Source organism: Miscanthus floridulus, chromosome 12 (genome assembly GCF_019320115.1).
Source record: "Miscanthus floridulus cultivar M001 chromosome 12, ASM1932011v1, whole genome shotgun sequence".
In the NCBI taxonomy this organism is placed as follows: domain Eukaryota; kingdom Viridiplantae; phylum Streptophyta; class Magnoliopsida; order Poales; family Poaceae; genus Miscanthus; species Miscanthus floridulus.
The window spans coordinates 84,624,783-84,742,477 of NC_089591.1; the positions used below are offsets into that span (position 1 = coordinate 84,624,783).

Here is a 117,695-nt window from a genome sequence, read left to right on the forward strand (position 1 = left end):
ATAAGTCTACATCTATTTCTAAGGCTGAGGGGATTAAATTGAAGGGTGGTGTTATGCTTGCAACAAAATATGACTTTGCTAAAATTTCTGATGATGATATTTGCTATGCTTTGGTATGCAAACGAGCTATGTTTTCGCTTGATGATATTGTTAGTTTGGTACCTCCTGCTATCACTAACCTTTTGCAGGAGTATGAGGACATTTTCCAGCTGAGATACCCCTAGGGCTGCCACCTATGAGAGGGATAGAGCATCAAATTGATTTGATTCCGGGAGCAACCTTGCCCAACTATTCTGCCTATCGAACCAATCCTGAGGAGACTAAGGAAATTCAGCGGCAAGTCCAAGACCTATTGGATCGCGGGTATGTACGTGAAAGCCTTAGTCCTTATGCTATTCCTGTACTTTTAGTTCCTAAGAAAGATGGAACTTGGCGTATGTGTTTTGATTATAGAGCCATCAATAATATTACTATTTGGTATCGTCATCCTATTCCTAGGCTAGACGACATGCTAGATGAGTTGTGTGGTTCTATAATTTTCACTAAGATTGACTTGCGAAGTGGCTACCACCAAATTAGAATGAAACTTGGAGATGAATGGAAAACTGCGTTTAAAACCAAATTCGGGTTGTATGAGTGGTTAGTAATGCCTTTTGGTTTGACAAATACACCTAGCACTTTCATGCGTTTAATGAATGAGGTTTTAAGAGCTTTTATTGGACATTTTGTGGTAGTTTACTTTGATGATATATTGATTTACAGCAAGTCTTTTTTGATGAACATATGGATCACTTACGTGCTGTTTTTAATGACTTACGTGATGCACGTCTATTTGGTAACCTTGAGAAGTGCATCTTTTGCATGGATCGAGTTTCTTTTCTTGGCTATGTTGTAACTCCACAGAGAATTGAGGTGGACGAGATGAAAATTGAAGCCATAAAGAGCTAGCCGGTTCCCCAAACCATCACACAGGTGAGGAGTTTTCTTGGTCTTGCAGGATTCTACCGCCGCTTCATTAAAGATAGAGGCACAAGAGGAGTCCTTTGACACTTTGAAGGACAAGATTACACACGCACCATTGCTACAACTTCTAAATTTTGGTAAGACTTTTGAGCTAGAATGTAATGCTAGTAGAGTTGGCATTGATGGTGTTTTGATGCAAGATGGTAAACCAGTTGCTTACTTTAGTGAAAAATTGCATGGTCCTGTTCTTAATTATTCCATGTATAATAAAGAATTGTATGCACTTGTTCATTCTTTAGAGACGTGGCATCATTATTTGTGGCCTAAAGAATTTGTTATTCATTCTGATCATGAATCGCTTAAGTATCTTCGCTCTCAAAATAATCTGAATTGTAGGCATGCTAAATGGGTTGAATTTATTGAATCTTTTCCTTATATTATTAAACACAAGAAAGGGAAGGATAATGTGATTGCTGATGCTTTGTCTAGAAGATATACATTGCTGTCCCAACTTGATTGTCGGATTTTTGGTCTTCAATCAATTAAAGAACAATATGCGCTTGATCCTGATTTTAAGGATGTGTTGCTTAATTGTAGAGAGGGACGCATATGGAATAAGTTTATGATCAGCGATGGGTTTTTGTTTAGAGCTAACCATCTATGCATTCCAGTTGGTTCCATTTATCTTTTGTTGTTGCAGGAGGCATATGGAGACGGATTGATGGGACATTTTGGTGCCAAGAAGACGGAGGAGGTGCTGTCCACACACTTCTTTTGGCCAAGGATGAGGCGAGATGTAGAGTGGTACGTGGCTCAATGTGCCACATGTCAAAAAGCTAAGTCACGGTTGAACCCACATGGTTTGTATATGCCTCTTCCTGTTCCTTCTACTCCTTGGGCAGATATATCTATGGATTTTATGTTGGAATTGTCAAGGACTAAGAGGGGGAGGGATAGTATTTTTGTGGTGGTTGATCGTTTTTCTAAGATGTCACATTTTATTCCTTGTCATAAGAGCGATGATGCTGTTCGTATTGCTGACCTTTTCTTTCAAGAAATCGTTCGCTTGCATGGTATGCCTTCTACTATTGTTTCAGATCGCGATGCAAAATTCTTTAGTCATTTTTGGCGCACGTTGTGGAATAAATTGGGGACCAAGCTGCTGTTTTCTACAACATGTCATCCCTAAACTGATGGGCAAACTGAGGTTGTGAATCGAACATTGTCCACCATATTGAGAGCAATTTTGAAGCATAATTTGAAGATATGGGAAGAGTGTTTGCCACATGTGGAGTTTGCATATAACAGGGCGGAACATTCCACCACCAAGGTAAGTCCTTTTTAGGTAGTGTATGGTTTTAACCCCCGTGCTCCTATTGATCTTTTGCCTTTACCTACCACTGAGAGAATACATAGTGATGCTAGAGAGCATGTTGATTTTATTCGTAAGTTGCATGAAACAACTAAAGCAAATATTGAAAGAATGAATAAAAAGTATAGAATTGCTGGTAGTAAAGGTAGAAAAGAGATTAAACTTGACCCTGGTGATTTGGTTTGGTTACATTTGAGAAAAGATAGATTTCCTGAGCTGCGTAAGTCTAAATTAATGCCAAGAGCAGCTGGTCCTTATAAGATCATTGAGAAAATAAATGATAATGCCTACAAACTTGAATTGCCACCCGAGTTCGGGGTTAGTCCCACCTTTAACATTGCAGATTTGAAACCTTATTTGGGAGAAGAAGATGAGCTTGAGGACGACTCCAATTCAAGAGGGGGAGGATGATGAGGACATCACTTCTTCAGAGGTACCCACTGATCCTCCAATCATCATGCAAGGTCCAATGACCCAGGCTCGAAAGCGACAACTCAATTTAGAGGTGAGCTCGTTCTTAAGCGATATTTTTCATATTTTTGAGAATAGACTAGTACCTAATGATGTTATCTTGCTTAGGAATATTGGAGAGGGTCATGAAGGACTTAGAGGAAGTGGTGGAGGTGATGATGACCAGCAAGGACGTCCAACATAAGCCGGAGGCCCAGTCCAACAAGAATTCGAGTCTGCCTCGACCTTCAGGACCAGTTTACCTTAAACTGGTCACCCAGGACACATCCGGACTCTGTTTTCGATGATCCATATATGGATGGAAAGCTAATTTGATAAGGAATCCAATCCAAGTGGTTTCACATCAAAATCTATTCAGAATCAACGGAAATCGTCTAAACAAGTTAGCGTCCAGAATCTGTCAGGGTGCTGCGACACCGTCTTTTGGTCTGTTGGACCATGTATCAAGTTTGGGCCCATTAGGGGCGTGTCCAGGGGTCTTGCATGACCCTAGAGTCTTCATAAACAGTCGCCACCCCTCCATTAGGGTTTGGGTTTTGCTTAGATTATTCTATAAAGAATAGTTTCACCGTTCATCGGTTTGTGAGACCCCAACTTTGTGAGATAATCATTCATCTACAATTTAGTTGTGTTCTTTCTTGTTCTTGCTTGTGTTCTTCATTGTGCAGGCAGGGATTAGCCTTCTTAGTGAGGTCAACCTAGTCCGTGACTTGGTTGATAACCAGAGAAGCTGTGGTGCTAAGATTGTAGGGTTCGATCTTTTGATCTGAAGCCAGATCGGTGTGTCATTCTCCGCCACAACGATAGTTACCATCACCTGATGGAAGATCAGGATCCCTGTCTCCATTAAGTGGGAGCAACTACAATAGGCTTATAAAAAGATTCATCAATAAGATCACATGTTAGTCCCACATCACACGACACGATCACTTGCTCCTTCTTGGCCTCCTCCTTCTTGACTTGCTCAATGAGAGAGGAGTGAGCTTTCTTAAGCTTAGAGTGAGATTTGCCAAGCTTCTCATAGGCTTTCATTAGCCTCTCATGAGTGGCATTTAGCTCATCAAGATATTGCTCAAGAAATTTGACTTTCTTGTTTAATTCTTTGCATTTCTTTCTCTTCATCTCAAAGCAAGTGTGCACTTGCTCACACATGTCTATGAGCTCCTCCTTGGAGTACTCTTCGTCATCATCATCACTCCTACAAGCATCACTTTCACATTCATCATCATCACTCACATCATATTTTACCTTGGTAGGCTTTGCCATGAGGCATGTCGATGGAGTGTCGGAGATAGAGGGCTTGTTATTGATGGCGATGCTTGCTAGTGCTTTCTTAATCGATTTCTTGCCATCATCACACGAGCCATCACTATCCCAAGTGATCACATAGCCTCCACCTTTCTTCTTCTTTTGGAAGGTCATCTTCTTCTTCTTTTCCTTTTCCTTCTTCCCCTTCTTGTTCTTCTTCTTATCCTCATCATTATCACTATTGTAGGGACAATCCGCTACAACGTGATCGGGGCTCTTGCAATTGTAGCATCTTCTCACATATTCTTTGCTTTTGGTGTGATCTCTTCTCTTTCTTGCACCATAGCCCTTCTTCTTCATGAATTTGCTCATCTTGTGCATAAATAGAGCCATGGCTTCATCAGCAATGTCACTAAGATCCTCATCATCCCTTGATTCTTTCTTAGACTTGCCCTTGTTCTTAGATGATGAACTAGCCTTGAATGCTACACTCTTCTTCTTCTTATCTTCGTCTTCCATCTTATCATCCTTGTCAACCCCTTCCCTTTCTACACGGTATGTCTCTTGTGTCATGATATCACCTAGTACTTGGTTAGGGGTAATCTCCTTCAATCCTCCTCTTATGATAAGCAATCTCAACATCTCAAATCTTAGGGGTAGACACATCAAGAACCGATGAGAGATATCATCATCCGTGATCTTCTCTCCCAATGCCTTCCAATCATTGACAATCACTTGCAATCGATGAAACATCTCCGGAATGCTCTCATCTTCCTTCATCTTGAAGCTTGTCAATTTATCCTTAAGAATGTACAACTTGGCATTCTTCACCGCTGGTGTGCCCTCATATGTTCCCTCCAATCTCCTCCACACCTCATTAGCTCTTTCACAATCCTTGATTTGCTCAAACACCTTAGAATCAATGGCATTGTATATGGTGTTGAGAGCCATTGTATTGCATTGCTTGTTGGTCTTGTCTAGGTTGGTGGGATTGTCAGGATCAATGATAGCATAGTCATTCTCGATCACATCCCACACTTGATCATTGAATGAACCAAGATACATCTTTATTTTTCTCTTCCAATAATCATAGCATATGCCATAAAAGAACAGTGGTTTGCCCCCCACATGGTTGAACACAACTGAGCCAAATTTGACACCAAGGTTGTTAAGCCTTCAATCAAACGGTGACCACGGCTCCAATACCACTTGAAATGTCCTAATATGGCTAGAGGGGGGGGTGAATAGCCTATTTAAAAATCTACAAATCAACTAGAGCAATTTGATTAGTATAACAAATAGCAAAATGCAAACTTGTTCTAGCTCTATAAGGGTTGCAAGCCACCTATCCAACAATTCTAGTTGCTATGATCACTAAACACACAATTAGCTATGTCACTACTCACTAAGAGCTCTCACACTTGCTACACTAAAGAGCTCCATTAGATGAACTTAAACTACAAAACAAGCTCTCAATTCTAGTTACACTAAAGAGCTTGCTACAACTAATTTGCAAAAATATAAATGAGTGAGTAGGGTGATTATACCGTTGTGTAGAGGAGTGAACCAATCACAAGATTAATACTAAATCAATCACCAGGAGAATACCAAAGGGCAAGAGACAACCAATTTTTCTCCTGAGGTTCACGTGCTTGTCGACACGCTAGTCCCTGTTGTGTTTACCAACACTTGGTGGTTCGGCGGCTAAGAGATGTTGCACGAACCTTATCCACATAATTAGACATCGCAAGAACCTACCCACAAGTGAGGTAACTCAATGACATGAGCAATCTACTAGAGTTACCTTTCGACTCTCCACCAGGAAAGGCACAAGACCCCTCACAATCACCACGATCGGAGCCGAAGACAATCACCAACCTCCGCTCAACGATCCTCGCTGCTCTAAGCCATCTAGGTGGTGGCAACCACCAAGAGAAACAAGTGAATCCCATAGCAAAACACAAATACCAAGTGCCTCTAGATGTAATCACTCAAGCAATGCACTTGGATTCGCTCCCAATCTCACAATGATGATGGATCAATGATGGAGATGAGTGGGAGGGTTTTGGCTAAACCCATAAGGTTGCTATGTCAATGCAAATAGCCAAGAGAGCGAGCTTGAGACAGCCATGGGGCTTAAATAGAAGCCCCTATGAAATAGAGCCATTGGCCCCTCAGTCCACTGAAAAATGGGACGACCAAACGCGCTGGTCAGATCGACCGGACGCTGGACCCCAGCGTCCGGTCACGCGATGTGTGTCACGTGTCCCCTACTTCAAACGTTGATCGCCTAATCTCAACAGTCATCAGTACATTTAAGTTGTGACCGGACACGCTGCTACGAAGTGACCAGACATAGGACCCTAGCATCCGGTCGTTTCCAGTAAGGTTCCATTCACGAAAATTCACGACCAGACGCGTCCGGTCATGCCCGACCGGACTCACCCAGCGTCCGGTCACTCAACGTCTCCTCTGTGCGCCACCTCATCAGTAGGACTGGACACACCCCTCTAGCATCCGGTCACTAAGTGACCCAGCGTCTGGTCAAAGACCGACGCTAGCGTCTTCACGCTTCCATTGACCGGACGCTGTGGTCTAGTAGATGCTAGCGTCCGATGCACTTTGTGAAGCCCTATTTTTTCTGTCTAGGGCGTCGGTGGCACCGTTGGACTGTCTACACTCAACGGGCAGATACTCCACTGGTGAAGTTTCTTACCCTTGCTCCCAAGTGCTAAACACAATATGTATCACCTTTGTGCATGTGTGTTAGCATATTTTCATAAGCATTTTAAAGGGTGTTAGCACTCCACTAGATCCTAAATGCATATGCAATGAGTTAGAGCATCTAGTGGCACTTTGATAACCGCATTCTGATACGAGTTTCACCTCTCTTAATAGTATGGCTATCGAACCTAAATGTGATCACACTCGCTAAGTGTCTTAATCACCGAAACAAAATGGCTCTTACCACTTATACCTTTGCCTTGAGCTTTTTGTTTTTCTCTTTCTTCTTGTCAAGTCCAAGCACTTGATCATCACCATGGCATCACCATCATCATGATAAGATCTTCATTTGTCTCATCACTTGGAATGTGCCGCCTATCTTATAATCACTTTGATAAACTACGTTAGCACTTAGAGTTTCATTAATTCACTAAAACCAAACTAGAGCTTTCACCGTGGCACCGTGGTGCGCCACCACACGGCTCGGCCGTACGTGCCCACCCTTCCTCCGCCATCCTCCACCCCAACTATCACCTCGTCCTGGTCCATGGTAGTCTCCTGATGCTCACTCGCTATCCAATGAGGTCCGTAGCAGCCCTAGCTCACCGGAGCAGGTGCGCCGTCACCGCGGATGGCTGCGCGTCACTGCAGCTCGCTCTAGCATATCCCACCACCCTACGTTGCTGGTTGGTGTAGGCGGTTGGACTGTAGTTGAAGGTCAGCCCGACCGATGGGCCAGCGCGAGTCTCTGGTAGCCGGCGCGGTCGCGTCGTGTTACCGCCTGCCACGCCGTCGTGCGCTGAGTCACTGGGGGTGTGTGCGGGTGAATTAGGGAAAGGTCAGGGGGTTAAGTGAGAAGGCCTGTGAGAAGGGGAAATAGTGTTAGTACTTAGTTGTAATTTGGAAGAAGTTCAAGGCCTCTTTTGCATAAAGCGCCAGCGCGCGGGCGCCTCGCGCGTGGGCTGGCTTCTTGTGGGCCGCTGCGCGCGTGTTGTGTCGCATGGGCCGCATGTGTGGGCCGCACGGGAGATTCACTTTTTGTTTTCATAAGAAATTAGAAATAGTTTTCTATTTTAATTTCTGAGCTAATCTTTGGTAATTAATATAAAATCTTGTAGGTGTCCAAAAATTATGAAACAAATTTTTGTTAAGTTCCTAAAATTGTGATCTATCTATTGGTATATTTAGTTCATGTTTATATATGTTGACACTAGGAGCTATTAAATAGTATGAGAATGCTTAATATTGTTAAGTTGATTATTGTAGCAATTTTTATGGTGAATTGGTGATAGTTTTGATATTGAAATTTTTACAGCAGTTTCATTGTATTATTATGTGTTCACTATATTTTTTGTACCTTTAGAATAGACTAAGCATTAGGGTAGTTAAATGCTCTTTGTTTCAATATACATTAAATCACTAGTAGAAATAAAGATATATCCTTAAATTGCCAAGCTAAGGGTTTGTTAGTTGAACCCAATACTTTGCTTGATGAAGATGGTAGTTAGCTTAGTACCTTAGTCATTAGAGCCAGCTTAGTAGCTTAGTATGCATATTCTTATTTTAAGAGTTGTTGTTGCCTAAATGCTAAGTATTGCATCATCATCGCATGCATGTAGAGAACGAGTTGGTGGAGATAGAGACCACAGACGATAGCGAGTTCGAGGAGATCATCGAGGAGTACGAGAAGGAGATTCTCGTGCAGGAGGAGGTCCCAGAGCCACCGATGAATGACTTAGCTAACACCGCGCCTGCCCAAGGCAAGCCCTGGTGTACAACCCTTATTTTTTATAATCACTGAATATATATGTGATGTGCATTTACATTACAAGAATTTTATGGAAACCGCATGCATAGATATATCTGTCCTATGAGTCTTACTAGTGTAGGTTCGAGTAGCTACTATGCTTAGGTTTTTGGTAGCGTGAGTAACCTGTCGTTACTCACAATAGGTGATTATTATAATTACTCTCATGATAAAAATGATAAAAGGAAAATGGAGACCAGGCAGGGATATGGTATGGGTTATTGTGGGTGTGACGAGTTGTGTCCCGTGGCCATGGGGCTTAGCTTGGTTACACTATTTTCTCTGTCCATGTCGATTGAGGACCGTCTGTTGCTGTGGATGGTAGTCAAGTCACAGACTTATTATCCTGAGCACGTACTTGCTTATGGGAGTAGGAAGGCTCGTTACGCTCTTATCGTGGGTTCGAGCTCTTTCCGAACCGACTGATTGGAGGTGGAGAAAGGTGGAGATCTAAGCACCATATTAAGATCGGGTCTCAAATGTGGGGGCTTGAAGTCCAAGTTTGGACAGGGACCTGGACCCCGTGCCAGGAGTGGAATGGGTTGGTCTTGTTTGTGCTTGGGGTACAAATGGGGCGTGTGTTTTGGGGTACCCAGCTAGGATACATTGGTTCGCGAATTACCGTTTCCATGAGATGATACAACTTGGCTATGGTCTAGCACCGTAGTAAGAACTGGAAGATGAAAGATGATAAAATAGTTCTTATTGCTCAACCCTTGCTCGAAAGTAGAACATGTGCTTACCTAGAATGGTTAGTTAATGAAGTAATCATGACTGCTAATTAAACTTGATCTTAAAGACGTACTTCTAGTAATGCTTTTCGCAAACAAAAATAAAACAGCAAACCCATATTGCCTATCATACCCCTTGGAGTCGGGAAACTATTCCCACTAGTCGGGTAAGTTTTGCGAGTACATTGTGTACTCAGTGTTTATTTTACCCTGTTGCAGGTGCAACTTGAGGAGTAACTCTTGTTTGGAGGATTCTTCTGGTGGCATAGACGGATGCTTGTATCGTTTCTGCTAGATGTTATTTTAAATTCTGTTGTTTAATTATCGCACTCTGAACTCTGGTATTATAATAAATAATTTTTAAGAACTCTTGTTGTATGAAATGGACTAAGTATTGTAAGCTTGTACTCATTATTGGATTCTAGATGTAAAACGTGGATTGTTTCGAGTTCTCCCATGAGGTGTGCTCGATGGAACTGTCTGATGTAGCTAACTTTCGGGGTGCTTAGTGTCTAGTAGAAGACGAGTGCCTCTGAAAACGTGTTATTTCGGGCGGTTCTGCCACATATACCTCATGGACTTCTCCAGCAATAGCTACATTTCTGATTAATAATACGGTGATTCTAGTGCCCGGACGTCCGGTGCGCCAGTGCGTTCGGACGCTGCTCCCCTTCCCAAACCCGCCCGCCCTCGGGTATCGGAATAGAATGGAACCTACCCCCCCCCCCGCATATAGAACGGAAGCTGCCCCTATCCTATGCTCCCAACTGCGTCCCTGTCCCTGTTCCCCTACCGCGCCCCTGTCCCAAAAGAGCCCAAAACATTTCAAGTGCAACATTGCAAACATATGAAAAACTATGTAGTGCAACATTGAAAAACATGTACTGCAACATCGAAAAAATATGTACTACAATATTGAAAAATCATGTAATGCAACATTGAGAAACATATACTGCAACATCGAAAAATATGGACTGCAACATCGAAAATTATGTACTGCAGTATCGAAAAAATATGTAGTGCGACATTGAAAAACATGTACTGCAACATCGAAAAATATGGACTGCAACATTGAAAATTATATACTGCAATATCAAAAAAATATGTAGTGCGACATTAAAAAACATGTACTGCAATATCGAAAAATATGGACGGCAACATTGAAAATTATGTATTACAACATCAAAAATTATGTATTACAACATCTCAAACAGTAGTATTGCAACATCGCAAAATCAACCATGAAAAATGGAAATGAGAACATTCCAAAAACATATGTTGCAAAAATAAAAAAATTCCATTGTAACATTTAAAAATCATCTATTGCAACATCTAAAAAAACTCATTACAACATGGGAGAAAACAACAAAAACGTACAAACAGCAAAAGGGATGAGTTTGAGGTGCAGGCTGCTGTAGGGTTGAGATGACGGACTAGAGAGGGTGAATAGTCCTTTCTAAAATTAATCACGCCAGCTAACCGAAACAAATGCGAATTTAACACTATCAGTCTTGTCAAGACTACACCCCTCTATCTAAATTCTCTAACACCTTAGAAAATATCCTAATTAGGCAACAAAAGTGCCAGACTAGGTAGAGCTAACCTAAATAATTCTAAAAGCAAGATCACACAAACCTATGTCACTAGTACTTCAAGCACAGGAAAGCTCCTACTCAACTAATATGTAAAAGCACAAATCCTAAGCTCACTAGCAAAGCTTAATAACAAGGCAACTAATGTCAAATTAGAGAGCACAAATTACTTAGCTACACAAACTAAGCAAAGTGACTAACAAGGCTACTCAACCCAATTAGTCACACAAGGGAGCTACTTCTATGCTACACTAGCAAGAAAATAATTAGCAAGCTACACAAGCTAACTAATTACAAGAGCAACTGTATAGGTACAATATACGAAAGGTAAATACAAACTTCTATAACGGGGATGCAAACGAACGGAGAGAACAATGATTGACACGATGATTTTTTATCCCGAGGTTCACTTGGTTGCCACCAAGCTAGTCCCCATTGTGTCGACCACATACTTGGTGGATTGGCGGCTAATAGACATTCACAAGCCTAGCCCACACGTTGGGCGCCGTAAGAACCCACCCACAAGTGAGGGTAGCTCAATGATATGCTCTATTAGTGTTGTTCTTCATGGCTCCCATAGGGTGAGTATGGTACCCCTCACAAATCATTCTCCGAAGCACCGCACAATCTTCTTGCGTGCTTCACAACGGAGAACTCGTCACCAAGCCATCTAGGAGGTGGCAATCTCCAAGAGTAACAAGCACCACCGGCTTGTAACTCGAACACCTAGTACCACTCGATGCAATCTCATAATGCAATCGCACTAGAATCACTCACTCGCAATCGATTCGCACTCTTGCAAGCACAAGTGACTTAGAGGCTCTCTAGCACTCCCCAAGAATGGACACTAAGTCCTAAGGGCGCCAAGCATCATCCAAGGCTAGCCACACACTACTTTCTACGCACTGACCGAACTCGCTGCTGCAGTGACCAGGTGCGTATGTGTAGAGTCCGATCCAGAGTCCGGTCACCCTGTACTCGCCACGTGTAATAGCCATTGGAATGTTACCGTTGGGCGCCAACGTCTCTCAACGTGCCCAAACAAACTCCATGTCCGGTCGATCAACTGGACTCGCCATCACCTAGCATCCGGTCGCGAACAAAGAGGCACCAGAGAGGTTTTTCATCGACCGGACGCGTTGAAAGGTCCTAATGGCTAGAGAGGGGTGAATAGCCTATTAAAATTTCTACAACAATACTTAGCAAAACAGTTAGACAAATATGAGGCGAAGCGAGTGTTGCGCTAGCCTACTAAAATACAAGCCACCTACCACAATTCTAGTTTCTATAGTCTCTATTCACACAATGGCTATGTCACTACACTAAGTTAGTGTGCTCTCAAAGGCTAACTAAAGAGCCACACTAACCAAACTAACAAGCTCTCATGACTAGCTACACTAAAGAGTTTGACAACTAGTTTGCGATAATGTAAAGAGAGAGAGCAAGATGGTTATACCATCGAGTCGAGGAATGAACCAATCAATCACAAGAATAAATACCAATGAAGACCAATCACCTCGAAATCAAATGATGACACAATGATTTTTTACCGAGGTTCACTTGCTTACTGGCAAGTTAGTCCTCGTTGTGGTGATTCACTCACTTGGAGGTTCATGCACTAATTGGCATCACACGCCAAACCCTCAATAGGATGCCGCACAACCAACACAAGATGAGGATCACACAAGCCACGAGCAATTTATTAGAGTACCTTTTGGCTCTTCATCGGGGAAAGGTCAAGAACCCCTCACAATTACCACGATCGGATTCAGAGACAATCACCAACCTCCGCTCGATGATCCTCGCTGCTCCAAGCCATCTAGGTGGCGGCAACCACCAAGAGTCATAAGCGAATCGCATAGTGAAACACAAACACCAAGTGCCTCTAGATGCAAACACTCAAGCAATGCACTTGGATTCTCTCCCAATCTCACAAAGATGATGAATCAATGATGGAGATGAGTGGGAGGGCTTTGGGTAAGCTCACAAGGTTGCTATGTCAATACAAATGGCCAAGAGAGTGAGCTTGAGCCGGCCATGGGGCTTAAATAGAGAGCCCCCCATGAATAGAGCCGTTGGGCTCACAAAGCACCCTACTACGCACCGACCGAACGTGCAGGTCGGGGCGACCAAACGCACGCCATCCAACGTCTGATCGCGTGATGCGTGCCACGTGGCTCCTCGGTTTAACCTCGTCCATGTGATCTCAATGGCTAGTCTGCTTCACGCCAGGTGTTAAGTTGCGACCGGACACGCTACTCAAAGTGATCGGATGCTCCATCACTGGAGTCTGGTCATTTCCAATAAGGTTCTAGAGACGGTTTTTCACAACCGGACGCGTCCGGTGGCTCATGATCGGACCTAGGCCTATGTTCGGTCAACACAATCTCTCTCTGTTGCTTGTGTCAGCGTATGTCACTAGGTGACTGGACGCACCCCCTACGCGTTTGGTCCCTCTTTCTCTTCAGCGTTTGGTCAAGAGACCGTGGGCGGCCTTCACTGCACGCCACTGACCGGACGCAGGGTCAGAGTCCGATCACTGCCCAAGGCAGAGTCCGGTCAATGCAAAACTTCTCCATTTGACCCCAAACTTCACCACCCTTGATCAAATATGCCAACCACCAAGTGTATCACCTTGTGCACATGTGTTAGCATATTTTTCACAAATATTTTCAAGGGTGTTAGGACTCCACTAGATCCTAAATGCATATGCAATGAGTTAGAGCATCTAGTGGCACTTTGATAACCGTATTTCGATACGAGTTTCACCCCTCTTAATAGTATGACTATCGATCCTAAGTGTGATAACACTCTCTAAGTGTCTCGATAACTAAACCAAAAAGCTCCTATCAATTTCACCTTTGCATTTAGCTTTTTGTTTTTCTCTTTCTTCTTTTCTAACTCCAAGCACTTGATCATCACCATGGCATGATCTTCATTTGCTTCACCACTTGGAGTAGTGCTACCTATCTCATAATCACTTTGATAAACTAGGTTAGCACTTAGAATTTCATCAATTCACCAAAACCAAACTAGAGCTTTCACGCGTCCGATCAACACTGACCGGACTCGCCACAGCGTCTGGTCGCTCTCCCTCAGCATTTCCAAGCCCGAAACAGTGGCACGGGCGCGTTCGGTCACGCCCCAGTGCCAGCGTCCGTTCGTAGCCTCAAATCAGCCCTCACAAGATCACTGACCAGACTCTATGACCGGACTCGCAGGTACTGACCGGACTCGCATCCTATCCAGCATCCGACACGGAGTGATCATCGCTAAAATGACCATATCTATTAGCTCCCAACTCCGATTTCGATGATCTTAGATATTTTGGAAAGCTTATGCAAAGGGATATACATACCACATGCATATTTGATACAAAGCATAATGGATCAACACAGAATTCCAATCCAAGAACCATCACTTCTCTTTTTCAACTCAAGTTGCTCCAAAACTTCTACAACTTCTTCTCCTTTGCAAATGTGCTAACACCACCAAGTGTGCACTACCATGTGCAAGTGTGTTAGCATTTCATAAATATTTTTTCAAAGGATTAGTCACCCATTTCATCACGCCACTCGATCCTAACAATGATGCAAAGTTAGATCACTCGAGTGGCACTAGATGACCGATATGCAAACAAGTTTGCCCCTATTGATAGTACGGCCATCTATCCTAAACCCGGTCATGAACTTCTCTACACATCTATGACCGGTGAAATAAAATGCCCTATAGGTTATACCTTTGCCTTGTGCATTCCATTTCATCTCCTCCGATATTGATGCAACACATGCACCAACCTTGATCAACAATGATATGATCAACTTCATATCATCATGTGACCTTATTGGTTCATCGATCTTGACCTTACTTGCTCTTCACCGTTGCATTCGTCCATTGGCATCAAGTTTTGCTCAAGCTTCACTGCCACGCGGTCCATCGCTCCAAAGCCTCCAACTTGCCCTTCACGCTTGCAACCGGTCCATCAAGCCAAGTCTTATCTTGATCTTCTCCACCTTAGTCACATGACTCCATGTCATGTCTTATATGCAATGAGCTCCTTCATCACATGTGTGAGCCTTGCAACATATCCGAGCTATTTCCACCTCCATGGCATGTGTTTCTCACACAAGTGTTCATGTGAACCAATCACCTATGTATCTCATATTTAAACATATTAGTCCACCTAGGTTGTCACTCAATTACCAAAACCAAACTAGGGACCTTTCAGCTGCTCTAGCTCCTGGCCCCATTAGGCCGTCACCTTCAAGTTCACCGGAGGGAGGAGGGAATAGGACCAAAAGCTTATCGGAACCCTAGCCACCGCCGTGTCTCTCAGATCTACAGGAGGAGGGCTCAGATCCAGAGGAGGAGGAGGAGGAGGGCTCGGATCCAGAGAAAAACTGACCTACCTCGTTGGAGCCGCTGCCGTCGTCCGGTGGGGGGGGGTAGGAGCCGGGTCACTGGGGAGCGTGGGTTTGCAATGGAGGGCGCGGAGGGGAAAGGGGAGGAAGGGAGGGAGGCAGGGGAGGATAGCCGGCGGGTGGGCGCGGCGTCCGTCGAGCGCATTGCGGCAGTTTGCTGGGGTGTGGGGATAAGGGATCGAGCGGCAGTGTGGGGATGAGGATGAGAGAGCACAGAACGGGAGTGGACGAGGGCGGTCGAGTCATTCCGTGGGTTGTCGGTCGGTCAGTCCGGACAGAACGGACGCCCGCCATATATCATTATTGTTAGTAATAGTCTAAAAAGTAACCCAAAATATCTAAATTACATACATCTATCATTAATTAAAGTAACCTAAAAATAGTCTCTAATATTCATCTAAAATTGTCCACATAAGCTATTATGAAAAAGATACAAAATAACCACTTAAATTGCATCAAAATTGCCAACATGATAAATCTATACCTACGTCAATCACTATAAAATGGCCAACAGCATGCGATGCAGGTAGTGAGGCGGCGGTCCAGGCAGGCAAGCCAAATGGAGCAGCATGAAATCCAGCCACGCCAGAAGCACTGATCAGATGGAGGTCCCCTCGGCCCTGGCTGTGTGTGGCTCCTCCTGCACTAAGCTCGGAAGCTCCTTGCTAACTGACCTGTCTAGATCTGCTTGTTGTGTGACCTGCTGCTGCTTGTGCCACCAACGATGCATGCAGCCGCAGCAATAGGACGAGATGAAGAGCTGATGTGCTACAAATGCTCCATTTGAATGGAATCGGGTTGGAGGGGGAAAAAAGAGAGAGAATTTCTTATTTAGCCCTAATTGAAACTTGTTTTTCTTCCTTGACCCTGGAACAAATTTTTTTTACCTATTTGGTCTCACTTTAACTTTTGATTTCTAATCTGGCCTTACCGTCAGCGGTGGCCTCTAACGGTGTTAAGTGGTATATGAAATGACCAACTTACCCCTCAGATATTATGAGGAACCAAAGAGCATTTGTGGGGTTTAGTGCTTGATTTTTCCATGCTAATTTGTATGCTCAAAGTTGTTTATAGTAGCGTTTGCACCACAATGCCAGCAGCGGTTCCAGGGCCATGGAAAAAAAGCAACACGTTTTCCTTTCCACAACCATCGCCAAAAAAACATGAGCTCCGCTTGGTCTGGACTCCACCACCGCTTCCTGCCGCACGCGGCCCCTGGCAAAAGCGCCTCCCACAGAGCCTACCGCTGCGCCTGGCGTCCGCCACCGCCCGTGGCCCCGCCAGTGTCTCACCGTCTGCCGCTGAAAGGTCCTAATGGCTAGAGGGAGGGGGGTGAATAGCCTAATAAAAAAAATTCTCCAACAACACTTAACAAAAGGTTAGATGATTATGAGGTGAAGCGAGTGTTGCGCTAGCCTACTCAAAATGCAAGCCACCTACCACAATTCTAGTTTAGATAATGTTTATCCACACAATAGCAAAGACACTACCCTATGTTAGTGTGCTCTCAAAGACTAACTAAAGAGCCACACCAACCAAGCAAACAAGCTCTCACAACTAGTTACACTAAAGAGCTTGACAACTAGTTTGTGGTAAAGTAAAGAGAGTGATTAAGAAGGTTATACCGTTGTGTAGAGGAAAGTACCAATCAATCACAAGGAAGAATAACAATGAAGACCAATCACCTCGGAATCAAAGAATGAACACAATGATTTTTACCGAGGTTCACTTGCTTGCCGGCAAGCTGGTCCTTGTTGTGGCGATTCACTCACTTGGAGGTTCACGCGCTAATTGGCTTCACACGCCAAACCCTCAATAGGGTGCCGCATAACCAATACAAGATGAGGATCACACAAGCCACGAGCAATCCACTAGAGTATCTTTTGGCTCTCCGCCGGGGAAAGGTCAAGAACCCCTCACAATCACCACGATCGGAGCCAGAGACAATCACCACCCTCCGCTCAACGATCCTCGCTACTCCAAGTCGTCTAGGTGGCGGCAACCACCAAGAGTAACAAGCGAAATCCGCAGCAAAATACGAACACCAAGTGCCTCTAGATGCAATCACTCAATCAATGCACTTGGATTCACTCCCAATCTCACTATGATGATGAATCAATGATGGAGATGAGTGGGAGGACTTTGGCTAGGCTCATAAGGTTGCTATGTCAATGAAAATGGCCAAAGATATGAGCCACAGCCGACCGTGGGGCTTAAATAGAAGCCCCCACAAAATAGAGCCCTTGTACCCCTTCACTGGGCACAACACGGGGTGACCGGACGCTCTGGTCAGACTGACCGGATGCTAGCCCTCAGCGTCCGGTCGCCCGATGGACGCCACGCGCCACCAGCTTCAAACGTTGTTCGTCAGATTTCAACGGCTATGAAGCTGACCGGATGATCCGGCAAAACTGACCGGATGTTGAAGCCTCAGCGTCCGGTCGTTTCCAGTAAGCTCCCCGAGGCGTATTTCTTCGACCAGACGCGTCCGGTCCATCTTGACCGAACACAGTCCAGCGTCTGGTGGTTAACCCTAGGCACTGTGCCATCTTACCAGTTCGACCGAACGCAAGCAGCTAGCGTCCGGTGCTTTTAGACCCAGCGTCCGGTCAGTTGACCGACGCCAGCGTCTTCGCGACCAACTCCTTTTCACTTCTAACTTCTCCACCCTTGCTTAAATGTGCTAACCACCAAGTGTATCACCTTGTGCACAGGTGTTAGCATATTTTCACAAACATTTTCAAGGGTGTTGGCACTCCACTAGATCCTAAATGCATATGCAATGAGTTAGAGCATCTAGTGGCACTTTGATAACCGTATTCCGATACGAGTTTCACCCCTCTTAATAGTACGGCTATCTAACCTAAATATGATCACACTCTCTAAGTGTCTTGATCACCAAAACAAAACAGCTCCTACAAATTATACCTTTGCCTTGAGCTTTTTGTTTTTCTCTTTCTTCTTTTCAAGTTTAAGCCATTGATCATCGCCATGCCATCACCATTGTCATGTTATGATCTTCATTAGCTTCTCCACTTGAAGTGTGCTACCTATCTCATGATCACTTGATAAACTAGGTTAGCACTTAGGGTTTCATCAATTCACTAAAACCAAACTAGAGCTTTCAGCCGCCCACGCCCTAGCAAAGCCATGCCTGGCGTCCGTGCGCCGCCACCTGCCGTGTGTCGCCCTTGGCCCCCGGGAAATCGCACCTGCCGCCACGCCTGCCTATTTTGCTTTTTCATTTGTTGATTGTCATTGGCGATGTGTTCAAGAGCAGTGCATTAGATCTAGGACAGACCCACAGCTTGTGTAATGAGTAGATAACTGGGTCATCATCTTCCTGGCAGCCAACAATGTTAGCCCATTGCATATTTTTTAGTCCAGCTCCTAGCAGTAGATTCGTACTTCGCGTGGTCAGTCTTGTACATGTGAGCAATCTCTGGGACCAACGGATCATCAGGGTTTGGGTCCGTTAGAAGGGAACAAATTAAGATGAGGACCTAAAAATTGTGGGCATGTATTAGCTAAAGATGCAAACTAGAAAAGTTGACAGATAAGTGTGCAGGAGGTTGGTATGTTTTGGTTAATCTGCAGAATCTGCTAGATGATCCCAACTTCTTAAATAGGCTACACTAGAGTTATCTTGAAGTAGCTTGTAGCAATGTTACATGGAGAAGAGAATAAATACTAACCTTAGAAACTGTCAAAGCAGGGCTCCATTGTTCCTTCAAGATGTCAAGACAGATGCTCCCATTGCTGTTGATATTCGGATGGAAAACCTTTGTCTTGAATGCAACCTGCGATATGTAATAAATGATGAGCACATAGATAGGTATTTCAGATTCAGTTGGATTGCTAATGCGCATGTGTAGATAGAGCTAAGTTTTGCTAAGAACAAGGTTGGTTCTCACATTAAACAGGCTAAATCAAACCAGTGGTCCAGTATAGAATGGAATGGCAAAATAAAGAGCTAACAATTTCACAGAAATCATAGTATGCGTGCACAGATTATAACATGTCATGGGCAGTGTAGATATTTGTTGACAAGCAGCACATAAGTGTCAAATTCAGAATTAGTTAGAGACGTTCCATGCCAGTAATTCTTCTAATTGGGATCTAGCCATCTAGGAAATAAGTGGACAACTGGTGTAACAGGAATGGGGGTCCAATAATTCATATGAACTGACGTGCATAAACAAATGGAAACTAATTGCTAGTTCAGTGTACAAGTACAACTTAAGACTGTTGTCATGTACATACATCAGCATACTAGATTTGCTAGTGTCACAAGTGTAGGGGCTGATGGCCCTGGAAGCACTCAGCAAGTTTGCATGCTCAAGTACATGACTACCATGGTGCGTGAGCGCTGCACTTATCTAAACAACAACGGCTTGCTTGATGCCAACAAAATTACTCAACCCGCCTGAACAGAAAGGTGAATTTCTTACTGGCAGGGCGATGTAACTGCCCTGTGCGACCTTGATACAGGAACCTGAACATGACAAAAAAATGACCAGCGGGAGGCAGGCCCCTCTCCGGATCTAATAAGCAAACCTAGGGACGGCAGGAATGAACACCCGTATGTCCAAATGAACCATATAGAGTTATAGACAAGCTACGATCCTTTTCCTAAATTACACAATTACACAACACATGCTCGTTATCCCACCAACAACCTACACCGTTCAAAATTTGCGATCACTATTTACAACCGTCCCCAGTGGATGTATACGCAGATCTGACAACTACGCACGAAGAATCGCACCACGCTGACAACCAAACGCAGGGAAGAAGTCGTCTCCCATCATGGAAAATTCAAAAAAGTAAAGCTGTAGCAGTGAAAGAGGAAGAGCGGGCGGAATCTAAATCACCTGTGTTGCATGAGGTGGGCGGATCCTTCTGCAGGTCCTTGAGCTCCTTGAGGATCCGCTTCGACGCCATGGATCTGGTCTCCTCTCTAAATCACACCTGCCTCCCCGCACACGATTGCCGTTGGCCTCCATTCAGCACGAGCTGGCGCCCCCTAGTGCCCAGCATGCGCTGCTCAAGTCGCCGACTAGCGCCCAGGCCGCACCGCCCCCAGGTCGTGCCACGCCGCCTTGTGCCCTGGCTGCGCCGCTCAGCCTGCCGCCCCGCCGCGCGCCAAGCCGCCGCCGCCGCCGCTAGGGTTGAGAAGGGAGAGTGGGAGGGAGACGGGATAGACGGAGGAGATGACACGAAGGAGAGACATGCCTGACTCCCTGGGCCCTGTAATATCCCAGGGACATTTTTGTCAGTTTAACAAAAACCTGAGTCAATCTTGATCAACTTGGACGGAGGTGACGGTTTGGTCAGATTAGAAATCAAAAGTTCAAGTGAGGCCAAATAGATAAGAAAATTTGTTTCAGGGTCAAGAAAGAAAGGCTAAGTTTCAATCAGGGCCAAATAAAAAATTTTCTTAAAAAAAAGGCTCCATCGTCGGACACATTTAGGCTAGCATCCCTTGTAAGATGTGATGAGCTGCTTTCTCGACTGGCTTTGTTAGGCAAGGCTAGGCAAAGGCAATCCTTGCTAGCAAAGGAAAGGAGATCCAAACAGACCCGTCATATATATGCAAACTGCATGGGGACAGACTACTCATTCATAGTCGAATTGCCCAAAAACAGAAAAGAGGAACATGCCAAATCTTTCACAGATACTGGCCCCGTTCGGCTTACTAAATCTTGATTAAAATTAGCTAAAAAACACTGTTCTGACTGAAATATTACAAGAGAAAAACACTGTTCCGACTAAAAAAAGAAGCCGAATAAACCGCATATGAGCGCATATAAGGTAAACCGAACGGCGCCACTACAAGCAAAGATGCCGCAGTGCGGTGTGGGCTAGATACCCAGGCCAGGTCTACGGACATTGCCTCATGTAGCATATGCTAACTGCATGGGGACAGGACTCATTCATGGACGAGTTGGCGAGTTGCCCAGAAACAGAAAGAAAGAAAGAAACAAGGAACATGCCAAATCTTTCATAGATACAAGCAAAGATGCCGCAATTATCTGGGAGCCCACTACAGTCAGTCCCATGGAATTTCAGGTTCTGCCGTCAAGCACAGCGGGCATGGCATAAGCTCAGGTCTCCTCCTGATAGCTACATAGGTTAACAAGACATCTTAGGCACCACCCTAACAGTAACAAGTTTTAAAACTGATTAGTCCGTTCGCTTTCCCAAACCATGCACCCCCACTTTCAGTCAACGCTTCATTTCGAAGCAGCTTTGCCTCGCTTCCCTGCAAAACGCATTCAAAGGAAACTTGAGAAGAAGGCTCGCAGAATGCAGCACAGAATGAACCTACGATCATCATTATCTCTCAAAAACGAAGGTTTGGGAGTAGCCAGAAGGAGAACATACTCGAATGCTTTCTACCGCGGCAGTATCTGCTTCCACACAGGCATTCAAATGATTTGACAGGATGCTTATCATCATCAAAATCAATACCATAATCCTGAAACCAGGAATGTTCCCAATATGATCAGAGAGAGTATATCCTAGGCTGATACAATCAACTAAAGAGCATTGCATGGAATATGCGAAGAAGGAATAGTAGCAATTATAAAGACAGAAAGAGAGAGAGAGACTAGCCCTAGTTAGTAGTTACCCAAAAAAGGTACTAGTTATGTACTACAACGTTGAGCCGAAATCGTTGCCAATCTGTTTTGATGCATTCAGGTGGTATATTACAAACTAACAGATCAGCCCCAAAAAATTAAATTTTACAACACAAGAACCCTAAGTAATTGAAGAATGGACATGATGCATGAAAATTTTAGTAGAGTTACCATTCGTAAAAACAAAATTCAGCAATAACAGAAAATATGACCAACTAGAAGAAATTTGGCAATGGCCTGAAATAAGGATTATATATTTCGCTTTAAAGGGTTAGGGGTTTAGCATTGCGACCACGTGAAGCAATCCTACAAGCACAAAACCATTGCCCACAGGATAAACATTAATTAAAGAAGCCCCAAATAAATAACAGCAAGCACTAAAAATATACTTGAAGTGGCCACAGTAATTGATTTTGATCATTGTATTTCTTTTTATTACAAAATCACGCAAGGCTTACCCATGTGAGCTCCTCAAATGCCTCCACCTTCTTGGTTGTGAAAAATGCAAACTGTAGTTACAGAAAGAAATAAAGAAAAATCATCAACATATCACTCTTTCATAGCTAACATACAGACTCATCCAATTCAGAAGTTAAGAATAACTTACATGATAATAGTGATGATCTGGGGTCTCCACTTCAACAGGGATGTCAACTAAATTTGCATCATAGCATCTACGTAACGTATTGTTACAACCAGAAAGAAAAATGAGGGGGTCAATGGCTCATATTTGCTATCATTGATTACATTTAAAGTAACACAATGAACATGTTGAGAATAATCAGAGAACACCTGTGGTTGATGAATCTCCCAACATTCCCACAAAATGTTGCATCCAGGCATAAAGCCTCTTCATCCTTCAGCACCCCATCAGAACCCCAACCAGCATCTAAGAGCACCGAGTACCTAGCACTGTGCATGTTTTGAGTTGTCATTTCATGTAGCTTCGTATTTGTTAGCAGCTCCCCAACATATTCGCAGACAAAGGCTCCTTTTGGAAGTTCATCAAGTGTGCGTAGCCCCCACCCCTTCCCTTCCCGTGTTGAAAACACCTTGGTAAAAAGAACAAGAAAGTTATGGCAACTCAACTAACCAGCACAAGTATAACCTCGGGGCTGCACTGCACAAAACAATAAAGCGTCCCTGCCGCCCCACTCCAAAAGAAGGGGGGAAAAGGCAGCATCAGATATTACCTGCAGATTGCATGTTATACCACGTTGAACTACACGGTTACCACATTGCATGTTACAACCACATCTACTCCAGCATTCCTTGATAAATTTCCTAATAATATGGCCCCTGCAAAGCTCTGGTGCAGGCTCGTTCCTGATCCTCTCGAGTGGGCAAGATTTACAGAAGAACATATTATGTTTTTCTGGAAATCGGTTCATAGAGACACACTTATCAAGGAACTCTGTCGTAACCAATCCTTCTGGTGTATATGCAAATTCACCACCAGTTTTTCTTGCACAGGCACATGGTTCAGGGGCATATAAGCAGTTGCCAAAGCAATCAGAACAACAGTCCTTGTCACCAATTGTTTCAACAGACTTAACATAGGACTCTTGGGAAACAAGATTTCTTGGTATATAATAAAAGGAAGGTAAACAATTCTCACTACCAAATTTGTTTACCGCTGATATACTTAATCTTTCTTTTCCCTTTGATATGTCCGATAAATCATGGGTAGACCCATTGGGAGAAAGTGCCGAAGGGGCCTGCTGATAGGTAGTTGAATTTGGTGGGCCATTCTCTGAAGCTTCCATAATCAATGATTCTTCTACAGCTTTATCTTCCACGCTTCCGCTGTTCATGCAATCAATTGGTTCCAAGGATGGGGCACTACTCGTCGTTGGCTTATTCTGTGAGCTTCTGACATTGCCAAAAGCATCTGATTGTTCATTATGTTCTGCAGTATGATCACTGCCTAGTTGTGAGACACACTGGCATATCTGCTTGATGAGACCGGCTATGGAAAAAACAGGTGGGAGGCTCTTGTGTGAACGAAGGCATTTTTCCTCAACCATCTTGAAAACTGCTTTTAAATCAGGCATGCGGAATTTTGATGGGTCTATGCTGCATTTGATTGACATCTCGACCTCACCCATAGCGGATGAAGCTACAACAGTGTGTAAACAAGGTGCATCCTGAGTTTTTCCAGCTGCAGATCCTGTCCCAGCATTGTGCATCACGGTTGCATGGTTCAACCCTTTTCCCAGACTTTGAGGTTGCTTCGTCATGCTATTTATAGGTTCAACAAAGGAAGTAGACGCCACACTTCTATAATGCTGGACTGTCCTGCCATTAGAACCTACATAAGGTTCAGCAGAGTCCAATCAGAATAATGACGTTGGGCATAGAAACCAAACAGCAAGAAAGCACTAGTTCCACAATCAGACTGATTGACAAAAAAATAAGCAAACTGATCTTGCAACACAATAAGTCAATATAACAAACACTGGAGTCTTATGGCCCACAATATATGAAATATGAAAACCTCCACAGCACAAAAACTTGAGTAATAACAGATTAGGATGATGTACGGAACCAACCTGAAATCTTTAATGGAGTGTGAACAGGTGGAGTATCTGAGGTGGTGGCATTGAGCGGATGGGAAGTAATGCAGCCAAGTCGGGCATTCTGACAGCTGGATGCAGGGGCACTGCATTGTAGATCATCAGTATCAGGTTCAGGTTTAGGCTCTCTCAAGAAGACGGCATGTTGGAAATCTTCATCCATCATCTGTATTGCCCTCTTTTGTGCAGCATTCCGCGGTGAAGGCGCGCCATCTGCAGTGGGCCGATGATATCGGGTTGAGGCCCCGATTTGTGGATGGTTCAGCTCAGCCGAAACGCCTATAGGTCCATCTAGCGCTTCCACAGCGGAGGCGGGAGACTGGGGATCAATAGAGCGACCTGCTGTGACACTAGTAGCGCTGATCCTGGGCCTCTTGATGCGAAGGGCCTCGGTCCCACTATCCAAGTCGCAAGGACCGCCTTGGATGGCACGGGAATTAGAAGGCCGCGGCCGGCAGTCCTCCCCCTCCGGTGGAAGCCGAACCCCTCTTGTACTGTTGCTGCAATGCTCCTGGTCCCCATCATCCTGAACCCCAGCCGCAAGTGATGCGATGGAATCGTCATAATAATTAGTAAGAAATAAAAAAAAAGGCGATCTTAAAAACAATGTCTTCTCCATTCCATTTGGGAATGAAGAGTGGACGAAGGAGGAATACCTGGGGGCGGTCGCGGGCTTCGAGGATGGCGTTGGCAAGGGCGCGGTAGCCATCGTCCTCGATGAGCTCCCAGGAGTTGTCGAAGAGCTGGAGGAGGTTCTTGAGGACGGGGATGACCTCCTTCTTGGAGCAGCCCAGAGGCTTCATGGCGTCGAAGGCGCGGCGTGCCCGCTCCCTCGGCCTCTGGGAATCCATCCGAGCCCTACCGAGAAACCCTACTCTGGTGGGTAGGGTTTGAGGTGCTCAGTCCTGCAGCCTGCCCGTGCCGGGGCGGGTGCCGGCGCCGCGGAAACAGAAGAGTGCCACACGAATCAGGAAGGGAATCTCCAACTCAAATGGGCGTCCTTCAGTAGTTAGGTGTTCTTGACCAAATAGGTCTGGTACGAAAGAAAGGGCGTGGGTTCAAATTCCACTCTCAACATATTTATTTGCTACACAGTGCCTTCTGAATTTTTAAGTTTTTTGCTACACAGTGTCTTCTGAATTTTTCGTTTTTTCTATTTTTGTAACACAGTGTCTTCTAAGTTTATAGTTTTTAATTTTTGTAACAGTGCCTTCTGAATTTTTAAGTTTTTTTTCCTACACAGTGTCTTCTAATTTTTTAGTTTTTTTCCCTATTTTTGTAACACAGTGTCTTCTGAGTTTATAATTTTTTATTTTTGTAACAGAGTCTTCTGAGTTTATATTTGTCAATACACAGAACAACTTTCATTCTTCATTTTTTTTCTATTTTTGCAACAGTCTTCTGAGTTTATTGTTTTTTTGTTTTTGTAACAGTGTCTTCTAAGTATATATTTGTCAATACACAGAACAACTTCCATTTTTCAGTTTTTTTTATTTTATTTTTGCAACACAGAGATAGTCTTCTGAGTCTTTTTTTTTTCTGTAAGAATCTTCTGAGTTTATATTTGTCAATACATAGTACAACTCCAGAACAAGAAGGTAAAAGGTGGTGTTAATCTTCAGAGTCACACTCTCTCCATCCAGCAATGATCGTCGCCTAAGCAAAAAGTGAAAAAAAAACCCAACATTGTCCCCTTCACATGTGAACCAATGGAAGGAGACCAAAATCGAATCATCTTTTATTGTTTCTCCCTTGTTGATTAACATAAATTTAACCTAGTGTAACTTTCTCTCCTTTTTTTGGAGGACCGTCTCCAAAGACGGCCAGCGGAAGCGGGAGGATCGGAGGAGACGGCCCTCACTGGCTCAGGAGCCAGGACCACGACGAGGCTCGCGATTGCTGATCTGGAGCTGATGACAAGCTCCGTATGGACGCTGCCAGATCACGCCCGCCATGGATCGGGCAACCGAGAATTTTAATTCGCTACTCTAGGAGGCAAAAAAAAACGACTACATGCATATATACACTATACACAAACCAAATAGCCAAAGGATTCGTCAAAAACTTCATGAATTCAAGTTCATTCTGAACAACCGTTCCGTAGCCGCAAGGATTACAACACCAATTTATCACCTTAGCATCCCATGACCATCAACTGCCTACAGGTGCAATGCCATTTGGTCTTGCTGTGGTCTCAACCATGTGACAAATAAATTTCCCCAAAACTTGCAAGGAAAGGTAGCAAACCACGAAGTGGTCAGAGGACTTACTTTATACCATATCATTCCATCAGTGCCTGCATTGAGTAGCATCGGTTTTTTCTTATTTGTAGTTAATTATATACTGCGTCCGTTAAAATGAACATGACAAGAGTCCAATCTGCAAGTTTGGCCCTCATATTGTACCCTCTTTTCCATGCCCCCAACAGTTTGGATGGCTTGCTACATTGTATCATCCATATCCCTCAGATTCAGATCAAAAGGTCTACCATGCTCCTGCAGTACCCTTTTGATGTATACCAAACAGCTTAGATTACTTCCTATCATGACTTACTTTGAAAAAGGGTCCAATGGGTTACACTTTGTACATTAAGCTCCGTGGTGTACAAATACATCCTCTATGTTCAACGTGCAAGCAATATCAACTCAGGTGTTGCGTATGCAAGTCAATTCTGTTTCAGAATTAGACTGGCCACACACAATCACCCTATCTCAGGAGAGACAGTTTTAGCATGGCCTCCATAACTTCAAATTTTCTCGATGCAGAACAGAATACATAAATCTGGGGTTTCTTCAACTTTGCTCAATCCATATTCTTGGATGCCTGCCTCATCCAATCCATTTCCCAACAGTTTGGTGAGAACTTAATGAGAAAGGAGCCATAATTAGTTTGTTATCTTGCATTAATACCTTAAAAAAATGCTGCAGTTCAAGCCAAAGCAATAAAAGGGTGCTTAGACAAATAAAATTGAGAATTATATATCAAACACTATACAAACTAGAGCTGGTGAGTTACTATTATCATGCTGTTAATTTGGCTGTCTGACAGGCTACTCATGTCAATTGGTTTGAACTTCATCCCTTTGAACTTTGTAACAATCCGGTGTTATCTTAGATGACACATACCGTTTCATATACTTTTTGTTTTGTTCCTTGGTTAACAAGTGGCTTTTTTTTTGAAAGCCAAACGAGTGGCTGTCAGATGTCCTCCAGGAGAAATTTAATTCTATAACTTTATTACAAGTATATGCACCCACTGTTTTTTGAACATGTGTCATAACTTTATTATAATGAGAATTAGCGTTCAGAGTGCAACTAATATGACTCAAATCCAAACTAAATCCATGCTTAAAAGGGAAACCATAGTAAGGAAAATGAGTTAAGTTGCAATACAGACACATTGCCAAACTTCCAAGAAATAAAAACACCACAGACAAATTCCTACAAGTACCACAAGTGACTGCTAATGTTATAACAGAATGTTGCCAAAGATTTGCAAATACCTTGAAAAAGATGAATGCATACGGCAGCAAGCGTTTGAATGATTTTGCTGCTATAAATTAAGTTGAGCCATGAGGTGGGAAGACGAAATTGGCCAACACAAAGCAGCTAGTGTCGATGGAGGGCATGAGCCCAGATATTTTTTGTGTAGGAATATCACACTTCCCCAACAGCTAACTGCAGAACATAATACAGGATAAGTTATCCTTATAATGCACAGAACTTTAGCTAAACTTGGAGGACGAGATACAAGAACAGCATGCTTCTGGCTAAACAAAGTAGTACTAGTAAGATTTGAGCTTATAGATCACTAAAATTGTAAATGGACTGTATGCCTGCGCAAACCCAACAGGTTACCAGTAAATCAGCACAGCTGATCTAAAATGGACTACATGCAAGTGCAAAGCTCAAAAATGTATACAAGTAAACCAGTATAATGGAAATGGATATTTATGTGCAACCATCTGACTATATATTTTTTTATATAGGAAACATTAGTCCTTTTCTTTTAAGTGTAAAAAGAGCTTAAAGTCTCAAGGGTTGATGTACCAAACCTTAGTAGACTGAAACCATGCTGCTGAGCCACATTCATGTTTCAGTGTTCTGAATGGACCACTCATGGAAACCTCAGCTTTAAACTCTGTCCCGGACAAGTCAAGGTCATGGAGTTCGAAATGCTCACTTGCTTTCCCATTATGCATAAATTTACCATTAGGTACTCCAGAAACTTCATGTATATCCTTTTCCTCATCTGCATAGTTTCAAAATTATGAGTATTATGGGCACCAAACAAATGGAAGGAGGTCATGGTATGCCCAAATCCATAAACCACATGGCACAAATGTGGCTAGTGGTAAGCAAGCAGGTAGTGAACCTGGTTTTGTGGCCATAATAAATCCATCCAATCTCTTTGTTAGTAAGGATGTTCCAGGAAACAACATCAAGTTTACATTATGAAGTTGTTTCCTTTCAGCATCTTCGATAGGTTTGAAGCCAAATCCTGACACCCATGTGCTAACCAACTCTGGGATGGCAGAAAGGACCAACATCTTAACATTAAATGAACGGAGCATCTGCAGTAGAGGAAATGAGGAAAAATCACATAATGATACGTAGATAAAAGTTATTAGCAGTAACGTAAAAAATAATATTGATTCAATAAGAAATCAGGTATTAGCAAAGAATGGACCGGACAGGTAGATGGGAGCAAAAGCATATCTTAACATTTACACACAGCTGAATTCCAAGTAAATGCGATACACGGTCATGGGAAACCATAACTTGTTTCAGAACTGTTGTACAGTTTTGTACTTTTGTTTGATTTCCTATTCCAGTGTACCTTTTCAATGATGTTCATTAGAATTCGGCACATTCCTTGCCGTCGATAGTCTACAGAAGTAGCAATAAAAGGTAGCTCAGCGGCTTTAGTCCCATGTACTCTGCATGAGAAAAAAATAATGATTTAGTTATAAATAAATTTTTTTCTCGAATACACAATGAAAATGGAAGAAACAGATAGTTATTTTTTATTATTATTGTTTTATGGTTATCTCATTATGTTATTCTATACTATGTGGAATTTTTTTGAAAGCTAACATGGCATATGCTGAAAATATGCATGTTTTAGTTGTAAAAGAATATATTAAACTGATAAAGCCAAAACAACAGTTAATGACAAGCAAATTGGTAGAAATAACACGCATAAATTCATTAAAAAAATACTTCAGACAGAAAAGTAGGTTCAATTTCTAACAAAGACCTGATTAAAAACAATTTACCTGATAGAAGCCACACATAAAATTTCATCACCTTTCTCCAGGATTACAGTATAGAATCCCTGATAATCCACACGAGCAAAGTTTGATCTGATAAGAAGTGAACCATGTAAGTAAACCTTGAAATTACTCAGTAAAATATATATACATATTCAAGTTTCTTCTATAATATCAAAGAGAGAACCCGATATGAATTGAAGTAGATTTGAAAAGAAAGGGTATAATAAAACTAGCTAAGCATTCAGCTGATTAACAGAACATCCCAAAGATTGTATCTTCCGTATTTAGCATAACAGCAATTTTGTCAGTTTCAATTTTCCAGTAAAACATGAAGAGATCAATCCCCATAGTACCATTGTTCATTCTTAGACACACGCGCGTATGATTTTGACTTGTGCTTCGACAAATCAGACCAGAAAAATATAAACTGAAAAAGAATATGTAATGAAATAATGGGTAATTTAAAATCACAAGGATAAGGAATGAAGGAAACTTACCTCTTGTTGTATAAAACATGGGGTATCATGTCCACACCAGTTCTAGGATCCACCATACGAATGAAACATTCCTCCAATAGAGTAAGAGCCACTGCTAATTTCATATTACATTCTGCCAGACAGGAAATCTTCTGAACAGAGTGTAGCTTCTGCCCGTCATTGTTGCATCTCAATATGGACCATGAAAGCTCACTGTCAAGAATATTGTCTGTCCCAACATGACTACGTAGCCCTATGAATATCTAGTAGCAGCAAGGGTAGAATAACACATTAATAGGAAAGAAAGATAACAATAAGGAAAAAATATTTGGAACCAGGACGCAGAGTATGTTAGGTGCACAAAGCAGTAGTTAACATAAATGTTGTCTAGTGTTGCATGGAGTGCTGATTGCTTCTAAACTAAATAGCCATAAACATTGACATCCAATTTTGAGGATTGAAAAAACTAGCGATCCAAGAGGTTAACCAAATTTAATCTGGGAAGGTTTGATTTTGTGAACCACGCAGTGTAGATGTACTAGTATCAGGTGGTCCCTGGTGCTAAATCCTAAGCATTCAAACATATGAATCAATTATATCTATGAGACTGATGACGAATGAGGGTCACGTGAATTACAATTTCTGCAGGTATGATAAAAACACAAATGGACTATGTTCACTAAAGCATCTTGCAACTTTCAACATCATCTTAACAAACTAAGTTAAATAAGTGTTACCTCTTTACAATATTTCCCACAAAACCATGTCTGAGATATTTGATCCTCAAGAGGTAGCTTCTCTTGTTCAATGCAAGTGTCATGGTCTGCCAGTGGAAACAAAACTATTCAAATTGAAGTTACAGATAAGAGCATTAGAATAATTTATCTTCTGCAGTGCATAATGAAGAACTGAAGAGGGGCTAAGTTAATTAAGGCATGAAACCACTCTATGGGTTTTATCATATTATTCTTGGGCCTTGCAAGAAATTATGGTTCAGCTCAAAGCTGCTAGAAGCTTGATAAGAAGTCAATAGAGCACAGCTAGAGGGGATCTTATTTGAAGCATAAGCTCTTTTACACTGAAAATTTGAAGCCTCCTTGAAGCAGTTCCTGTGAGAGTTGAAAAACAAATTCTAGAAGGAGCTACATTTTTACCAATGGGGCTTTTTAGATCAACACAGGTTAATCAAATCGTTTCGTAAATGAAGTAATGACTATTGAAGTTAGGCAGCAAAGTTAACATAAACTAACCCACCAACTTTCTGCTACGGCACTGCTAAGCATCATAAGGCAATAGCACAGTAGGGGAAACAGTGCAAATGACAAGACAAAGTGGAGGGAAGATAAGGTTTTACATGCATCTCCGCATTGAAAACATTTGACAATAGCCGAGAATGTCGAAACCTCCTTTTCACTAACTGGTCCCCCACATATCTGACAAGTGCAATTATGACAGTACCAACTACCTTCTGGAAGCTCCTGGATATGTAAAGGAATAGGCAAAATTAATTAAGTAGGAAACAATTTCACATATAGAATAAGTATTGATTCATTTACATATCAAGCTATCGACACACATTCTGGAACAAAGCATTGCACCGCTAAGGACAGCAACCTCAGAATGAAATGTATCTTTAAGCAGTGTATACATAACGGCACCATGAAAAACTGGATAATAGATACCTTAGCAGACAAGCAAGCTTGATGATACGTTGATGGGCAATTGTCACAGCAAAGTAATTCACCACCATCTCCACAGAAACCACAGGTGTCATCACTTTCATCTATTGCCTCAACTTTTCTACCCCATGCATTGCTTCTCCTGCTCATAAATTCAGCAGACCAAGCCTCAACCTGGCACAAAGTGTAAGACTTGCCAGACTCTAGAAAGAGGCCCAATGAGGACTGTGGGTGACTACAACCAGCATGAGCCATGAAGCCAGACACGGATAAGGTATTTTTGCAGCAATTGCAAACAACACCTTCCCAGGTAACCAGCCCATCCTTTATAACTTCATGATTTTTTGGATCCTGGTACTGTATCACATCTTTTACGGTCAGAAAGCCAGTTGCAAGCAACCAGCAGATTACAGTTTTTCGGGCCAAACTTACTCTCTTTCCACCCAATAGGTTCGTGCCAGCTTTCCCGATTTTGGAAATTAGCTTGTTGACTTTTTTGTGGCTCTTCAGCTTCTTGAACTTCTTTGCCGCTGAAAAGCCTGAAGCAAATTTATGGCAGGTGTCAAGATCCTTGTTTTTCACTATAGCTGTGATCAAAAGGTCCTCATCATTGATCCGCAACTCACGAGGTCTTTTCTTCATGTACTTCAACCAACCCTTTGGTTTCATTTTGGCAGTGCCTCTCTTGCAGATTTGTGAGTCACATGTTAGATAAGTTCCCAGAACATCAGCACTAGATTCATGGGATAACTCAACAGGTACAGTATTTCCTGTTGGATCACTTTGTGAATCCTCATAAAATTCTCCATGGGATGGGAGTATCTTTTTCCAGACCTTGTCATCATGGCAGAACGCTGAGGCATCTGACTGTGACTCCCTTGTAGTACAGTGGGTTTCTGGGAATGTATTGTAATCCTTAAGTTGCTTGCTCACTGAAGAGAAGAGCATGTCACACTTCCTGCTTTGGTCATCTTTATCTAGCTTTTCTGATTTTGTTTCAGCTTTCATATCGTCTTTTAGTGTGCCAAAACCTGAACGCATACCGTGTTCCTCAAAGGCATTGGTGTTCCCTGGGTCAGCCATGCCCATGGTTGGTACATTGGTCCCATCCAGTCCAGCTGAGCTAATATCAAATATCCTTTTCGATTTCTTCCTTGACTTTTTTACAGAGCTATTAAGAGCATTTGGTTGACCATGAGTTTGCCTTCCATCATCACTTGCATCGATGTGATGTTTTGCCTGGTCACTTGCATTGTAATTCAGACTCTCGTTGCAGGAAAGCTTTGGGTTTGTATCCCTATCGTTGCTGTCTTCCACATCATGACAGCTCTGTAAAGACTGATGCCCGTTGTAGCTCTCAGTTGCAAGCGTGCTGCAATCAGAGTCTGTGATCAGTGGAGTCAACTGAATCATTCGGCTTGCCAAAAGCTCACTGGCTTTGTGCATGGTCTTACTTTCCAATGACATATCTGAGCTGCCATCAAGAACAAAGGTTGAACTGTCGACAGCTCTAAGAGTTTTATGTTGCTGCAGAGCAGTGATTTTCCTACTGATGAACACAACAGCTACAAAAGGGTCCAAAATCTGCCAGCGCTGAAGAAGCGTGAGTGCATTTTGCTGGTGCGCAAGCATCCTATCAACATAGGCCATTGTATCTGTGAGATCCTTCCAAAACGCATCAACATCTGACCACTCCTTTGGATACCTTCCCCTTTCTGAATCTGGGGAAGCTTCATATAACTTGTTGCCACAAAACTTCCAAGCCTGGGTTAGTGAGGTATGAACCGCTTCCCTGTTTGGAGCTGTGAAGTAGGATGCCATCTTAGCCCTGTCATTCCTTTTCCGTGGCTTAATAGTCCATCCAGCGTCCTTGAAAAGACGATGTGCATGTGCTTCCAGCTGGTCAGGAATATCCCTGCCCAGTGCCTTCTTGGAAACAGCAGCTGCCGAGCCAGAGTGTACTGCGCTGCCGCTTCCATGAACATCAATTTCATCCAGGCAACTAATATTCGCATCAGGGGTGCCGTTCTGGCAAATGGCGCCATCGAGCTGGGTGAACTGACCAGGGCTGAACCAAAACTGGGACTGCTGAGGTATTGTCGGAGAACTATGAGCTTCTTCACTATAAAACAGATGCTGCTCTACTCCCCCTCTTTCAGAGAAATCCTTTGTACTTGCGCATAGGGGATAAGTGGTGTCATCCATCTGGCCTTGATCATAAGCGAAGCACGCATTGCTAGGGAATTGCTGCTGATCCTGGAGCCACTGATGCAAAAAGGGATCTGAAAGGAGAGTGGCACTCTGGAATTCAGAAATCTCCGCTAGTGCTTCTATGTAGGAAGGCATGGGGTCATCGACCGCGCTAGTGCTGCTGCTGCAGCCCAGCCCGAGCGCGTTGCACATCCCAGCTCCAGCATCTTGCGTGTGCACATCCAAAATGCTGTGAGCAGCATCTGCGCCGATGAATTGGTTTTGGTCGTCGGAGAGGCCGAATTGGTGTGGGTCATCGGAGAGGCCGAGCAGATGAGTGGCACACTTATCCCCAGGCTGCCAGGAACCCATGAATCCCTGCAAAAACGCAGCTGCATCCAGGTCGGCCCCGTTCTGCTGCGCACGAGGGTGCGGGTGCTCCTGGACCTGGAGATGAAGGTCGTGGTGAGGCCCATTGTTTGGCTGACTACTATGATCCATTCTGGGGTGTGGATCAGCAGTGGCGGCGGCAGGCTGGTGCTGGTGCTGCGCATGGGAGGCAAATGGAGAGGGCGAGGTCTCCGTGGCCTTGAGGTGGGCGGGGGCGGTGGTGTGGACGAATCCAAGGTCCATCTCGGCGGGCAGATGGGTGGTGGCGGCGTTGTCGGCGGCCCCGCAGAAGACCTCCTTGAAAACCTGGAGCTCCAAGAGCGATCTGTCGAAGGCGGCGTGGTCCTCCATTCCCGTGATGTCCTCGCCGAAGATGAAGCGCATGGCGTCGTCCTCCTTGAAGCCCAGCATGTCGTCCGCGTGGCCTCCCGCGGCGGCCATGCTAGTGGTAGTGGTAGCTAGCAGCAGCTAGGGGTAGGGACTAGCGAGCCTGCAGAGTTGAATTGGAGAGCGGAGTGAGCAGCTAAAGCTTGGTCGGTGACCCCGTGGGGGAAGAAGAATGTGAGATCCAGCCATTCCAGGCAAGTGGTCTGTACCTGAGCGAAATGGGCGGTCGGCGGTCGGCGGTCGGGTCGGGGAGGCAGCGGGAGCAGAATTGGGCGGTCGGATCCAGAGGGCAGCAGCTGAGTCTCGAGTGGCCTGCGCTGGATCGAGAGAATAGTGGTGGGGAGGAGCGGGCGGAGCAAATCGGGGGCGAGATCCGAGGCGAGCGAAGAGGGGAAGAGTCGTGCTGCCTCCGCCTTCCTGTTGAGGTTTGGGCGCCCCGCCCCGGCGCGGAGAAGCGAGGGCCGGGGACGGCGGCTTGGCTTGGCTTGCTTGATAGCTGAGCGCCGGCGGCGGGACGGGCGTCTGGGTGGGAGTGAAGCGAAAGCAAGCAAGCAACGGCGGCCCGCAGTGGAGCTGGGGACTGGGGGAGGAGAAGAAAGAGGTCAAGAGAGAGCTCGCTTCGCTTCGCTAGGCAAGCAAGGGGTTCCCTGCGTTTGTTTCGTGATGAGTGATGCCGATGATGCGAAGGATGACAGGCAAGCAGAGCAGGACACACATGACATGGAACAGAATAGCCAATATCCAAACGCCACCAGAAGGAGGAGGGCGCCCTCTTGCTCGTTTGAAACATTTTGCCTCCAAAACCAAACACCCAAATTGCAACGCTACGCCTACGCTGCCCATAGACCAGAGCAACACGAGTTTATGCATGCCAATGCATACTCGATTTGCCTTTTTCTTTCTTTTATCAATCAATCAGGGAGAAGACTATTCTATCTATGGTTTCCATATTTTTTTTGTCTGCTATGTTACTAGTAATTAAGGCTCCGTTTCATCAGCTAGTTTTTTATAAGCTAGGCTAGAACAATGGCTGAAGTAGTGAAGCGAGAAGTTTGGTGGTTTAATAATAGTATAAAATACTCAGTCCAATCCAAATTATAAAATGTTTTGACTTTTCTTGATGCATAGGTTTCGTCATACACTTAGATATACCCCATGTCTAGACTCTAGATATATAAGAAAAGTAATATATCTAGAAAAACCAAAATATCTTTTTTTCTTAATTAAAAAGTTAATACGTCTCATAATTTAAAATGAAGGGAGTAAGCTACAAGCTGAACTATAAGGTAGGTTGTTGGAATTAGCTAGAGCTTTTTATTTAGCCATTAACAGCTTATTTTGGTCAGTGCATATATATATAACCTAAGCCTACTAAGACACCCCCACCCAAATTGGGAAGAAAACATTGCACAAGAACAGGCACTACTGGGGACCCCTGGACGACAGGGTCGGCACTAGACCCGTCGTCGACCCCCCTCCCCTAAAAAAAAGAAATCCTTCCCCTACTTCATTATATGGGGCCAATTCAGTTGTATTCCTAGGCCAACAGCAGACCACGCAACAGCTTGCAGTAAAAGCTAAAATTTCTGACATCAGCCCATATCTCATACTTTTATAGTAAAAAAAGCCATATCTCCTAAACCAGGTATCATAATTAAAATCCGATTGCACCATCGTGTTCCTTGCAATAAACTCTTCAAAACAAACCCCCATATGAATATATTTCGATAAAAAAAATTAACGAACATTTATCTCATGATTAACCTGTATTTAAAGATAATCGTTAAACATCACATTAACACTACACGAACATCGTAGAAAATAACATAGAACATAATATGTATACTACGCTAACATCATATATATCATGAAATGTAAAAAATAAAATAAAATTAGTAAAATAATTAATTATAGTCAAATAAAAAGAAGAAATGCTACCAAACATCACAAATACATCGTAGAACATCACATTAAGACTACACAAAATCGCTAAATATAGCAAACATCATATGTATATTACGTGAACATAAAAAACATAAAAATAAAAAATAAAAATAAAATTAGTGAATTAAAGTCAAATAAAAAGAAGAAAAATGCTACCGAACATCACAAATACATCGTAGAACATCATATTAAGGCTACACGAACATCACTAAATATATCATATAACATCATATGTATACTACGCGAACATCACAAATACCATGAAAATATAAAAATATAAAAATATAAATAAAATTAGTGAAGTAATTATTTGTAGTCAAATAAAAAGAAGAAAAATGCTACCGAACATCACAAATGCATCCTAGAACATCACATTAACACTACACGAACACCACTAAATATATCATAGAACATCATATATATATATACTACACGAACATCACAAATACCATAAAAATGTAAAATAAAATAATAAAATTATTAAAGTAATTAATTAGAGTCAAATAAAAAAGAAAAAAACTACCGAACATCACAAAAAAATCATAGAACAACAATGTATACGTACTGAACATCATAAAATACATCATAGAACATCATATTTCTACTCACGGACATCACAAAAATACATTACAGAATATCATATGTATACTACACGAACATCGCCTATACCTGTAAATAAAAAAAAGGCAAAACATAAAATTATAAATAGATAAATGTTAATTCTATCAAAAAGAAATTTAAAATGTATAAATGTTAAAAAAATAAAAAGATAAGAAAACAAAAAGAAAGAAAAATAAAAAAAACTAAATAGAAGCGAGGAAAAGAAACAAAAGAAAAAGAAAAATAAAGGAAATAAAAATTAATAAAGTAAAATAAAAAGAGTAAAATAATAAAGAAAATGAAAAGAATGACAAAAGTCCAGAAAAAATAAAAGGAAAACATACATAAAAAAGAAAAGAAATGAAAAATAAAAGACCATGAAAAAAGAAAAAGGAAAAAAAAGAAATAGAAGAAAAGAAAGAAAAATAAAAAAGGGAAAAATATGAAAATAAAGAAAATGAAAAAAAAAAGAATAAAAGACGACTAAGAATAATAGAACATAACAAAAAATAAAAGAGAAAAGAAAAAGGAAAAGGATGGGAAGCCCAATGGGTGGGTGGGTGTGGCATCCATGCTGAAGTAGAAATTTGCTCGCGAGAGAAGAGGTGCTAGATTGGGCCCAGTGTTATTGGCAGTGGGCCGGAATTTGGATTTAGGCTGGCAGGCAGGCCGTGGGGCTTTTTTGCTTTGTTTCCAGGCAGCGAGCGAGCGGCTGTGGGCTACCATTATTAGTAGGAGGGATATAAGAGGAAATGGCACATGGTCGGCCCAGTAATTTGGATTGGATTGTCCTATTTATATTTATTATTTCTAAAAGCAGGGCTCCATTGTTCCTTCAAGATGTCAAGACAGATGCTCCCATTGCTGTTGATATTCGGATGGAAAACCTTTGTCTTGAATGCAACCTGCGATATGTAATAAATGATGAGCACATAGATAGGTATTTCAGATTCAGTTGGATTGCTAATGCGCATGTGTAGATAGAGCTAAGTTTTGCTAAGAACAAGGTTGGTTCTCACATTAAACAGGCTAAATCAAACCAGTGGTCCAGTATAGAATGGAATGGCAAAATAAAGAGCTAACAATTTCACAGAAATCATAGTATGCGTGCACAGATTATAACATGTCATGGGCAGTGTAGATATTTGTTGACAAGCAGCACATAAGTGTCAAATTCAGAATTAGTTAGAGACGTTCCATGCCAGTAATTCTTCTAATTGGGATCTAGCCATCTAGGAAATAAGTGGACAACTGGTGTAACAGGAATGGGGGTCCAATAATTCATATGAACTGACGTGCATAAACAAATGGAAACTAATTGCTAGTTCAGTGTACAAGTACAACTTAAGACTGTTGTCATGTACATACATCAGCATACTAGATTTGCTAGTGTCACAAGTGTAGGGGCTGATGGCCCTGGAAGCACTCAGCAAGTTTGCATGCTCAAGTACATGACTACCATGGTGCGTGAGCGCTGCACTTATCTAAACAACAACGGCTTGCTTGATGCCAACAAAATTACTCAACCCGCCTGAACAGAAAGGTGAATTTCTTACTGGCAGGGCGATGTAACTGCCCTGTGCGACCTTGATACAGGAACCTGAACATGACAAAAAAATGACCAGCGGGAGGCAGGCCCCTCTCCGGATCTAATAAGCAAACCTAGGGACGGCAGGAATGAACACCCGTATGTCCAAATGAACCATATAGAGTTATAGACAAGCTACGATCCTTTTCCTAAATTACACAATTACACAACACATGCTCGTTATCCCACCAACAACCTACACCGTTCAAAATTTGCGATCACTATTTACAACCGTCCCCAGTGGATGTATACGCAGATCTGACAACTACGCACGAAGAATCGCACCACGCTGACAACCAAACGCAGGGAAGAAGTCGTCTCCCATCATGGAAAATTCAAAAAAGTAAAGCTGTAGCAGTGAAAGAGGAAGAGCGGGCGGAATCTAAATCACCTGTGTTGCATGAGGTGGGCGGATCCTTCTGCAGGTCCTTGAGCTCCTTGAGGATCCGCTTCGACGCCATGGATCTGGTCTCCTCTCTAAATCACACCTGCCTCCCCGCACACGATTGCCGTTGGCCTCCATTCAGCACGAGCTGGCGCCCCCTAGTGCCCAGCATGCGCTGCTCAAGTCGCCGACTAGCGCCCAGGCCGCACCGCCCCCAGGTCGTGCCACGCCGCCTTGTGCCCTGGCTGCGCCGCTCAGCCTGCCGCCCCGCCGCGCGCCAAGCCGCCGCCGCCGCCGCTAGGGTTGAGAAGGGAGAGTGGGAGGGAGACGGGATAGACGGAGGAGATGACACGAAGGAGAGACATGCCTGACTCCCTGGGCCCTGTAATATCCCAGGGACATTTTTGTCAGTTTAACAAAAACCTGAGTCAATCTTGATCAACTTGGACGGAGGTGACGGTTTGGTCAGATTAGAAATCAAAAGTTCAAGTGAGGCCAAATAGATAAGAAAATTTGTTTCAGGGTCAAGAAAGAAAGGCTAAGTTTCAATCAGGGCCAAATAAAAAATTTTCTTAAAAAAAAGGCTCCATCGTCGGACACATTTAGGCTAGCATCCCTTGTAAGATGTGATGAGCTGCTTTCTCGACTGGCTTTGTTAGGCAAGGCTAGGCAAAGGCAATCCTTGCTAGCAAAGGAAAGGAGATCCAAACAGACCCGTCATATATATGCAAACTGCATGGGGACAGACTACTCATTCATAGTCGAATTGCCCAAAAACAGAAAAGAGGAACATGCCAAATCTTTCACAGATACTGGCCCCGTTCGGCTTACTAAATCTTGATTAAAATTAGCTAAAAAACACTGTTCTGACTGAAATATTACAAGAGAAAAACACTGTTCCGACTAAAAAAAGAAGCCGAATAAACCGCATATGAGCGCATATAAGGTAAACCGAACGGCGCCACTACAAGCAAAGATGCCGCAGTGCGGTGTGGGCTAGATACCCAGGCCAGGTCTACGGACATTGCCTCATGTAGCATATGCTAACTGCATGGGGACAGGACTCATTCATGGACGAGTTGGCGAGTTGCCCAGAAACAGAAAGAAAGAAAGAAACAAGGAACATGCCAAATCTTTCATAGATACAAGCAAAGATGCCGCAATTATCTGGGAGCCCACTACAGTCAGTCCCATGGAATTTCAGGTTCTGCCGTCAAGCACAGCGGGCATGGCATAAGCTCAGGTCTCCTCCTGATAGCTACATAGGTTAACAAGACATCTTAGGCACCACCCTAACAGTAACAAGTTTTAAAACTGATTAGTCCGTTCGCTTTCCCAAACCATGCACCCCCACTTTCAGTCAACGCTTCATTTCGAAGCAGCTTTGCCTCGCTTCCCTGCAAAACGCATTCAAAGGAAACTTGAGAAGAAGGCTCGCAGAATGCAGCACAGAATGAACCTACGATCATCATTATCTCTCAAAAACGAAGGTTTGGGAGTAGCCAGAAGGAGAACATACTCGAATGCTTTCTACCGCGGCAGTATCTGCTTCCACACAGGCATTCAAATGATTTGACAGGATGCTTATCATCATCAAAATCAATACCATAATCCTGAAACCAGGAATGTTCCCAATATGATCAGAGAGAGTATATCCTAGGCTGATACAATCAACTAAAGAGCATTGCATGGAATATGCGAAGAAGGAATAGTAGCAATTATAAAGACAGAAAGAGAGAGAGAGACTAGCCCTAGTTAGTAGTTACCCAAAAAAGGTACTAGTTATGTACTACAACGTTGAGCCGAAATCGTTGCCAATCTGTTTTGATGCATTCAGGTGGTATATTACAAACTAACAGATCAGCCCCAAAAAATTAAATTTTACAACACAAGAACCCTAAGTAATTGAAGAATGGACATGATGCATGAAAATTTTAGTAGAGTTACCATTCGTAAAAACAAAATTCAGCAATAACAGAAAATATGACCAACTAGAAGAAATTTGGCAATGGCCTGAAATAAGGATTATATATTTCGCTTTAAAGGGTTAGGGGTTTAGCATTGCGACCACGTGAAGCAATCCTACAAGCACAAAACCATTGCCCACAGGATAAACATTAATTAAAGAAGCCCCAAATAAATAACAGCAAGCACTAAAAATATACTTGAAGTGGCCACAGTAATTGATTTTGATCATTGTATTTCTTTTTATTACAAAATCACGCAAGGCTTACCCATGTGAGCTCCTCAAATGCCTCCACCTTCTTGGTTGTGAAAAATGCAAACTGTAGTTACAGAAAGAAATAAAGAAAAATCATCAACATATCACTCTTTCATAGCTAACATACAGACTCATCCAATTCAGAAGTTAAGAATAACTTACATGATAATAGTGATGATCTGGGGTCTCCACTTCAACAGGGATGTCAACTAAATTTGCATCATAGCATCTACGTAACGTATTGTTACAACCAGAAAGAAAAATGAGGGGGTCAATGGCTCATATTTGCTATCATTGATTACATTTAAAGTAACACAATGAACATGTTGAGAATAATCAGAGAACACCTGTGGTTGATGAATCTCCCAACATTCCCACAAAATGTTGCATCCAGGCATAAAGCCTCTTCATCCTTCAGCACCCCATCAGAACCCCAACCAGCATCTAAGAGCACCGAGTACCTAGCACTGTGCATGTTTTGAGTTGTCATTTCATGTAGCTTCGTATTTGTTAGCAGCTCCCCAACATATTCGCAGACAAAGGCTCCTTTTGGAAGTTCATCAAGTGTGCGTAGCCCCCACCCCTTCCCTTCCCGTGTTGAAAACACCTTGGTAAAAAGAACAAGAAAGTTATGGCAACTCAACTAACCAGCACAAGTATAACCTCGGGGCTGCACTGCACAAAACAATAAAGCGTCCCTGCCGCCCCACTCCAAAAGAAGGGGGGAAAAGGCAGCATCAGATATTACCTGCAGATTGCATGTTATACCACGTTGAACTACACGGTTACCACATTGCATGTTACAACCACATCTACTCCAGCATTCCTTGATAAATTTCCTAATAATATGGCCCCTGCAAAGCTCTGGTGCAGGCTCGTTCCTGATCCTCTCGAGTGGGCAAGATTTACAGAAGAACATATTATGTTTTTCTGGAAATCGGTTCATAGAGACACACTTATCAAGGAACTCTGTCGTAACCAATCCTTCTGGTGTATATGCAAATTCACCACCAGTTTTTCTTGCACAGGCACATGGTTCAGGGGCATATAAGCAGTTGCCAAAGCAATCAGAACAACAGTCCTTGTCACCAATTGTTTCAACAGACTTAACATAGGACTCTTGGGAAACAAGATTTCTTGGTATATAATAAAAGGAAGGTAAACAATTCTCACTACCAAATTTGTTTACCGCTGATATACTTAATCTTTCTTTTCCCTTTGATATGTCCGATAAATCATGGGTAGACCCATTGGGAGAAAGTGCCGAAGGGGCCTGCTGATAGGTAGTTGAATTTGGTGGGCCATTCTCTGAAGCTTCCATAATCAATGATTCTTCTACAGCTTTATCTTCCACGCTTCCGCTGTTCATGCAATCAATTGGTTCCAAGGATGGGGCACTACTCGTCGTTGGCTTATTCTGTGAGCTTCTGACATTGCCAAAAGCATCTGATTGTTCATTATGTTCTGCAGTATGATCACTGCCTAGTTGTGAGACACACTGGCATATCTGCTTGATGAGACCGGCTATGGAAAAAACAGGTGGGAGGCTCTTGTGTGAACGAAGGCATTTTTCCTCAACCATCTTGAAAACTGCTTTTAAATCAGGCATGCGGAATTTTGATGGGTCTATGCTGCATTTGATTGACATCTCGACCTCACCCATAGCGGATGAAGCTACAACAGTGTGTAAACAAGGTGCATCCTGAGTTTTTCCAGCTGCAGATCCTGTCCCAGCATTGTGCATCACGGTTGCATGGTTCAACCCTTTTCCCAGACTTTGAGGTTGCTTCGTCATGCTATTTATAGGTTCAACAAAGGAAGTAGACGCCACACTTCTATAATGCTGGACTGTCCTGCCATTAGAACCTACATAAGGTTCAGCAGAGTCCAATCAGAATAATGACGTTGGGCATAGAAACCAAACAGCAAGAAAGCACTAGTTCCACAATCAGACTGATTGACAAAAAAATAAGCAAACTGATCTTGCAACACAATAAGTCAATATAACAAACACTGGAGTCTTATGGCCCACAATATATGAAATATGAAAACCTCCACAGCACAAAAACTTGAGTAATAACAGATTAGGATGATGTACGGAACCAACCTGAAATCTTTAATGGAGTGTGAACAGGTGGAGTATCTGAGGTGGTGGCATTGAGCGGATGGGAAGTAATGCAGCCAAGTCGGGCATTCTGACAGCTGGATGCAGGGGCACTGCATTGTAGATCATCAGTATCAGGTTCAGGTTTAGGCTCTCTCAAGAAGACGGCATGTTGGAAATCTTCATCCATCATCTGTATTGCCCTCTTTTGTGCAGCATTCCGCGGTGAAGGCGCGCCATCTGCAGTGGGCCGATGATATCGGGTTGAGGCCCCGATTTGTGGATGGTTCAGCTCAGCCGAAACGCCTATAGGTCCATCTAGCGCTTCCACAGCGGAGGCGGGAGACTGGGGATCAATAGAGCGACCTGCTGTGACACTAGTAGCGCTGATCCTGGGCCTCTTGATGCGAAGGGCCTCGGTCCCACTATCCAAGTCGCAAGGACCGCCTTGGATGGCACGGGAATTAGAAGGCCGCGGCCGGCAGTCCTCCCCCTCCGGTGGAAGCCGAACCCCTCTTGTACTGTTGCTGCAATGCTCCTGGTCCCCATCATCCTGAACCCCAGCCGCAAGTGATGCGATGGAATCGTCATAATAATTAGTAAGAAATAAAAAAAAAGGCGATCTTAAAAACAATGTCTTCTCCATTCCATTTGGGAATGAAGAGTGGACGAAGGAGGAATACCTGGGGGCGGTCGCGGGCTTCGAGGATGGCGTTGGCAAGGGCGCGGTAGCCATCGTCCTCGATGAGCTCCCAGGAGTTGTCGAAGAGCTGGAGGAGGTTCTTGAGGACGGGGATGACCTCCTTCTTGGAGCAGCCCAGAGGCTTCATGGCGTCGAAGGCGCGGCGTGCCCGCTCCCTCGGCCTCTGGGAATCCATCCGAGCCCTACCGAGAAACCCTACTCTGGTGGGTAGGGTTTGAGGTGCTCAGTCCTGCAGCCTGCCCGTGCCGGGGCGGGTGCCGGCGCCGCGGAAACAGAAGAGTGCCACACGAATCAGGAAGGGAATCTCCAACTCAAATGGGCGTCCTTCAGTAGTTAGGTGTTCTTGACCAAATAGGTCTGGTACGAAAGAAAGGGCGTGGGTTCAAATTCCACTCTCAACATATTTATTTGCTACACAGTGCCTTCTGAATTTTTAAGTTTTTTGCTACACAGTGTCTTCTGAATTTTTCGTTTTTTCTATTTTTGTAACACAGTGTCTTCTAAGTTTATAGTTTTTAATTTTTGTAACAGTGCCTTCTGAATTTTTAAGTTTTTTTTCCTACACAGTGTCTTCTAATTTTTTAGTTTTTTTCCCTATTTTTGTAACACAGTGTCTTCTGAGTTTATAATTTTTTATTTTTGTAACAGAGTCTTCTGAGTTTATATTTGTCAATACACAGAACAACTTTCATTCTTCATTTTTTTTCTATTTTTGCAACAGTCTTCTGAGTTTATTGTTTTTTTGTTTTTGTAACAGTGTCTTCTAAGTATATATTTGTCAATACACAGAACAACTTCCATTTTTCAGTTTTTTTTATTTTATTTTTGCAACACAGAGATAGTCTTCTGAGTCTTTTTTTTTTCTGTAAGAATCTTCTGAGTTTATATTTGTCAATACATAGTACAACTCCAGAACAAGAAGGTAAAAGGTGGTGTTAATCTTCAGAGTCACACTCTCTCCATCCAGCAATGATCGTCGCCTAAGCAAAAAGTGAAAAAAAAACCCAACATTGTCCCCTTCACATGTGAACCAATGGAAGGAGACCAAAATCGAATCATCTTTTATTGTTTCTCCCTTGTTGATTAACATAAATTTAACCTAGTGTAACTTTCTCTCCTTTTTTTGGAGGACCGTCTCCAAAGACGGCCAGCGGAAGCGGGAGGATCGGAGGAGACGGCCCTCACTGGCTCAGGAGCCAGGACCACGACGAGGCTCGCGATTGCTGATCTGGAGCTGATGACAAGCTCCGTATGGACGCTGCCAGATCACGCCCGCCATGGATCGGGCAACCGAGAATTTTAATTCGCTACTCTAGGAGGCAAAAAAAAACGACTACATGCATATATACACTATACACAAACCAAATAGCCAAAGGATTCGTCAAAAACTTCATGAATTCAAGTTCATTCTGAACAACCGTTCCGTAGCCGCAAGGATTACAACACCAATTTATCACCTTAGCATCCCATGACCATCAACTGCCTACAGGTGCAATGCCATTTGGTCTTGCTGTGGTCTCAACCATGTGACAAATAAATTTCCCCAAAACTTGCAAGGAAAGGTAGCAAACCACGAAGTGGTCAGAGGACTTACTTTATACCATATCATTCCATCAGTGCCTGCATTGAGTAGCATCGGTTTTTTCTTATTTGTAGTTAATTATATACTGCGTCCGTTAAAATGAACATGACAAGAGTCCAATCTGCAAGTTTGGCCCTCATATTGTACCCTCTTTTCCATGCCCCCAACAGTTTGGATGGCTTGCTACATTGTATCATCCATATCCCTCAGATTCAGATCAAAAGGTCTACCATGCTCCTGCAGTACCCTTTTGATGTATACCAAACAGCTTAGATTACTTCCTATCATGACTTACTTTGAAAAAGGGTCCAATGGGTTACACTTTGTACATTAAGCTCCGTGGTGTACAAATACATCCTCTATGTTCAACGTGCAAGCAATATCAACTCAGGTGTTGCGTATGCAAGTCAATTCTGTTTCAGAATTAGACTGGCCACACACAATCACCCTATCTCAGGAGAGACAGTTTTAGCATGGCCTCCATAACTTCAAATTTTCTCGATGCAGAACAGAATACATAAATCTGGGGTTTCTTCAACTTTGCTCAATCCATATTCTTGGATGCCTGCCTCATCCAATCCATTTCCCAACAGTTTGGTGAGAACTTAATGAGAAAGGAGCCATAATTAGTTTGTTATCTTGCATTAATACCTTAAAAAAATGCTGCAGTTCAAGCCAAAGCAATAAAAGGGTGCTTAGACAAATAAAATTGAGAATTATATATCAAACACTATACAAACTAGAGCTGGTGAGTTACTATTATCATGCTGTTAATTTGGCTGTCTGACAGGCTACTCATGTCAATTGGTTTGAACTTCATCCCTTTGAACTTTGTAACAATCCGGTGTTATCTTAGATGACACATACCGTTTCATATACTTTTTGTTTTGTTCCTTGGTTAACAAGTGGCTTTTTTTTTGAAAGCCAAACGAGTGGCTGTCAGATGTCCTCCAGGAGAAATTTAATTCTATAACTTTATTACAAGTATATGCACCCACTGTTTTTTGAACATGTGTCATAACTTTATTATAATGAGAATTAGCGTTCAGAGTGCAACTAATATGACTCAAATCCAAACTAAATCCATGCTTAAAAGGGAAACCATAGTAAGGAAAATGAGTTAAGTTGCAATACAGACACATTGCCAAACTTCCAAGAAATAAAAACACCACAGACAAATTCCTACAAGTACCACAAGTGACTGCTAATGTTATAACAGAATGTTGCCAAAGATTTGCAAATACCTTGAAAAAGATGAATGCATACGGCAGCAAGCGTTTGAATGATTTTGCTGCTATAAATTAAGTTGAGCCATGAGGTGGGAAGACGAAATTGGCCAACACAAAGCAGCTAGTGTCGATGGAGGGCATGAGCCCAGATATTTTTTGTGTAGGAATATCACACTTCCCCAACAGCTAACTGCAGAACATAATACAGGATAAGTTATCCTTATAATGCACAGAACTTTAGCTAAACTTGGAGGACGAGATACAAGAACAGCATGCTTCTGGCTAAACAAAGTAGTACTAGTAAGATTTGAGCTTATAGATCACTAAAATTGTAAATGGACTGTATGCCTGCGCAAACCCAACAGGTTACCAGTAAATCAGCACAGCTGATCTAAAATGGACTACATGCAAGTGCAAAGCTCAAAAATGTATACAAGTAAACCAGTATAATGGAAATGGATATTTATGTGCAACCATCTGACTATATATTTTTTTATATAGGAAACATTAGTCCTTTTCTTTTAAGTGTAAAAAGAGCTTAAAGTCTCAAGGGTTGATGTACCAAACCTTAGTAGACTGAAACCATGCTGCTGAGCCACATTCATGTTTCAGTGTTCTGAATGGACCACTCATGGAAACCTCAGCTTTAAACTCTGTCCCGGACAAGTCAAGGTCATGGAGTTCGAAATGCTCACTTGCTTTCCCATTATGCATAAATTTACCATTAGGTACTCCAGAAACTTCATGTATATCCTTTTCCTCATCTGCATAGTTTCAAAATTATGAGTATTATGGGCACCAAACAAATGGAAGGAGGTCATGGTATGCCCAAATCCATAAACCACATGGCACAAATGTGGCTAGTGGTAAGCAAGCAGGTAGTGAACCTGGTTTTGTGGCCATAATAAATCCATCCAATCTCTTTGTTAGTAAGGATGTTCCAGGAAACAACATCAAGTTTACATTATGAAGTTGTTTCCTTTCAGCATCTTCGATAGGTTTGAAGCCAAATCCTGACACCCATGTGCTAACCAACTCTGGGATGGCAGAAAGGACCAACATCTTAACATTAAATGAACGGAGCATCTGCAGTAGAGGAAATGAGGAAAAATCACATAATGATACGTAGATAAAAGTTATTAGCAGTAACGTAAAAAATAATATTGATTCAATAAGAAATCAGGTATTAGCAAAGAATGGACCGGACAGGTAGATGGGAGCAAAAGCATATCTTAACATTTACACACAGCTGAATTCCAAGTAAATGCGATACACGGTCATGGGAAACCATAACTTGTTTCAGAACTGTTGTACAGTTTTGTACTTTTGTTTGATTTCCTATTCCAGTGTACCTTTTCAATGATGTTCATTAGAATTCGGCACATTCCTTGCCGTCGATAGTCTACAGAAGTAGCAATAAAAGGTAGCTCAGCGGCTTTAGTCCCATGTACTCTGCATGAGAAAAAAATAATGATTTAGTTATAAATAAATTTTTTTCTCGAATACACAATGAAAATGGAAGAAACAGATAGTTATTTTTTATTATTATTGTTTTATGGTTATCTCATTATGTTATTCTATACTATGTGGAATTTTTTTGAAAGCTAACATGGCATATGCTGAAAATATGCATGTTTTAGTTGTAAAAGAATATATTAAACTGATAAAGCCAAAACAACAGTTAATGACAAGCAAATTGGTAGAAATAACACGCATAAATTCATTAAAAAAATACTTCAGACAGAAAAGTAGGTTCAATTTCTAACAAAGACCTGATTAAAAACAATTTACCTGATAGAAGCCACACATAAAATTTCATCACCTTTCTCCAGGATTACAGTATAGAATCCCTGATAATCCACACGAGCAAAGTTTGATCTGATAAGAAGTGAACCATGTAAGTAAACCTTGAAATTACTCAGTAAAATATATATACATATTCAAGTTTCTTCTATAATATCAAAGAGAGAACCCGATATGAATTGAAGTAGATTTGAAAAGAAAGGGTATAATAAAACTAGCTAAGCATTCAGCTGATTAACAGAACATCCCAAAGATTGTATCTTCCGTATTTAGCATAACAGCAATTTTGTCAGTTTCAATTTTCCAGTAAAACATGAAGAGATCAATCCCCATAGTACCATTGTTCATTCTTAGACACACGCGCGTATGATTTTGACTTGTGCTTCGACAAATCAGACCAGAAAAATATAAACTGAAAAAGAATATGTAATGAAATAATGGGTAATTTAAAATCACAAGGATAAGGAATGAAGGAAACTTACCTCTTGTTGTATAAAACATGGGGTATCATGTCCACACCAGTTCTAGGATCCACCATACGAATGAAACATTCCTCCAATAGAGTAAGAGCCACTGCTAATTTCATATTACATTCTGCCAGACAGGAAATCTTCTGAACAGAGTGTAGCTTCTGCCCGTCATTGTTGCATCTCAATATGGACCATGAAAGCTCACTGTCAAGAATATTGTCTGTCCCAACATGACTACGTAGCCCTATGAATATCTAGTAGCAGCAAGGGTAGAATAACACATTAATAGGAAAGAAAGATAACAATAAGGAAAAAATATTTGGAACCAGGACGCAGAGTATGTTAGGTGCACAAAGCAGTAGTTAACATAAATGTTGTCTAGTGTTGCATGGAGTGCTGATTGCTTCTAAACTAAATAGCCATAAACATTGACATCCAATTTTGAGGATTGAAAAAACTAGCGATCCAAGAGGTTAACCAAATTTAATCTGGGAAGGTTTGATTTTGTGAACCACGCAGTGTAGATGTACTAGTATCAGGTGGTCCCTGGTGCTAAATCCTAAGCATTCAAACATATGAATCAATTATATCTATGAGACTGATGACGAATGAGGGTCACGTGAATTACAATTTCTGCAGGTATGATAAAAACACAAATGGACTATGTTCACTAAAGCATCTTGCAACTTTCAACATCATCTTAACAAACTAAGTTAAATAAGTGTTACCTCTTTACAATATTTCCCACAAAACCATGTCTGAGATATTTGATCCTCAAGAGGTAGCTTCTCTTGTTCAATGCAAGTGTCATGGTCTGCCAGTGGAAACAAAACTATTCAAATTGAAGTTACAGATAAGAGCATTAGAATAATTTATCTTCTGCAGTGCATAATGAAGAACTGAAGAGGGGCTAAGTTAATTAAGGCATGAAACCACTCTATGGGTTTTATCATATTATTCTTGGGCCTTGCAAGAAATTATGGTTCAGCTCAAAGCTGCTAGAAGCTTGATAAGAAGTCAATAGAGCACAGCTAGAGGGGATCTTATTTGAAGCATAAGCTCTTTTACACTGAAAATTTGAAGCCTCCTTGAAGCAGTTCCTGTGAGAGTTGAAAAACAAATTCTAGAAGGAGCTACATTTTTACCAATGGGGCTTTTTAGATCAACACAGGTTAATCAAATCGTTTCGTAAATGAAGTAATGACTATTGAAGTTAGGCAGCAAAGTTAACATAAACTAACCCACCAACTTTCTGCTACGGCACTGCTAAGCATCATAAGGCAATAGCACAGTAGGGGAAACAGTGCAAATGACAAGACAAAGTGGAGGGAAGATAAGGTTTTACATGCATCTCCGCATTGAAAACATTTGACAATAGCCGAGAATGTCGAAACCTCCTTTTCACTAACTGGTCCCCCACATATCTGACAAGTGCAATTATGACAGTACCAACTACCTTCTGGAAGCTCCTGGATATGTAAAGGAATAGGCAAAATTAATTAAGTAGGAAACAATTTCACATATAGAATAAGTATTGATTCATTTACATATCAAGCTATCGACACACATTCTGGAACAAAGCATTGCACCGCTAAGGACAGCAACCTCAGAATGAAATGTATCTTTAAGCAGTGTATACATAACGGCACCATGAAAAACTGGATAATAGATACCTTAGCAGACAAGCAAGCTTGATGATACGTTGATGGGCAATTGTCACAGCAAAGTAATTCACCACCATCTCCACAGAAACCACAGGTGTCATCACTTTCATCTATTGCCTCAACTTTTCTACCCCATGCATTGCTTCTCCTGCTCATAAATTCAGCAGACCAAGCCTCAACCTGGCACAAAGTGTAAGACTTGCCAGACTCTAGAAAGAGGCCCAATGAGGACTGTGGGTGACTACAACCAGCATGAGCCATGAAGCCAGACACGGATAAGGTATTTTTGCAGCAATTGCAAACAACACCTTCCCAGGTAACCAGCCCATCCTTTATAACTTCATGATTTTTTGGATCCTGGTACTGTATCACATCTTTTACGGTCAGAAAGCCAGTTGCAAGCAACCAGCAGATTACAGTTTTTCGGGCCAAACTTACTCTCTTTCCACCCAATAGGTTCGTGCCAGCTTTCCCGATTTTGGAAATTAGCTTGTTGACTTTTTTGTGGCTCTTCAGCTTCTTGAACTTCTTTGCCGCTGAAAAGCCTGAAGCAAATTTATGGCAGGTGTCAAGATCCTTGTTTTTCACTATAGCTGTGATCAAAAGGTCCTCATCATTGATCCGCAACTCACGAGGTCTTTTCTTCATGTACTTCAACCAACCCTTTGGTTTCATTTTGGCAGTGCCTCTCTTGCAGATTTGTGAGTCACATGTTAGATAAGTTCCCAGAACATCAGCACTAGATTCATGGGATAACTCAACAGGTACAGTATTTCCTGTTGGATCACTTTGTGAATCCTCATAAAATTCTCCATGGGATGGGAGTATCTTTTTCCAGACCTTGTCATCATGGCAGAACGCTGAGGCATCTGACTGTGACTCCCTTGTAGTACAGTGGGTTTCTGGGAATGTATTGTAATCCTTAAGTTGCTTGCTCACTGAAGAGAAGAGCATGTCACACTTCCTGCTTTGGTCATCTTTATCTAGCTTTTCTGATTTTGTTTCAGCTTTCATATCGTCTTTTAGTGTGCCAAAACCTGAACGCATACCGTGTTCCTCAAAGGCATTGGTGTTCCCTGGGTCAGCCATGCCCATGGTTGGTACATTGGTCCCATCCAGTCCAGCTGAGCTAATATCAAATATCCTTTTCGATTTCTTCCTTGACTTTTTTACAGAGCTATTAAGAGCATTTGGTTGACCATGAGTTTGCCTTCCATCATCACTTGCATCGATGTGATGTTTTGCCTGGTCACTTGCATTGTAATTCAGACTCTCGTTGCAGGAAAGCTTTGGGTTTGTATCCCTATCGTTGCTGTCTTCCACATCATGACAGCTCTGTAAAGACTGATGCCCGTTGTAGCTCTCAGTTGCAAGCGTGCTGCAATCAGAGTCTGTGATCAGTGGAGTCAACTGAATCATTCGGCTTGCCAAAAGCTCACTGGCTTTGTGCATGGTCTTACTTTCCAATGACATATCTGAGCTGCCATCAAGAACAAAGGTTGAACTGTCGACAGCTCTAAGAGTTTTATGTTGCTGCAGAGCAGTGATTTTCCTACTGATGAACACAACAGCTACAAAAGGGTCCAAAATCTGCCAGCGCTGAAGAAGCGTGAGTGCATTTTGCTGGTGCGCAAGCATCCTATCAACATAGGCCATTGTATCTGTGAGATCCTTCCAAAACGCATCAACATCTGACCACTCCTTTGGATACCTTCCCCTTTCTGAATCTGGGGAAGCTTCATATAACTTGTTGCCACAAAACTTCCAAGCCTGGGTTAGTGAGGTATGAACCGCTTCCCTGTTTGGAGCTGTGAAGTAGGATGCCATCTTAGCCCTGTCATTCCTTTTCCGTGGCTTAATAGTCCATCCAGCGTCCTTGAAAAGACGATGTGCATGTGCTTCCAGCTGGTCAGGAATATCCCTGCCCAGTGCCTTCTTGGAAACAGCAGCTGCCGAGCCAGAGTGTACTGCGCTGCCGCTTCCATGAACATCAATTTCATCCAGGCAACTAATATTCGCATCAGGGGTGCCGTTCTGGCAAATGGCGCCATCGAGCTGGGTGAACTGACCAGGGCTGAACCAAAACTGGGACTGCTGAGGTATTGTCGGAGAACTATGAGCTTCTTCACTATAAAACAGATGCTGCTCTACTCCCCCTCTTTCAGAGAAATCCTTTGTACTTGCGCATAGGGGATAAGTGGTGTCATCCATCTGGCCTTGATCATAAGCGAAGCACGCATTGCTAGGGAATTGCTGCTGATCCTGGAGCCACTGATGCAAAAAGGGATCTGAAAGGAGAGTGGCACTCTGGAATTCAGAAATCTCCGCTAGTGCTTCTATGTAGGAAGGCATGGGGTCATCGACCGCGCTAGTGCTGCTGCTGCAGCCCAGCCCGAGCGCGTTGCACATCCCAGCTCCAGCATCTTGCGTGTGCACATCCAAAATGCTGTGAGCAGCATCTGCGCCGATGAATTGGTTTTGGTCGTCGGAGAGGCCGAATTGGTGTGGGTCATCGGAGAGGCCGAGCAGATGAGTGGCACACTTATCCCCAGGCTGCCAGGAACCCATGAATCCCTGCAAAAACGCAGCTGCATCCAGGTCGGCCCCGTTCTGCTGCGCACGAGGGTGCGGGTGCTCCTGGACCTGGAGATGAAGGTCGTGGTGAGGCCCATTGTTTGGCTGACTACTATGATCCATTCTGGGGTGTGGATCAGCAGTGGCGGCGGCAGGCTGGTGCTGGTGCTGCGCATGGGAGGCAAATGGAGAGGGCGAGGTCTCCGTGGCCTTGAGGTGGGCGGGGGCGGTGGTGTGGACGAATCCAAGGTCCATCTCGGCGGGCAGATGGGTGGTGGCGGCGTTGTCGGCGGCCCCGCAGAAGACCTCCTTGAAAACCTGGAGCTCCAAGAGCGATCTGTCGAAGGCGGCGTGGTCCTCCATTCCCGTGATGTCCTCGCCGAAGATGAAGCGCATGGCGTCGTCCTCCTTGAAGCCCAGCATGTCGTCCGCGTGGCCTCCCGCGGCGGCCATGCTAGTGGTAGTGGTAGCTAGCAGCAGCTAGGGGTAGGGACTAGCGAGCCTGCAGAGTTGAATTGGAGAGCGGAGTGAGCAGCTAAAGCTTGGTCGGTGACCCCGTGGGGGAAGAAGAATGTGAGATCCAGCCATTCCAGGCAAGTGGTCTGTACCTGAGCGAAATGGGCGGTCGGCGGTCGGCGGTCGGGTCGGGGAGGCAGCGGGAGCAGAATTGGGCGGTCGGATCCAGAGGGCAGCAGCTGAGTCTCGAGTGGCCTGCGCTGGATCGAGAGAATAGTGGTGGGGAGGAGCGGGCGGAGCAAATCGGGGGCGAGATCCGAGGCGAGCGAAGAGGGGAAGAGTCGTGCTGCCTCCGCCTTCCTGTTGAGGTTTGGGCGCCCCGCCCCGGCGCGGAGAAGCGAGGGCCGGGGACGGCGGCTTGGCTTGGCTTGCTTGATAGCTGAGCGCCGGCGGCGGGACGGGCGTCTGGGTGGGAGTGAAGCGAAAGCAAGCAAGCAACGGCGGCCCGCAGTGGAGCTGGGGACTGGGGGAGGAGAAGAAAGAGGTCAAGAGAGAGCTCGCTTCGCTTCGCTAGGCAAGCAAGGGGTTCCCTGCGTTTGTTTCGTGATGAGTGATGCCGATGATGCGAAGGATGACAGGCAAGCAGAGCAGGACACACATGACATGGAACAGAATAGCCAATATCCAAACGCCACCAGAAGGAGGAGGGCGCCCTCTTGCTCGTTTGAAACATTTTGCCTCCAAAACCAAACACCCAAATTGCAACGCTACGCCTACGCTGCCCATAGACCAGAGCAACACGAGTTTATGCATGCCAATGCATACTCGATTTGCCTTTTTCTTTCTTTTATCAATCAATCAGGGAGAAGACTATTCTATCTATGGTTTCCATATTTTTTTTGTCTGCTATGTTACTAGTAATTAAGGCTCCGTTTCATCAGCTAGTTTTTTATAAGCTAGGCTAGAACAATGGCTGAAGTAGTGAAGCGAGAAGTTTGGTGGTTTAATAATAGTATAAAATACTCAGTCCAATCCAAATTATAAAATGTTTTGACTTTTCTTGATGCATAGGTTTCGTCATACACTTAGATATACCCCATGTCTAGACTCTAGATATATAAGAAAAGTAATATATCTAGAAAAACCAAAATATCTTTTTTTCTTAATTAAAAAGTTAATACGTCTCATAATTTAAAATGAAGGGAGTAAGCTACAAGCTGAACTATAAGGTAGGTTGTTGGAATTAGCTAGAGCTTTTTATTTAGCCATTAACAGCTTATTTTGGTCAGTGCATATATATATAACCTAAGCCTACTAAGACACCCCCACCCAAATTGGGAAGAAAACATTGCACAAGAACAGGCACTACTGGGGACCCCTGGACGACAGGGTCGGCACTAGACCCGTCGTCGACCCCCCTCCCCTAAAAAAAAGAAATCCTTCCCCTACTTCATTATATGGGGCCAATTCAGTTGTATTCCTAGGCCAACAGCAGACCACGCAACAGCTTGCAGTAAAAGCTAAAATTTCTGACATCAGCCCATATCTCATACTTTTATAGTAAAAAAAGCCATATCTCCTAAACCAGGTATCATAATTAAAATCCGATTGCACCATCGTGTTCCTTGCAATAAACTCTTCAAAACAAACCCCCATATGAATATATTTCGATAAAAAAAATTAACGAACATTTATCTCATGATTAACCTGTATTTAAAGATAATCGTTAAACATCACATTAACACTACACGAACATCGTAGAAAATAACATAGAACATAATATGTATACTACGCTAACATCATATATATCATGAAATGTAAAAAATAAAATAAAATTAGTAAAATAATTAATTATAGTCAAATAAAAAGAAGAAATGCTACCAAACATCACAAATACATCGTAGAACATCACATTAAGACTACACAAAATCGCTAAATATAGCAAACATCATATGTATATTACGTGAACATAAAAAACATAAAAATAAAAAATAAAAATAAAATTAGTGAATTAAAGTCAAATAAAAAGAAGAAAAATGCTACCGAACATCACAAATACATCGTAGAACATCATATTAAGGCTACACGAACATCACTAAATATATCATATAACATCATATGTATACTACGCGAACATCACAAATACCATGAAAATATAAAAATATAAAAATATAAATAAAATTAGTGAAGTAATTATTTGTAGTCAAATAAAAAGAAGAAAAATGCTACCGAACATCACAAATGCATCCTAGAACATCACATTAACACTACACGAACACCACTAAATATATCATAGAACATCATATATATATATACTACACGAACATCACAAATACCATAAAAATGTAAAATAAAATAATAAAATTATTAAAGTAATTAATTAGAGTCAAATAAAAAAGAAAAAAACTACCGAACATCACAAAAAAATCATAGAACAACAATGTATACGTACTGAACATCATAAAATACATCATAGAACATCATATTTCTACTCACGGACATCACAAAAATACATTACAGAATATCATATGTATACTACACGAACATCGCCTATACCTGTAAATAAAAAAAAGGCAAAACATAAAATTATAAATAGATAAATGTTAATTCTATCAAAAAGAAATTTAAAATGTATAAATGTTAAAAAAATAAAAAGATAAGAAAACAAAAAGAAAGAAAAATAAAAAAAACTAAATAGAAGCGAGGAAAAGAAACAAAAAGAAAAAGAAAAATAAAGGAAATAAAAATTAATAAAGTAAAATAAAAAGAGTAAAATAATAAAGAAAATGAAAAGAATGACAAAAGTCCAGAAAAAATAAAAGGAAAACATACAATAAAAAAGAAAAGAAAATGAAAAATAAAAGACCATGAAAAAAGAAAAAGGAAAAAAAGAAATAGAAGAAAAGAAAAGAAAAATAAAAAAGGGAAAAATATGAAAATAAAGAAAAATGAAAAAAAAAAGAATAAAAGACGACAAGAATAATAGAACATAACAAAAAATAAAAGAGAAAAGAAAAAGGAAAAGGATGGGAAGCCCAATGGGTGGGTGGGTGGTGCATCCATGCTGAAGTAGAAATTTGCTCGCGAGAGAAAGAGGTGCTAGATTGGGCCCAGTGTTATTGCAGTGGGCCGGAATTTGGATTTAGGCTGGCAGGCAGGCCGTGGGGCTTTTTTGCTTTGTTTTCCCAGGCAGCGAGCGAGCGGCTGTGGGCTACCATTATTAAGTAGGAGGGATATAAGAGGAAATGGCACATGGTCGGCCCAGTAATTTGGATTGGATTGTCCTATTTATATTTATTATTTCTAATCTGCTTGCTGATGGCTGACAGCCTGTTCGGCTGGGATTATTCCCTCGTAAACGATCATAAATTTTCAGTCGAAACAGTATTTTTCTCTAACACCAAACCAGTCAACCATACTTCTTCACGATCCAGTAATGAACAAGCGCAGCCAAGCGAACAGGCTGGGTCCTGAGGGGCAGGTAGCCCTACCCCTACTACCTGAATAATTGCTTTGCTTTGCTGCAGGTAAACACATCCGTCGGAAGTAGTTGGATGGATGGATGGATGGCACTGAGGCAGTAGTTATTTCCCTTCCCTGCTTGCAAGTTACAACCGAACTGATAGATGGGGAGGCATGAGGCCATGACCATAACTGGTCAGGTCAGCAGTCTCCGTCTCTGTGGGGTCCCAGTGGTCCCCCACCACCATGTGCACCTGCTACCCACTCTGTCCCTGTGGCCTGTGGGTGGTGTGTGCTACAAGCCAGGAGGGAAGCCTAGCCTGCATCTGTAATTCTGCATTGCATGATTGGGAATCAGCCCCCAAGGAAGCTTCCGACAGCCTATTCGGAAGGCCGTATCGTATCGTGGATTATTTACTGCTGGCTGGTTTGGTGTGAGAGAAAAACACTGTTCCCGGCTGAAAATTTACGATCGTTTACGAGCAAGCGAACAGGCTGCGAATCATTGCAGTTGCAGATGCAGGCAGACTTGTTGCTTGCTTGCTTCAGATGTATGGATTGGACCAGGACCATACTACCGAGAGGGAGAGAAGCAGTAACCAAAGCAAGTGCAAAGTACTCCTATATGATTTTTTTTAGCAGAAAGCACTCCTATATAATATATATATATATATATATATATATATATATATATATATATATATATATATATATATATATATATATATATATGCGCTGAGTAGTATAGTATATACTGTGGTCCAAAACTTCAAAGTAAAGTAATCGGTCCGGTCCAACAGCACGGGCAGGCCCACTGTTGGCCCATCGATACCAAAGCCGAAGACTCTAGTGAGGCGAGGCGGTGTGTGTGAGTGTGACCCTACCATCCATGGTACCACCAGCTTCTGCCGCCCGTTCCGCTAAATAAACCAATTGGCTTCATCATTCTTCTCCCCGCCTCCCCTTTCCTTTCCTTCAAGGTAGTACGAGCGAGCAGCTGGTGACATTAATGCATAGAAGATGACTGGAATGAATGACAATAATAATAATAATAAAAATGGCTGGTCCATGAGAAAACACCACCTACAAGTCAGATTACTAGCTTACTACTACTTTATAAGCATGTCTATCTCACTCATATTTCATAAACTGCTGCCGCAGATTTACCTCTGGATTAAGTTAAACTATTTTTAGGTTTGACTAAGTTTACATAAAGTAGTATCAACAATTATATATAAAATTCTAAATAGGCATATTACTAGAATCTAATTATAATTATTGATATCATAAATAGTTATTATTATTATTAAGAACCACACGCGTACAAACCTGGTGCAAATTTATTCATTATATATGACCAGCATACTGTACATTACTAAGCAGGTAGCCAGCAGCATTTAGAAATTAAGGGCGTTACGTGTTCGCATTGTCTCGTGAGCCGTACTTTTTCAGCGAATGAACAATTTTTTTCTCTCATAATGAATTAGCCAACAATACTTAGGTGATTGTTGACAGCCAGCCGCTACGGTGCCCTTGCTTTGCATCGTTTTGTCCTATCCAGGATCGATGGTATCCTGCACAGTGCCTTTTACATGATGAATTAATAATAAAGCTGGATTGTGGAAGCCTTAGGTTTCAATGTACTGAACCAATCAAGTCCATGCATGCGTGACCAATCAATAAATTATTATAGTCTTTTTTTAGGGGATTAAATTAAATTATTATAGTCGGTCCGCATGTTGGTACATGATATTGGTAATAATGAAATAGTTTTATAAATTATACCGTTTGCCTTTTTTTTAAACACGCAAGGGTTTGATTATTGTGAGTTAAATCCCTGTTTTTAAACACGCAAGGCTTGTGACTGTGAGTTAAATCCCCGCAGCTGCACGTTCATGAAAACACACATGACTTGTGGACTTCTCTCATGTTCAAAATGCTATTTTTAAGATCCAATTTGCAAAAAATATGTAAAATAATTTATAGAAGCGGTTAGATTTCGGTCCGCTTCTAAAAATCGATTTCTAAGGGTGCATGGATAGCTGAGTAGAGGTAGACGGGACAACCGCCTCTATAAATCTAGTTTGATCATCTCTATAAATATTTTCTGTAGTAGTGATAGCTTAATACTCCATTCGTTTCAAAATATAAGTCGCTTTGACTTTATTGGTACATCCACTTTGATATGCATCTAGATATAATAATATGTCTAGATACATAACAAAATAGATGAACCAAAAAAGTCAAAGCGGCTTATAATTTGGAACGTGGGAGTAATATTTATCTGTTTTAGAGCAACTATGTCAGGTGATCGCTGACCTGAACATCTCACTAAAAGTATGGCAAACCAAATGAAAACACACAGAGTGGCAAGTGGAAACACAAGGGGCGGTGCCGCTAATTTTCTTTGGTGATTGAACATCATCCATGTGAGGTGGTGTAGCTGCAGCTAGCCCTTCCGAGCAGACTAACGAAATTATCAAACACAAATGGTAACACATGAAAAACGATCGAACACAAGTGGAAACAAAACAAAGTGGCAACCCGCAGAAAGAAAAAAGCAAGAGGTACAACCGATCATATAGTAAGCAAACAAGAAAAATATAAAGCACATACAGTTCATGAGACAAGCCATGGCAGGGACCGAAAGATGACCACAGATCTGCCGAAAAGAACCACCGCGGAACAACATAATCACCAAATACCAAGAGTGCCATAATTATTTATATATATTTGTACTTGAATGTTTTGAAAGAAGATAAATAGTTATGTTGTATTATTCATTTAGAAGAGTAGACGATCCTTTTACTTTGATTTTTTTGTTTGAAACGATACTTCTTTGGTCAATGTGCATAGTGCTACATGGATAAATATTGAAGTACTAGTATGTGTTTGGTTAAAGAGATAAGATGGAAACGGACAGGACAATTCTTTTTTTGAGGTGTTTTCCAAGTCACCTGAGACAGGGTCAGGGAAATATACTCCCTGAATACTCAGGGCAAAGCGATCTTTCAAAATTAAAGGGACGGGAGATCACCCCCTTTACATGATGTTTGGCATCCATCTTCAACTTCATGTGCGAGGGGTGGGGGAGAGGGATGGCCGAGGCGTTGCGGTTCACAACAAGGGAGCCCGGTCGAGGATGGTGTCAGCGCGGCTCGTGGTGATAGGGGCTCGGCGGAGGGCAACATGGCTCACAGCAATTGGGCCTAGCAGAGGGAGGGGCAACTCAAGGCGTGGTGGGCCAACGGAGGGAGGACCGAGTATGTAGTGCCCAGGTTGCAGTTGCTCGTGCTCGGGGTCAAGACGACAGAGGCAGGCGACGACGTCGAGTTAGGCCGACATTGGTGCATGGTGAGGACGTCAGCATTGTGGTGACTCAGTGGGCTGATGCAGGGAGAGAAAGAAGAGGAGAAAGAAGATGTTGGTGTGTCGTCCTGTTGGTCCACGAGCGTGCCGAAGAAGGCGTCCCCGAGCGAGCGGTGGAGCTTGTCGAAGTCCTCGAAGCGGAGGCCCGCGGCACCGTCGGGCACGTAGGCGCCAACGGTGGCGGCCAGGCCGGCGCGGTCGGCGGCCAGGCCCAGCGCGTCCAGCGCCTGCGCCAGCTCGTCCACCGTGATCTCGCTGTCCCCGTTGCGGTCGAACAAGTCAAACACGCGGTGGAGGCGCACCATGTTCAGGCACCCGTTGTGGAGCCGAAACGACGCCAACGGCATGAACCTCACCTGGTTCGCCAAGCAGGCCGTCACCACGGCATTCCTGGGCCGCCTCGGCGACCTCCAGCTAGCCACCGGCACCCTCGGCTACAACTTCGCCAATGTCACTAGCTTCGCCGTCCTTAGCTGAAAGCTCTAGTTTGGTTTTGGTGAATTGATGAAACCCTAAGTGCTAACCTAGTTTATCAAGTGATCATGAGATAGGTAGCACATTTCGAGTGGTGAAGCAAATGAAGATCATAATATAATAATGATGATGCCATGGTGATGATCAAATGCTTGGACTTGGAAAGAAGAAAGAGAAAAACAAAAAAGCTCAAGGCAAAGGTATAATTTGTAGGAGCTATTTTGTTTTGGTGATCAAGACACTTAGAGAGTGTGATCACATTTAGGTTTGATAGCCGTACTATTAAGAGGGGCGAAACTCGTATCGAAATGCGGTTATCAAAGTGCCACTAGATGCTCTAACTCATTGCATATGCATTTAGGATCTAGTGGAATGCTAACACCCTTGAAAATATTTGTGAAAATATGCTAACACATGTGCATAAGGTGATACACTTGGTGGTTGGCACATTTGAGCAAGGGTGAAAAAGTTAGAGGTGAAAAGGAGTTAGTCTCGCTGGTCACAAGGTGACCAGACGCTGGTCTCATGCAGACTGGCGCGTCCGGTCAGTTGTAGCCGCGAAGACGCCAGCGTCTCGCTCAGCGACCGGATGCTGGAGGCAGGGTCTGGTCCTATTGCCGGGCAGCGCACAGAGGCTAGGGTCTCTAACCGGACACTGGCAGGGTTTGGTCGTGCTTGACCAGACGCGTTCGGTGGGCAAAATGTGTTTCTGAAACCTTACTAGAAATGACCGGACGCTGGTAGCTCAGCGTCCGGTCAGTTATAGCACAGCGTCCGATCAGCAGATGACCATTGAAATCTGACGAATAGTATTTGAAGCAGGGGACACATGGCGTGAATCACGTGACCGGACGCTGAGGGCCAGCGTCTGGTCGATCGGACCGGAGCATCCGGTCACCCCGTGTTGTGCCCAGTAAAGAGGTACAACTGCTCTATTTCGTGGGGGCTTCTATTTAAGCCCCATGGCCGGTTGAAGCTCAGACTTTTGGCCATTTGCATTAACATAGCAACCTTGTGAGCTTAGCCAAAGCCCTCCCACTCATCTCCATCATTGATTCATCATCATTGTGAGATTAGGAGATAATCCAAGTGCATTGCTTGAGTGTTTACATCTAGAGGCACTTGGTATTCGTGTTTCGCTGTGGGATTCGCTTGTTACTCTTGGTGGTTTTCGTTACCTAGACGACTTGGAGCAGTGAGGATCATTGAGCAGAGGGTGGTGATTGTCTCTGGCTCCGATCGTGGTGATTGTGAGGGGTTCTTGACCTTTCCCCGATGGAGAGCCAAAAGGTACTCTAGTGAATTGCTCGTGACTTGTGTGATCCTCATCTTATGTTGGTTGTGTGGCATCCTATTGAGGGTTTGGCATGTGAAGCCAATTAGCGCGTGAACCTCTAAGTGAGTGAATTACCACAACGAGGACTAGCTTATCGGCAAGCAAGTGAACCTCGATAAAATTATTGTGTTCATCATTGATTTCGAGGTGATTGGTCTTCATTGTTATTCATCCTTGTGATTGATTGGCTCCTTCCTCAACACGGCGGTATAACATTCTTGCTCACTCTCATTATATTACCGCCAATTAGTTGTCAAGCTCTTTAGTGTAGTGTCATCGCTATTGTGTGGATAGATATTATCTAAACTAGAATTGTGGTAGGTGGCTTGCATTTTGAGTAGGCTAGCGCAACACTTGCTTCGCCTCATAATTGTCTAACCCTTTTGTTAAGTGTTGTTGTAGAAATTTTTATTAGGCTATTCACCCTCCTCTAGCCATTAGGACCTTTCAAGATGAGAGTGTGTCGGACATGTTCCATCAGATGGAAGTAATTGTCAATGATCTCAAAGCACTTGGTGAGAAGATAGAGGACAAGGACTTCTCAAATAAGTTCTTGAGATGTTTACCCGCAATATTTGGCATGTTGGTCACCTTGCTAGTAAGGACCGATTTGAACACAATGACACCAAACTAAATATTGGGAGATATTATGACCGATGATGCTTATAGAGATGAAGATGAGAAGGAAGAAAAGAAGGAGAAGAAAGATGACAAGAAGAAGAGCATAGCATTCAAAGCCACATCATCCAAGGGCAAAGCTAAGCAAGAATCATCAAGTGAAGATGATGATTTATGGGATGATAATGATGAGAAGATGGCTCTCTTTGTCAAGAGATTTGGCAAGTTCATGGTGAAGAAGGGCTATCATGCTAGGAGAAAGAAGTCTTCATCCAAGAACAAAGAAGAGTCAAGAAGATGCTTCAAGTGTGGAAGCAAAGATCATCTTGCTGCTCAATGTCCATACAATAGCGATAATGATGATGACAACAAGAAGAACAAGAAGAAGGACAAGAAGGAAAAGAAAGAGAAGAAGGACAAGATGGCCTTCAAGAAGAAGAAGGGTGGTTCATATATAGTCACTTGGGATAGCGATGCCTCATCAAGTGATGATGATAGTGATGATGTCAAGACCACCAAGAAGAATGTTCTTACAAGCATTGCTATCAATGAGAAGCCTTCTCTCTTCGAATCTTCATCATGCTTTATGGCTAAGGCCACAAAGGTACAATGTTGTGATGATGAAAGTGATGAAGAACATGATGATGAAAATGAACATGAAAATGAAAATGATAGTGATAGTGATGATGATGAGCCTACCAGAGATGAATTGTTTGACATGCTAGAAGATGTTAAAGAACATTTTGACATTAAGAGAAGAGAATGCAAGAGCTTGAATAAAGAGGTAAAAGCCCTTAAGCAAGCCCTTGATGAGCTTAAAGCAACTCAAGAGAGGCTAGAGAAAGCCCATGATAAATTAGGCAAGGCTCACAAGAAGCTTGAAAAAGCTCATTCTTTTTTGCTTAATGAGCAAAATAAAAAGAAGCTTGTTGAAACTTGCAATGTAGGCTTAACTTGTGATATAATTGATGAATCTTTATCTATGCCTATCATTGTTGCTCCCACTAACCCTTCTTGTAGTACTTCCACTTCCACCTCATCTAGTAGTGATGGTTTCACTTGTGATGCCTCACTAATGGTTGAGAATGAGAACCTCAAGAAGGAGGTCAACAAGCTCTCTCACACTTTGGCTAAGGCCTATGGTGGTGAGGACTGATTGCTTATGTGCTTGGGTAGCCAAAGAGCTTCTCTCTACAAAGAGAGATTGGGCTATACCCCTAAAAAAGGCAAGGCAGTCTTTGCTCCTCACAAGACTAGTTTTATAAAGAACAATGGTTGGTTTTGCACTAGTTGCAAGCAAGTTGGTCATAAAGAGCATGAGTGCAAGACCAAGAGTAAAAATGCTAATGTATCCTCCATTAAGCTTAATTCTTTCTATGTGCTTACTAAGGGTACAAATGGTGTAAAGGCTAAGTTCATTGGTAAACCATGGATGGGCTTAAAGAAGAAAATTATTTGGGTACCAAAGAGCTTAGTGACTAACCTTCAAGGACCCAAGCAAGTTTGGGTACCTAAAAAGAATTGATCTTCTTTTATAGGTCAATTATAAAGCCAGAGGAAGGCATTGGATTCTTGATAGTGGGTGCACTCAACACATGACCGGTGATGTAAAAATATTCAACTCAATCAACACCAATGGCAATGATGGTTATGATAGTATCACATTTGGTGACAATGGCAAAGGCAAGGTCAAAGGGCTTGGTAAGATTGCAATATCCAATGACATGAGTATATCTAATATGCTGCTAGTAGAGAGCTTGAACTTTAATTTGCTATCCGTGACTCAATTGTGTAATCTTGGATTCAAATGCATATTTGGGGTAGATGATGTAGAGATCATAAATGTAGATGACTCTAATTTGATCTTCAAAGGATTTAGATATGAGAATCTATACTTGGTTGATTTCAATGCTAGTGAAGCTAAATTATCTACATGCTTGTTCACTAAGTCTAGCATGGGTTGGTTATGACATAGAAGGCTTGGTCATGTTGAATTGAAACAATTGAATAGATTGGTTAAGCATGACTTAGTTAAAGGCTTGAAAGATGTTATGTTTGAAAAGGATAAGCTTTGTAGCTCTTGTCAAGCCGGGAAACAAGTTAGAAACACCCATCCCAAGAAAAACGTGATGAGCACTAGCAAAGCATTTGAGTTATTGCACATGGATTTATTTGGGCCAACACAATACACTAGCATTGGTGGTAACAAATATAGATTTGTGATAGTGGATGACTACACTAGATACATATGGGTATTCTTTCTAGTGGACAAAAGTGATGTATTTGCAACATTCAAATCATTTGTCAAAGGCATTCACAATGAGTTTAAAACAACCATTAAGAGAGTTAGAAGTAACAATGGTAGTGAGTTTCAAGAACACTAGAATTGATGCGTTATGTGATGAATTTGAAATTAGACATCAATTCTCGGCCAAGTACACTCCATAATCAAATGGCCTTGTTAAGAGGAAGAATAGAACACTCATTGATATGGCAAGGTCTATACTTAGTGAGTACAATGTGAGTCAATCTTTTTGGGCCGAAGCTATCAACATGGCTTGCTATTGTAGCAACCGCCTCTATTTCACCCATTGAAAGAGAAAACACCATATGAACTCTTGAATGGTAGAAAACCCAACATTGCATATTTTCGAGTCTTTGGTTGCAAATGCTATATCTTGAAGAAAGGCACTAGATTATGCAAGTTTGATAAGAAATGTGATAAAGGATTCCTACTTGGTTATTCTACTACAAGCAAAGCATATAGAGTTTAGAATTTGGATAGTGGTACTCTTGAGGAAGTTCATGATGTTGAATTTGATGAAACCAAGGGTTCACAAGTATAGAATGAGAACTTGGAAGATGTTAGAGGCATTCAACTTTCAAATGCTATGAAGAACATGGATGTTGGTGAATTGAGGCCTAGGTAAATGAATGATGATGAAGATAATCAAGTACAAGTGCTCTCTAACTCAAATGTGCAAGATGATATAAATCAAGCTAGCACAAGTGGCTCTCATGATAATGAACAAGATCAAGTGGCTAGTACATCATCTTAACTTAATGATCAAGCAAGTGTAAGCAATCAAGTTCCAATTGTAACACTCCGGTGTTATGCCAGCATTTAGGCACTGTAAATCATGCATATCATGCATCATCAAGCATCCTAATCATACATGCCTAATCATGTAAATAATAACTGAAACCCTGCTTCGAAACATGCTTGTGAAACATGAATGTTGCATACACTTATTTAGAGTTATTTTGCCCAAATTATGCTTGCTAGATTAGTAAAACATATTTGGCTATGATTGTAAATCATCTAGAATTATTTAGCGCAATTTTTGGAGCAAAGTTTGTATTGAAATTATTACCAAATTTTGCTTTAAAAATAATTATCCAAAATTAGGGTTTTGAGTTAAAATTGACTTTAATTTTATAATTCAAAATCTAGATAGAATTGGACTTTGGTCATAAAAGCAAAGTTGTAGAGAATTAAATTCTAAGCAACTTTCATTTTTGGTACATTTTCAAAAGATGTCATTTTCTTGCTCAAAATGATATTTGAAAGCTGGTATTTGAAAATTTCTTGAAAATATAATTTGAAAAAGGCTTTTCCCCTTTCACGGGCCGCCGCCTCGTTTCTCGGCCCACAGCCGAAGCCGGCCCAGCGAACCTCCCGCGCCCGCGCCCGCGCCAGCCCACCTCGCCTCGGCCCAGCCCAGCCCCGCGCGCGTCTGGCCTGCCTCCGCGCTGCGCCGCGCCCGTTCCCGCTCGCCGTTCCGACCAGCGCCAGAGCACGATCGCCGCATGGCGGCCATGTGCCGGCGACGCCTGCCGCGTGTCGCAGCCGGTCTGCCTCGCCCTCCACGCGCGCGCCTACACCTGCCGAGCAGCGCTGCGCTCTCCACTCCCTCACTCACTCACTCAGCAGCAGTGATAGCAGCGCGCGTGCCCGCCATCGCCACCGCACGCCGTGCCTTGCCAACCAGCTCGCCCCGCCACCATGGCTCGCCGTTGAACCCTCCACCTCGCCCGCAGCACCGCCACCTCGCGCACCACGTTGCCGACCAGCTCGCCACGCGATTCGACTAGAGGTGAGGCCCAATCGCGCGTTTTTCCTCCGCGCTGTCGCTCGTCGGAGCTTAGCCGCAGCTCACGCCACCATGGCTAGCCCTACTCCGCCTTGCTCTCTTCCTCTTTTCACACGCACCGTGCCCGCCTTGCAATGGCGGAGCTCGGTTGCGAGTCAACGACGCCGCTCCGGCCACCCTTGCGCCGGAACGAGCCCATACCGCCGCTCTACAGCGCCGCCGCACGCCATGACCGCTGGCCACCTTGCTCCGGTGGTCCTCTAGCCTTGCAAGTTGTACCAACGGGTGCGCGTTGCTGTGTGGAGTCCGACGGTGCCAACCATGCCGCCGGCAACCTCACCGCCGGTGAGATCTGGCCGGTCAAGGCCATCCCCTGCCTTCGGGTGACTGGCCAGTGGGGCCGGTTGAACCACCGGGTCCTGCCTGTCTGTCTATCTGGAGCGGGTTTTGGGTGAAGAACCGGGTGGATCTAGCAGATTTGAGCATGAAGTTTAAAATGATTTCAGAAATGATTTTTCATATTTCTATTTAAATGAATTGGAAAATGTTTGTATACTCAAATTTGCTCCAAATCTGTTGAAATAAATTTTGCTAGGTTCCTTGCCACCAGATCTACATGAAAAAATTATTGCATGTCATTTTTGAGATACTTTTCTGTAGAGCTTTATTTAATCCTTGATATTGCTGATAACTTGAAAAATGTGTAGAAAAACCTATAGGCTTCAGAAAAATATGATTCCAAGTTTGTTAATCTTCTTATGTAATGTACTTCCTAGGAAAAATATGTGTCATGCATGTGCTGTAGAAAAAGTATGAGGTGTAGTTTAAGTGCCTTTAATGGCTGATTTTTGTTATTTTTGCTAGAGAGCAAAATTTGTATAAAACATGCATGTGATAATTTTTGTACAGTGGTTATTTACTGTGTAGAACATAGGAAAAATATTTCCTCTATTGTTTGACACTTTTCACTGTACAAAGTATTTTCATATTCATAATCATGCTATAGCTTGTTATTTTTGTGTAGGATAATCCACTCATTCAAATACCATGAAAATCTGATGGTAGACTCCTTAGGGTAGTAGTGCTATGGTAATTTTCTAAGATTTTTCTAAGCAATAAAAATAGATGTTACTATTCAAACCTATTATTAATTAGGGTTTAATCAAGTGTTACTTTATGTGTGATTAAGAAATTAGTGAAGCTTTGGTGTATCTTTGAAGCATTTAATGAGATGTATTGACTTAGCATGTTAGTAGTAGAAGAGAATGCAGTAGATGACATGTGCTTGTAGTATATGTTCTTGGATGATGTTGACTATCTTGCATTCAAGCATATCCATTGTATTCATCTCATCCAATGCACCGATGGCATAAGCACTTACGCACATTGCATCATACAGGATCGCAAACCGAGAACCCAGTCGTCATACCCGAGGAGCCCGAGGAGCAGCTCGAGGTGCAGCCGCAGGAAGTGCCTGAAGCCGACGAGGAGGACGTTGAGGAACTTCCGGAGTGCCCCGATCACCGCCCGAGCTCCTTTGAGAGAGGCAAGCCCCGAAGCATTTTCTCCCTGGTTTGCAAATTATTAATTAAATGCTTTACTTTAATTGATGCATTATGTTCATGAGTTGTTTGCAACCGTTGCTACATTATACCTTGTCTACCTTTGTTATACTATATCCTTGTTACCCTAGTATCTGCAGTCGAGTCAATGCTTAGCTGGCTTAGACCGGTAGAAGTCAGGTGATTTCCTGTCACCTGCGAGCTATAGGTGGTTACCTGGATCTGCTTGGATAACTATGTAGTCATGGTATAACTAAGTGTTAAATGAAGTTGAGACCGGACGGAGACTTATAGAGTTTTTGACTGTAGTGCTTTCCATCTGTGTTGATTAAGGACCGACCGTTGTTGGGCCTTGAGTCATGTTGAACGCATGCCTTACATTTAGCTAGCCGGATAAAGTACCTTCCGACTGTGAAGCTGGGAGATTATTCGGGCCGAGTAGATTGCCCGCAGCGCACTGTGCCAGAGCAGGTGCGGTAGGACATGGGGGCAAGATGATAAGACTAAAGTGCAGTTGGTCGGCCCCCGGGTATATGTGGTTCCTGGCAAACTTGAGATTCCTGGATAGTTGACTCGATGATCAATACCTCACTTTAGCGGGTGAGTGAGGTTTGTGTAAGGAATAAATCACCAGCTGGTTAGGAATCGATTCGAATCACCATCGCTCCTGGATAGTGAGCACTTGACTTGAGTTACTTCATCGTAGTAATGTTAATGAAACACTTAGACAGTTATAATGAATATGACAATATGGAAGTTGTTAATGGTCATTGGTTATCATTAATGGCTTAATCACATGTTTGCTCTAGTATAGGTGCAAATCTAGTCGACAGGTTATAATTAATTAACTTGGCAATAATGTTTTTAGAAAGGTTTTTGAAATGCTAAAAATGCTTTCTTTGCAAATGAGTTAGCTACCCTACTATAAAGCTTTCATAATCCTTGGTGTCACTTATTTTTGGTTATGTCGGGTAAGTCTAGCTGAGTACCTTCTCATACTCAGGGTTTTATTCCTTCTCATACTCAGGGTTTTATTCCCACTTATTGTAGATGGGCAGATGTATTACGGCTACTGTATCAACTGCCTTTATCATGCGATGGGTGATGCTTAGGACCATGGGCATGGTCATTCCTTACGTCTCGTCTGATGCTTTTGTTGGAGATGATCATTAGCTGGCACTGTATTTGAACTCCGTGTGAGTGTGTGTGGTTTGAACAAATGGCTTTCGCTACTTTTATTTAAACTCGTTTTATAATAGCTATGTTTAAACTCTGATGTATCTGAGATGCAAACTTTTATGTAATATGTGATGGTGACCGCTAAACTTATTATGATCTTGGCTGGGATGTAAGTTGGTTTGAAATCCTTCATGATTTCACGGACTACCGGGTTATACGGGCTTAAGTTTGCTAAATCGTCTGCCCTAGCGGATGATTTTCTTACTTAATTTCGTATAATTGGTCGGTTCTGTTACATAATGCACCAAGAAACCATGAAATCACCATTGGGGAGAAACCACCTATTTCCAGGGGCTCGTGCCACACTCTCATTGGAGGAAGAAGATAGAGTTGGGAGAGAGAATAGCCAGTTTCCAGGCGTTGGGGAGAAACCACCTGTTTCCAGGCGTTGAATCAGGGCACCAAGACTGTGACGCAATATTTGCATGCCTTCAACAACTTGTGTCGTTATGCTCTCGACATGGTTGACACCGATGCTAAGAGAATAGCCAGTTTCAAGAGGGGACTCAATCCAAAAATGATGAAGCATGTGGGTACCAACAACCGCGTTAGATTCAATGACTTCATCAGCGACTGTCTGAAGCAGGAAAAGAACAACAACGCCAACACCGTAGCCAAGACACGCAAGAGAGCCCTTGAAGGTGGTCCATCCCAAGCTAGAGCACCTATGGGAGGTCGTCCTCCATATCACCCATCGGCACCTGGCGCTAGGTTCAGGCCACCACAGCAGAGAAGTTAGAATTTCTGTGGACCCCAGAAGCCTTACAAGATGGCAATACAGCCCAACAAGGCAGCCGCAACTGCGGTACAAGGCAGTTCCAAGGGAGCTGCAGGATCTGCTAGGATAGTGAGGGGACCCTGCTATAACTATGATCAACCCGGCCACTTCTTAAGGTTTTGTCCGTATCCGCCCAAGAAGAAGTAGCAGACATAATGCTAGGGTGCATAGTACGACTGTGGATGAAATTCCTGAGGGAGAGCCCGTCACTGCTGGTAAATTTCCTATCAACGAAAACCCTGCAGTTGTTCTATTTGATTCTGGATCATCGCATTCTTTTATAAGTCAAGCATTTGCATAGAAACATGAACAACTATGCACAGAATTGGGTTATGGTTACCGTATAAGTTCAGCAGGGGCTGATGTTTTGACCAATCGGATGGTTCAAGGGGCAACCCTTGAATTAGGTAGCAGGAAGTTCCGAGTGAACTTGATAGTTATGCCTGGACTAGTTTTGGATGTCATTATAGGGATGAATTGGATGAAGGATTGGGGAGCAGTCATAGATACTGGAAGTCGAGTACTTACCCTTAAGGATCCCCTGGGTGAGGGTACTTTCCAAGTACCATTGCCTCGGAGAACAGACCTTGTAAGTGTTACATGTGCTACGGAAGTTATTCCTATTCAGCAGATTCCGGTAGTGTGTGAGTTTTCGGATGTATTCCCCGATGAGCTACCTGGTCTTCCGCTGAATAGGGATATTGAGTTTGGAATTGAGTTAATCCCCGGAACAGCTCCGATTTTAAGGAGACCCTATTGGATGCCTCCAGATGAATTAGCTGAGCTGAAGAAGCAACTAGAAGAGTTATCAAAAAAGGGGTTTATCCGACCAAGCAAGTCTGAATGGGGATGTCCCGCCTTGTTTGTGAAGAAGAAGAAAGAGGGCATGTTGAGAATGTGCGTAGATTACAGGCCACTTAATGCTGTAACCATCAAAAATAAGTATCCCTTGCCTCATATTGATGTTTTGTTTGACTAGTTAGCCAAGGCTAAGGTGTTCTCAAAAATAGATTTGAGATCCGGTTATCATTAGATCAAGATTAGGCCACAAGATATACCAAAAACTGCTTTTTCCACCAGATACGTGTTGTATGAGTATCTTGTCATATCCTTTGACTTAACAAATGCTCCTACATACTTTATGTTTTTGATGAATACAGTTTTCATGCCAAAATTGGATAAGTTCATGGTCGTGTTCATCGATGACATTCTAGTGTACTCCGAGAACGAGAAGGATCATGAAGAGCATCTGAAAATTGTCTTGACCAGACTTAGAGATCATCAACTGTATGCTAAGTTTAGCAAATGTGAATTCTGGTTGAAGAAAGTTCCTTTCCTTGGTCACATTCTATCAGAAAATGGAGTTTTAGTCGATCCAGGTAAAGTGCAAGAGGTTATGGATTAGAAAGCACCGACCACAGTTCCTGAGATTAGAAGTTTCTTAGGACTAGCCGGTTACTACTGTCGTTTCATACCAGACTTCTCAAAGATTGCCAAGCCTATGATAAGTCTGCTACAGAAGGATCACAAGTTTGTGTGGACAGAGGAGTATGAAGCAGCTTTCCACACTTTGCAGAAACTGTTGACCACTGCTCCTGTTCTAGCACAACCAGATATCAAGAAACCATTTGATGTGTTTTGCGACGCATCGAAAACTGGATTAGGCTATGTTCTTATGCAAGAAAGGAGAGTCATTGCTTATGCCTCACGTCAATTGAGAAAGCACGAGGTCAACTATCCAACACATGATCTTGAACTTGCTGCAGTTATGCATGCCCTAAAAATTTGGAGACATTATCTACTTGGTAATGTGTGCAACATTTTCATGGATCACAAGAGTCTCAAGTACATCTTCACCCAACCTGAGCTAAACATGAGACAACACAGATGGTTGGAATTGATCAAAGATTACAACTTGAATGTGCAATATCATCCTAGAAAAGCTAATGTAGTGGCAGATGCTTTGAGCAGAAAGTCACATTACTTGAATGTGCAGCCATTACTTGAAGATGGGTTCGATCTGATGCATCCTGCTGTGTTACATAGTATTCAGATTAGTTGCTCTTTGGAGAGTAAGATAATAGAAGGCCAGAAAAACCAACAAGGGAATATTCCACATCAAAGAGAAAATAAAAGAAAAGCTGTCTCAGCACTTTAAAGTGGATGAACAGGGCGTGTTGTGGTTTGACTACCGTCTTGTGGTTCCTAAGGATCAAGAGCTTATGAATAAACTCATGGATGAAGCTCACCTTTCTAAGCTATCTATCCATCTGGGAAGTAGTAAGATGTATCAAGAACTAAGACCTCGTTATTGGTGGACCAAAATGAAGAAAGAAATTACAGCATATGTTGCTAGATGTGACACATGTTGTAGAGTGAAAGCCATTCATATGAAACCTGCCGGTATGTTGCAACCCTTGTTAGTCCCTAGTTGGAAGTGGGATGATATAAGTATGGATTTTATCTCGGGTTTGCCCACTACTCAAAAAGGACATGATTCGATTTGGGTGATTGTGGACCGTCTTACTAAGACCGCTCATTTCTTGCCTGTCAAGACAGAATATCGACCACCTTAATATGCCGAGAAGTATATCATAGAAATTGTGAGGTTGCATGGTATACCAAAGACTTTAGTATCTGATAGAGTATCATAGTTCACGGCTCACTTTTGGGAACATTTACACAAAGGCATAGGAACTAGTTTGATTCGTAGTACCGCTTATCATCCTCAGACAGATGGTCAGACTGAACGAGTGAATGCTGTTTTGGAGGATATGTTAAGAGCCTGCGTATTGTCTTCTAAGGGATCATGGGAGTCATGGTTACCATTAGCTGAGTTTTCTTATAATAATAGTTATCAAGAAAGCATCAAGATGGCTCCATTCGAAGCTTTGTATGGCAGAAAATGTAGAACACCATTGAATTGGGTCGAGCCTAGAGATAGAAGGTATTATGGCATTAACTTTGTAGAAGAAGCTGAGAAGAAAGTTCATATTATTCAGCAAAATATGAAGGCGGCTCAATTGCGTCAGAAAAGTTATGCAGACAGAAGAAGGAGACCCCTTGTGTTTGAAGTTGGTAACTATGTTTATCTGAAGGTCACGCCAATGAAGAAGAAAAGGTTTGGAGTCTGAAGAAAGCTTGTCGCGAGATTTGTAGGACCATACAAGATCTTGGAAAAAAGAGGTCCAGTAGCTTATAAGTTAGAGTTACCTGAGACAATGAGTATCGTCTTCCTAGTTTTCCATGTATCACATCTCAAAAAGTGTTTGCGTGTTCCGAAGGAAAGAATAGAACCTCGAGGCATCCAACTCAAATCAGATTTGGTGTACCGTGAACAACCGGTCCATGTGTTAGACACTAAAGAACGTGCTACTTAGAATAGTGTGGTGAAAACATACAAGATACAGTGGAATCATCATGATGAGGGAGATGCAACTTGGGAAACGGGAGAATATCTACAAAAAGCTTATGAAGATTTTTATAACAAATGATTCGTAACCCAAACCTCGGGATGAGATTTTTATAAGGGGGAGGGCTGTAACACCCCGGTGTTATGCCAGCATTTAGGCACTGCAAATCATGCATATCATGCATCATCAAGCATCCTAATCATACATGCCTAATCATGTAAATAATAACTGAAACACTGCTTCGAAACATGCTTGTGAAACATGAATGTTGCATACACTTATTTAGAGTTATTTTGCCCAAATTATGCTTGCTAGATTAGTAAAATATGTTTGGCTATAATTGTAAATTATCTAGAATTATTTAGCGCAATTTTTGGAGCAAAGTTTGTATTGAAATTATTGCCAAATTTTGCTTTAAAAATAATCCTCCAAAATTAGGGTTTTGAGTTAAAATTGACTTTAATTTTATAATTCAAAATCTAGATAGAATTGGACTTTGGTCATAAAAGCAAAGTTGTAGAGAATTAAATTCTAAGCAACTTTCATTTTTGGTACATTTTCAAATGATGTCATTTTCTTGCTCAAAATGATATTTGAAAGCTGGTATTTGAAAATTTCTTGAAAATATAATTTGAAAAAGGCTTTTCTCCTTTCATGGGCCGCCGCCTCGTTTCTCGGCCCATGGCCGAAGCCGGCCCAGCGAACCTCCCACGCCCGCGCTAGCCCACCTCGCCTCGGCCTAGCCTAGCCCCACGCGCGTTTGGCCTGCCTCCGCGCTGCGCCGTGCCCATTCCCGCTCGCCGTTCCGACCAGCGCTAGAACACAACCGCCGCGTGGCGGCCATGCACCGGCGACGCCCGCCGTACGTCGCAGCCGGTCTGCCTCACCCTCCACACACGTGCCTACACCTGCCGAGCAGTGCTGCGCTCTCCACTCCCTCACTCACTCACTCAACAGCAGCGACAGCAGCGCGCATGCCCACCATCGCCACCGCGTGCCACGCCTTGCCGACTAGCTCACCCGGCCACCACGGCTCACCGTTGAACCCTCCACCTCACCCGCAGCACCACCACCTCGCGCACCACGCTGCCGACCAGCTCGCCACATGATTCGACCGGAGGTGAGGCCCAATCGCGCGTTTTTCCTCTATGTTGTCACTCATCGGAGCTCGGCCACAACTCACGCCACCGTGGCTAGCCCTGCTCCGCCTCCCTCTCTTCCTCTTTTCGCACGCACCGTGCCTGCCTCGCAATGGCAGAGCTCGGTTGCGAGTCAACGACGCCGCTCCGACCACCCTTGCGCCGGAACAAGCCCGTGCCGCCGCTCTGCAGCGTCGCCGCGCGCCATGACCGTCGGCCACCTTGCTCTGGTGGTCCTATGGCCTTACAAGTTGTACCAATGGGTGCGCGTCGCTGTGTGGAGTCCGACGGTGCCAACCACGCCGCCGACAACCTCACCGCCGGTGAGATCCGGTCGGTCAAGGCCATCCCCTGCCTTCGGGTGACTGGCCAGTGGGGCCAGTTGAACCGCTGGGTACCGCCTGTCTATCTATCTGGAGCGGGTTTTGGGTGAAGAACCGGTTGGATCTAGCAGATTTGAGCATGAAGTTTAAAAGGATTTCAGAAATGATTTTTCATATTTCTATTTAAATGAATTGGAAAATGTTTGTATACTCAAATTTGCTCCAAATCTATTGAAATAAATTTTGCTAGGTTCCTTGCCACCAGATCTACATGAGAAAATTATTGCATGTCATTTTTGAGATACTTTTTTGTAGAGCTTTATTTAATCCTTGATATTGCTGATAACTTGAAAAATACATAGAAAAACCTATAGGCTTCAAAAAAATATGATTCTAGGTTTGTTAATCTTCTTATGTAATGTACTTCCTAGGAAAAATATGTGTCATGCATGTGCTGTAGAAAAAGTATGAGGTGTAGTTCAAGTGCCTTTAATGGTTGATTTTTGTTATTTTTGCTAGAGAGCAAAATTTGTATAAAACATGCATGTGATAATTTTTGTATAGTGGTTATTTGCTGTGTAGAACATAGGAAAAATATTTCCTCTATTGTTTGACACTTTTCACAGTACAAAGTATTTTCATGTTCATAATCATGCCATAGCTTGTTATTTTTGTGTAGGATAATCCACTCATTCAAATACCATGAAAATCTGATGGTAGACTCCTTAGGGTAGTACTGTGCTATGGTAATTTTCTAAGATTTTTCTAAGCAATAAAAATAGATGTTACTATTCAAACCTATTATTAATTAGGGTTTAATCAAGTGTTGCTTTATGTGTGATTAAGAAATTAGTGAAGCTTTGGTGTATCTTTGAAGCATTTAATGAGATGTGTTGACTTAGCATATTAGTAGTAGAAGAGAATGCAGTAGATGATATGTGCTTGTAGTATATGTTCTTGGATGATGTTGACTACCTTGCATTCAAGCATATCCATTGTATTCATCTCATCCAATGCACCGATGGCATAAGCACTTACGCACATTGCATCATACAGGATCGCAAACCGAGAACCCAGTCGTCATACCCGAGGAGCCCGAGGAGCAGCTCGAGGTGCAGCCGCAGGAAGTGCCCGAAGCCAACGAGGAGGACGTTGAGGAACTTCCGGAGTGCCCCGATCACCGCCCGAGCTCCTTCGAGAGAGGCAAGCCTCGGAGCATTTTCTCCCTGGTTTGCAAATTATTAATTAAATGCTTTACTTTAATTGATGCATTACGTTCAGGAGTTGTTTGCAACCGTTGCTGCATTATACCTTGTCTACCTTTATTATACTATATCCTTGTTACCCTGGTATCCGCAGTCGAGTCAATGCTTAGCTGGATTAGACCGGTAGAAGTCAGGTGATTTCCTATCACCTGCGAGCTATAGGTGGTTACCTGGATCTGCTTGGATAACTATGTAGTCATGGTATAACTAAGTGTTAAATGAAGTTGAGACCAGACGGAGACTTATAGAGTTTTGGACTGTAGTACTTTCCGTCTGTGTCGATTAAGGACCGACTGTTGTTGGGCCTCAAGTCATGTTGAACACATGCCTTACATTTAGCTGGTCGGATAAAGTACATTTCGACTACAAAGCTGGGAGATTATTCAGGCCGAGTAGATTGCCCGCAGCGCACTGTGCTGGAGCAGGTGTGGTAGGACACGGGGGTGAGATGATAAGACCAATACCTCACTTTAGCGGGTGAGTGAGGTTTGTGTAAGGAATAAATCACCAGCTGGTTAGGAATCGATTCAAATCGCCATCGCTCCTGGATAGTGAGCACTTGACTTGAGTTACTTCATCGTAGTAATGTTAATGGAACACTTGGACAGTTATAATGAATATGACAATATAGAAGTTGTTAATGGTCATTGGTTATCATTATTGGCTTAATCACATGTTTGCTCTAGTATAGGTGCAAATCTAGTCGACGGGTTATAATTAATTAACTTGGCAATAATGTTTTTAGAAAGGTTTTTGAAATGCTAAAAATGCTTTCTTTGCAAATGAGTCAGCTACCCTACTATAAAGCTTTCATAATCCTTGGTGTCACTTATTTTTGGTTATGTTGGGTAAGTCTAGCTGAGTACCTTCTCGTACTCAGGGTTTTATTCCCACTTGTTGCAGATGGGCAGATGTATTACGGCTACTGTATCAACTGCCTTTATCCTACGATGGGTGATGCTTAGGACCATGGGCATGGTCATTCCTTACGTCTCGTCTGATGCTTTTGTTGGAGATGATCATTAGCTGGCACTGTATTTGAACTCCGTATGAGTGTGTGTGGTTTGAACAAATGGCTTCCGCTACTTTTATTTGAACTTGTTTTGTAATAGCTATATTTAAACTCTGATGTATCTGAGATGCAAACTTTTATGTAATATGTGATGGTGACCGCTAAACTTATTACGATCTTGGCTGTGATGTAAGTTGGTTTGAAATCCTTGTGATTTCATGGACTACCGGGTTATACGGGCTTAAGTTTGCTAAATCGTCTACCCTAGCGGATGATTTTCTTACTTAATTTTGTATAATTGGTCGGTTCTATTACACCAATCCTCCAACCAACCAATGTTGTAAGGGATCATCCATTAGACACTATCATTGGTGATATTTCTAAAGGTGTACAAACAAGATCAAGATTGGCTTCATTTTATGAGCATTTCTTATTTGTGTCATCCATTAAACCAAAGAAGATAGATGAAGCATTGAAGGATGTTGATTGGGTGAATGCTATGCATGAAGAATTGAATAACTTCACAAGAAATTAAGTATGGGAGTTGATAGAAAGACCAAAGGGACACAATGTGATTGAAACCAAATGGGTCTTTAGAAACACGCAAGATCAAGATGGGATAGTGGTAAGGAACAAAGCAAGATTGGTAGCACAAGGCTATACACAAGTTGAAGGTCTTGACTTTGGAGAAACATATGCCCCGGTTGCTAGATTGGAAGCTATTAGAATTTTGCTAGCCTATGTTTGTGCCCACAACATCAAGCTCTATCAAATGGATATTAATAGTGCATTTCTCAATGGCTACATCAATGAAGAAGTATATGTTGAACAACCTCCTGGTTTTGAAGATGATAAGAAGCCCAACCATATGTACAAGTTGAAGAAGGCTTTGTATGGCTTGAAGTAAGCACCTAGAGCATGGTATGAGAGATTAAGAAACTTCCTACTCTCTAAAGGGTTCACAATGGGCAAGGTTGACACTACTTTTTTTATCAAGAAGATTGGAAAACATCTATTTGTATTGCAAATCTATGTTGATGATATCATATTTGGATCAACTAATCAAGATTCTTGTGATGAGTTTGGAAAGATGATGGCTAGTGAATTTGAGATGTTCATAATTGGAGAGTTGAGTTACTTCCTTGGTCTTCACATCAAGCAATTGAGGAATGGTACATTTGTAAGTTAAGGCAAGTACATCAAGGACATGATCAAGAAGTTTGGCATGAATGATAGCAAAGCCATTAGTACACCAATGGGAACCAATGGCAACTTGGATAGTGATGTAAGTGGAAATATGGTGGATCAAAAGTTGTATCGGTTTATGATTGGAAGCCTACTCTATGTAACCGCATCAAGGCCGGATGTCATGTTTAGTGTATGCATGTGTGCAAGATTTCAAGCCTCACCAAGAGAAAGTCATTTAAAGGCTACAAAGAGAATATTGAGGTACTTGAAGCATACACCAAATGTTGGTTTATGGTATCCCAAAGAAGCAAAGTTTGAGCTAGTTGGTTACTCCGACTCGGATTATGCAGGATGTAAAGTTGAAAGGAAGAGTATATCGGGCACATGTCAATTGTTGGTAAGATCACTTGTTTCATGACCATCAAAGAAGCAAAATAGTATTACATTATCAACCACCGAAGTCGAATACATATTCATCGGTAGTTGTTATGCACAAATACTTTGGATAAAGGCCACTTTGAGTGATTTTGGAATCAAGTTCAAGAAAGTGCCATTGCTATGTGACAATGAGAGTGCAATCAAGTTGACCAACAATCTGGTTCAACATGCAAGAACAAAGCACATTGATGTCTGCCACCATTTCATAAGAGATCACCAATAAAAAGGGGACATTTGCATTGAGAGTGTTGGCACCGAAGATCAACTTGCCGATATATTCACCAAGCCATTGGATGAGGAAAGGTTTTGCAAGCTAAGGAATGAGTTAAACATATTGGATTTCTCAAATATGTGTTGATGCATCCACCACTTATATGACATGCCTCTCCTTTGAGCTAACCAAGGTAAAAGTTGATTGGCATGACATACATCCTTGCTAAGGACATGTTTAGTGCATCTAGACATCTTTCCATTTTATTAGGCCCATTCATGAAAATCAAATGAATTTAATGATTGTATGGTACCACTATTGCTTCTATGCTTGACTTGATCTAGTGGTAGCATATGACATGTTTATGGGCTTGTCAACCTAGTGTTTAATCTAGAAAATAAGCTCTAAGTGTTTAACTCAACATAGTACAAGATAACCCTTATTTAGAGGTGTGAAGAAGCTTGTCCTTGGATTAAACCGAGTTAAATATCTTTGGCAAATATTCTAGTTTGAACCAAACTTGGGAAAATAATTCTCACCCCATTGATTGACATTGATAATCTTGACCCTACAAGTGGTTTTATCTATTTTTTGAACCTTTGTGATCATTGATGACAAAGGGGAAGAAATTAGTGTACAAAGATAGTGAAAAGGGGGAGAAAAATATTAGTGATATTAATACACGAGGAGAAATATGACAAAGGAAAGGGATTAATTAATTAAAATTTTGAGCACACAAGTAGGGGGAGCAAGCTTATGAACTTGTATGGTGCATTTGAATGTACATTTCATATGTTTGCTTGCATGGCACAAGTTTTAAATTTTAATATCTATGCTTGTGTGGTGTATGCTAGTTGTAAGTTTGAATGATAGAATGAAAAACTAGCATGCATAGGATATCTAATGATTTCATTTCCAAGTATTTCCAAGTGGTATCTAGCTAACCATGATGCTAAGGATGGTATAATGGTGCACTCCTATTGGTATCACGCTTCAAAGGTCCATCTTTTATACCTTAGCATCATTTGGTAGACATTGACTCCTATATTTCCTATCAAATCATATGTGCAAGCTACAATCCAAACTCTTAGCACATATGTAGGGGGAGCAATTGCTACCATTTGGGGTTCATAAAACTTGTCCATATTCTTTTACACATGGTAAATATGCTTGGGCAAGCAACATGGATTCTATTGAATTTCAATTCATATCTTTGTGAAAGGGTTGTCATCAATTACCAAAAAGGGGGAGATTGAAAGCTCTAGTTTGGTTTTGGTGAATTGATGAAACCCTAAGTGCTAACCTAGTTTATCAAGTGATTATGAGATAGGTAGCACATTCCAAGTGGTGAAGCAAATAAAGATCATAACATAATGATGATGATGATGCCATAGTGATGATTAAGTGCTTGAACTTGGAAAGAAGAAAGAGAAAACAAAAAGCTCAAGGCAAAGGTATAATTTGTAGGAGCTATTTTGTTTTGGTGATTAAGATACTTAGAGAGTGTGATCACATTTAGATTTGATAGCCGTACTATTAAGAGGGGCAAAACTCGTATCGAAATGCAGTTATCAAAGTGCCACTAGATGCTCTAACTCATTGCATATGCATTTAGGACCTAGTAGAATGCTAACACCCTTAAAAATGTTTGTGAAAAATGCTAACACATGTGCACAAGGTGATACACTTGGTGGTTGGCACATTTGAGCAAGGGTGAAGAAGTTAGAGGTGAAAAGGAGTTAGTCTTGCTGGTCACAAGGTGACCGAACGCTGGTATCAGGCAGACTAGCGCATCCGGTCAGTTGTAGCTGCGAAGACGCTAGCGTCAGTCAACTGACTAGACGCTAGGTCGCTCAGCGACCGGACGCTGGAGGCAGGGTCCGGTCCTATTGCTAGGCAGCACACAGAGGCTAGGGTCTCTGACCGGACGCTGGCAGGGTCCGATCGTGCTTGACCAGACACGTCCGGTGGGCAAAATGTGTTTCTGGAACCTTACTGGAAACAACCGGACGCTGGTGGCTCAGCGTTCGATCAGTTATAGCGCAGCGTTCGGTCAGCAGATGGCCATTGAAATCTGACGAACAATATTTGAAGCAGAGGACACATGGCGTGAATCATGTGACCGGACGCTGAGGGCCAGCGTCCGGTCGATCGGACCAGAGCGTCTGATCACCCTGTGTTGTGCCTAGTGAAAGGGTACAATGGCTCTATTTTGTGGGGGCTTCTATTTAAGCCCCATGGCCGGTTGAAGCTCAGACTTTTGGCCATTTGCATTGACATAGCAACCTTGTGAGCTTAGCCAAAGCCCTCCCACTCATCTCCATCATTGATTCATCATCATTGTGAGATTGGGAGAGAATCCAAGTGCATTGCTTGAGTGTTTATATCTAGAGGCACTTGGTGTTCGTGTTTCGCTACAGGATTCGCTTGTTACTCTTAGTGGTTGCCACCACCTAGATGGTTTGGAGCAGCGAGGATCGTTGAGCGGAGGGTGATGATTATCTCTGGCTCTGATTGTGGTGATTGTAAGGGGTTCTTGACCTTTCCTCGGCGGAGAGCCAAAAGGTACTCTAGTGGATTGCTCATGGTTTGTGTGATCCTCATCTTGTGTTGGTTGTGCGATACCCTATTGAGGGTTTGGCGTGTGAAGCCAATTAGCGCGTGAACCTCCAAGTGAGTGAATCGCCACAACGAGGACTAGCTTGCCGGCAAGCAAGTGAACCTTGGTAAAAATTATTGTGTTCATCATTGATTTTGAGGTAATTGGTCTTCATTGTTATTCATCCTTGTGATTGATTGGCTCCTTCCTCGACACGGCGGTATAACCTTCTTGCTCACTCTTATTATATTATCGCCAATTAGTTGTCAAGCTCTTTAGTGTAGTGTCATCGTTATTGTGTGGATAGATATTATCTAAACTAGAATAGTGGTAGGTGATCATATTTTGAGTAGACTAGCGCAACACTTGCTTCGCCTCATAATTGTCTAACTCTTTTGTTAAGTGTTGTTGTAGAAATTTTTATTAGGCTATTCACCCCCCTCTAGCAATTAGGACCTTTCATCAGCGGCCTCTGCGGCGCCATGGAGCCCATCTGCGGCCAGGTGCATGGCGCCGGCAACATCGCCCTATTGCGCGGGATGCTGCTTAGGGCCACGCTCATGCTCCTCGCCGCCTCCGTACCCATCGCGCTCCTCTAGACGCGCGTCGACGTCGTCCTGCTACGGTTCGGCCAGCAGTCCGACATCGCGGACATGGCCAGGACCTACGTGCTTTGCCTCCTCCCGAACCTCGCTGTCACCTCTGTGCTCAACCCGCTCAACGCCTACGCTGCCCACGCTATTCACCACCGCGCTGGCGCTCCACATCCCGCTCACCGTGTCGCTCTCCACCAGGATGGGCGTTCAGGGTGTGGCCGTGGCCGTCTGGCTCAGCGACCTTGCCCTGGCGCTCATGCTCGCCGCCTACGTGCTCGCCCACGAGCTCCGTCGGCCAACCAAGCCACCGCCGCTGCCGCAGCAGTAGACGAAGCTAGCAACGGCAGGCGACTGGCTGCTGCTCCTCTGTTTGGCCGTCCCCTGCTGCCTCCCCTTGCTAGTCCCTGTCCCTGCTATAAACAACCAACGCTGTCCTCGCGTTCCTCATGAAATAAAAGAAGCGATTTTGACACCACACAAATTAAAGGAGAGAAGAGAACGCAGGGCAGCCAGAGCGTGGCTCCGCTGAAGCACACCAGCAGGGGTGAGCGAGAGAATCTATACGCCGAGGTCGACCTCGAGCTTGAAGGATGGACACGAACCTAGGCGTGGTGGCGGTGGTGAAGCTGGCGCTGGCGAAGGGGACGCCGTCGGCGTCATTCTGGCTCCGAAACGGGAGCCTGAACGCGGTGCGCCTCCACAGCGTGTTCGACCACAACGGGGACGGCGAGATCACGATGGATGAGCTGGCGCAGGCGCTGGACGCGCTAGGCCTGGACGGCGACCGCGTCGGCCTGGCCGCCATCGTCGGCGCCTACGTGCCCGGCGACGCCGTGAGCCTCCGCTTCGAGGACTTCGACAAGCTCCACTGCGCGCTCGGGGACGCCATCTTCGGCGTGCTCGCGGACCAGCAGGACGCCGCCGCCGCCGTCGCGGGGGCGGACGACGGCAAGGGCGGTGAGGAGGACGAGCAGGAGATGCGGGAGGCGTTCAAGGTCTTCATCGTCGACGGCTTCATCTCCGCCGCCGAGCTGCAGGAGGTGCCCAAGAAGCTAGGACTCCCCAAGGCCAGCAGCATGGACTGGGCGGCCGACGCTCTCCCGCCAAATCCAACCTGGACGCCACGATGGACAACCACGTCGGTTAAAAAATTGAAACAAAAGGGTATGGGCTACGAATACGCCACTAACAAAGATTATGGACCCAAAAACCCACTTTCAGAGTTAATGGACCTAAGTAAAACTATAGCGCAAGTTGATGGACCACCCATGTATTTAACTCTTATTTATTTGTTTATATCTATCTTTCTATCTATCTATCTGCCTATGCAAATAATTCTAGAATTGCATGCATGTATCACCAAACGAGTAGGACTACTTTGGACCTATCAAGAGCACTAGACAGTAGCAGGAGGGACAGGGATCCCCTCATCGATATTCTCATATAGATCCTGGGCTTCGCCAAGATCATCTTATATTAATATACAATGTATTAAAGACATATGACGTAGGGTATTACGTCAAGCTGACGGCCTGAACCTGTCTAAATCGTTGTCTCTACATTCTGTGTCACGATTCGATTCTGACCACGTACACCTTCATCGATTTATCTACTGCCACGTACGTACTCCTCGCTATACAGCCGACCATATTTCTGCCTCCGCCGATCCATCAAGTACATATACACTAGTATATAAAATATAAATATACATGGAGGCGGCGCCGACGGAGCAGCTGCAGTGGTGATGCTGTGGTGCCCAGCTGACAGTGACAAGGAGCACGAGACAAAGCCGGTTTAGATGCCGGAATTTTTGGCAAAATGATACTCTAGCAATTTCGTTGTTATTTAGCAATTAGTGTTTAATCATAGTTCAATTAGGCTTAAAAGATTCGTCTCGTGGATTTCGTCTAAACTGTGTAATTAGTTTTATTTTTTATTTATATTTAATACTTCATGCATGCGTCCAAAGATTCGATGTGACAAGAAATCTTAAAAAATTTAGAATTTTGGGAGGAACTAAACGGTACCACATAATTTTTGATGAGCATATATACAGTACATAACATACAGGTAGAGCAAGCAAGCACACCGACAGCAGCAGACTGCCCGTGCTGTGCCTGCACCTGCACCTGCACCTGCACCTGCACTGCTGCACAGAAGAGAAGAGAAGGCAACGCCAACGGCCGACCGACCGACCGACCGACGGACGGACGGGGAAGGTTGCGAGTCGCAGTCGTCCTCTTAACAGCTCCAACAAGGTCGTGAGTGAAGTGGAGTCGTGGTGGGACGCCACGCGAATCGACGCCCATCGTCTTCATCACGCACGACGCGGCCGCGCGCCTCTTCCATTCCACTTATTCCACTCCTCTCTCTTCCGCTTCTTGTCCTTCGCCACCACCAGCCAGCAGACCGCAGCGGATGAAGAATATCGTCAAGCATGGCGTGTACGGTGATCATCATCAGTCGATCCCCAGCAGGCTAGCTCCATATGATCCTCCTCAATTCCTCTTCCTCTAGCTAGCTAACCGTCCCGCACCACCCACCACCATAGATCATCTCATCTCATCTCATCTCATCCATCCAGGCACGCACCACCAACCGTCCCTCCACCAATTCCCATCCCAAATTCATTCCGATTATACGTATTGATCAACCCAACCAACCCCATACCATACCCGCCGGTTGTTGGTACTGGTAGGCACCGGCCAGCAGCCAGCCATGAAGCTCGTCGTCGAGATCTCCGACGCCGCCGACCTCGCCCCCAAGGACGGCGCCGCCTCCTGCAACCCCTACGTGGAGGTCGACTTCGACGACCAGCGCCAGCGCACCGCCACCAAGCCCGCCGACCGCTCCCCGTACTGGAACCAGACGCTGGTCTTCGACGTCCGCGACCCCGCGCGCTTCCCCTCCCTCCCCGTCGACGTCTCCGTCTTCCACGACCGACGCCTCCAGGACCACAACGCACTCCGCCCGCACACCTTCCTGGGCCGCGTCCGCATCAACGGCGCCTCCGTCGCGCCGTCGCCAGAGGAGGCCGTCCTGCAGAGGTACCCGCTCGAGAAGCGGGGGCTCTTCTCACGCGTCTCGGGAGACATCGCGCTCAGGATCTACCTCGTCGGGGATGTCAATGAAACCGTACCTGTTTCTGCTGCTCCCAACCAGCAACAGGAGTCCGTCGCCGCCGCCGCCGCCAGCGGAGACCCCGAAAGGATCGTCAGGTCCGCCTTCGCGCCACAGCAGCCGCCGCCGGTGGAGCAGTCAGAAGCCCAGGGGCAGGGGAAGAGCGGCGGAGGCCCAGCAGGGGATGAGCACGAGGCACGGCCTCCTCGCATCTTCCGCTCCGTGCCAGCCTCGGGAGGAGGAGGAGGTGGCGGAGGAGCCGACCAGCAGCCTCGCCGCACTCTCCACGCCGTGGCCGCGCCTCCTCCTCCACCCGGCCAGACGGTCGTCATGCCCAAACCCACTGCCGCCGCCCCTCCCGGCCCCGCCTTCGGCCTGGTCGAGACCAAGCCTCCTCTGCCGGCCAAGATGGGCCCGCGCGCCGCCGCCGCCGCCGCCGCCAAGATCGCGTCCACGTACGACATGGTGGAGCCGATGACGTACCTGTACGTGAGCGTGGTGAAGGCGCGCGACCTCCCCAACATGGACGTCACCGGTGCGCTGGACCCCTACGTGGAGGTGAAGCTCGGCAACTTCAAGGGCGTCACCAAGCACCTGGACAAGAACCCCAACCCGGTGTGGCGCCAGACCTTCGCCTTCTCCCAGGAGCACCTGCAGTCCAACCAGCTGGAGGTGGTCGTCAAGGACAAGGACATGATCAAGGACGACTTCGTCGGCCGCGTCCTCTTCGACATGACCGACATCCCTAAGCGGCTGCCCCCCGACAGCCCGCTCGCGCCGCAGTGGTACCGCCTCGCCGACCGGCACGGCGAGAAGCTGCGGCACGGCGAGATCATGCTCGCCGTGTGGATCGGCACGCAGGCCGACGAGGCGTTCCCGGAGGCGTGGCACTCGGACGCGCACTCGCTGCCCTTCGAGGGCCTCTCCAACACCAGGTCCAAGGTCTACTACTCGCCCAAGCTCGCCTACCTCAAGGTTGTGGCCATCGCGGCGCAGGACGTGTACCCCGCCGGCTCAGAGAAGGGCCGGCCCCTGGCGCCCACCATCGCCAAGATCCAGCTCGGGTGGCAGGTCCGTCGGACGCGGCCGGGGCAGCCGCAGGGCTCCCCCAACCCCGTGTGGAACGAGGAGTTCATGTTCGTGGCGGGCGAGCCGTTCGACGAGCCGCTGGTGGTGACGGTGGAGGAGCGCGTGGCGGCGGGGCGCGACGAGCCCGTGGGCCGGGTGATCATCCCCGTGGTCTCGCCGTACGTGTACCGCAACGACCTGGCCAAGTCGGTGGAATCCAAGTGGTTCAACCTTTCGCGCGCGCTGACGGCGGACGAGGCCGCGGCGGGCGTCACCGCCGCCAAGGCCCTGGCGGAGAAGACGACCTTCTCGACCAAGATCCACCTGCGGCTGAGCCTGGAGACGGCGTACCACGTGCTGGACGAGTCGACGCACTACAGCAGCGACCTGCAGCCGTCGGCGAAGAAGCTGCGCAAGTCGTCCATCGGCATCCTGGAGCTGGGCATCCTGAGCGCCCGGAACCTGGTGCCCATGAAGGCCAAGGAAGGGCGGCTGACGGACCCCTACTGCGTGGCCAAGTACGGGTCCAAGTGGGTGCGCACCCGGACGGTGCTCAACACGCTGGCGCCGCAGTGGAACGAGCAGTACACGTGGGAGGTGTTCGACCCCTGCACCATCGTCACCGTCGCCGTGTTCGACAACGGGCACGTCCTCGGTGGCGGCGAGGGCAGCAAGGACCAGCGGATCGGCAAGGTGCGCGTGCGGCTGTCGACGCTGGAGATCGACCGCGTCTACACCCACTTCTACCCGCTGATGACGCTCACCCCGGGCGGGCTGAAGAAGACCGGGGAGCTGCACCTGGCGGTGCGCTTCACCTGCACGGCGTGGGCCAACATGCTGGGCATGTACGCCAAGCCGCTGCTGCCCAAGATGCACTACAGCCACCCCATCTCGGTGCTGCAGCTGGACTACCTCCGGTTCCAGGCCATGCAGATGGTGGCGGCGCGGCTGGGGCGCGCCGAGCCGCCGCTGCGGCGGGAGGTGGTGGAGTACATGCTGGACGTGGACTCGCACATGTTCAGCCTGCGGCGGAGCAAGGCCAACTTCAAACGCATCACCTCCCTCTTCTCGGGCGCCGTGGCCGTGGCCAAGTGGATGGACGGCATCTGCAAGTGGAAGAACCCGCTGACGACCGTCCTGGTGCACGTGCTGTTCCTCATCCTGGTGTGCTACCCGGAGCTGATCCTGCCCACCGTCTTCCTCTACCTCTTCATGATCGGCGTGTGGAACTACCGGCGGCGGCCGCGCAAGCCGCCGCACATGGACACGGTGCTGTCGCACGCCGAGTCCGGGCTGGTGCACCCGGACGAGCTGGACGAGGAGTTCGACACGTTCCCCACCAGCAAGTCCGGGGAAGTGGTGCGGATGCGCTACGACCGCCTGCGCAGCGTGGCCGGGCGGGTGCAGACGGTGGTCGGCGACCTGGCCACGCAGGGGGAGCGGGCGCAGGCGCTGCTCAGCTGGAGGGACCCGAGGGCGACGGCCATCTTCGTCATGCTCTCGCTCGTGGTGGCCGTGGTGCTCTACGTGACGCCGTTCCAGGTGGTGGCCGTGGTGCTGGGGCTCTACCTGCTGCGCCACCCGCGCTTCCGGAGCAAGCAGCCGTCGGTGCCCTTCAACTTCTACAAGAGGCTGCCGGCCAAGTCCGACATGCTGCTCTAGCGTCCCCGTGTGTAACTCGAACTGGAATTGGAATTGGATCCCTTGCAGGTTGCAGCAGCATCAGCAAGACAGCAAGCAAGCACGTTTTTTTAGTTTCTTATTAAATTACTATTTATTACCACGAATCACAAATAAATAAATGTAAATCCATAATACTCCTAGTCCTAGATAGGAGGAGTTCGATCAGTAGATGTATGTACATGAAGAAGCTGGCCACCTTTTTGTGGTTCAGAAGAGAAGAGTGGTGCGTACGGTACTCTGAATAAGGAACAGCAGCATTTTCATTCAGAAGAAGCTTCCGTTTGTCTCTGAATAAAGAACAAAATATTTATACTCCTACTAGTACATTCCGAATCACCCAGATTAGGACTATGATTCATTCATCCAGAAGCAGCAGCAGCAAAAGCCGGCAAAGCAATCATCAGTCCTGTGGGGATCAAGATCAACTAACTAAAAGGTGGTTGATGCATTCTTTTCATCCCTTTTTTTTCTCTCTCATCATCAATCATGTGATGTGGCTTGTGCCTGTGGGGGAGGGAATTGCAAGTGATCTATGAACAGGCAGGCAGGCTACATTACATAGAGTACCTACCAGTAGTAGTTGATGCATCATGCATCCACCCTTTTTCATCCTGGGTGCCACTAAACTGCATATATCCTTTTCCCTCCATGATATGAATGAATATACTACAATACAGTACAAGAATAAAGCTTTGCGTGGAAGGTGCACTGCATATTCTTTTTTCTTTCTTGTCTTTAGAGCACCCAAATGCATATCCTGTAAGTCCAATGTGATTGATGTGTGCAAATTGGGAACGGATCGTGTGCAAACTAAGCTTCCCGTGTAAACATGTAAACTAGCGACGTGGGCTCTAGGATCGTGATCTGATGGCTCCTGAGAGAGGTGGGAAATATTTGCACTTAAACGCCCGCAGCATCCCACCGGTTCGTAGATTTTTTTCACGTTACCCCCTCCTCCGTTCCGTCCTCCGTTCCGTTTGGCCGTCGTCTGGATCGCGAGTTTGCTTCGTCGGTTCGCTGGATCGCGGTTCGCTGGATCGCGACCGCCGCGCCGGCCTGGATCGCGCCGCCGCCCAACATCGCGCGGCCGCCCAACATCGCACAACATCGCGCCGCCGCCCAACATCGCGCCGCGGCCCAACATCGCGCTGCCGCCGGACTGGTTCGCCTGGTTTGCGCCGCCGGCCTTGTTCGTCGCCGGCCTGGGTCGCATCGAGAAGCCACCACGAGGGCCTGCAACGTCGTCGCTGGAGCAGCAGGGCCATCCACCACGAAGCCGGCGATCTTGCTGGACGTGAGACCCTCCATCTCCGATTTAGTCAGCCCCTCCATCTCTCCTTCCTCTGCCCTATGTCTGCAGAAACTCGCGCCGCAGCCGCAAACTATTTCATCACAGTGCATATGATGAAAACTTGCAGGTCATACTGTGATGATGGAGCCCCATCCGGCAGCGTCCACCGTGGAGACGAAGGACCCCCGTCCGATGGCCACGAACTCCACTCCGATGGTGCTCACGAACTCCGACCTAACGCTGAGCACGGGCTCGCCTCCGTCGTTGGCCACGAACGCCGCCGCAATGCTGCCTATGATCCCAGGAACACACGGCCCCGATGCAGGTTTGTTTTTTCTACAAAACTTTCATCTTTACTATCACATTGACTACGCTCATTGGTAATGTCGTCGTTAACATGCAGTCCTGTCCATCATGGACGTCGATGCTGGAGTTGTAGCCCACGTTGAGGAACCAAGCACACCACGGACTATACCTTCTCCTAATATAGCAGATAAGTGCAAAGCAAATAAAAAGCCTGTGGTGGGAATGACTTTTGATACACTCAAGGCTGCGGAGATTTTTTACAAAGACTATGCACACGATGCTGGTTTCTCGGTTCGTGTTGGTGCACATAGGAAGGAGAATGAGGTAATATTGTACCAGAGGTATTTGTGCTCAAATGAAGGATATAGGAAGAAGAGCGAAGAAGAAGTTAGTGAGCAGCCCGGGAAAAAAAAGAAGACATCAAATGTGATGGACACCCGATGTGGTTGTGAGGCTCATATTGTTGTCAAGCTTGACAATGAGAAGAAGTATCAAATATTGTCATTTGTTGAGGAGCACAATCATGTTTTCGTGTCGCCAGATAAGAGGCACCTGCTACGATCCAACCGTCAAGTTAGTGAGAGGGCAAAGAGTACTTTGTTCAACTGTCATAAGGCTAGCATTGGCACGTCACAGGCATTTCGACTTCTCCAAGTCACTGACGGTGGATTTAAGCATGTTGGTTGCACGCTGAGGGATTTGAAGAACTACTACCGTGACCTGAGGACCAAAATCAAAGATGCTGATGCACATATGTTTGTGCATCAACTTGAGCGAAAGAAGGAAGCAAATCCTGCCTTCTTTTATGAGTTTATGGTGGATAAAGAAGGACGACTTGTGCGTGTCTTCTGGGCAGATGCCACATGTAGAAAAAATTGCAGTGTTTTTGGTGATGTGCTTTCGGTAGATTCTACATATACTACCAACCAATATGATATGAAGTTTGTGCCATTCACTGGGGTCAATCATCACTTGCAAAGTGTTTTCCTTGGCGCAGCGTTTCTGGCTGATGAAAAGATCGACTCATATGTATGGTTGTTTCAGACCTTTCTTAAGGCTACTGGTGGAGTAGCACCTCATCTAATCATAACAGATGAAGATGCGAGCATGAAGGCTGCTATTGCTCAGGTTCTACCAAATACAACTCATAGACTTTGCATGTGGCATATCATGGATAAGGTTCCTGAGAAGGTTGGGCCAGACATAAAAAATGATGAGGACTTCTGGAAATTATTAAACGAGTGTGTTTGGGGCTCCGAGAATTCAGATGAGTTTGAGTCTAAATGGAATTCTATCATGACAACGTATGTGCTCACTGAAAATGAGTGGTTTTCCACAAAGTTCGCCAGCCGAGAATCATGGATCCCAGCATACTTTATGGACATACCTCTAGCAGGACTTCTTAGGACTACATCACGATCGGAAAGTGCAAATTCTTTCTTTAACCGTTTCATTCATCGAAAATTATCCTTTGTTGAGTTTTGGCTGAGGTTTTCAACAGCTTTGGAGTGCCAGCGCGAAGAGGAGTTGATAGCCGACAATAAAAGTCTTCACTCCAACCGGTCATTGATGACACCTTGGGTCATGGAGAAGCAGTGTAGTGTTGTATATACTCATGAAATTTTCAACAAGTTTCAGGAACAACTAATGGTTGCAAGAGACCATTGCATTATTCAAGGAATTTCAGAGAATGATGATAAAAAAATTGTCACTATTAGCAGCCAATCTGGTAAAGAGCGAGTAGTTCAAATGAACAAATCAAACTTGTTTGGTATGTGCTCTTGCAAATTTTATGAGTCCTATGGCATCCCATGTCGTCATATCATTCAAGTGCTTAGAGGCGAAAAACAAAATGAGATACCACCAATTTATTTTATAAAAAGGTGGGATATGAGGTGTAAAAGGTGAGTTTACAGAGTTGTTTTGTTTTATATAGACGGACTGTTTTTACATGTGCAATATTTCTGATTGGTTGTTTTATTTCATAGAGAAGTGACATTTGATGAGGAAGGTAACCTACTGGATGAAAAGGCTAAAGATCCTGTGGAGGAAGCAATGGCGAGAAAAATTTCAGATTCACGTAACAAGTTTGAAGAGCTAATCCAGATGGCCAAGAACTCTGAACAAGGAATAGAATTTTTATATTCTAGCTTATCAAACCTTGTACAACCTCTTCAAAATATCGTTCCTGCTGCTACAGCCAGTAAACAAGATGAGTTCGAATCGTTCCTTGGTGGAAAAATTCCACAAGAAGTTGAGATACATCCACCAAATGATATCAACTCCAGAGGGCGAAGCAAAAGAATCAAGAAGGGCAAGGAGCAGAAGGCGCCCAGAAAACGGATGTGTGGAAAATGCAAGCAATTAGTGGCTCATGACGCACGTAATTGCCCGCTCAATGGTGTGGAAAATGCAAGCAATTAGTGAGCTCTGAATATTTCTAGGTTCATTTTGTTAAGACATGGAAGGTTTATGTTACTGGATATTTTTAAACATGACGCACGTTCAGAATCCAGCAGATGATCTAGTCCCATCGTCAGGCCTGAACCACCACCTCGGCGAGCTCCTGGAAAAGGGGACGGGACACGGACGTGACCGGCGGCGAACCAGGCCTTGTTCGTCGAGCGACCGGACGTGGGCGGGATGTCGTGGCCGGTTGCGATGAGGCGCGACTGGAGGAAGTCGAGCGATCCGTGGTGGCGCACGGCGCGGCGGCGATCCGAGGACCGCGATGTTGGGCGGCGGCGCGATCCAGGTGACGATCGATCGGGGGGAATCGCGTACGTAACGTAACGATCGCGACCGATCGATGTTTCGCGTACGTAACGATCGCGAGATCGCGATCCCGAACGGCGGACTGACGGCCAAACGGAGGAGGGGGTCACGTGAAAAAATTCAACGAACCGGTGAGATGCTGCGGGCGTTTAAGTGCAAATATTTCCCACCTCTCTCAGGAGCCATCAGATCACGATCCTAGAGCCCACGTCGCTAGTTTACATGTTTACACGGGAAGCTTAGTTTGCACACGATCCGTTCCCGTGCAAATTAAAGGTGCCTCACTGCATGCAGTTGCATGGACCACCTTCTTATTCTTGCTTTCTTTATTTACCGTCTTTTCGGCTGGATGGATGGCATAATAATATTCTTTTTTTAAAGTCGATCGGATTGCATAATTTGAGAGTGGATAGGTGTAGGTGTACGTGTAGTCCAGCAAGCAAAGCAAAGCGAAGCGAAGCGAAGGTCGCACAAGACAGAACGGAGGAGTCTGGTCCATCATGGGGGTGGTGTCATAGGGATATGAATGAACAATATACGAATCATATATGATTCGATCGCCTTCTCTCTCAACTTTAGCTTTCTGGAGGATATACCATATATCTTTTCTACTGTATACATAAAAAAGACATGGCCATGGAGAATAAATCAAATCAAAGTTGGCCTGCCTCTGCTGCCTGACCATTCCTGTTCCTTGTGTTATGTGGATTGTAACGTTTCAACCACCCCCTCCTTCCTTCTTGCCGCAGCCGTAGTAGGAGCCGGATAGATTGGGTAATTTGCTTGGGTTGTGTTTGTCTCCCTGCAGGGTGTTCTGCTCCCTTCTTCTATAGATGGCCAAACAGCCCCACAAACTGATTTTGACCGTGTTTAATGAAAAAGTTGTTTTTTGTGTGGTAGTGATTCACCCTTGTCATGCGCCGGCCACACCTCACCGTCAGATGATCATATCTGCTTCCCCTCTCTCTCTTTCCCTCTTCCCCCCGGTAAGGAGCCGAGAAGGTCACCCTCATCGGTCAATTTGTTCTAGAAAGAAGCCACTTTAACCAAAAAAAAAAGAGAGCCCCAAAGTGTTTTCTTTTTAAATAAAAACACACGGTGGCCGTGGAATGTCTACGCCATGTCGAATCTAAATGTCATACGAAGGGATATATAGACCTCTAGTGAACCACTTTAATGTTTAAGAATCAAAAACCACACTTTCAAAGTTAATGGACCTAGGCAACAACCTATGATACGTTTAACTCTACCTTTTAATACCGTCCAACTGGTTTTGAGGCAAAGTGATGATGCGTTGTAAGGGTATTCTCAACTGCTTAACTCTCTGTTCGTTTGAGCTTGTCTGGCTGATAAGCCATGGTTAAAAATATGGTTGGCTGATTTGGTGTAAGAGAAAAATATTGTTCGTTGGCAAAAAAAAATTATAGCTTATAAACCAAATAAACCCAAAGAGAGCGTAAGTCGATTGCTATCTCATAATCCTAGGTGACATGTTCATATCAGCAATGGCTAGTATAAAAGTGTACTCGTCATCCAATGGCTTATCTTTGGCACAGTGTCCAAAATCAGTGGGGTCCCATGTTAAAAAATAATATACCCAAAAAAGACAGCTGTCACTTACGTCTCATGCAAGGGCACAGCTAGAGAGAGGGGGCAGAGACCAAGGCTGAGAGAGAACAAGTGGGTCCCATAAGCAGACTCGACTAGCATATATATAGGAGTAAGAGACATGCTTTTCTCTCATGTCTTCACTCTTTCGTATAAGCAAAATGATGACCTCGAATCCTTACGAGCCAGATAAAGTGGCATCGTTGGAGATGCCTAACTAAGAGTAAGAGTACTGACAATTACAGCAGGAGCATGCTCTAAATCAAAGACTTGTCCAAGTCTTAATTACATAATACAGTAGCTAGTATATATTAGTGGATTGTAGTGTCCATGCATGCATGTATGCAGCCCAGCTAGCATGGGTTGGATCGGAGAATGACATGTAACCAACCAAGTCAGAAACACGAAGGAAGGAATGATACGATGAAGGATCATATACTCCCTCCGTCAATTGTTACGGGATGCGTGGAGATTAAACTTTCTCAACTTTAACTAGTTTTGTAAAAAATACGTGCAATATTTATATCTCTAAATAAACTTATTATAAAAAAATATATTCAACGATCTATCTAAGGACGTTCAATGTAAGAAATTATTAGCAGTTTCTATAGCATAGGACATTATACCAAGAAACTATCATTTCCAATGCAAGATTTTCTATAGCATAGGACATAAGTAGTGATAGAAACCATATTTGCTCACCGATAACCGTGAAGACCCAATTTCTTAGTTAGACATGGTTTCTTGGATTTTTTTTTCTCTCTCTCCTCATTAAATCACTTGTCGCATCAGCAAATTGCCTACATGGCAGTGCAATTAATATCTATAAACCACCATAATTTCTACATTGTGAGTGCCCTAAGGGCACTCCCAACAAATAAGCTAGATGGTTTCTATCTTCATTAATTATGGTGCCAACTAAGCAAAAAGATGACTTGGCACTGCAAATAAAGAAGAGAGATGAGGAAATGGTTTCTTAGAGAAGAAACCATATCTACGCGAAAACCAACGAGAAGAGGGGTGATTGGTAGGTAACGAAGAGAGAAGGCATACGATTAGACAAAAAATTATTATGTAGGAATTATCCATTGGGAACATAGTTTCTACATGTAGTGTATACAATAATTAATAAACATAGAAACTACATGTGGTTTTTAGCATTGGGACTGCCCTAATTATACTAATTTTGTATTATAAATATTAATATTTTTTTATATATAATTGATCGAGGTAAAAAAAAATTCTCGAAAAGCGAGAAGGACTTCTATTTTAGAACGGATGGAATATAATTCTATGTTATTCATGTAGTATGCATGCTGCATGCATGGCATAGCATAGCTGTGTTGTGTCTACTGCTGCTGATTGCGCTGGGTCGTACAACCATGAACGATTAATGGAATGGGTGGACGCAACATGTAGTACAACAAGGCGGTAGTACAGTTACAGAGAGAAAACTAGCTGTGTCTTATATATTTGTAACTACTGCGGATATAAATCCCCCCCAAGCTAAGCTACTGTTAATAAGAAAGACACCCACACGGCCACACACCTCATCACCTACTAACAGATTATGGATCGATGTGCCTGTCTAGCGGTATGGCCGATATATAATGATTGTTTCGTTGGCTTGGGGCGAGGTCGGGGCATATGCAGAAACGCTAGCTATGCACTGCGTCAAGTCTGCACCCATGCCATGCCACCCACGACGACACGACAGAGACGTGACAACAAACCAAGAGGACGTTAATTAGTGTAGGAATCGAGTAGGGTGTCGGTGGGTCAGTGAGTGCCTATTATGATCGAGCCGCGTGAACAGGGAGGGTGTCCCGTCGTCGACTCACCGCTTAATTCCTACCCCTCTGTCCGAAAACAACGTCGCTACCGTCCTCGTTAATCTGTCTTAACTTTAACTAAATTTATACAAAATGTTAGCAATATTTATATCTCTATAAATAATTTACTATAAAAATATTTTTTAAGGATTCATCTAACAATCATAAATATTAATATTTTTTTATATATATTTGATCAAAATTAAAAACGATTGACTTCTTGAAAAATAAGAACGACACTCTCCTTTTCTTATACATATTTGATCAAAGTATCTATATTTAATATTAAAGAGTAAAAGTGCATATGTCTCTCTATTCACTCTTTTGTGTATAGAAGTTATAGATAGTACGTTACTATATTTAGTAGTATGTGCCTATGTGGTAAATTAGTATTTCAAATTCTAAAATTGGCTTATTGTTTCATTAGTGACTCACACTCATGACACATAATTACATGAGTTAGAACAGGCCCACAAACAAATTAACAAAAATCTGAATAGATATATGATGAAAAGTTCTATGTTCATGTAAAATTTGAGATGCAACAAAATTCTATGCAAGAATACAAAAAACTGAATCTAGCACTTGAATAGTTGCGGGTTTTATGTTCATGTCTGGTCCATAACCCACAACTATTCAAGTGCTTATTTCACTTTTTTCTTATCCCCTTGCATATTTTTTTTTGTTGCATCTTAAATTTTAGATGAACATACAATTTTTCATCATATATCTACTATGTTTTTGTTGGAATTTTTTGGGGCTTATTTGGATGGTTCTTTTTGAAACAGGAGCACCAGATATGTGATCATAACAGCGCATGTACAACCACGATATGGAATCTGATTCAAAAATATATTAGAACAAATGACACAAAACATAAATCCCGTTGCAACGTCCACAAACATGCTTGCTAGTTGTCGGGGTTATGATACCCCGGGTATCTCAAGACACCGATTAATTAGCCTCTCGGACGGCCCACGGTACACCAGCTAGTATAAGCCCAAACGATCAAGGCACAGCTAAGCTACGCGGACCTAGGCCAAACACCAAGGCAGGGATTGGCCACGACCCCTTCCCTCAGCCTTCATCGCGAGCTATGTAACTCCTCACGACCTCTCCTCCGTCCCAACCTCTGGGAGGAACAGGGAGAGATCGAGCCCCGCCAAGCACGGCTGCTCTGACAAGAGCAGGCACGCCGCACTGACCCCGCAAGGACTGAGGGGACAGCAGTCCCCTCAGCCCGGTCAGACGCCATACCTACGCCACGTAGTGTAGACAAGACAACACCGCCGAGCAGTGACGGCCAGTATGGTGCCCCATCGTCCAAATATGGCCCGGCAAGACAGATGTATGACTCTACCCACTACGGAATGGGGACCACGATGGCGGCCTTGACTTTTGAGGCCATCCAAGCCCACGAAGGCCACAACCCCGGAGCTCGGGATCGTGTCCACCGGCTTCACGAACAGCAAAATGACCAATGACCTGGGGGCGGCTACCAACTCCTGTACGATGCCCCCGGGAGATCAGGGGGCGATGGCGAAGGCCACGACAAGACAACATCACATAGGACGGCTTGCGAAGCACTACCGTGCCCACAGTGCCACCACAACCGGCACATTAGCACCACGCCATACTATGCCACGAAGTGGGCACAAGACCATGACAACAACCACGCCCGGACGTGCACTACACCAAGACAAGATGGCGTTACTTGCAAGCCAAGTTAGCTAGGTTCCCTCCCTTAGGCTCATGACCCCTAGGTTAGGAGAATCTCCTTCTTTGTATGTGACCTGGCCCCGAACTCTATATAAGGGTAGCCAGGGCACCCTTCCATGGATCATCGGACTCCCGAAGCTCTCATTCGGGCAGTCCATCTCCTAGCTCTAGCTCTCCTACCTCTTCCACTATTCTTGCACCTTTATTGTAAGAACTTCAGAGCATTTAAGCGAGGAATATGCACTCGATCATCTCTGAGACTGAACGTAGGGCTCTGGCCTAAACCAGTATAACTCCTCGTGTCTTTTGGATGCTATCATCGTCTTCCTGGAGCAGCGCGGCATTCGTATAAATTCACTAGTCGGTCTACAAAACACCGACAGTTGGTGCGCCAGGTAGGGCATAGTCGCACACTCTCATTGTTGAGAAGGAAGCGATGACTCCTCGCACTGTTGATGGATTCGCCCGTGGAACAACCCATGGCGGCCGCATCCATCATGGGAACCCTGAGTTCATCGGTGTCGAAGGGCTAGCACCCACGTCCATCTTCGGCCATAGCCAAGTCCTCCACCTTGGAGACCTAGATCCCATGGCCCACAGTGGACACACTCTTGGAACGGCCCTCGGTGGCTGCATCCTAGAGTTCACCTACATAGAGGGCTAGTACCCTCTCTCATTACCGGCCATGGCCAGGTCTTTCACCCGGGAAACCAGAGGCCTATGGCTCATGGCGAGTTCACCCACGGAATGGCCCTCGACAGCCACATCCTTTGGGGAAATGTTGACAATAATTATTGTCAATCATAAACCATCAATATACCCTGCATAAATTATTAAAAAGGATCACCAACATAGGTATAATATTTTAAACTAATGAGTTCCATGAGTTTTGGTGAATTCATAACTGCAGGAGGATTTAATTAGAAAATCGTTAAGGTGGACCTATTCGTCAAAGTAAATCACGGTTATCCTCGATGAAACTAACTTGGGAAGACTCTAGAACACTCCATAAGGCAAACCAATGGGACATAGCCTATGTCCCTGACATGTAGGGCTGGCCTGCCCCACTTGCAGGCCGTCAGCATGTGGGCCCCATGTGTCAGCCCCTTCTTCGAATGTCGGTTCTCCATCACCTTAAAGATCAAATCTATGCCATTGCTCAACGTCGGTTTGATCTGAGGGTCCAAATTTGACGTAGTCCCCTATATATACGCCCATGTATCTCCTCCCGTAGAGCCATCCTGATATCTAGAAACCCTAATCCACAATTCATATCCATCTCATCAGGATCAGAGCTAGCAATCAAGAGAAGATTTGTCCTCCAAGTTAGGATCTAGTCTTTGTAATTAGAAATAGAGAGATAGAGAGTGAGGGAAGAGTTTGAAGGAAGTGCCGGCCTATCGATGCTCTCTCTATGGCTTGTACCCTGATGGAATCAAGTTCTATTTAAGCTTGCTTCTAAGATTTCTCTGGTAATCAACTTCTGATTCAAGTAAGTATCTTGTTTATATTGTTCTTCAGGTTTGTGACTCTTTTTAGTACTTTAATCCTTGTTGCTCTTAGGTTAGAGTAGTATTCATAGTGTAAGTGTGGTGCTTAGACTTGGTTACTTGTGGATGTACCCTACATTTTGGATCGATGGTAGATCGCAAGGGTGACTTTATAGCCTTGTTGAGTCCTTTGTAGACCATCTCCCATTTGTAGGCCGAGCAGGACCTGGTTACTAGGAAAACATACTCTGCCTATGTTTCTCCTTAGTAATATCCCTAGTTGAATAGTAGAAGACATAACTTACCAAAGTTAGAACTAGAAAACCAAAGTGATCCTCTCTACACTCCTGTTGCTACTTCGGGTTAACTTAGACTTAGTTAAATTCACACATGTTTCCTTGAGTTCGATATTCTAGAATACTTTCTGGTGAAGTGCTACATCAGTATCCGTGCGCTTGTGAATTTATCTGTGTGTGTTTAAATATACCAATAGCAAACAATGAGATCGTCCGCACTGATGGGCTAACGTCCGTCACCGGCCTCTACCCCATCCAGGCCCACTGCATGGGAAGACTGGATCCTATGGTAGAGCCATGCCTTGAGCAATGCCGCCACCAGTCGAACACGGCAAATCAGGGCGCACACGAGCGATGAAACCATCCACCGCCACGCGGCATCATTGTTAGTCATCAAGTGGCTATCCTACGCCATGCCTCGCAAGTCCAAGCTCGGAACTAGGGTCAAGTCCCCCCATGGCAGACTAGCCATCCATCACACTAGCGTGAACCTTTCGCTTTCACCTAGAGGCACGTGCATCCAAGGAAGTAGGCCCACTAAGGGCATGACGTGCCATGCTGAGTGGGCCATGCCATGTTGCCCTCAGAACCCACTTCTGTAGGGATAGGTCACGCCAGCACTTCATCGAGAGCAATGACCACACCCTGAAGCGGAGGCGTGACGACCGCGATGTTGTCCTACCATAAGGACTCACGCACTTGGATTCATAAGTCCTCCCAACCAAGGACTTTAGCAAGCCGGACACAAAGAAGATGTCCTCAGGGGCTCGTGAGCCCATCGAGGACGTCGAGCTGGCAAGGATCGACCTGAGGCCACCGGAGAGGTCAACCCACATTGGCTATGACCACTTTGAGCGATAGACAAGCGCCCTCACCAGCCTATGGCCCAAGGACCGCAATAACTCCGCCATGGACAAGCGCTCGGGGCTTGCCACGCCCCGAGCAACGACTACAGAACGAACAATGACTCCCTGAATGCCCTCTTGTGATGTCAATCCTATCCCTCACTTCATTATTTGATCACATTTGCATACGCGCATAGATACATTAATGGCCCTAAACGGCTAAGGTGAAGCGTAGAACAAACTTAGGGATACAGAATGCACATGGCTCGATTCCAAGGACATGCACCGTTCGGATGGCCCAATCCGCTTTCTCATGAGCGGCCAATATCATAAACTTGCAGGGGGAGTGCACACGAGACCCCCCCCACTAGCATGCACTGCCACCCAAGAAGCCACAATTGCCATCCGCGTGCCCTCACCGCCTGTGCCCTGTAGCGCAACAGATACATAGCACAACACACAACCTCAAGCTAGCACTTGCAAGTTGCAGAAAATCAGTCCCTAAGCAAAAATCACATGCCTACCCATGCCGAACTAAGAAAGAGTGAGAGCACCACACCAGCACAAACAAAGGAAATGAGAAACCAGTGAGAAAATTGTTAGTAGGCCACGCGCACGGGCGTTTAGTCCTCATAACCTCGCCCATTAACAATGTACATAGGCTCGCAGGCCAAGAGCATCTAGCACAACTTAGGGGACCTAACCATAGCTACAGAAACTATCCTCCGTATCCACAATAGCCACGGTGGCTTCCATAGAGGCGAGGAGGTCATCCACTACCGCCAGCCCCCCACCGGGTCCTAAGAACGCCATGATGATGATCCTCAATCTAGAGGCCTTCCCAGAGATGAGCCTCCTCCACCTCGTGATGAGATGCCGTGAGCTACCCCTCTAGAACTGTAACCAAAAGAATCCCACTAAAATCCAAGAACAAAAACCCGATGATAAGAGTTAGTGGTAGTAGAAAACACACTGCTTGCTCGCACTCGAGCGGCAGCGGCCGACACTCACGCCTCAGTAACTTCCTCCTCTACAACCGAGAGAGCCACCTAGAGACCCTCTAGGCAGGCCTTCGGCTGAACCACCTCGTAGGTAAAGTTCAAATATAACCGGCAGGCCTCGTCCCTTTCAAGCATGAAGTTCCATATTCCCCGCCGCCCGGTGGAAAAGGAAGAGGAATGGGGACTCGCTGGCCCTAGTGAAAGTGCAATCAAGCCTTAATTGTGAGTTTTGGTGATAATGATCATGTAATTAGAGAACTAAAAAAATTTATCAAGATGACAAGCAAGGAATTTATATTTGAGGATGCTACACGAAACGGAAGGAGCCCCCAATTACAAATATAGATGGCTTCAAACTCAAAAGAGGTTTAAGATTCTTTTATATCTTAAATTTGAGTATAGGAAAAGCCGTACTATAAAGGGGGACACAATGCTTAAGCTAATATGTGCAACCAAGTGCTCAAACAACTACAAGCATCCTCAGATTCACTACCAAGATAGTCTACACTTCACTATTACCCTTGCTGTCTTGCATGGTGCGACACTGTCGCACTTGAAGAGAGGCAATAACGCACTTGAGTCATGGCACAAGGAAGTTAACACCCATGCTGACTTCCCCAGATGGCTCGAGACATGTTAAACGGTCTCACCCGACCCCTTGGGCGCGGGATCCGTCTTGCTCAACCCCTTAGTGCGGGCTACGTCTCGCCCAACCCTACATAATTTTGTATCCTCGCTTGGGTACTCAGTGTCTAGTGGAAGACAAGTACCCTTGAGAGAGCATTAGATTAGGTGGTTCTGCCACAACCACCTCCCTCTCTAGCTTGGCTATCCGCGCCTTTGCTTCATCTCCCGACCGAGAGAACCTCTCCCGGATGAACGCGGACTTGGTTGAGGAACTCTTCTGAAGATACTACAAGAATAAGAAGACATAGGTCTTAGCTTCATTTAGAATGAACCAACCAAAGACTCAGGGGCTAGACCCATTGGGTCCACTGTGTGGCCCTAAGTACAAACCAAGGTCACCCAACACTTGGGGGCTAGGGCACCCAACGCTCGGGGCCTAGGGCACTCGACGTGGATCATACCTCTAAGGTAGCACTAAGGGAATCCCTAGCTATGATGCTCTGACCTTCATGGCATTAGCCTAGGCTCGCAGCATAGCGGATAGACTGTCCATGTGTTTCACCATCCCGTCTAGCGCTCTGAAGCCAGAGATGAGACAACGCCGCTCCTCGACATCGTCGAACAAGCTCTCACCTTCAACATCGAAAGCTTGCATTGACAGACCTCCCCCTCCTCGTTCGGTCTGAAACCCAAGAGGGACTAGGCAGATGTCGTCCACCTATGGGGGAGAGTCAACCCGTAGCAACACCCTCGCTAGGCCATCCTCTAGAATAACTTCTAGGGGCAGCTCCAATGGGCCAAGCTTGTGAATAGGCTCAATGGGAGGCTCTTTCCCTCGGGTACCCACACTCAGGACCTGAGTAGGTCCACCCTACATAGGCCCCACCTGCATCACTAGAGAAACATCTTCCCAAGCATCTTCCAAAGGCGGCATGCCTATGTGGAAACAAGTTGTGAAGTCATTAAGGGTACGAGTGACCCAAATCTTCTTTGAAATACTCAAGTCCTCACTCTCGTTCGGGCGAACTCCTAGAGCTATGGTATCGCTAGCACTATCTAGCATGACTGCTTTGGTCAACTTCTTGGTTAACAAGGTCTTCGACCGAGAACTACGCCCAAACAGCAAGCATTAGGAACCCATTGAAAGGATCAAGATGCCCAAGAGGGGGGGGGTAAATTGGGCTAATTCTAAATTTCTTTGCAATAATTAAACTCTACGGTTAGCCCAATTAACCCCTTATGCCTAGAAAGTGTTTCTAATGATCTAACGCACAAAAGTTTAGCATCCTAAGTTCCAATCCTACTCTAACATGGCAATTCTAGGAATGTAAATGACAAGAATTGAATTACTCAAAGTAAATGCTCAAAGTGAAGAGAGAAGGAGGAACACGGCGATATTTTGCTAAGGTATCGGAGAGTCACCACTCCCCACTAGTCCTCGTTGGAGCACCCACGCAAGGGTGTATCTCCCCCTTGATCCGCGTAAGGATCAAGTGCTCTCTATGGGTTGATTCTTTGACTCTCCGTCGCGGTGAATCACCCACAATCGCTCACAACTTGAGTTGGGTCATACACAAGCTCTCCGGATGATCACCAAGCTCTCAATCACCACCAAGCCATCTAGGTGATGGCAATCACCAAGAGTAACAAGCACAGACTCTCACATGACCACGACAAGCCTAATGAGAAGGGTGAATGCACACTTTGCTACTCTTGATCTCACTAATGAGGGCTCTCTTTGGCATTCTTAAATCTCAATCACCTCACTAGGACCTTGTTCTTCTTGGCACTCTCAAAGGTGTTTCTCAGCTGTTGGAATGAGCAAAAGTACCCACACACACGAGTGGAGGTGGTATTTATAACACCGGCTGAAAAACAAACCGTTATGTGCCTCTGTGGGGTGATCGGACGCTCCGGTCATGTTGACCGGATGCTTCGGTCAGTTCTCCCTAAACTCTAGTGTTTAAAGTGTGACCGAACACTGGCCAGCATTCGGTCAGCATTGACCGGATGCGTCTGCTCGTGATTTTCCCTCTCTGGAACCTTAATGGAGTCAACCGAACGCTGGCTCTCAGTGTCTGGTCACTTCACCTCTCAGCATCTGGTAGTGCCAGACGATTTCACCTTGGTCAAATGAACTGACCAGACTCTAAGCCAGCGTCCGGTCAGTATTTGACCCTCCATTCACTTCCAACTCTCGATCATATATAAATGAAGTTTGCTCCATTAGATCTAAGGACTATTTTGGAGCCACCTAGTGCTAGTTTTATCAAGTGTGCACCACACCTAATCCACTAGACTCACCTAGGTCAAGCTACCTATCCATACCCCCCTTAATAGTATGGCCAAAGGAAAAACAAAGTCCTAAACTACTCTAAGTGTCTCTTCAACTCCAATCGACACTTAGAACTAGTCTATCCTTAACCTTGTCGTCCATCCTTTGAAAACCGAAACAATTTCCATCGTAGGGGCATGACCACCATGATTGCCTAATCGATCTCCATTATCATGACCTAACATAATTGCCTCTGCAAAACACACGTTAGTCACAGTAATCATGTATTGTCATTAATCACCGAAACCCAACTAGGGGCCTAGATGCTTTCACCCATCACCCGACAAGATCGCAAGATACAAGAATTGAACTTACATGTTCTCATCACTGGGAACATCTAGCAGTGTAGGTTTCTTCAACCGCCTGTGTAAGGTTCTAGAACCATGCTTGAAGGGGACATACTCTACCTTCAGGCCAAAGCTACCGATGATCGAGACCGTCCTAGCTAACGGCTTGTCATCGGCGAGCCTAGATGATCCCAGAGCCCTCGGCACTGTGAACAACTCATGGTAAGCCGAATTTGTACAAATCAAGGCCATGACTAGCCAAGGGAAACTGACATACCTGGCACTATCGATGCTTGCGCTCGGCGTTGCCTCTTCTTCCTCTCAAGGGCTCCATCCCATATTTTTCTTTGAGTGTGGTCCAAATGAGATGAGCATCCTCAAGTGGTTCACCATCTCTAAATATGATGGCATCAAAAACATCTTCACTCAAAGCAATAAATAAGACATTAGTAGCTTAAGCATTGTGTTGTAAGCATTTCACTTCCTCTTTAGACAAGATGGCCAAATAATCACTAAGAGGACAAATGCTTACATCTATAATCCGCTTGATATGAGGACCCATGTTCTTAAAAATAGTAAGCACACTAGTGGACCAAGATGTATAATTTGAACCATCTAAAAGTACAAGTTCTAGAGACACCCCTCACTTGTCGACATCATCTCTCAAGGCGATTAAGCCCAAAATTGAGAGCCTAGTTCCGATACCAATTGAAAGGACCTTGATGTCACCTAGAGGGGGGTGAATAGGCGCTTCTAAAAATTAACAACAAATAAAACTTCCAGTAGATTAGTAGAGTGTGCGGCACTACTGCTCTAATGTTGCAGCACTGTCGTGCCCTTGCAGATAGCTCAACACAAGCTGTGCTTAGAACTCAAACTTAGAGATATGCAAGGAGATGTCCAGTGGCAAGTCCACTAAGTACCTACACTCACAAACACACATAACCAAGTAGATCGAGTGGAACACAGATAATCCAATTCAAGACATAAAGGAATAAGGCACAAGATTTATCTCGTGGTTTAGCTTGCCAGCAAAGCTTGCCTATGTCCACGTTATTGAGGAAGCCACTAAGGCTTGGGCTTTGTAACCCTTATCCTCGTTCTCAAATCAAGAGAGTGAACTCTTGAGATGAGAGGTTTCCACTAGATCAATGGGGTGATCATAAACTTTCTCGTGGCTCACAACAAGCATGGGAGCTTTCTGGGGGACGCCTAGCCATCTAGGAGGCTTTACCTCCAAAAGTAACAAATGCGCAATGAAGATTGACGAAGCTCGATAAGTGCTCAAGGTTTTGCTTGCTCTAATCAGCTCTCTAACACTTAATCACACACTAATTATTCACTCTCACAAAGAGAGGGGTTACATAGAGCTCTCACAAGGCTTGCGAAGGGTTTGGAATGTTTGGAGCATCAGTAGCCCGACTAGGAGGCGTGGGATGAGTATATATACCCACCCCACAAAAACTAGCCATTGTAGTTCAAAAACTAGCCGTTATGACCTGTATAGGTGTGGCACTGCCGTAGCAACTCGTGGCACTACCACGGTGCAGCACTACTGCGAAAAATTGCGGCACTGCTACAACTCTGAAAAACAACGCAGGTCACCTCATGAAAAATGCCATAGCTTTTTACTCCGAACTCTATTTTTAGTGATCTTGGACTTTTTGGAAAGCTTGTCTCAAGGGCTATCCAACCCTGCAGAGAACAAGCCCTAGGATCAACTAGTGCAGGTGTAGTGCTAAGTGTTTTCTCTCATGTTAGCATTGGGGTTCGGTTAGTTGGAGCACTTAAGACTTGTCTATGATTCGTATTGCATCTCCCTTGATAGTATGACATACCTATACTCAAGATTAAGATAATATAACCATTTTAACCACTTGCGTCTTCAATGTCTTCATATGCCATTTCTTCTCAATATCACTTCATAAGCAGTTGTAATCATCTTTGTCTCATCTCTTTGAGCAAACATACATTGATCTTCTGACTTGAACCATTTCCATACATATGAGTTCACCACAATGGCTTCAAGTCACTTTCACTAATGATTTGATCCTCAACACAATATGACTCATCATAGCTTGATTAGTTCCTTGACTCAAAGTAAGTACTCGCTTCTTCACCTTAGCCATGGTACCTCGGTCCTCAAGCCATCACTTGCCTTTCACCCCCGCTTAGTCCCTCGAAGCCCTTTAATTGTTATCTTCACCTTATCAAGCCATACTCAAGTCACCTCATATTAAGCATCCATTGAAAAAACCATTTCTTAGTTATTATGATCCTTGCTTGAATATCTTTTAGATATGAATGTTGAGATCAATCAAGCTTCAGTTTGACTCGCATAGAGACATATATGGATCAACATCAATATGGTCAAGCCAATTCACGATTCCTTATATCCTCTTTATTTTGGCTTGACACTTCTAACACTCACTTCAATCTCTATCTTCATACTTCTAGCTTGATCATATTAATGCAAAGTGATTTTCCAAATCTTTATCCATACAAGCAAACCAATGTAGAGAGCATCTTATATCCATTATACATTGTCTCCTTTGTCATTTCACCTTTGCTTGACATTTCCTCACTTATGCACTCTTGATTCATTCTTCAATCCTTGATCAAAGCTAGTCTACTATCCAACTCTTCTTGTTCATGAAAAGAAAGCCATTATAGAGACCAATCCAAAATCATCAACTCATGTCTCATTTACCATTTACCAAATATGCTTGCTTTCTCATGATACTATGATATCTCACACTATAGAAGCTATTTCATTGATTCCATTTGCATTGTTGTCTTTTGCTTGAACTAGATTGTTTCCATAATCTTTTAATACAACAATATACAATTTGGCCTTCAATTCAACACTATGTGGCATATCATCAAGTTTGCCTTCTTGTTGAACCTATATACACTTCTCATTCCATAATTCACAAGTGTATGCAATAAACTCAATTTTCTGTTCAACACTTAGCAAATTGGTTAGACCTATAATGGTGGTCACTCAATTCACTAAAACCCACTAAAGTGCTAGATGCACTTACAATCGCCCCGACCAGATAGGACAACTACAAGCACACGAACAAGAAAAAAGAGAGGGAGATGCAAGGGACGAGGAGCGAATGCTTCCCACTATGCACCACCCCAGTGAACTTATAGCCACAAAGATAACCCCGGTAAGCGCCCTAGGTCCACGCATGCTCTATGTCCATTACTAACCACTTCGATAATCTTACAGAACAGGAGCGGTGACCGGGTGGAAGGTGGAGCGATGGCCACCCACGCAACAACCTGAACCAGGTAAGCCCTATGCATTCCCACTTTCCATATTGTTTTGGTTTATGTGCTCGCTTTCAGCGGACGTGTTACTGCTCGCGAGTGGGCGCCATTAACGCGACGTGATTAAGGAGGTCAAACACCCCTAAATCTATGTGTAGAGTGACCCACCGCAAACACGACCTCACGTTGTGCTGAGGAAACTTACTCTTGGGCTAGTCCTTAGATGGGCTCTTGGCCACAAAAGGATAGGGGCAGGGTGAGATGGGCCCCTACGGCTCTTATCAATGGTGCGGAGCCACATGACCATCTCTCTCTATGTTTGAATCATCTGCTTTAGAGCCACCATCTCTAGGGGGAGGCATCTTACCCTCTGACCGCTACGGAGGCGATCGGGGACCGACGGATTTGATAGTCAATGATTTATAGGACGTCTCATGATGAGGCACAGCCGAACTTCATGTTGATTGTGGAGGATATCAGGTCCCACTTGAACTACCCATCAACCCCAATGAGGTGCATCACTTCGACCTCATGGTTACGTTGGACAAGCCTCTCCCCACGTGAGGCAAAAACTAAACTTGTCTATAACAAGGTAGTATGACCCCTCGAGGTCAGAAAAGGGCGATAGGGGAAATATGGGGCTAGGTCTAGGCAATCCTGTTAATGGCCGGGGCCAAGCCATGACTAGCTCCGCCCCATGTCCCAAAACCACAACCTAAGGCTAGCTCCCTGGCCTCACATACCGACAAGGATCGACAATCCCTTCAGGGGAGATCGATGGAGCAGGCGGCTAAGGTCGTGCAACAGCACCTTCCTCATGAAGCAGCGCTAGATCTCGCGAGACACAATAGCTATCTGACCATGCATGGCCAAGGCCACTCAGGCCCTAAAAGGTCAGTCCTTAGCCAAATGAAGACCACCTAGATAGACCTGAAAACACGATCATGATTGCTAAAAGTTGTCAGATCAAAACACTTGAGAGGAGAGGCCCAAGGTCATAAGACGACCTCGCTGCCCCATGTGGCAAGAGGTCAATGACTTGCTCAAAACCTACATCCTTAGGCTCACAAACCCAATCTCGACCAAATGGTTCGGGACTTAGCGAGAACTCACAAGAGGTCGCGAGACCCCAAAAAGAGAACTTAAAACTTTCATTCTAATATAATGATTAAAAAGCAAATGCAGTCTAGCCCCATACAAAGAAAGGTCAACTACCCAATGAACCACAACCAAGGCGCTCAAGCAGAAAGTCCCAAGGTCGCTAGATGACCTTGTCACCCTGCGTAACAAGAGGTCGATGACCCGCTGAAGAGACCTTGATTTTCGACTAATAAACCCGAACTCAACCAAATGGCCCGAGGGCTCACCATGGTTTTGCAAGAGACTGCAAAAACTCTAGAAGGAGGATTCCTTGAGCTTTTATTCATGCTTCATGATTACAAAGGAAGCACGGTCAATCCGCACACTAGGAATAAAAAACCGATACCACCCTCGTGGTGATATCATTGAAAAGCCTCCGGAGAGCACTCTGTAGGGGGAGGTGAGATGAAGCAAAAAATGACTCATGAGCCTTCCCACAGTGTTGCAACCCCCAAGGAATAGAGCATGGGGAGGAAGAAAGTGGAAGAACTGCCTAGCTCCAACAAGCACCTTTGGCAACCACTCTGGTGCTAAGAAGGAGCAAAAGGGAGGCCAAAGTGCAACCATGTCACAAAGGCTACACGGCCCCCTACACGGTAGCCTGGCCATCCTATCCTTCCCCGCTCACAAAACTCCTTCTAACACTAGTTATTGGAAGGGGCAGCATGATCACCGCAGGCAACCCCTAGCAAGTCGCATGCTAGAAACCTCACTATCCCCTTAGGAGCTCTCTTTCACTCTCTTTCGCTTGGCCTTTCAAAAAGTCTAAGAGCAAGTTCATAGAAGTAGCTGCAAGTGGTTCAAACGATAGGAAGGCCCCTATTTATAGGCCCAAGGGTAGACTAAGCAGCCTGAGACCCCCATGCCGCATGGTGATGAAAGCTTTAGTTTGGTTTTGGTGAATTGATGAAACCCTAAGAGCTAACCTAGTTTATCTAGTGATCATGAGATAGGTAGCACACTTCAAGTAGAGAAGCTTATGAAGATCATAGCATGACAATGGTGATGGCATGGCGATGATCAAGGGCTTAAACTTGAAAAGAAGAAAGAGAAAAATAAAAAGCTCAAGACAAAGATATAATTTGTAGGAGCTATTTTGTTTTGGTGATCAAAACACTTAGAGAGTGTGATCACATTAAGGTTTGATAGCCGTACTATTAAGAGGGGTAAAACTCATATCGGAATATGGTTATCAAAGTGCCACTAGATGCTCTAACTCATTGCATATGCATTTAGGATCTAGTGGAATGCTAACACCCTTGATAATATTTGTGAAAATATGCTAACACATGTGCACAAGGTGATACACTTGGTGGTTGGCACATTGGAGCAAGAGTAGAGAAGTTAGAAGTGAAAACAGAGGTGATGCCAGCGTCGGTCAAGTGACCGGACGCTGGATCCAAAAGCACCGGACGCTGACTTCCTGCGTTCGGTCACGTTGACTGGCGGTACAGAGGCTAGGGTTTACCACCAGACGCTGGGCTGGGTCCGGTCGAGGTGGACCGGATGCGTTCGATCGAGGAAAAGCAGTTTTCGACCCTTACTGTACTCGACCGGACGCTGAGGCTCCAGCGTCCGGTTAGTTTTACCGAAGTGTCCAGTCAACTTCGTAGCCGTTGGAATCTGACGAACAACATTTGAAGCTGATGACACGTGGCGTTCATCTGTGGACCGGACGCTGAGTCCAGGGTCCGATCAGTAAGACCGGAGCGTCTGGTCAGAGCACAGTGTACCCAGTGAAGGGGTACAATGGCTCTATTTCATGGGGGCTTCTATTTAAGCCCCATGGCCAGCTGTGGCTCACATCTTTGGCCATTTTCATTGACATAGCAACCTTGTGAGCCTAGCCAAAGTCCTCCCACTCATCTCCATCATTGATTCATCATCATAGTGAGATTGGGAGTGATCCAAGTGCATTGCTTGAGTGATTACATTTAGAGGCACTTGGTGTTCGTGTTTCGCTGTGGGTTTCGCTTGTTACTCTTGGTGGTTGCTGCCACCTAGATAGCTTGGAGCAGCAAGGATCATCGAGCGAAGGTGGTGATTGTCTCTGGCTCCGATCGTGGTGATTGTGAGGGGTTCTTAACTTTTCCCTGGTGGAGCGCCAAAAGATACTCTAGTGAATTGCTCGTGGCTTGTGTGATCCTCATCTTGTGTTGGTTGTGTGGCACCCTATTGAGGGTTTGGCGTGTCAAGCCAATTAGCGCGTGAACCTCCAAGTGGGTGAATCGCCACAACGAGGAGTAGCTTGCCGGTAAGCAAGTGAACCTTGGTAAAAATCATTGTGTTCATCCTTTGATTCTGAGGTAATTGGTCTTCATTGTTATCCATCCTTGTGATTGATTGGTTCACTCCTCTACACGGCGGTATAACTATCTTGATCACTCTCTTTACATTATCGCAAACTAGTTGACAAGCTCTTTAGTGTAACTAATTGTGAGAGCTTGCTTACTTGATTGGTGTGGCTCTTTAATTAGCCTTTGAGAGCACACTAACATAGGGTAGTGTCATACCTCTTGTGTGAATCGACACTATCTAAACTAGAATTGTAGTAGGTGGCTTGCATTTTAAATAGGCTAGCGCAACACTTGCTTCGCCTCATAATTGTCTAACTATTTTGTTAAGTGTTGTTGTAGAAATTTTTATTAGACTATTCCCCCCCTCTAGCCATTAGGACCTTTCAAGTGGTATCAGAGCTGAGGTCACTGTTATTTGAGGCTTAACAACCTTCGGTGTTAAAATAGCTCAAATCAACAACACCAAGAAGCCACCCCAATTTGATGGCATAAATTATCCTTATTGGAAGTCAAAGATAACCACATATATCAAGTCAATCAATAGAAAGGTGTGGAAGGTGGTAGAAACCAAAATTGAGATTGGTGATCCAGAGAATCCCACCGCCACCGAAGAAGTGCTTCTCCAAAACAATGACATTGCTCTAAGTGCCATTCATGATGCAATTGATGAAAGAACATTTGAGCAAATCAAGAATATTGAGATGGCACATGAAGCTTGGAAGAAGTTGGAAGAATCATTTGAGGGCACTCAAGCCGTGAAGGGTGCAAAGGCATATATCCTCAAAGAAAAGTTTGCAAGCTTCAAGATGAAGGATGATGAGAGTGTGCCGGAGATGTTCCATAGGCTTCAAGTGCTTATCAATGATCTCAAAGCACTTAGAGAAGAGGTGAAGGACAAGGACTTCTCCCACAAGTTCTTGAGATGCTTGCCTTCAAGATTTGGTACATTGGTCATCATTCTAGTGAGAAGCGGTTTGGACACCATGACACCAAACCAAGTATTGGGAGATATCATGACCGATGATACATATAGAGATGAAGATGAGAAGGAAGAAAAGAAGGAGAAGAAAGATGAGAAGAAGGATGAGAAGAAGAAGAGCATGGCATTCAAAGCCACATCATCCAAGGGCAAAGCAAAGCAAGATACATCAAGTGAAGAAGATGAATCATGGGATGATGATGATGATGATGATGAGAAGATGGCTCTATTTGTCAAGAGATTTGGTAAGTTCATGGTGAAGAAGGGCTATCGTGCTAGAAGAAAGAAGTCTTCATCCAAGAACAAAGAAGAGTCAAGAAGGTGCTTTAAGTGTGGAAGCAAAGATCATCTTGTTGCTCAATGCCCATACAATAGTGACAATGATGATGACAACAAGAAAAACAAGAAGAAGGACAGGAAGGAAAAGAAAGAGAAGAAGGACAAGATGGCCTTCAAGAAGAAGGGTGGTTCATATGTAGTCACTTGGGATAGTGATGCTTCCTCAAGTGATGATGATGATAGTGATGATCACAAGACCACCAAGAAGAAGGTTCTTGCAAGCATTGCCATCAATGAGAAGCCTTCTCTCTTCGAATCTTCATCATGCTTCATGGCTAAGGCCACTAAGGTACAATCTTGTGATAATGAAAGTGATGAAGAACATGTTGATGATAATGAACATGAAAAGGAAAATGATAGTGATAGTGATGATGATGAACCTACTAAGGATGAATTATTTGACATGCTAGAAGATGCTAGAGAACACTTTGATATCAAGAGAAGGGAATGCAAAAGCTTGCGTAAGAAACTAAAAGCCCTTAAGCAAGCCTTTAATGAGCTCAATGCATCTCATGAGAGGCTAGAGGAAGCCAATGAGAAGCTTAGCAAAGCTCACAAAAAGCTTGAAAAGGCTCATTCCTCTTTGCTTGATGAGCAAAATAAAAAGAAGCATGTTGAAACTTACAATATAGGTTTAACTTGTGATATAATTGATACATCATTATCTATGCCTATCATTGTTGCTCCTACTAACCCTTCTAGTAGCACTTCCACTTCTACCTCATCTAGTAGTGATGGTCTCACTTGTGACACCTCACTAGTGGTTGAGAATGAAAACCTCAAGGAGGTAACTAAGCTCACTCACACATTAGCTAAGGCTTATGGTGGTGAGGACCACTTGCTTATGGCCTTAGGTAGCCAAAGAGCTTCTCTCTACAAAGAGGGATTGGGCTATATCCTCAAGAAAGGCAAGGCGACCTTTGCTCCTCACAAGACAAGTTTTGTGAAGAATAATGGTTGGTTTTGCACTAGTTGCAAGCAAGTTGGTCATAGAGAGCATGAATGCACCAACAAAAGCAAAAATGCTAATGTATCCTTCATTAAGCTTAATTCTTCCTATATGCTTGTTAAGGGTATAAATGGTGTGAAAGCTAAGTTCATTGGCAAACCATAGATGGGCTCAAAGAAGAAAGCCATTTAGGTGCCAAAGAGCTTGGTTACTAACCTTTAAGGACCCAAGCAAGTTTGGATACCTAAAAAGAATTGATCTTCTTTTATAAGTCAATTACAAAGCCAGAGGAAGGCATTGGGTTCTTGATAGTGGGTGCACTCAACACATGACCGGTGATGCAAGAATGTTCAACTCAATCAACACTAATGGCAATGATGGTTATGATAGTATCACATTTGGTGACAATGGCAAAGGCAAGGTCAAAGGGCTTGGTAAGATTGCAATATCTAATGATATGAGTATATCCAATGTATTGCTAGTAGAGAGCTTGAACTTCAATTTGCTATCCATGGCTCAATTATGTGATCTTGGATTCAAATACATATTTGGAGTAGATGATGTAGAAATCATAAGTGTAGATGGCTCTACTTTGATCTTCAAAGGCTTTAGATATGAGAAACTATATTTGGTTGATTTCAATGCTAGTGAAGCTAGATTATCCACATGCTTGTTCACTAAGTCTAGCATGGGTTGATTATGGCATAGAAGGCTTGGTCATGTTGGAATGAAACAATTGAATAGATTGATTAAGCATGACTTAGTTAAAGGCTTGAAAGATGTTGTGTTTGAAAAGGATAAGCTTTGTAACTCTTATCAAGCCGGCAAAGAAGTTGGAAACACCCATCCTAAGAAAAGCATGATGAGCACTAGTAAAGCATTTGAGTTATTGTACATGGATTTGTTTGGGCCAACATAATACACTAGTATCGGTGGAAATAAATATGGATTTGTGATAGTGTATGACTACACTAGATACACATGAGTATTCTTTCTAGTAGACAAAAGTGATGTATTTGCAATATTCAAATCATTTGTTAAGGGCATCCACAATGAGTTTGAAACAATCATCAAGAGAGTTAGAAGTGACAATGGTAGTGAGTTCAAGAATACTAGAATTGATGAGTTATGTGATGAATTTGGAATTAGACATCAATTCTCAACTAAGTACACATCTCAATCAAATGGCCTTGTTGAGAGGAAGAATAGAACACTCATTGATATGGCAAGGTATATGCTTAGTGAGTATAATGTGAGTCAATCTTTTTGGGCCGAAGCTATCAACATAGCTTACTATTGTTGCAACCGCCTCTATTGTCACCGATTGAAAGAGAAGACACCATATGAGCTCTTGAATGGTAGAAAGCATAACATTGCATATTTTCAGGTATTTGGTTGCAAATGCTATATCTTGAAGAAAGACACAAGATTGGACAAGTTTGACAAGAAATGTGATGAAGGATTCCTACTTGGCTATTCCACCTCAAGCAAAGCATATAGAGTTTGGAATTTGGATAGTGGTACTCTTAAGGAAGTTCATGATGTTGAATTTGATGAAACCAAGGGTTCACAAGAAGAGAATGAGAACTTGGAAGATGTTAGAGGCATTCAACTTTCAAATGCCATGAGGAACATGGATATTGATGAATTGAGGCCTAGGCAAGTGATTGATGATGAAGATGATCAAGTGTAAATGCCCTCTAACTCAAATGTGCAAGATGATATAAATCAAGCTAGTGTAAGTGACTCTCATGATATTGATCAAGATCAAGTGGCTAGTACATCGTCTCAACCCAATGATCTAGCAAGTGCAAGCAATCAAGTTCCATTGCTCCAACCAACAAGTATTGCAAGAGATCATCCTTTGGATATAATCATTGGAGATATTTCAAGAGGAGTGCAAACGAGATCAAGATTGGCATCATTTTGTGAACACTTCTCATTTGTGTCATCCATTGAACCAAAGAAGATAGATGAAGCTTTGAAGGATGTTGATTGGGTCAATGCTATGCATGAAGAGCTAAACAACTTCACAAGAAATCAAGTATGGGAAATGGTAGAAAGACCAAAGGGACACAATATGATTGGAACCAAATGGGTCTTTAGAAACAAGCAAGATCAAAATGGGATAGTAGTAAGGAACAAAGCAAGATTGGTAGCACAAGGATATATACAAGTTGAAGATCTTGACTTTAGAGAAACATATACCCCGGTTGCTAGATTGGAAGCAATAAGAATCTTGCTAGCCTATGCTTGTGCTCACAACATCAAGCTCTATCAAATGGATGTTAAGAGTGCATTTCTAAATGGCTACATCAATGAAGAAGCATATGTTGAGCAACCTCTCAGTTTTGAAGATGATAAGAAGCCCAACCATGTGTACAAGTTGAAGAAGGCATTATATGGCTTAAAGCAAGCACCTAGAGCATGGCATGAGAGATTGAGATATTTCCTACTCTCTAAAGGGTTCACCATGGGCAAAGTTGACACCACTCTTTTTATCAAGAAGATTGGAAAAGATCTATTTGTATTGCAAATCTATGTTGATGATATCGTATTTGAATCAACAAATCAAGAATTTTGTGATGAATTTGGAAAGATGATGGCTAATGAGTTTGAAATGTCCATGATTGGAGAATTGAGTTACTTCCTTAGTCTTCAAATCAAGCAATTGAAGAATGGTACATTTATAAGTCAAGGCAAGTATATCAAGGACATGACCAAGAAGTTTGGAATGATTGATATCAAAGTCATTAGCACACCAATGGGAACCAATGGCAACTTGGATAGTGATACAAGTGGAAATATGGTGGATCAAAAGTTGTATCGGTCTATGATTGGAAGCCTACTCTATGTGACCGCATCAAGGCCGGATGTCATGTTTAGTGTATGCATGTGTGCAAGATTTCAAGCCTCACCAAAAGAAAGTCATTTGAAGGCTACAAAGAGAATATTGAGGTATACACCAAATGTTGGTTTGTGGTATCCCAAAGGAGCAAAGTTTGAGCTAGTTGGTTACTCTGACTTGGATTATGCGGGATGCA

At 44.0% G+C, this 117,695-nt stretch overlaps 9 protein-coding genes and 1 pseudogene across 13 annotated transcripts; 4 read left to right on the forward strand and 6 right to left on the reverse strand.

Annotated features, from left to right (window-relative positions):
* Positions 1 to 18,688: 18,688 nt before the first annotated feature.
* Positions 18,689 to 20,273, reverse strand: LOC136497722 (ubiquitin-conjugating enzyme E2-17 kDa-like). The gene is made up of 4 exons (XM_066493568.1): positions 20,204 to 20,273; positions 19,621 to 19,640; positions 19,025 to 19,210; positions 18,689 to 18,832 (listed from the first exon to the last, which is right to left on the reverse strand). The coding sequence occupies exons 1-4, from the start codon at positions 20,271 to 20,273 to the stop codon at positions 18,689 to 18,691; spliced, it is 420 nt and encodes a 139-aa protein (XP_066349665.1).
* A 767-nt stretch (positions 20,274 to 21,040) lies between these two features.
* LOC136498129 (probable inactive histone-lysine N-methyltransferase SUVR2) lies at positions 21,041 to 25,729 on the reverse strand. The gene is made up of 8 exons (XM_066494071.1): positions 25,206 to 25,729; positions 24,526 to 25,075; positions 23,167 to 24,284; positions 22,766 to 23,025; positions 22,581 to 22,647; positions 22,432 to 22,482; positions 21,717 to 21,810; positions 21,041 to 21,594 (listed from the first exon to the last, which is right to left on the reverse strand). The coding sequence occupies exons 1-8, from the start codon at positions 25,398 to 25,400 to the stop codon at positions 21,566 to 21,568; spliced, it is 2,364 nt and encodes a 787-aa protein (XP_066350168.1). The 5' UTR covers positions 25,401 to 25,729; the 3' UTR covers positions 21,041 to 21,565.
* Positions 25,730 to 26,602: 873 nt separating this feature from the next.
* On the reverse strand, positions 26,603 to 35,602 carry LOC136498128 (increased DNA methylation 1-like). Of its 3 annotated transcripts, none has more exons than XM_066494069.1 (11): positions 35,156 to 35,602; positions 31,983 to 35,049; positions 31,655 to 31,778; positions 31,038 to 31,123; positions 30,322 to 30,563; positions 29,828 to 29,914; positions 29,389 to 29,488; positions 28,924 to 29,122; positions 28,604 to 28,800; positions 28,052 to 28,226; positions 26,603 to 27,411 (listed from the first exon to the last, which is right to left on the reverse strand). In XM_066494069.1, exons 2-10 carry the CDS (start codon positions 34,998 to 35,000, stop codon positions 28,206 to 28,208), a joined length of 4,074 nt encoding a protein of 1,357 aa, XP_066350166.1. In that variant the 5' UTR covers positions 35,001 to 35,049; positions 35,156 to 35,602; the 3' UTR covers positions 26,603 to 27,411; positions 28,052 to 28,205. The 3 variants fall into 3 exon arrangements, with proteins under 3 accessions (XP_066350166.1, XP_066350167.1, XP_066350165.1); XM_066494070.1 differs by having other exon boundaries at positions 26,603 to 27,470; XM_066494068.1 differs by lacking the exon at positions 28,052 to 28,226.
* Positions 35,603 to 38,281: 2,679 nt separating this feature from the next.
* On the reverse strand, positions 38,282 to 39,539 carry LOC136496288 (ubiquitin-conjugating enzyme E2 8-like). Its single transcript, XM_066491938.1, has 3 exons — positions 39,470 to 39,539; positions 39,047 to 39,090; positions 38,282 to 38,395 (listed from the first exon to the last, which is right to left on the reverse strand). The coding sequence occupies exons 1-3, from the start codon at positions 39,537 to 39,539 to the stop codon at positions 38,282 to 38,284; spliced, it is 228 nt and encodes a 75-aa protein (XP_066348035.1).
* Positions 39,540 to 40,306: 767 nt separating this feature from the next.
* Positions 40,307 to 44,996, reverse strand: LOC136498131 (probable inactive histone-lysine N-methyltransferase SUVR2). The gene is made up of 8 exons (XM_066494077.1): positions 44,472 to 44,996; positions 43,792 to 44,341; positions 42,433 to 43,550; positions 42,032 to 42,291; positions 41,847 to 41,913; positions 41,698 to 41,748; positions 40,983 to 41,076; positions 40,307 to 40,860 (listed from the first exon to the last, which is right to left on the reverse strand). Exons 1-8 carry the CDS (start codon positions 44,664 to 44,666, stop codon positions 40,832 to 40,834), a joined length of 2,364 nt encoding a protein of 787 aa, XP_066350174.1. The 5' UTR covers positions 44,667 to 44,996; the 3' UTR covers positions 40,307 to 40,831.
* An 872-nt stretch (positions 44,997 to 45,868) lies between these two features.
* LOC136498130 (increased DNA methylation 1-like) lies at positions 45,869 to 54,868 on the reverse strand. 3 transcript variants are annotated; one of them, XM_066494075.1, is made up of 11 exons: positions 54,422 to 54,868; positions 51,249 to 54,315; positions 50,921 to 51,044; positions 50,304 to 50,389; positions 49,588 to 49,829; positions 49,094 to 49,180; positions 48,655 to 48,754; positions 48,190 to 48,388; positions 47,870 to 48,066; positions 47,318 to 47,492; positions 45,869 to 46,677 (listed from the first exon to the last, which is right to left on the reverse strand). In XM_066494075.1, the coding sequence occupies exons 2-10, from the start codon at positions 54,264 to 54,266 to the stop codon at positions 47,472 to 47,474; spliced, it is 4,074 nt and encodes a 1,357-aa protein (XP_066350172.1). In that variant the 5' UTR covers positions 54,267 to 54,315; positions 54,422 to 54,868; the 3' UTR covers positions 45,869 to 46,677; positions 47,318 to 47,471. The 3 variants fall into 3 exon arrangements, with proteins under 3 accessions (XP_066350172.1, XP_066350173.1, XP_066350171.1); XM_066494076.1 differs by having other exon boundaries at positions 45,869 to 46,736; XM_066494074.1 differs by lacking the exon at positions 47,318 to 47,492.
* Positions 54,869 to 61,403: 6,535 nt separating this feature from the next.
* Positions 61,404 to 83,713, forward strand: LOC136496289 (protein DETOXIFICATION 56-like; annotated as a pseudogene).
* Positions 83,714 to 83,866: 153 nt separating this feature from the next.
* On the forward strand, positions 83,867 to 85,183 carry LOC136496290 (probable calcium-binding protein CML32). Its single transcript, XM_066491939.1, has 2 exons — positions 83,867 to 84,549; positions 85,101 to 85,183. The coding sequence occupies exons 1-2, from the start codon at positions 83,976 to 83,978 to the stop codon at positions 85,181 to 85,183; spliced, it is 657 nt and encodes a 218-aa protein (XP_066348036.1). The 5' UTR covers positions 83,867 to 83,975.
* Positions 85,184 to 85,499: 316 nt separating this feature from the next.
* On the forward strand, positions 85,500 to 89,577 carry LOC136498133 (multiple C2 domain and transmembrane region protein 5-like). Its single transcript, XM_066494078.1, has one exon. It carries the CDS (start codon positions 86,104 to 86,106, stop codon positions 89,233 to 89,235), a length of 3,132 nt encoding a protein of 1,043 aa, XP_066350175.1. The 5' UTR covers positions 85,500 to 86,103; the 3' UTR covers positions 89,236 to 89,577.
* Positions 89,578 to 90,065: 488 nt separating this feature from the next.
* On the forward strand, positions 90,066 to 93,328 carry LOC136497983 (protein FAR1-RELATED SEQUENCE 5-like). Its single transcript, XM_066493902.1, has 4 exons — positions 90,066 to 90,550; positions 90,675 to 90,872; positions 90,951 to 92,757; positions 92,842 to 93,328. The coding sequence occupies exons 1-4, from the start codon at positions 90,124 to 90,126 to the stop codon at positions 93,275 to 93,277; spliced, it is 2,868 nt and encodes a 955-aa protein (XP_066349999.1). The 5' UTR covers positions 90,066 to 90,123; the 3' UTR covers positions 93,278 to 93,328.
* Positions 93,329 to 117,695: the final 24,367 nt, after the last annotated feature.

Excerpts from the sequence above, each read along its gene's own strand:
- LOC136496288 (XM_066491938.1), bottom strand. The coding sequence starts at position 39,539 with ATGGCGTCGAAGCGGATCCTCAAGGAGCTCAAGGACCTGCAGAAGGAT. Across the intron at positions 39,091-39,469 it reads GCCCACCTCATGCAACACAG|GTTCCTGTATCAAGGTCGCA; the intron begins GTGATTTAGATT and ends TGTCATGTTCAG. Across the intron at positions 38,396-39,046 it reads GCAGTTACATCGCCCTGCCA|GTTGCATTCAAGACAAAGGT; the intron begins GTAAGAAATTCA and ends TACATATCGCAG.
- LOC136498133 (XM_066494078.1), top strand. The coding sequence starts at position 86,104 with ATGAAGCTCGTCGTCGAGATCTCCGACGCCGCCGACCTCGCCCCCAAG.
- LOC136498130 (XM_066494074.1), bottom strand. The coding sequence starts at position 54,266 with ATGGCCGCCGCGGGAGGCCACGCGGACGACATGCTGGGCTTCAAGGAG. Across the intron at positions 49,830-50,303 it reads GTGGGAAATATTGTAAAGAG|ATATTCATAGGGCTACGTAG; the intron begins GTAACACTTATT and ends TGCTGCTACTAG. Across the intron at positions 49,181-49,587 it reads CATGTTTTATACAACAAGAG|ATCAAACTTTGCTCGTGTGG; the intron begins GTAAGTTTCCTT and ends ACTTCTTATCAG.
- LOC136496290 (XM_066491939.1), top strand. The coding sequence starts at position 83,976 with ATGGACACGAACCTAGGCGTGGTGGCGGTGGTGAAGCTGGCGCTGGCG. Across the intron at positions 84,550-85,100 it reads TAAAAAATTGAAACAAAAGG|GCGGCGCCGACGGAGCAGCT; the intron begins GTATGGGCTACG and ends ATATACATGGAG.
- LOC136498128 (XM_066494068.1), bottom strand. The coding sequence starts at position 35,000 with ATGGCCGCCGCGGGAGGCCACGCGGACGACATGCTGGGCTTCAAGGAG. Across the intron at positions 31,779-31,982 it reads AAGCTTGCTTGTCTGCTAAG|GAGCTTCCAGAAGGTAGTTG; the intron begins GTATCTATTATC and ends TTACATATCCAG. Across the intron at positions 31,124-31,654 it reads TTTTCAATGCGGAGATGCAT|ACCATGACACTTGCATTGAA; the intron begins GTAAAACCTTAT and ends TTCCACTGGCAG.
- LOC136497983 (XM_066493902.1), top strand. The coding sequence starts at position 90,124 with ATGGCTCCTGAGAGAGGTGGGAAATATTTGCACTTAAACGCCCGCAGC. Across the intron at positions 90,551-90,674 it reads AGCCGGCGATCTTGCTGGAC|GTCATACTGTGATGATGGAG; the intron begins GTGAGACCCTCC and ends GAAAACTTGCAG. Across the intron at positions 90,873-90,950 it reads AACACACGGCCCCGATGCAG|TCCTGTCCATCATGGACGTC; the intron begins GTTTGTTTTTTC and ends GTTAACATGCAG.
- LOC136498131 (XM_066494077.1), bottom strand. The coding sequence starts at position 44,666 with ATGGATTCCCAGAGGCCGAGGGAGCGGGCACGCCGCGCCTTCGACGCC. Across the intron at positions 41,749-41,846 it reads CAGATCATCACTATTATCAT|TTTGCATTTTTCACAACCAA; the intron begins GTAAGTTATTCT and ends CTGTAACTACAG. Across the intron at positions 40,861-40,982 it reads CCGCGGTAGAAAGCATTCGA|GGAAGCGAGGCAAAGCTGCT; the intron begins GTATGTTCTCCT and ends TGCGTTTTGCAG.
- LOC136497722 (XM_066493568.1), bottom strand. The coding sequence starts at position 20,273 with ATGGCGTCGAAGCGGATCCTCAAGGAGCTCAAGGACCTGCAGAAGGAT. Across the intron at positions 19,641-20,203 it reads GCCCACCTCATGCAACACAG|GGCCATCAGCCCCTACACTT; the intron begins GTGATTTAGATT and ends GAGTGCTTCCAG. Across the intron at positions 18,833-19,024 it reads CTGCTTTGACAGTTTCTAAG|GTCCTCATCTTAATTTGTTC; the intron begins GTTAGTATTTAT and ends CACAATTTTTAG.
- LOC136498129 (XM_066494071.1), bottom strand. The coding sequence starts at position 25,400 with ATGGATTCCCAGAGGCCGAGGGAGCGGGCACGCCGCGCCTTCGACGCC. Across the intron at positions 24,285-24,525 it reads CACTCCATTAAAGATTTCAG|GTTCTAATGGCAGGACAGTC; the intron begins GTTGGTTCCGTA and ends AACCTTATGTAG. Across the intron at positions 22,648-22,765 it reads GGGAGATTCATCAACCACAG|ATGCTATGATGCAAATTTAG; the intron begins GTGTTCTCTGAT and ends TACGTTACGTAG.